The sequence below is a fragment of the Sciurus vulgaris genome (assembly GCF_902686455.1).
Source record: "Sciurus vulgaris genome assembly, chromosome: 7".
Classification (NCBI taxonomy): Eukaryota; Metazoa; Chordata; class Mammalia; order Rodentia; family Sciuridae; genus Sciurus; species Sciurus vulgaris.
Genome location: NC_136467.1, coordinates 79131864 through 79276042, shown reverse-complemented (window position 1 = coordinate 79276042; position 144179 = coordinate 79131864). Strand labels below are relative to the sequence as shown.

General features: G+C 36.1%; 2 protein-coding genes and 1 pseudogene across 9 annotated transcripts; 2 read left to right on the top strand and 1 right to left on the bottom strand.

The window, feature by feature from the left end:
• The first annotated feature begins 27420 nt into the window (after positions 1 to 27420).
• Positions 27421 to 31455, top strand: RIPPLY2 (ripply transcriptional repressor 2). 4 transcript variants are annotated; one of them, XR_013765273.1, is made up of 4 exons: positions 27421 to 27548; positions 27724 to 27805; positions 27892 to 28052; positions 31200 to 31327. XR_013765273.1 is itself a non-coding variant. In XM_079148293.1 (4 exons), exons 1-4 carry the CDS (start codon positions 27430 to 27432, stop codon positions 31345 to 31347), a joined length of 414 nt encoding a protein of 137 aa, XP_079004419.1. In that variant the 5' UTR covers positions 27421 to 27429; the 3' UTR covers positions 31348 to 31455. The 4 variants fall into 4 exon arrangements, 3 of the variants coding, with proteins under 3 accessions (XP_079004419.1, XP_079004420.1, XP_079004421.1); XM_079148293.1 differs by lacking the exon at positions 27892 to 28052 and adding an exon at positions 28091 to 28155 and having other exon boundaries at positions 31200 to 31455; XM_079148294.1 differs by having other exon boundaries at positions 27724 to 28052.
• A 1184-nt stretch (positions 31456 to 32639) lies between these two features.
• On the top strand, positions 32640 to 118807 carry LOC306666309 (cytochrome b5 reductase 4). Of its 4 annotated transcripts, none has more exons than XM_079148288.1 (16): positions 32641 to 32874; positions 38298 to 38451; positions 49267 to 49367; positions 58896 to 58977; positions 70299 to 70328; positions 77950 to 78010; positions 79333 to 79390; positions 80902 to 80995; positions 83139 to 83171; positions 84758 to 84880; positions 93920 to 94060; positions 95498 to 95650; positions 97905 to 98055; positions 98366 to 98452; positions 107398 to 107562; positions 115246 to 117523. In XM_079148288.1, the coding sequence occupies exons 1-16, from the start codon at positions 32800 to 32802 to the stop codon at positions 115385 to 115387; spliced, it is 1650 nt and encodes a 549-aa protein (XP_079004414.1). In that variant the 5' UTR covers positions 32641 to 32799; the 3' UTR covers positions 115388 to 117523. The 4 variants fall into 4 exon arrangements, with proteins under 4 accessions (XP_079004415.1, XP_079004414.1, XP_079004417.1 ...); XM_079148290.1 differs by lacking the exon at positions 115246 to 117523 and adding an exon at positions 118236 to 118807 and having other exon boundaries at positions 32643 to 32874; XM_079148289.1 differs by lacking the exon at positions 70299 to 70328 and having other exon boundaries at positions 32640 to 32874.
• LOC306666312 (protein Spindly-like) lies at positions 70338 to 74420 on the bottom strand (annotated as a pseudogene). Its single transcript has one exon. The product of its transcript is annotated as a protein Spindly-like (transcript).
• Positions 118808 to 144179: the final 25372 nt, after the last annotated feature.

The following is a 144179-nucleotide window of genomic DNA, read 5'->3' as shown; positions in this document are numbered from 1 at the left end:
TCTATTTACTCACTTACATCTTACGCCCTTCCCCATTCTCTTCATTCACCACTAGAAGTACTGTAAATAATAATCGAACTCATCCTGTTTATTACAATAATGCTAAAGTCTTTATAGGGGCTACCTGGTTCAGGGCTGCGTTTTCTTTGTATTGGGTGCTGCTAATATTGACCTCCTTTTCAAAGGAGAGGTACTGGAAAACTGCAGGATCACAATAAACCTGCAGGGAGGAAACTTCAGTACCTCAGATCTTCACTGCGAGGGGAATATACAGAAACAATATGAAAAAAAGGGGAAGAAAGTGTCCCTAATGAAAACTGGAAATCCATATGCAGCAGAATGAAATTAAACCTCTATCTCTCACCATGCACAAAACTCAACTCAAAATGGATCAAGGACCTTGGAATCAGACCAGAGACCCTGCATCTTATAGAAGAAAAAGTAGGCCCAAATCTTCAACATGTCAACTTAGGATCAGACTTCCTTAACAGGAGTCCCATAGCACAAGAAATAAAAGCAAGAATCAATAACTGGGATAGATTCAAATTAAATAGCTTTCTCTCAGCAAAGGAAACTATCAGCAATGTGAATAGAGAGCCTACAGAGTGGGAGAAAATCTTTGCCACTCATACTTCAGATAGAGCACTAATTTCCAGAATATATAAAGAACTCAAAAAATGTTGGGGGCTGTGCCATGTTGATCACATCGGCAGCGAGGAGGTTAATTGACATAAGCACACTCAGGTGATTTTATCGTCCACGCACACAATGTATGCGCATGTGTTCTTGAGCACTAATTGCCTGCTCTGCGTGTCTCGCCTAATCTTTGCGTAAGAGGCGTGGCCCTGCTCTCCGCCTCCTGGAGGTGATATAAGCGTAGGCGGAGCAAGACAGAGACACAGCAGCCATTAGCAGAAAAGTAGTAGAAGAAGACACACATGGAAGCTAGAAGACACACGCGTGGCAGCAGCCAGAGGGAAAAGCACGCGGCAGCAGCTAGTAGGGAAAAGCGGTGGCAGCAGCCAGAAGAAAGAACACAGCAGCTAGTAGGGACACACAGCAGCTAGCAAAAGAAATGGCAAGAAGAAAGAAAAGCGGCAGAAGGCAGATCACAGAGCAGAGAACTGAGACGCATCAGTAAAACACCTTAGGTAAACGTACCCTTAGTTCACAGGATGCAGGGCGCACCAGTAAGCAGCAGACCTTAAGTGAGGCGTAGCAAGTCTCTCTTCCTCTAAGCTCTAAGCAAAGCCTGTCCTTCTCTCAAAGCAAGTAAGCCTCATTTCCTCTATCCTCTATGAACAAGCAAGAAAGCAGCGCACTAAAGAGAAAGATAGAAGTGCCTCAGTTTCCACTCCACCACCCATAAGATCCGTGCAAGTTGTTGCTGCAAGCGGTGACAAATATTCACGGATTTTGGAACTGCAAAGAGCCAGCGACAAAAAAACTCTATACCAAGAATACAAATAACCCAATCAACAAATGGGCTAAGAAAATGAGCAGACACTTCACAGAAGAATATCTACAAGCAATCAACAGATTTATGAAAAAATGTTCAACATCTCTAGTAATAAGAGAAATGCAAATCAAAACTACCCTCAGATTCCATCTCACCCCAATTAGAATGGTGATTATCAAGAATACAAGCAACAATAGGTGTTGGCGAGGATGTGGGGAAAAAGGTACACTCATACATTGCTGGTGGGGCTGAAAATTAGTGCAGCCACTCTGGAAAGCAGTGTGGAGATTCCTTAGAAAACTTGGAATGGAACCACCATTTGACCCAGCTATCCCACTCCTTGGTCTATACCCAAAGGATGTAAAATCAGCATACTACAGTGATACAGCCACATCAATGTTCATAGCTACTCAATTCACAATAGCCAGATTGTGGAACCAACCTAGATGCCCTTCAATTGATGAATGGATAAAGAAACTGTGATACACACACACACACACACACACACACACACACACACACACACAATGGAATATTACTCAGCCATAAAGAAAAATAAAATTATGGCATTTGCAGGCAAATGGATGAAATTGGAGAATATCATGCTAAGTGAGATAAGCCAATCTCAAAAACCCAAAGTATGAATGATCTCACTGATAAGTGGATGATGACACATAATGGGGGGTGGGAGGGGGGCAAGAATGGAGGAAGGAGTGACTGTATAGAGGGAAAAGAGGGGTGGGAGTGGTGGGGGAAGGAATAGCAGAATGAGTCAAAAACTATTACCCTATGTAAATGTATGATTACAAAAATGTATGCCTCTACTTCATGTACAAACAGAGAAACAACATGTATCCCATTTGTTTACAATAAAAATAAATTCAAAAAAAGAAAGTGTCCCTAACAAATCAAGATGCTATTTTGATAGAATTCAATGACAGCGTGGCAGTAGAAATGACAGAAAAAGAGTTTAGAATCTGCATAATTAAAATGATCCATGAAGCAAAAGATAAGAGAGCAAATGCATACAAAGCATGATCACTCCAATAAATAGTTAAAATAGCAAATACAGGAAGCAAAAGAACACTTCAATAAAGAAATAGAGGGCTGGGGAGATAACTCAGTCGGTAGAGTGCTTGCCTTGCAAGCCCAAAGCCCTAGTTTCAATCCCCAGCACTGCAAAAAAAAAAAAAAAAAAAAAAAAAAAAAAAGAAAAAAGAAAGAGAGAGATAGAGATTCTGGGAAAAAAAAAAAAAAAAACCTCAGAAACACTTGAAATAAAAGAGACAATAAACAAAATTTAAAACTCAATAGAAATCATCACCAACAGAATAGATTCCATGGAAGACAGAATCTCAGACAATGAAGACAAAATATTTAATCTTGAAAATAAAGTTGAACAAACTGAGAAGATGTTAAGAACTCATGAATGGAACCTCCAAGAATTATAGAATATCATGGAAATATCAAATTTAAGAATTATTGGGATTGAGAAAGGCACAGAGATACAAACTAAAGGAATGAACAAACTGTTCAATGAAATAATGTAAGAAATTTTCCCAAACCTGAAAAATGAAATGGAAAAATCAAATACAAGAGGCTTATAGAACAACAAGTGCACAAAATTACAACAGATTCACACCAAGTCATATTATAATGAAATACCTCACACACAAAATAAAGATAGGATTTTAAAGGCTGTGAGAGAAAAGTGTCAGATTAGAAATCAATGATAAAATAACAAACAAAAACTACTCACACACCTGGAGACTAAATAATATGCTATTGAAGAAGACATCAGGGAAGAATTAAAAACATTCTTAGAGGAAAAGGAGAACAATGTCACCACATATCAAATTAATAAATAATATGCTCTCTGGGAGATCTTTTCTCTTGTTTTTCTCTCCTACATGCTTGCTTACTTTCTCCTCCTTGCTTTCCACTCTCTCTAGGGTGCACCCTTTCTCTTTCCTTTCTCTTTTCCTCTCATTTTCTCTCTTACCCTGCAGGGAGACACTTTGTTTGCTTAATAAACTTTCTTATGTGAAAAAAAAAAAATCTGTGGGACACTCTGAAAGAGTACTAAGAGAAAAGTTCAGTGCACTGAGCTCATACATTAAAAAAATAAAAAGGTCAACAACTAAATGACCTAACATTATGTCTCAAAGCCCTAGAAAAAGAAGAATAGATCAACACCAAAAATAGTAGAAGTCAGGAAATAATTAAAATCAGAGCTGAAATCAATGAAATTAAAACAAGAGAAACAATTCAAAATATTGACAAAACAAAAAGTTGGTTCTTTGAAAAAGTAAACAAAATAAATAAACCCTTAGCCATACTAATGAAGAGAAGGAAAGAGAAAACTCAAATTACTAGAATTCATGATGAAAAAGGAAAGATCACAACAGACACCATTGAAATATATAACATAATTAGAAACTACTTTGAAAATCTATACTCCAACAAAATAGGAAATATCAAAGACATTGACAAGTTTTTAAAGACATACGATCCTCCCAAACTGAATCAGGAGGATGTACACAATCTAAATGGAACAATTTCAAGCACCAAATTAGGAGAAGCAATCAAAAGCCTACCAACCAAGAAAAGCCCAGGACCAGATGGATTCTCAGCTGAATTCTACAAGACTTTTAAAGAAGAACTAATACCAGTACTCCTCAAAGTATTCCAGGAAAATAAAAAAGGAGGGAACCCTTCCAAATTCATTCTATGAGGCTAATATCAATCTGATAAAAAAAAAAAAAAACAAAAAACAGACAAAGACACATCAAGGAAAGAAAACTTTAGACCAATATCCCTGATGAACATAGATGCAAAAATCCTTAACAAAATACTGGCAAATTGCATACAAAAATATATTAAAAAGATAGTGCACCATGAACACTAGAAAAAATAGAAATAGTAGGAACATATCTCAACATTGTAAAGGCTATCTATGCTAAGCCCATGGCCAACATCATTCTTAATGGAGAAAAACTGAAAGAATTCCCTCTAAAAACTGAATCAAGACAGGGATGCCCTCTTTCACCACTTCTATTCAATATCATCCTTGAAACACTTGCCAGAGCAATTAGACAGACTAAAGAAATTAAAGGGATACAAATAGGAAAAGAAAAACTCAAGCTGTCACTATTTGCCAATGACATGATTCTATATCTAGAGAATCCAAAAAACTCCACTAGAAAACTTCTAGAACTAATAAATGAATTCAGCAAAGTAGCAGGATATAAAATCAATACGCATAAATCTAATGCATTTCTATACATAAGTGATGAATTCTCTGAAAGAGAAATTAGGAAAACAACTCCATTTACAGTAGCCTCAAAAAAAAAAAAAATACTTGGGAATTAATCTAACAAAAGAGGTGAAAGACCTCTGAGAATTTTCAGAAAACTTGGAAAGGACCCACCTTTTGACCCAGTTATCCCACTCCTTGGCCTATACCCAAAGGACTTAAAGTCAGCATACTATAATGACACAGCCACATCCATGTTTATAGCAACTCAGTTCACAATAGCTAGATTGTGGAACCAACCTAGATGCCCTTCAACTGATAAATGGATAAAGAAACTGTGGTATAGATACACAATTGAATATTATTCAGCCATAAAGAAGAAGAATATTATGGCATTTGCAAATAAATGGATGGAATTGGAGAATATCATGCTAAGTGAAACAAGCCCATCCTAAAAACCCAAAGGCCGAATGTTTTCCCTGATAAGTGGAGAATGATAAATAATGGAGGTGGGGGTGGGGAAGGAGAGAAGAATGGGGGAACTTTATGTAGAAGGAAATGAGAGGGAGGGACATATAAAAAATGATGGAATGAGACAGACATCATTGCCCTATGTACATGTATGATTACATGAATGGTATGAATCTACATCATGTACAACCATAGAAACAAAAAGATGTGCCCCATTTGTGTACAATGACTCAAAATGCAGTCTGTAAAAAAAATACATAAATAATTTACAAAAAAAGAAAACATTGGTTTTTATACTTTGGCAGCCTGCTGTGTATTAAAATGAGATTGATGTGAACAAATGATAACAATAGCACAATTAGTACCAGGCTGGAAATGTGTACAGGTTAGAGGAGGAATAAAGGAAGATACGAATTATTCCTACTTGGGGGATGAGGAGAGTAGGAAAGGATTTTGAAAGGAGGGCTGTTGGAGACAAGTCTGTTGGTCCTCCAAGCACTGATTTTCTGTGTGTCCATTGATGTCCTCAGTGTCTCATAAGCTATGTCTGACTCCAGAGCCAGGTCCTAATGAGCCATTATGTGCTAGCTGAGCATGGTAACTCCAGTGTCCAGGGGTGTGGGTAAGCATCAAGTGGAAGGCTTCTTAGACCAGAGAAAATGGGTCCCAGACTAGAACACAGCATCTCCATATCAAAGACCCAATTCTCAGAGAAGCCATGGATTTGAACCTGGTGGAGTTTCACTTGGTATTTGTCTTCATTTGTGTTTCTCCATAAACATACACTGAGAGAAAAATAAATCTTCAATAAAGGCAGAGTGAAAAGCAGATTTATTGTTGATAATTTTGTGACATCATTATCTCTGCTTCTCCCAGGTCAGCGTACAGAGAGCACTGTCCACACCCACGTGGTTCTGAGAAACCTTGGTTCACTGGCAGGACTAACAGTAAAAAGAGATCTAGAAGTTTGGTTTCTGACAAGAACCTCCTCCCTAAGGTATGGAATTTCTCAAAGATAATATTTTTCTATTTCATTTCATGAGAATTTAAATAAGCTGCATCCTCACTGATAATAGTCATTCTATTTTTGAAATTAAATTTCAATCAATAAATTCAGTTCAAATAATCTAATATTATGGAATGGATATGTCTTAGAGAGCAGACTACTGAGTCCATTATTTCTTACAAAATGAGCATTATTACACATTACCTGTTTATCTGGGAACAGGCACCTCCAATTGTGAAGTCAGTGGTGGGGACAGAGAGACATTCTGGATGGTCCTGGAGTCCCTAGACCTTTTGATCCTGAGCTGTGCATACCTTACTTTGAAGACAATTGACTCATATTTATGAAATTACACAAAATTCTAATGCTGGGTCATGGTTTTAAACTATAAATTTTACATAAATTGAGTATATATGCAGCCCAAGACTGTACACAGATTTATGTTATGTCATTAATATATTATAAAATCTCAATTAATTTGGCATATTCTGAAAATTGCTATCTAGTAATCACTTGAGCAAGAGAGCCTCGAGCCTTTGGTTATTGTTGCAACCAGCAAGGTTGATGTGACATCATCCTTTATTGCATTTCTCCACCTAAAAATTAGGAATACCAATTTTTAGACCATTGTGGAGAAATATTAGCTGAGAATGATTACACAAGGATTCCAATTGCTTTCCTTCTGGCTTACAGGCCTGAATGTTGGAGCTGGGGTTGGGGGTACAATGGAATAGAGTGCAACAGAGGGATTTTCAGTACTGTGCTGGTTTTTACAGGCTCTTTGGGGAAGAAGGAAAGAAAGAGACCTGATTTGTAGAATTTATTAATTCCCAATATAAACACTCCCACTATGTTGAATTTCAGTCTACCAGTAGTTTAACAACCAACTATTCAGATTCCTGAAAAGTTCCCCATCCATTCTTGAGCTAGAGGAAGTGGAGAGTTTATTATAGAACCTCACTGGATTTTGAAACAGAAATGGTCAAAATTCCCATATCATCAAGGGGGTGACTGCATTAGTGGAAAATTAATCAGTTTAGCATTAAAATTCATCCCCTTTTCCCATTCTACCTGTATCATAGGTGACAGCATCTACATTTTGAAGTGTATGCAGAAATAATTTGAGCATTTAAAAGAAAGGACCATTTCTAAACAAAGTAGTCAGTTTCTGTCATTATAACAAACACCTGAGATAATCAACTTATAAAGGAAGAAGGTTTATTTGGCTCACAGTTTATAGGTTTCAAACCATGGTTTCAGCCTCATTGCTTGGGGCCTGCAGTGCACATCATGGTGGAGCACATGGGAGAGCAAAATTGCTCCCTTCATGACTGGGAGATGGGAGCAGCAGATGAGGAAGGGGCTGGAGTCCTGCTCTTTCCTTCAAGGGCATGCCCCCAGTGCTGAAGACCTCCCACTAGGTCCCACCTCTTAAAAGTCCCACTACCTTCCAAAAGTGTCACATTGGGGAATAAGCCTTTAACACAGAGAGCTTTGGGGGATATTAAGAACTAAGCATAGCACTAAGTATAGAAAATTTTAGTAATCCCCAACACGAAACCAGATTATGATTAATTTGTCATAGACTTTGATTGGAATCTATGTCAATATAACTAAAGATTCCCTAATTCTGATTTAAGTCACATATTTTTGTAATAATGGGAAAGAATGAAAATTAATAGACATATATCCATCATTTATTTTACAAATATATATTTAAAAATTAGTAAGCTTTTTACTTCTTCTTTATTTCCTACTACACCCTAACATTATCCTAACCTAATCTTCATCATTATCCGTTATGAGTTTCTTTTATCAAAACAGTTGGCATTAAAGTAATGATTAAAACACATTGCTAACCTCTGCCTTTAAGATTGTAAGACTTTGTGGATGGATTTTAGATTATGCAGTGTTTATTGCCATTCCTGTAAATTCTAAAAGGGTCTGATTTCTCTAGGAGCAAGTTACTAAATTTGCCTTTCTTGTTCAATGAAGGGAAGAGATAACTCTAGGAAAATTCCATTTATTATCCTGAGTGGTGATTTCATAAATTTCTTGGATTCTGATTTTTTAAGTCATAATTTAAAAAAATTTCACCTCAACATCAGTTCCTTAGCATCTGTCTAGATAACATAACTCGATGAGGAGTCTGAATTTGTGAGCATATATCTGTACATAATGCCTATACAAAAATTTATCTTTCAACCAGATTTGACATATGAAAATCTGAGAAGGGTGTTAATTGCTTCAAGTGTTCACTCAAAGAAATTATTTAGCTTCATTACACAAAATTTTGCTATGATTATTATACTGTCCTGAAGTCCTTGTATACTTTCAAATGTAAAAGTATGTCTTAGATGTCTTAGAAACAACTATAATTATTACCTATTACCCAGAAGTTGACTTATAAATTTAATCCAGATTCATTAAATAATTGGATCCAACTATTGTGATTATTTCTGATTCTATGACCCCATGTGTGGGGGATAGTATAGGTGAGAAGATTGTCTAACATTGCATAGAACTTGAAGCCCATTACATGAGGAAGTCTCTCCTCAGATAGATAGTGGTTGTTTTTTCACATGTAAAGCATATCACATGGACTAATATGAAAAACTGAATTTCTCTCATCATTTTTTAAACACATATTGTAGTTTAGATACTGATTTTAAAACTAGAAATACTTAAATGATGTTTTCTATAGAAGAGTTCATGCTGTGGTGTGGCAAGGGAGAAAGTCCTAAATAAGAGATTAGGTAAGGTAATGGGGAAGGAAGGAAAAATGGACTGGGAATGTCCTGAACAAAAGGGATTTTGAGCTGATCATTAAAGCCAGAGTAGGGGTATAGTAAGTAATTAGGTGGATAAGAGTAAGGAGTTGGGGAACAACAAAGATAGATTTTCCAAACATTTGAAAAACAGTGGTTCTTTTCAATGTGGTTGAAGGAAATAGAGGAATTGGGGTGACATTGGAAAAGTAGCCTGAGACCAGGGTGGAAAGATCCTTGGGCACTATATTAGTTTTCTGTTTCTGCTCTAGCAAATTATCATAAATGTACTGCCTCAAAATAACACACATTTATTCTTTTATAATTCTGAGGCCAGGGGTCAAATATAAGTTTTCTGAGGCTAACAGTCAGACGTCAGCAGGGCTGGTTCCTTCTGGATGCTAGAGGGGAGAATCCTTTCTGTCCTTCTAGTATTTGGAGGCCGCCTGCATCCCTTATCTCAAGGGTCCTTCCTCATCTCATTCAACATCTTTCTGCTATCGCATCTCCTACTACAAACTTTTGTCCTTCTGCCTTCTTCTCATGAGAACTCATGATTGCATTGGGCCCACTCAGATAATCCAGGATAATCTCCCATCTAAGGTCCTTAATCACATCTGCAAAGTTCCTTATACCATGAATACTAACACAGTCACAGATTCTGGGGAATAGGATTTGGACATCTTAAGGAGGGCATTATTTTGCTCACTTGTGGGTATCATACTTGTCAATGTAAGCATATCTTTCAGACTATTGGGAACGATATAGGTTTCTAAACTATGCAATGCCTTCATTAGATTTTCATTTTAGAAAATGACAGTATTCCCTCCTTTGGAGGGAAGAATCAGGACAAGCCCAGGTGGGAGATGGTGAGGACCTGGACTGTAGAGGACAACATGAATGGGAAGGAAGGGCATGAAACTGTCAGAGAAGAATATGACATTCCTTCATTTTTACTGTAACATGTGTCATATTCTTTATTTCCCTTTCTCTTTGCTAAATTAGAGGGATGGATGTAATTATTTCCTCTTATTCCCTGGGAGATTTCAAAGACCTTTGTGCCCTTGAAGAAAGGGAATTGACCATTTCTCAGCCTTTCATCTAGGGTCTAGATTTAATGAGTCACTTAAGTCTGTTGTGAGATCGCATGGGACATGGGAAAGGATGAAGAGGTTATAGGGTCGGGGATGACTAAGGAGAGAAAGTGCCAGAGATGGGCAATACCACATGGGCCCCAAGAAGCTGGGGAATTGATCTGAGGGAAGTGGCTCAAGAAAGGGAAAAATTCAGTGCCAAGAAAGTGGAACTTGAGTCCTCTTTTGTGATGGTGCAGCTCTCACTGAGTAAGAGCCTCCCATGAGGCACAGCAGAATTATTTTTGGCCTCACTACATGATTTGGTTTTCCTCCTGGGCACACAGGCATCTCCAGCCCCAAGGATCTGAGTGGTACAGTGTGACTGGTTCTGGCCATGGAATACGGTGGATATAATGAGGGCCGTTTCCAGACCGGAACATAAGAAATCACCTATGCCTGATCTTGCTTTCTCTTTCATTGCACCCTGCCTCAGGGATAATAAATGTAAAGATGTTTGGTCTATATCATCTGGCATTGGAAAGAGCTTGAAGGTAGCCTGTCCTGGAAAGCTGCTTGATGAGGAGCATCTGCAATGGACTTTACCTAAATAATAAATAAACCTTTATTATGTTAAGCTGCTGAGTTTGGGGGTTTATTTGTTGATGCAGGATAGCTTATCCTGTCAAAACTATCACCCAGTTGACTGCCAAGGCTGTAAACAGTGTGGAGAATGAGAGATTGTAAAGGAGGGTCCTGCAGGTGTCTGATACCAGTCCCCTTCCTGATCGCACCCTGATGTCTTTATAGAGGATTCTTGTGAATTGGAATTCTTGGCTCTGATCCCACAATTCCCTGAAAGAAGGGAACAGTTCTGTATTCTTCCTGACATGCTTGCACCATATTGAGAAGTAGATGATTCTGGAGGCAGGTTGTTCATAGCCAATAGAACAAATCCAGTTTCCCACAGTAGTGTACAACTCGATAACTACCCTTGCAGTTCAGATAAAGGACACCTCCAGACCTTGCATCCTGAGAGAGTATAGCAAGGATGGGAACAATCTGACCATCAACCTTACACAGTGGTGGCCTTACCAAGAATGTTCTAACCAGGCTGTACCTTTTGGGTGATGGTCTTTTTTCCACTTCCCACATTGACTTGAGTTTTCTTGTTTTTCTCATTCCTTAACTTGAATTTTAACCTCTCTAGGAACCTACGAACTCTTGATATTATTCTAGTAAGTTCTCTTTTTGTTAAGCTAGCCATATCTAGACTCCATTAGATAGTTACTGACAAGACAGAAACAAAGTTGAGGTGGATCAGGGGAGGAGAAATAACATCATCATCCTCTTCAATCAGGTTTAAACTCATAATATAAATCTTTACTAATCTGTGTAAGAACCACTAGATTCAACCTTCACTAAGCATTATTATGTACATTGTGTATACATAAGAGTCTTGGGTGTGTTATGATGCATTTGTAAGTAGAACTAATTGTGCACAGAAACAGCTTTGGCACTGTCTGGCTAGAATAGCATTGATTAAGAAAAAAATCCCTTCAATATCTGCCTCAGCAATTTATCAGTAATATTCTGATTAGAATAAGAGTATGTACTCTGATTTTTTGCTGTCTTATAGATTTTCTTAGCATCCTATAGCTGCTTCAAATTAACTTAACTTTAGTGATATAATTAAAGAGAGATCTAGAACTGTGGACTGAACGCGCACATTTGTCCCAGATCATTCTTAAATCCTACTCAAGTAATGATAGAGGAACAAAACAAAACAAAAAAATCAGATATGTGCATAAGGACAAAGCCAAGAGGAGGGGATGGAGAACCTGTAACTGACTCATCTGTCTGAAGAAAGCTGACACCTAAACCAGCAGTGGGAGAAGGCAACAGCCAGAAACAAGCTGATTCATGCTGCAGAACTGTGGGCAGGCTCAAGAATTAGAGGTACAAGTTACCTTGAAGACGAGTATATGGGAATAGGCTGAAAACAGAATTAGTTGAAAGTCTGCATTTGCAGCAGTTAGACTCCTGCTCCCTAGCACACAAACAAGGAAAATACCCTTCCTGCACCACTGCTGAAGACTGCAAAGGTCAACTCACAATTCTGGATTTGAGAACAACAAACACAGCTGAGGTGTAGGTGAGGTACTATACTGAAATAACAGGGACACTATACCCATTGTAAGGAAGCATCTTACACTCTAGATACTCTAAATAATCAATTGCCATGTAAATTCCAGGAATTTTCAATATCTAGTTGCTCTAGTTTGGGTCTTGAATGGTCTCCAAGGGCCCATGTGTTGAAGGCTTGGTGCTGACCCCTAGCACCATTGGGTGGTGGTGTAATCATTGGAGGTAGGGCCTAGTGGAGGAAGTCAGGTCACAGGGGGAGTGTGCCCTTGAAGGGGATATAGGAAATGCCTGACCATAAAACCCAGTGCAGGAAAGAAGCTCTGCTCTCCAAGGCCAGTCACCCAGATACCATGCGTTCCAGGGAGTGCTTCCCATGCTCCACTCTGGCTATAGATTATTTTTAAGAAATTATTTAGTTTTTATAGACTGCATTTTGATTCATAGTACCCAAATGGGGTCCATCATTTTGTTTCTATGATTATACATGATGTAGATTCATACCATTCATGTAGTCATACATGTACATAGGGTAATGATGTCTGTCTCATTCCACCATTTTTGGTACCCCTCCTCCCTCTTATTTCCTTCTACATAATCTAAAGTTCTTCTATTCTTCTCTCACTCCCCACCCCCATATACCCATTATATATCATCATCCACTTATCAGGGAAAACATTCAGCCTTTGGTTTTTTGGGATGGGCTTATTTCACTTAGCATGATATTCTCCAATTCCATCCATTTATTTGCAAATGCCATAATATTATTCTTCTTTATGGCTGAATAATATTCCATTGTGTATATATACCACAGTTTCTTTATCTATTCATCTGTTGAAGGGCATCTAGGTTGGTTCTCCAATTAGAATGACTATTATCAAGAACACAGACAATAATAGATGTTGGCATGGATGTGGGGAAAAAGGCACACTTTTACATTGCTGGTGGAGTTGCAAATTGGTGCAGCCACTCTGGAAAGCAGTGTGGAGAATCCTCAGAAAACTTGGAATGGACTCACCTTTTGACCCAGTTATCCTACTCCTCAGTTTGTACCTAAAGGACTTAAAATTAGTATACTACAGTAACATAGCCACCTCAATGTTTATAGCAGCTCAATTCACAATAGCTAGATTGTGGAACCAACTGATAAAGAAACTGTGGTGTATATACACAATGGATTATTTCTAACAGCAGATACAGAGTGGGGTCCCTGAAGTTAAGTTGCTTAGGTTCAAATTTCAGCTGTGCCAGTTACCTACTAAGCAATCTTGGACAAGATACTTAAATTCCCTGTGCTTCAGCTTCTTTATCTAAAGTAAATTTTAAAATTCTTCCAAATATTGGATAGTATAATGTACTTAGGAAATACCTCAATTAGTTATAAAAAGGACCTATGAAAATTATATTGTTCTGAAAGACAGAATTCTAGGATATTCATTTATAAATATCATGGATTGCTTTATTCTTTCCCATGGCCACAGAATCCTGTAATTCAGAAAACAGTGATACAAAATAAAATCACTGAATTTTTAAAAGTCTAAATGCTAAGTCTTAGAATGCCGACTAATGAATCATTTAAAAATAATCCTCATAGTAGTAAATTTAGAAAGGAATTATCAAAGGATACTAATACTAGTGGCCAAAGTTTAAGGAGAACCAGGATATTTACAAAATACCCAAGTATTTCTCTATGATTTCCTAGTGAAGTAATCAGGCAGACACGATGTCAAGCAACTGACTAAGGTTGATAACACACTAATGGGCCAAACCCCATCACGTGCCACTTATTTGACTGCATTGAAAAACATACAATTTCATTGATGAGTTAGTCCACACAAATGCGCAAAACCTGAACTAAGCATAAGGAAGAATCAGATTCAAATATTATTCTATAAAATAATGGGTCAGTGCTTTCAAAAAATGCTAAGGTCTTTAAAGACAAAGGAGTACTGAGAAATAGTCAAATATTAAAGGAGAATAAAGAGACATGCAAACAAAATTCTGTGCACAGCCTGGATTGAATTTGGGCCAGGAAAAGTAAAAGATCTGAAAGACACTATTGGGATGATTGATGGCATTTGAATATTGACTAGAGATTAGATAATGGTCATCCTATCAATGTACAAATTTTGTTAATTGTGTTGTGGTTATGAAAGAGATTGTCTTTGGTTTTAGGATAAATGCAACTAACTAGGGGTAAAAGTGTCTGTAACTTACTCTCAAATTGTTAAGAAAAAAATGTGTATACAGATACAACAATAAACAAGGAGGGCAAAGAAGAGAAGGCATAGGGCTTCTTACTCTGAATTGTTTTGTTTTCTTCTATCATATTGTTTCTTGGAGTACTGCTGTGATGCCTGGATCTGCAGCAGCTATCTTGAACAATGAAGGCCAGGTCCATATACTATAGATGGTGGAACAGAGAAGCAGAAGAATTTGATTAAAAAGGGCTGTCATACCAACTCTGGAATGTCAAACTTGAATGACTTTTTGAGAAAAATAAACTTCTAATTTTGTTTAAGTCACTGATAATTTGAATTTTGATTTATCACCAAATAAGTAGTATTTAAAGAAAAAAGGTAAGGTGCTAAAAGTCTGACTTAGACTCAATTTCTGTGATTTTTGGGGATGTGTTTCATTCCATGAGGGTAGATTTCATCCTGTATCCACCAGAGTCTAGCAGTCTTTTAAATAGTTTTAGTTGATGAATATTTTTAGAATGAATGAATTTTTTTTATATTAAAAAACCTTCAAAATGTTGACTATAACAGCTAAAGAAATTCATCTAAATTTTGGTAAGTTGATTCTAATGAGCAAAGATCACATTAAATATATTGCCTTCCCTATAGACTTTTGGTCAAAAACAATAAAATCTTCATCTGGTTTTCCAGTTTGTTAAAATTAAAGAAATAAATTTTTATCAGATTATTTACTTCTATGGTTCCTTCATTACTGGATCATAAAGTAAGGTGAATCAGGCAATACAGGCTGAGTTATACCAGAACACACAACTCAAAAATCTCACTGGTTTAGAACAAAGGTTTATTTCAGGTCAGGAGAGGTTCTCTTCCAAACATCCTTATTTAGGCTGATGACTTCTCCATTCAGTTAAGGCAGGAAGCGTGATACATTGCCAAACAGTTCTTAAGACTTCCATTCAGAAAAAAAGACACATCACTTCAGCTCATACGTCATTTAAATCACATGGCTGTACACCTCACCTAAAGGGACAGGAAGTACAACTCTACTTTGTATACAAGAGAAGCATCATAGAATTACTGAAGAGCACCATTAACTACCACACACAGAATTGCATAATCAACATTGAGCTTGTATCTTCTCACTTTAGCCTTCTGAATCTACTTTCAGGAATTTTTAAAGATAAAAATTTGGTTGGTTAATAGGATGAGCCAGTTACATTGATTATAAGTATGGAAAGTGAGATATTTCTGAGGAGGGAGAGAATTGTATGTAGTTCTCTTAATCTGCTGATATTTACTTTGACTACCTGGTGATAAAAAACAAGTCAGCCTGACTTTTCAAAATCTTGTATGACTGTATGTCTTAAATTAGCAGTAGGAGACATGTGCAGGACTCCTGGGGAAGCTCCAGAATGCAGGTAAGAAGTCTATGAAATCTTTCCTTTTCTAAGCATATCTGTTGGAGAGCAGATTTTCTCCATGTCCTTCAATCAAGACAATATATTGAAACAGATTGAATATAGAGCAGACATGAGAAGCCAGTCATCTTGTATTAAGCTATAAATTAAAGAGATTAGCGAAGGAAACTAGTTCTCGAAAATTTTGTACTTTTAATATAAATATATATTTCATGTAGTGAATTGTTGTTATTTCAAAGGAATTAGTAAATATATAATTTAAATTTTTCTGTTTTAATTTTACTACAGTAAATACCAAAAGACATAATCAATATAAATATAACATAAGCCCTGGGGCTCTGGAGTTCTCAGTAAGTTTCGGTTTAAATTTTTTTCTTTTATTCTTGATATTTTTTGAGAGCTTAAAAGATTCCTAAAACCAAAGTATTTGAGAACTACTTCTTAGATAATACTTTACTTAGGAAATTTCAACTTTTCAAAGGGGAAAACAATTAGATTACATTGTCTTTGTGAAGATTATAAGAATCAAGGAGATAATGATAAGAATTTGTATTTATGTACAAAGGGGCATTGTGAAAACTCATTCCACTGCTAGGAAAAGCAATTTGACTTGTCTATATTGAGACAACGAATGCATTGCATTTTTGGCTTATATGAAACCATGTTGAGTTAATTCATTGAATTATACCTGAACAGAACCAGTTACTGAATGAAAATATGTACAACTGCAAATAACTAAAATTCGTCTGAAACAGATTAAAATTTAAATAAGCAAATTTGAATTCTGATATTACATGAAGTCTAGATTTGGGGTATTTCCACAGATGGCTATTCCATAGGCTTAACAGCATCAAAATATCCCCAAGATATATACATCCTTTCAATTAGCTAGTTTCAGCATCTTCTGTCTCATCTTGCATCTTTATGCTCATGAGCCCCAAATCCTGATGTCAAAAGTAGATACAAGCTTGGAATGGAACCACCATTTGACCCAGCTATCCCACTCCTTGGCCTATACCCAAAGGACTTAAAATCAGCATACTACAGAGATACAGCCACATCAATGTTCATAGCTGCTCAGTTCACTATAGCCAGATTGTGGAACCAACCCAGATGCCCTTCAGTTGATGAATAGATGAAGAAACTGTGGCATATATATACGATGGAATATTACTCCGCCATGAGGAATGACAAAATTATGGCATTCGCAGGCAAATGGATGAAATTGGAGGATATCATGCTAAGTGAGATAAGCCAATCTCAAAAAACTAAAGGAGGAATGATCTCGCTGATAAGCGGATGAGGACATATGGGGGGGGTAGGAGGGGTTAGTGTTAGGGTTAGGGTTAGGTTTAGGGTTAGGGATAAGGAGGGTGGTAAGAATGGAGGAAGGAAGGACTGTATAGAGGGAAAAGAGGGGTGGGAGGGGTGGGGGGAAGGGGAAAAATAACAGAATGAATCAAACAACATTACCCTATGTACATTTATGATTTTTAATTAAAATAAAAAAAAAAGGACAGCGTTATGGAAAGGACTGCAGTAGCAAGGAAAGAAAAAAAATGTAGATTGAAAGTCTCCCTTTCCTTAAGCAGGGGGAATCTTTACTCTTTTAAGTTTTCAACTTCTTGCATTTTGAGTGTATAATCTCTTCAATAAAAGAAAAAAATGGAAAAAAAAAGTAGATACGAGATTGGGAGGTATCTATGAAAGAATATTTTCTTCCATGCTTTCTTTTAGGGAATAAGAAAGACTTTTCCCAGAAGCACACTGCTTGATATCTGCATAAAATTGAGATTCTTTTAACAAGAATGAGGGTCAGGGTGGAGAGTAGCTATGGGATTGGCAACCCGAGAAGTCTTACACAGTCACAACTGAATGTATTGTTCAGTAACACTATGATGAGATACTTGACAAAATTTAGGGAACTTCTTTGATGATCGTACTTGCCTGTTTTTCTTCTGTCAGTTAATCAGTAGTCACTGAGAGCTAAGGATGCCTAAAAGCATTACAAATGTGTAGTTTTGTTTTCTAAACTCTTCATGGATAACCCAATTGTCAATTTGTAGTTTTCTATAAATCCTCATTTATATTTCATTCAATAATAACAAAAAGTAGTTCTGTTCAATCTCATACTTCCTTGTTTAAATTATCATGCACTTGTCATTGATAACATATTATAGCATCCCATCTTTTGAACTTACTACTTTGAGTTAGAACTTGTCTCTCTCATTAAAGTGGGAGTTATTTACATACTTAAAGAAAATAAATCTTATTCTATAATTCAGCTAATTCTCTACTTGAGGTAATTAATAAAAGTCAGAAACAAATATAGAAATCTATTATTCAATAAGGCCTTCTTATTTTGGAATAGTCTACACATTAGCTGCCTGGTCTACTACTAATATAAACCAGCCAGAGGAGGGAAATATTTTCTGCTATGATTTTGCTATAGCAGCAATAATGGATAGAAGATTTAGGAAAGGACTCTGATTCTTTTCCTTCAGACTTTGGCTCAAGTTCCTTTAGAGGCCTTTCCTGATTACCCTGCCTAGAAAAGGCCTCTTCTAACCCCTTTCTATTACATCATTCTCTAGCTCTGTCTTTAGATCTATTGCAAATCTACAGTTGTCTCCTTCATGTATATTTTTATGTATTCTCCCAGAAGAATGTAGGCACTGTAAGAATTGGAAAATATGTTGCTCTTCTCTGTTCTATATTGTATGCTCAAATCTTGTTCAGTGCCTCACTCATAATGGCTGACCAATGAATATTTGTTAATTGAATATACTTTCTTTTCCCAATCACTTCTCCTTGAGACATTTTATGTTATATTATAAAAGCAAAACTTAAAATAACTAAGTCTTGGCATTTGCCATAATTTGGTCAAATATATTTAATAATACAAGAATATTAAATTTGTATAGTTAATGGATACTTAATATAAGATGTCAGATGTAGTAAAACAATAAAATATAGTTTTATGATGGGAAAGATCAATCTCTTTTTAGATCAGATTTATATACTGTATTTTTATTATAAATACTTTTTTAGATATGAGGAATTAACCTACTTGAGGCTAACTCAGAAGTTGAAAAATGTATAGAAGTGAAGCCACCCAGAACCTATAACATCCTGAACTTCTGAAAATATTTTGTATCTTCAATAGACTTTGAATTGGAACCACCTCCCATGAGCTCTCTTCTTTTGGATTTTATAATATACATTCATTGCAACTATAATGTGAAGCATGAAATATTTTGGACCATTAAATGTTATACTTTATTGTAATTATTAACCAAGTAAGAAAACCACATGAGGAGCACAACGAAGTGTGGCTGTTTTCAGTGGAGATATTCCCATGTATGAGTGTGATTAGCACAGACTTGCTAAATCTCGCTCTGAGCCATCTGTGAGCACATTCTTGGTTTAAAACAACACATGCCAGCTCTGCTCAGTTCTAAGTCAGTTTTTGCCACAACTGTTAACTTCATCTTAAACCTGGGAACATTTTCTAATGCTGAAGTTTGGAAATGTCACCTTTGATTAAGAATCTGGTCCTTGAACTGAAAAAGATTTCTGTTAAATCAACTATTTCAAATGAAATTTTATAGTCATAAAATATTGATCACAGAAATTCTAATACGTTTGTAGAGAAAAGATTAGAGGATTTGGTTTACTTGTGAGTTTTGAACATATTCATATATTTGATCTTTGATATTTGATATTTGATCATCTGATCATTCAAAATAAAATTGCTAGTCACTTAAGCTCACTTGCTTGCTCTTTAGTTCAACCTCAAGAAAGTGATGCAAAACGCTCCTTTTATACTGGCTTCTGTGTGAGGTCCTGGGTTTTGGCAAATCAGCAATAGTGAGGATTTACTAACAAAGACCTAACAGTAAATAATGCACTGCATAGCTTGGTGTCTGAGGTCTTTATTGTAAACCCAATACTATCGTTTCAGAAGGACTCCTGATCGTGATGAATCAGAGCATCCATGCAGAGCCTCTGGAAGACTGCACTGCAGTAAAACCACCTAGAACTGCCCAGAGACCATGGTAAACACAGGATGTGCTTTGAAACAAATTATAAAGTTGCAGAAGACATTGAAATCATGTTCTCTATTAAAGATGCCTGTTTTTAAAACTAAGCAAAGCACTTAAAATAGGTTTGCGGTGTTTAGTTTTTCAAATCCATCCAGAGAACAAGGAAGAATCAATCAATAATAATCAATGTTATATTGAAGATTTTTATACTCAGCTATACTTTAAATACAATAAAATTCATGCATGTTAACTGTACAAGTTAATGATATTTAGTAATTTTTACAGAACTGTGCAACCATCATAGCAATCTAATTTTGTAACATGTCTATTACCCCAATATGGTCCCTCATAAACATTGTGTTTATGGTTTTGCATTCAATTTTTCACAACTTTTCTGTGAAAACATAGCTATGTCATTGAAAAAGAATGCCAAAATGTTAATAAATCTGACTCTTCTGGCATTCAGACATATGAAAATTTGTCTGAAAAGGAACACGTTTTGTGTGTGCAATTTTTTTCACCAAGGAGTCTAGCTAATTAGGCAGGTATTACAGTCTTCCTTAAATAATATTCATGAAATCATGAAGCAGGGATGTGTATGAACTTTGTGCTTGTTACAAGCAAAACCGGCATCATCAGGAGGCACACAGTGCAGTAGCAGCTGTGAATCATTATATTCCCTATATTCCTTCACACTTCTGTTTTTCACCTCAGTTTGTAAGTGGGGAATAAGTCATACCCTAGCTGAGGTCATCCTGTCCATCAGAATGTGTTGGGAACACAAGGTCACGTTCAAAATGCAAGCCTAGTTCAAGCTCCAATTTTCTTTTCATTATTGTTTTCTTCATAATACACATGCTCATATCCATTTCTTAAAACAGGATCTTGATTTCTTCCTTGATTCCTCCTCTGGAACTATCACTTAGCCATAACACTTTTCCTCCAGGGTACACTTTCTTTTTATCATCTTATGGTCTTGCAAAAATTCTAAGATTAAAAAAAAGAAAACAATGTTAGCCACATAGGCACCATGTATACAGAAAATTCATAAGGCATTTTCTTGGTAAAATATAAAGCTTGATGGCTTAAAGGGCTGTTATAATATAGCTCCATGAAATTATGGGATTATGTCTACATTGTTCAGCGATATAGCCCAAGATCCTAGAGCAGTATCTGGCACATTGTAGGTGTTCATTAAATACTTATTGAATAAATGAAGTTTTTTATATTTCAATCTTAATGGATTATGTAGGTTGGTCTTACTTGCTGGTGTGTTATGAAAAGTCTTTTGATATGTTACATAAAACACATTCTTTAAATGCACTAGTAGAATTCGGTATAAAATTCTAAAATAAATCTAAACTATAACATGTTATATACCTTGCATTATATTATGGTTCTGTATTTCTTTGTACTTATTTTATATGACTTTGTATTCTTATACTTCATCAAGCTTGCTAAAGAATTATGTATATCTGTTCTAAAATAATACATGTAAAGTCCCTGAAAATTACATTGTTTGCTCCTGTCTTCTGGCACTTCTTTTATATTTAACTAACAAATTAATTATTTGGGGGAGTACTGGGGGACTGAAGGGTACTTTACCACTAATCTAGATCCCCAGTCATTTTAAAATTTTTTATTTTGAAACAGAGTCAGTTAAGTTGTGGAAACTGCCCTCCAACTTGTGATCCTCTTGCCTCAGCCTCCCAAATTGTGAGGATTACAGGTGTACACCACTGTGCCTGGCTGGCATTTCTTAAAATCAATATTCCCCTTCATGATTTAGCTAAGATGTCCTACCTTGATATGAAAAACAAACGATAAAATATGCAAAAATATTCCACAAACAAAAAGGAAAATAGCATTTTGATCCTGAAGATTAAAATTTTGGAAATTAGTTTCAAAATCTGCATAAATAGATGACATAAATAAAATCAATGTAAGAATGGAAGGTTTGAGGTCTTCTAGCTCTAGTTATCCATATTTCTATTGCTCAGTATATCATTAATTTTTTAATTTGTTTTATTCTTAAATTTCATTTGTTCTAATTAGTTGTACATAACAGTAGAATGCATTTGTACACTTTGATATATCATACATAAATGGGGTATAATCTCTTATTTTTCTGATTATACATATTGCAGGATCACGTTGGTCATGCAGTCATACTTGTATATGAGGTAATAATGTCTGTTTCAGTCTACTATCATTCCTTCCCCCATATCCCTTCCCCTTCCTTCAATCCCCTCTACCTAATATAAAGTAACTCTATTCTTCCCTATCCACCCCCATCCCATATTGTGAATTAGCTTCTGCATATCAGAGAAAACATTCAGCCTTTAGTTTTTTGAGTTTGACTTATTTCACTTAGCATGACATTCTCTAACTCCATCCATTTGCCAGCAAATGCCAGAATTTCATTTTTCTTTAAAAGTGAGTAATATTCTATCATATATATATATTTGATCAATAATGAATATTGCTTTGTTTTTGTTAATTTGTTCTTTCCTTTTTCCTTCTAGTAATGTTCTCTTCACAATTTTAGGAACAATGCTGTTCTTTCAGATTTATATGTCATCAATTACATCAAAACCCTCCTTCCGAATGCCAGATCTGATTACACTTATTTCTCAGGTGTTTGCAGTCCTGAATTACTAACATCACTGAAGCTGGCTCTCCAACCTCATGGTGTTATGGAGCTGGGAACTTCTAAGAAACTGAGGCAGTGCAAAGACTCCATCTTCAAACCCCAATTCTTGCAATCAAGTCAGAAAGATTTCAGACATGTTGCTCAGAGTAACAGGAATGAGTTTATTGAAGGGATAGGAAAAGGAAAAGGGGACACTCTCAAAAGAAAGAGTGGGTCCTCTCAGAGAGGAGAGGGATGATGTAATTCTTTCTGCATTCCAGTTTTATTTGGGATGCCAGAGAAGTTTCCAAAGAGTACCGCCCAGTTCTCCCTCTTGACTTTTGACTGACAGCAAGGTGACATCAGACTTTCAAGTCCTACTGTCATAGCAACTCTAGGTCACCTTGGCCCCTGCTTATCATTCTAATTGGATCCTTAATCATTCATTTATGGTTAAGAGGAATTATCCTCATCTCCCAGAGTTTTGGGATCTTGTCACAAAAGCCTCCTCCTTCGGGTAACTTAGGTTCCTCTTATCAACATTATTTTGGGCCTGCATTTCTCCTGCAGTGAACAGATAGTTTGCTGAGGAATGTGACATATCACGTCCACTGAAGCCAGGCAGAGCTGCAGGTAAATTGCTTCTTGGAAAAGAAAGCATATGGGAATCAGCACAGTGGGCCCATTTTAATAGAATTATTCTCTTAACCTCATGTTCCCACCATTCACATCTGTCTGTTCCCTAACAATGGGAATCCTCCCTTGGGTTAAGGATCTCAGTTCTTCCTTAATCCTTGGGGACCATGAGTCATGATCTAGTCCTTTGTCTACACAGGTGCCTCCTCTCCTGACTTCTCCCTTTAACTTATAAACATACTTTTGCCTCTTACACCCTGAAAATAAGTTCCTCTAATGACCCAAAGTCCCTCTTCTCTCTCTCTCTTCCTTTCAAGGTGGTAAGCACTTTTGGAACTAAGTATAAAATTAGAAAATAAAACTAAGTGGTCCCATAAATAGTCTCTACCTTAAATTGTGTTATGATTCTGTATTTCTCTATATTTATGGGCTTACAATTCTTTATAATCTCAATTCATTGTTTTTATTGCTTCATGTCAAACTTCTGTTCCCATATACTCAAGTGCTATTCTAAAGTCACTCATGACCCTTTAATTACCAAATCCAATTAACACTTGTCCTTATCTTGTTTGGCCTCTTGGTAGCACTTACTGTCTTAAACCTCTTGTTCCTCATTGAAATTCTTTCACCCCATGTTTCCCCCACACCTGCTCCACAGATTCACCTTCTACCACCTATCACTATTTCTTTTCAGTGAGATTTTTTTAGGGCATATTCTTTCATCTTACAAACAAATGTTGATCTTGAGAGCTCTGTCCTTGGTCCTGTTCTCAAGCTATAAAATTCCCCTGGGACAATGAATATGATTCCTATTTTTTTAATTACTACTTTCTTGCCTACAACTTCCATGCTTAAATCTTTAGTTCTACATTTTCTATTGAGCTCCAGATCTCATCTGTGGATTTTCCCTGTAATGTCTTCTCCACCTACACATTACTAAATCTAACCAAACCTATTAGATCTCTTCTGGGTTCCTTTTCTTGGGGTAATTGTATTTTACATGCCCAAAGGAAGGTAAATTGAATACTCAGTAGTCAGCAGGGCAGACTTGATACTCTTATATGCTATTTATTTCTGGTTTTCCTTTTTTGGAGAATAGGGTGGAAATACACGTCCCCTGGTCCTTTGAAATTACGTGTGTCATATGACTTATTTTGATCATTGAAATTTATTGGAGGTGATATGTGTCACTTTAGGCAGAAAACTGGCACACAAACTGACACTGAAATGTCCCTGTAAACTGGTGACATTTCAGAGGAAAGAGGCTCCATCAGCTTGCATTCTAGTGAAGGTGATCTATAGCCGATCTTCCACAGATTAACAATAGACATACATAGCATGCGTGAGAAATAAGTCTTTGCTATTTTAAACTTGTGAGATTTTGGATTTTTCACTGCCGCATCACCCAACCTGTCCTGACTGATTAAAGATGCAAAACCAAATTTGGTATTTTTCCCCTGTACATCATGAATAGAATAAAACAAAATAAAAAAAGAAAAATATGCTCTTTCTCCTAGATTCCCTATCTTCTTTGTCTTTGTATGAGCCATCTTTATCCACGTTTACCCAGTTTAGAAACCTGGAAGCATATTTAGACTCTACTTTCAAGTCTATCTGTATTTTATGACTCTATGATAGTTCTGTGGATTCCACTTTCAAAGTATCCTTCAAGTCTATCCTTTCATTTCCATTCTTAGTATACATCTTATTATGTATTGTCCAGATAATTACAGCAATCTTTTAAATGATCTCCTTGGCTCCAGTACCAGCCTTCCCAATCTCCCTCTTCCATGTGGCTACCAAAATGATTTTTTCTGTTGTTGTTGGTAATGGGGATTGAATCCAGGGGCTTTACCATTGAGCTATATCCCCAGTCCTTTTAGTTTTTTATTTTGAGACAGGATCTCAACAAGTTTCTGAGAGTCTTGCAAAGACTGGCCTTGAACTTGACTGAGATCCTCCCACCTCAGCCATCAGAGAAGCTGGGATTGCAGATGTGCACCACTGTACCTAGTTTCTGAAGTGCTGTTTTATAAAATGCAATGTGATCATTCCTCTCTTCTTCTTAAAATCTTCCATTGGTGCTTACAGAATAAAGTCAAAACATCTTAGCGTGGCATGTTAGACTTTGAAGAGTCCAAATCTTTTACATCTCTTCAGCCACTTCTCTTCTTCAGAAACAACTCATTCCTTTTCTTCCCACCTCTGTACCACACATACAAAGACAAAAATATCCTTTGATCCTTCTAGAAATCTCAATTTAGGTTTCATTTACTCTAAGAAGTTTTTCCTAAATAGACTTTTTTAAGTCCCTCCCTTGTGTCACTTCTCTGCCTAAAATGTACTTTTGCTTTTGGATGTGTCCTTTTTAGAAATCTACTTATGTGGCTATTGTAATGGCCATAGATTATGATTACAATCTTTGTGGAGATCAGGGGGAAACTTTATTCACCATTACATATGAAGAGTATATTACTTAATACCTTGTAGACACATCAAAAATGTTTATAAAACTGAAATAAAGAGCCGTTTCATCAGATAGCCCAATATCTGTAAAGAGCTTATATTTTAGACAGCTTTTGTATCACTGTGACCAAAATATCCAACAAGAACGACTCAGAGAGAGAAAGTTTATTTGGAGCTCACAGTTTCAGAAATTTCAGTCCATAAATGGCCAACTCCATTGCTCTGGCCTCAAGGGGAGACAGCACATCATGGGGGAAGGACCCAAGGGAGGAGTGCTGCTCCCCTCTGGGAAGCAAGGAAGGAGAGAGTATATGTGGCTGGGAAGATGTACCCTGCCAGGGCATGCCCCCAGTGACCCACCTTCACCAGCCACCTGCCTACAGTTACCCCCAGTCAGTTCATTCAAACAAGGATGGACTGAATAGTCTACATCTCTCACGATCTAATCATTTTTTTTCTGAGTATTCTGCATTAACTGTAGCTTTGGGGGACACCTCATATCTAAACCATGATAGCTTATAATCTGCTGAGGATTCACTATGTGTCAGGCATGCAACTAGCATTCATTAAGCTTTATTTTATTTAGCCTAACAATAACTCTAGGTCATTGAGACGTGCACTGGGTATCTTTCCTCATTAATTTCATCATCTGAAGAAAACCATTTCTCATTCTCCTGGCAGCTAGATCATTATAGGCCCTTAGGTACTAATTAAATGGATTATTTTCTTAAGAAGTAACTGAATGAATAGTGGCAACACCATGGTATTCAAGGTTTTTATCTACAACTCTGAAAAATATTCAGCTCCATTATTTAAAATATTTGAAAAATTGTAACATTTACATATTATTTTCTCTTTCAAGAATCACTTACTAAGTTTAATGGACCTAAATAGAGAAGAGAAATAGGACAGAAAGAATCACTAACTTGTTTCATATCATAACTTAAGATTTCATTATTATTTCACACATACTCCCACCTTCACAAAAGAATTCTCTAATTATCAACGAGTGACAAAATGCCAAAAAGTAATGATGGAAATGTAGAGATGAAACTCAAGACTAATTGCAAGAGGATATTGACAAGATGGAGGAAATCACACAGGTATGAGAAGACATATGGGCCATAATTTATGCCCAAATCACATGAGTACAGCCTCTGTCCCTCTTGACTGGAATATTCAATCTTTTACAATTCTCTTCTTGTTACCAATGATTTTCTATGTTCTCCAAATAATAATAGGTAAATGTGTGAACCTAGCTTATCAATACACTAAAAAAAAATCCGATATTTCTTTCTTAAGAAGTCCATCCACGCCTCCTACCCCCTTTTCTTCAATTGTTTCATAGAGGGGAATTAAGGTCATTCCTTTTCATTTTGGTCGACATCCAGCCTTCAGAACACCGGCCGCAGATCCAGCTGGATTTGCCAAAGACCAAAAAACCGTAAGACCAGTCGAGTAATTACCGGCTACTTGGCCTTTTTGCAGAAATACACAAAACGTGTAGAATCGCTTAATTTTATTCCCTCCTAACCTTTTCACATGGAAATTGGCTGCTCGGGCGAATGTTGTTTTTCACCGTAGCCATGTGTCTAGGGCGATTAACACTCGCTCGACAAAACCCCTTCCCAGGCCATTTGGGAGTTGCACGCGTTCACACCCAGAGTTCAGACCGGTGCGCCTTCACGCGCAGCCTTTTTGTTTATGTGGGGAGAGAGGGGCAGACAGGGTGCGAACCTCTAAATATGCAGCAGGCCGCAAGGGCTATATAAAGCCAAGGGATCGGACCTGGTGGAAGCTGCCAGGATTGCGTGCGAGTTGGTAGCTGCTTTCTCCAGAGCCGCCTTGCGCCATGGAGACTGCTGAGAGCTCGGAGAGCGCGGAGAGCGCAGCTTGGGAGCGCGCGCGCTGCCACCGCCGGCTGCCTGCTGTCCATGACGTCCAGACGCGGCGCGGGGCCGCGGACTCCGGGTACCACTCCTCTGCGCGGCCCAGAACACTCCTCCCAGTTCCTCCCTTCTCATCTCCCCAGATCCTACCCTTCGCCCTCAGTCCTGACACCAGCGCCAGAGCTTGGATTAGGTGGTTCCTCCCAATCCTGGTTCGGTCTCACGTTTCCTTTGCGCTGCTTGTGTTCTCCATTCAGCAGATCCGAAGTCTTTTGGAGACCGTGGGTTAAAGCCAGAGGCGAGAAAGAGGAAGGGACGCATCTCCACGCAGCTGAGACGGTGAGTGAGCCCTGGGTGGCGGGCTACCCTGCTAGGGTGCAGAGACGGGGTTGGAGACGCAGTCCTCTGTCTGCCCCTTGCTTAAGATCACGCCTGCTGGTGGCCCAGGAGATGTTGAGAAGGGGGAGCGTGTTTTCGAGTGTCCATACAGATCCAGTCAGGAGCGGGGTTGCTGAGGAACCGGGGTCACATCACCTGCGAGCTTGAGGGACTCTGTGGCGTGCCCATTTCCATTTTCGAGAAGGAGGTGGGTGGTAACTGCGAATCATCTCCTTTCGTCCCCAGATACCCAATGGCCCAGGAATGATCCAAGCCTCGGGAAAGCTTTCCCAGTACACACACCCAGTCAGGTGAGTGACGGTCCCTACTGAAGATTTCCTGCTTCTCCAGTCCCAGGGAGAAGCTGGAGGTTTCACACAGCTCAGCTAGGCAGCCGATCCTGTAGCTTTTCTTTCTCGGAAAATCTATCTTTAAGGTTACTCTGTTCATCCCACTCACAGAGGTCGGTTACTCATCGACTTGAAAAATGTAGGAGTTCTCGCCCCCACCTGAAAGAACAGTTAAATCAGTACATTCTCAGTAAATGCTTAAGAAAAATGTTAGGAAGAGAGAAAGTGGATGGTATAGGCAAAGTAGAATGGTGACATCTTGTGCCTAAAAATGGTTCTCGTTTCGTTTTGTTTTTAATTCCAAAGGGTTGGGATGAAATTGACTTCATACCAGACAGAAATGTGTATGTTATTCTCTTGCAAACCAGAAGCAAGAATGGAGAAAATGATTGCGGTTTTACCGAAAATCAAGCTTGACACATGAGAGAAAATGAAAATGTAACAAAAATCCTAGATCATTAAAGGTGATCCTAAAAGAGGTTAAAAGTTATTTAACATAACGAGGAGAACGAGGAGGAATCATTTACTATTTCTTGCCTCTGGAAGTCAGTCTGTAAGATTCTTTATAGCTCTTATTCAGGTTAAAGGTTAATAATCATGCCATTTTCCTGCTTCAGAGAACTGTTAAAAGAAGAGCCATATGATGTTTGTCAAGTACTCATGTGTTTATAGATAGCATGTAATAGTTGATACATGTTGATTAATTTCCTACCATGTGCTAGCAGTTGTTGAAGAACATAGGAAAAAATAATGACAGCACCTTGTAAATGTCCTAATGGAGTTTACTCTGGTCAATTTTACAAGTGTATAGAGGGCATGAGGTGCCTAACTGAGACTCAGGGAGGTGTGCCTCATAGGTTATGATTGCCTGAAGTCTGGAGAAAGTTAGCCAGATGGATGGGAGGTGGGGGCACAGTGGAATTTGAATGTGTGAAGTTGTTGTCATTCCAGCAAGGTAGCCAGAGGCCAGAGCTGGTATACTTTGATAGAGTTTTGTCAAGACCGCATAGCTTTACTCTGTAGATGATATTACCTGTTTCTCAAGGGATTTTAACTATAGAGTGCTATGGTCAGATTTATGTTTCAGAAAATCAGTAAAGAAATGACAAATAGACTTAGAACACCTAAAGTGAAATTGGAAGCTATTGAAATTGTTCAGGTAAGAAATGATGATGAGCTTTTCTAAGACATGAGAAAGGAGGATGGGTGAATTTGGAAAATACTAAGGACTAAGGTGACAAAGTTTGACTTTAAAATGTATTGGATATGGTAGGTGTAGCAGTGGTAAAGTTTCTGATGCCCTCCCAAGTTTCTGATGACCAGATGAGTCTTCCACTAAAAAAAAAAAAAAAAAAAAAGAGAGAGAGAGAAAAGAAAAAAGAAAAAAGAAAAAGAAAAAGAAATTAGTGCTTAAAACAGATTTTGGGAGCAAGATAATGCATCTGACTTTCCATTTTTCATATTTAATATGCTTATGTGGCAACCAAATAGAGATATCAGGTAGAGAGCTACATATATGTTAAAATCTTAAGTACAAACTTGCAAGTTTATGGTAAATCAAGGGTTGGGAAACTCATGACGGTGGGGTACCCAACTCATCCTGGGGAATAGAGGAGTGGTGAGCTGATCATTCTCAATGACGCTTTGGGGGAATGCCTGCATCTCATCAGTATATGGAGAAAGAGAGGTCCACAAAGGAGGCAGAAGAATCAGAAGAGGGAGGAATTCAGTAAAATATGAAGTCCCTAGAAGAAAAATGGTCTATAGTGGAAAATTCTGGGCAGAGTGTGATGATAACAACTAAACAACATTTGTTGGGTTTGGCAATTCCAGTTATATGTTAGAAAATAAACTGTTAACTTTATAAGTAATTATTTTATTTTCTGAACTATTTTGACAATTTAATTGTGCTTCTCAAGTTTGTTTTTTATTAATTTCTATCTTGACTAATATCTTTTCACTTAATTGTAAACTTCTTTAGAGTAGGGGCCATGATGTATTCATCTTTGATTTATGGATTATGTTGGCATTATAAAGAATCACTACAATATTTATTGAATGAATAAATGAGTTACATATTTAAGCATCAAAATTATAAAATTTAAAAATGTTTTGCTAGAAACATGTATAAAGTTCATTGTCTTTTTTCTGTAATTTAAAATTGAGAATACTGAATATAATATAATCCTTTGGTTGTTAGAATCACTCAGTTATACACAGGGCTATTTACCCTAAACTAAAATAACTGCCCTGTAGTCAGTGATTCAGCTTCATCTCTCCTCTTTTATTTTCCTTGGATAAAACACTATAGAAGGCCAAGTGGCAAGATTAACACTTGTCAGATTTTTAAAATTCTAAGGTAATCATGCTTACATGCAAATTATTTGCGTAAAACCTATATATTTTCTCAATATAGTGTTCTGAATTGGGGAGTGAGAAGAGATGGTATCAAGACTTGTGTCAAAGGTAGCCTTTCCATGTCTCAAGTTGTGAATGCATAGACAGATTTTTAAAAAATATTGGTTTTGGTACTTTTCTAAATGGACATTGGCTACATCAATAACTAAGAGTTAAATCTGTGAGTTTTAAACAAGACAGTAGGTGATGGGCACCTTGTTTAGGGTGCATAATATTTGTCATCTTTATAAAGTTGGTTTTCACTGAAATTTTTATTTTAGTGGTAGAAATAATTCCCCCCACAAAGGAATATCGAAACTGGAAGTAAGGTAAACATTGATCTTATACTTATGCAGGGTTTGTATAAATTTGTGTGATCTAATATTTATAGTTTGGTTAAATATTTAAAATAATTAGCCACTCATTGGTACTTTGACAAGTAGATTCAAAGAAAACTGTGATAGTAGCATTTAAAATTATCTTAAGGCTGTACCTAAATGCATAAATCTATTGCAAAGGGTATAGCACTCTTGAAATTTGGTGTTTTCATGAGTATAAGGATTCTGAATGTAACAAAATAAAGCTACTATGTTGTCTGCTTCTTTCAGGCTATTTTGGCCAAAATCAAAGTGTTATGATTACTTATATCAAGAAGCAGAAGCTCTTCTGAAAATTTTTCCAATTCAAGCCACAATTTCATTTTATGAAGATTCTGATAGTGAAGATGAAATTGAGCAGCTGACTTGTGAAAATTAATTAGTTAATTCTGATGATATTCAAAGTTCATGGGTATTAGTGTATGAATGTATCATAATTTTTAAACTAATTTATTTGTAAATAATTTATTAATAAAAGGAAACATTTTGTAAATACTATGGTAGTTTGACTTTTTTATCCCTTCATTAGAATTTCATTAGAATTAAAGGTTGAAATTTAAAATAAATGCCATTTACAAATTTCTTGGTGATATTATAACTATTTGGGGCTTACAAAGGATAATTTTGGTCTTTTCATTAAATTACACGTTTATCTGTATATATAATATTGCAAAGAATGACAATATTTAATCTCTCGAGACTAGATCTTGTTACATATAGTATTTTGTACTGACCTCATTTGGATGTAGTAATTACAGATAACATTATTTTATTAGACAATGAAGAAAATCACCTGTTACCAAGTATACATTTATTACTATGTGTTTGCTAGCAGATAGTGTAAAATGCTTTAACTCATTATCTATAATTAAGAAAGGAAATCAATCATAGGGCTCTGAAACTTTTAGGAATTATAAAGGAATAATGATAATAATACTCTTCTTAAATCTAGTAGTAAAATAGTGTGGGTATTCAATATCTATTGTGCTACATTGAGGGACACTTATAATTAAAACGAATTTTTAAAATGGAAGTGATTTACACAGAACCTCAAAAAGTGGAGCATACAGACCAGAATTCAAAAGTATTGTTCAATTTTTGTCCAAAGGGGAGCTATTTGGTAGATATGAAACATTATTCACATTATCAATTTTCTTCATGATAAAGAAAAATTTGCAGGATTAAGATAATATAGTAAACTATGGTCAAGAAGTCCTTTTTAATTCATACCCAATCTCATAATAAACAATGTAATACAAGTAAACATGTCACTGTAATATTCCAGGATAACAGGTAAAGGTGAAGATCAAGGTAGATGTGAGGTTCTCTTTAACTGTACAGCCTGGTGCTTCACAGAAGAGAATTTTAGAGAAATCAGAATGCTATAGTGATATTATTTTATTCCCTATTTCAAGTAGTACGATGGTACTACTTATCAACAAACAGACACTAATGTTCTGGGTTAACAGGACTCTACAAGAATATATTCTCGGATTTGATCAGCACCAGGGCTGAGGAACAGCTTCACTCTCTGATCTTCCGCGAAATAGCTGTCACCTCCCTCCAGTGCTGAAGTTTAGGACGCAGAACTCACTGAGCATGCGTACTTCTCCCCCTTGCCGCCCCAGCCGGCGCTAGCTCCGTTGGCTCCGCCCTCCGCTAACGTGCTGCGTCATGGCGTGCTTCACCCCTGGAGACCCCGGAAGTGGGTCGGGGGCTCGGCCTCTGCCCGGCCGCTGAGCCGGAGCGGGAGGATCTGGTCTGAGAGGGGTCCTGCCGAGTGAGCTTGTCTGCAGGCGAGCTCGGGCAGGGCCCGAGCGACGGGTCCAGGATGCTAAACGTCCCTTCCCAGTCTTTCCCGGCCCCCAGCTCTCAGCAGCGCGCCGCCTCTGGGGGGCGTAGCAAGGTAAGCCAGTAACCCCGTTAGTCGCGCCCAGCGCTTGCTTCCCACCTGCGTTTCGCTCTTCGGAACAGTCTGTCTTTCCATATTTGCTCTTACCGCCTGTCCCCCTCCCGAGCCTTCGTTCCCTCCGGTCCTTGCCTGCGTCGGTTTTCTGATACCACGCCGTCTTCAGTCCTAGAAGACTCCTTCCTTTCCTCTCACCTGCTAGCCTACCTTTCCCGCTGTCAGGTGCCCTCCTCCAGGTCCTTTTTCCCTAATTCATTTCAGATCTGAAGGACAGGACTGGTCATCTTGTTTGCATTATTTTGGGTACTCAACGTTGTCTTCCTTCCCTCAACCTGTCCTCTCCAATCTCTTGTTCTTCATTGTTCGAAGGAGTTGTGAGTCATGTGGGTTCCCTCGCGGCAGGAAAGGACTAACCACTGGCGACAAGAGACATTCTGCAACGGTGGGGACTTCTGGAGCTAGGAAAGATTTGGAGAAGCTAAAACAAATGTCCACAAACCTCCGTTCAGGTTTGTGGACACTTCTCTCCAAGTAATACTGCCTTTCTCTCTCAGGTATCTGATTGTTTCAACATACCTTTTCTACCGATACCACTTGCTGACTTTGGAGCTGATGTAACTAATGCTTGAGTATTTGTTGAGCATAGTTACTGTTAGCAACAGGTGAAATGCAAATGCATTTTATATTTGCAAAATATAATAAAAATTGTGTCCCGTGTTCACTTAAACCTGAATGCTCCTTGCTTCTCTTATTTTATAGTTCTTTGTTCTGTTTGTTCATGTTTTGTTTTAAGAATTCCATCCATTTGGGCCACACTCCTTTTTCTTTTCATTTCTGGTCTCTTGAGACTTACCATCATTTGTGATTTTAACCGACTTCCCTAATTTTCTCCAGTTAGACCTGAAATTCTGATTCTAGACTAGAACAGGTTCAGGAACCTGTAGTTTTCATGTGCTTTTCAGAGGTCTTTATCCCCAGTTACAATGCTGATACTGAGATTTATTAAGTGCTTTATGACCTTATATATTTTGAGTGTTTTTCCTGTATTACCTTATTTAATCTTAATAATGACCCTTGAAATGGAATCTTTTCAGTGTTTTCATTTTACAGAAACGAAACTGGTTAAGAAATGTTGCCTTAGAGCATATAGGCTTGTGATGTGATTCTGTGATATTTCATTTATTGCTCTGTTTATCTATTACATAGCCACCCAAGCATGTGTCCCTTCCTCCCTTGACCTGTTTCTCTCCTTAAACTAAATACTTGATGACTGGATTATAGTGTAGTCTTTCTGGAATTAGATTATGAGTTGTGGCCCTTCTCTCAGCCATCTGTATTCTCAACATCTATCTAAAGGAGAAAACTTAGAGGCAAAGACATTAAGTTACACAGATGGTGATGGCAAATGTGAGTCTTTGAGTCAAGAAGGAAAACAAAATAATATTATTGTGTAATTCAAAATAAATTCAGATTTTTATCTTTATTTTCTTCTTTTGTTGTGAAACAAGATAATCATGAACATGTTGGAAACTGACATTGGATGAGACAAATAGAGACTGAAGAAAATGAAACCTTGTTGATGAGGGTTTATATCTAATTGTTAAAAGCATAGACTTTGAAGTGAGAAAGACATGGATTCTTTCCCCAAATCCATTACTTAATCTCTGAATCTGTTTCCTTGGGTATAAATGAGAACAACGAATTTTATTGGATTATTGATAGGATTAAATAAGATAATGATTTTTAACACAGCTTTGTTAAGCAGTCAGTAAATGTTGTTTACCCTAAGGGTTTTATTCAAACCTCACAGATTTGAATTTGACATAGAGAATGCATTCAATATGTGATGACTATTATTATTTCTACTAATAACTCATAAACCAGTATTTATTAAAATATACTATATAGTAGAGATGTGATCTCTTATTTCAAGGAGTTTAGTTTCATAGGCAGCACAGATTAGTGAATAGGCATATATAATGCCACAAGAACGATAGTAGAGTGTTTTGACCAAAAAGTAGTTGGAGTCAGAGACTCCTTCCAGAAAAAATAAGAGGAACTGTGGGATATGGGGTAGGGGCAGATCCAGGAAGAAAAGGCAACACTTGACAGTAAGTGTTTGATAGCAATCAAGGAATCAATTCCCATTTGGCTAAAGCATGTAATGGAAAGAAATGAAAGTTAAATCATGGATCTGGTGAAACAAATTATGACAATATTATGAAGGATCTGGTAAACCACTAGGGAATTTGGAGATGTTATTATAAGGTAACATGAGGAGCCATGGAAGGAGGGAGGGTACATAATTTGATTTGCATTTCCAAAAGATTAACTACCCTGGGAATTATGGAATGGAGAGAGACCAGTGATTTTAGTTTGGGAAAGGAAAAATCATTTCAGATGAATAAATTATGAGACTGGTATCAAGAAACCTGGAGAGTTTCACTGACAGAATGGAACAATATAGATTTATAGGGTGGAATTTGAAATCGGAAATCTACCATAAATCTATTAACTTGTTTATTTTGGGGGGCAAATGGATGCCTAAAATAGGTATGATTCAGGAAAATGAGGTGTAAAAACTTGAAGGTGCCTGCTTTTGCATTAAATAATTTTTCTGGTACTATGTTACATACTGAATGTAAACAGTAGCCATGTTATAGAAAAATTTCCACTAGTTTGTCTTAACTGATTTAAATACTAATAATTCTTTTGTATATTACTCAATACTGTAGCCTGAATAATTGATAAAGAACAGGGATTGATTTATTGCAGTTCTGGAGGCTGAAAAATCTAAGGTCAAGGGCCCATATCTATAAAGGGTCTTCTTAATGTGTCATAACATGGTGGAAGTCAGAGAGCAAGAGCTAGATCTTGCAGCCTTAATATAACCTTTTTTTTTTTTTTTTGGTAGAATTTATTTTGACATATTTATACAAACATGAAGTATGTCTTATTCTAGTTAGGATCTTAGTCTTCTGGATGTACCTGATGTGGAGATTCACTGTGGCGTATTCATATACATACATAGGAAAATCATGTTAGAGTCATTCCATTGTCTTTCCTATTCCTATCCCCCTCCCTTTCCTTCAATGCCCTTTGTCTAATCCCCTGAACTTCTATTCCTTCCCTCCCCTCCTTGTTGTGTGTTAGTATCCACATATAAGAGAGAACATTCAACCTTTGGATTTTGGGGATTGGCTTATTTCATATAGCATGATAGTCTCCAAATTCATTCATTTACTCTCAGATGTCATAAATTCATTCCTTTTTATGGCTGAGTAATATTCTTGTGTGTATATATATATATATATATATAATTTTCTTTATTCATCTGTTGAAGGGCATCAGGTTGATTCCATAACTTAGCGATTTTTTGAGTTCTTTATATATCCTGAAGATAATGCTCTGAGGTACAGGTGGCAAAGATTTTCTTCCATTCTGTAGGCTCTCTTTTGATGCTCTTGATTGTTTCCTTTGCTGTGAAGAAGCTTTTTAGTTTGATACCATCCCATTTATTGAATCTTGATTTTACTTCTTGGGCTTTAGGAGTCTTGGTGAGCAAGTTGGTTCCTAAGCTGACCTGATGGAGATTTGGGCCTACATTTTCTTCTAGTTAGGCATAGGGTTTCTGCTCTAATATCTAGATCCTTGATCCACTTTAGTTGAGTTCTGTTCAGGGTAAGATACAGGAGTTAGATTTCGTTTTGTCTCCACCTTTGTCTAGTATAAGATAACTGTATTTATGTGGGTTTGTCTCTGTGTCTTCTGTTTTGTTCCATTGGTTTTCATGTCTGTTTTGGTGCCATTACCATGCTATTTTTGTTAATATAGCTCTGTAGTATAATTTCAGTTCTGCCCTTTTTATGCCTCCCACGTATACCCTTTTATAATCAGCATTAATGCATTCATGAAGCGGAGTCCCTACGACCTAAACATCACTCATTAGGCCACAACTTCCTCCACAGTTGTCTTAGGGATTAATTTTACATATGTGCTTTTTGGGAGACATATTCAAACCATAGCACCCTTTAATCTGAAAGACTTTAAAGTATATTTTTAAAAACAAAACCCTAGAACATCCTGTTAGTAAATCCTGTAATTAGGTGTTGGAAAACTTTTTCTTCAAAGAAACTAATGGTAAGTATAATAGTCTACCCTTATCCATGGTTTTGTGGTCTGTGGGTTCAGTCACTGACAGTCAACTGTAGTCTGAAAATATTAAATGGAAATAGCAGAAATAAACAATTCATAAATTTTACATTTTTTGCTGTTTAAGATGAAATCTTGTGCTGTTGTCCCCTTCTATCCTACATGGTACATGAAACATCCCTTTGTTTAGCACATCTACACCATATGGGCAACCCACATGTCAATCACTTAGAAGCCATCTCTTAATTATCAGAGTGACTATTGCATTATTGCATTGCTTGTCTTCAAGTAACATTATTTTACTTATTAATGGCCCCCAAGTGCAAGAGTAGGGATGTTAGCAATTCTGATATGACAGAGAAACCATAAAGTGCTTCCATTAGGTGAAGAGGTTGAAGTTCTCAAGAAGAAAAAAAAATAATAATTTGCTTTGGTTGCTAAGATCTATAGCAAGAATGAACTTCTGTCTGTGAAATTGTAAAGAAGAATAAAGAAATGTGTATATAGAAAAAGCTAGCACATATAGGGTGTGCTTGGTTTCAGGTATTCACTGGGGATCTTGGAACACATCTCCCATGAATAATGGGAAACCACAATATTTTAGGCTTTGAGAGCCTTATAAGCTTTCAGCCATTTCACTAACAACACCAAGTGTGAAAACTAGTCTTAGCTCAGGGCTGTGTAGAAACCTTCAGGGTTGACCAGAGGTTGTGCTAACCTCTTCCCTATAGTGTGATTATTTTCCATTGTTTGATAAACTTTTTCAGTGAATTCTTAGAAAACATTTTTAATGCATAGTGATTCCAGTTGTTCTGTTTTTAGTGACAACCAGAAAAAATCAATGATAACCAATCATTTGTGTGTCTTTTCTTCCATCAAATCTTTTTATATTTAAGTTGAAGAAATTTTGGTCCAGATTGGCTGCTTTAACATAATCAGTGACAGAGCCAGGACAAGGACATGTTTGGATTGAATACTATTCCTTTTATACTCTGATATCATTATAATGAAAATTTGTGAAACAGAATTTCCAAGTTCTGCCCTGTAGTCCAGAGATTTTAAATAACCTTCTGTTTATAATTCTAATGTAGCAAAAACAATGTTGAAGCTTCCTAAAGCTATGAGGATTTGTAGAATTGTTAGATTTTCATTTTTATATTTTTAATGAGAATAAAAGTAATGCAGTATTTCAAAGACAAGTCTCAGGACAAAGAGAAAGCAATTAACTTGAAGATTCCAAATTTAATTAATCCTTTCTCCTTTTCTAGGTACCTTTAAAACAGGGCAGAAGTCTTATGGATTGGATTCGACTGTCCAAAAGTGGAAAGGACCTAACAGGATTAAAAGGCAGGTTAATTGAAGTAACTGAAGAAGAACTTAAGAAGCACAACAAAAAAGATGATTGTTGGATATGCATAAGAGGTAGGTGGGTGGTATTTATTAATTACTTCAAAAAAATTAGCTGGGCTTGCCATTTGTTATGGCACAGTACCATAATCTTATTATTTGATGATCAGATTCAGAATTAGATAACAAAAATATGCCCATAGTGGGCAATAAATAATATTGTTCTGACCTTCGTTAGAGTGTTGGGAATAACATATGTGTTATTCCTTAAGAAATTACATTTTGATGCAGAAACTTTCTGAAATGAAACTTTTTTTTCCTCTTACATCCCCATACTGTATTCACTTTGAAAGGAAACAAGTGTTGACCAGGCAATTTAATGCTAAAGTAGCATAATAAAATTATTCAGTAGCACTCAGTTCACACAGTCTCAGAGACATTTTTTCCCTCCAACAGAATCCAGTTATAAGGATCTGAGGAATAACTTTCCACCTCAGAGGCTTACCATTGAATTTCGTTGGGGAGAAAAAAGTCTCTGAGACTCTAAAGGAAATCTGAAAGCCTACATTAAAGCCAAATCTTTAGTTCTCATTTGTAGCAGATTTTATTACTTAATGTATGTAGCAATAGTAGTTGCTTGAGTTTTGTAGCTCACAGTAAATTAGAAGCTCCAATATAGCTGAAGAAATGAGCTGAGAGACAGGTGTAGCTGATGAAAAGCAGACCACATGATAATCAACAATATGGCATCTAGGAGAGGCAAAAAGACACTAACAGATCACAGTGAACCTGTACATCCAGCCTCCAGTGATGTTCTTGAGATAATCAGATGTGCTAAATGTGTCTTCTGTTTAAAGGGGAAAGAATGCCAATAATTTGTAATGTGATCCAAAATGAAAATAAAAGAAAACATGTGACTAAGTAATTATCCTTTTCTTCATAGCTATTATAATTTTAAAAAATTATGGGGTTTCTGTTAAGCAAATTGCCTTTATCATGAATTCTCTTAGAACTTACACATAGGCTTTTATTGTCACTTTTTTTTTTTTTTCTATTCTGCAAAGTATGTTATCACTCATCCATTTGGCTATCAGGCTTCTAAAACTTCATTGCTGTCATCTCCTCTTCTGACTTGTATCTGTCTTGGTCAGCTTTTTTGCTGCAGTGACTAAATGACCTGACCAGCACAACTGTAGAGGAGGAAGAGTTTATTTGAGGGCTCACAGTTTCAGAGGTCATAGTCCATAGAAGACTGGCTCATTCCTCAGTGCTCAAGATGGGTGAAGCAGAACATCATGGCTGAAGAGTGTGGCAGAGGGAAGCAGCTTGTTTCATCAGAAAGGAGAGAGAGGGGGTATGAGGAGGGAGGGAGGGAGAGAGGGAGAGAGACACAGAGACACACAGACACTGACTCCATTCTCCAGATACAAAATATATACTCCATAGCCAAGCCCTCAATGAACCACTCCCTCCAGTCACAACCCACCTGCCTCCAGTTACCACTGTTTATCCTTATCAGAGGATTAAATTACTGATTGGATTAAGACTCTCACAACCCAATCATTTCTCTTCTGAACCTTCTTGCATTGTCTCACACCTGAACTTGGGGGACACCTCACATCCAAGCCATAATATATGTGTCTCTGTGATTTTATGTCTTATTTATCCTTTACATTTATTTTAGAAAGTTTTCAGGACTATAGGAATTAAATGAATGCTTTTTAATCCAGAAGTCCTAAGTTACTCTACCACCCAATACCTTTCACAGACCTATTTTCTAGTTACTATTCTTGAAAATACCAAGGCTGCATTTACTTTAAATTCTTAAGAAATCCATTTATTTTTCATTAGTTTTTTTCATGTTTCCATTGAAATTAGCAAGGGTTTATTGCCTGTTTTTCTAAAATAACATTCAGAGTTGCACTTGGTTATAGCTGATTAGCTTATGTTGGACCAACACTGCAGCAAACTCAGGACAAAATAAAAAAGAAAAAGTTATCCAAAGACACTGGTGAGCATCCAAAAGTAGACAGAAACTAGAGGGCAAGGACCATTTATATTTAGAAGGAAATATCCCAGGGTGAGTTTCCAATTTCTTATGGCATTTAATTAGAGGTTAAGTCTGCCATGAAGTGTGAGTAAAACTCAGATGAAGACTTGCACCCATATTGGCTTGAAGAACTAGAAGACAGAGATTGGGGTGTCTGCAGTAACTAGAAAGTGAAGGAGAAAATTCAAATAAAGAAAGATCCAGAGAAGAATATATAAGGTATTTCTTGCATACATTACAGACTGTAAGTAGCCTAAAGGCTAAAAACTTTGAAGAAAGGTTTCTATTTTCAGTTCCCCAAATGGGAAATAGTGTGGGGTTTGGGTCTAGTCAGTTGCCTACTAAAATAGAAGTCTTTGGAGGAATTTAACAGAATCCAGAGTTTGTACTACATTATCCAAAGTTCTAGACACACTGAAAAGGCATACTGGCAATGAGTCAGGTGTTTGAATTTAGTTCACAAAGGTTTTAAAGTACATATTATAACTACAAAGAAGCAAAAGAATGCCTGTATAAAATGAATAAATAGACTATCTCAGAGAAATAGAAATTTTAAAAAATGAACATCTAGAAGTAAAAAATAGAGTATATGAAATTTTTAAAAAATTTGATAAATGATTTTATAGAAGTTTGGAGGTGATACAAGGAAGATTTAGTGAACTTGCAGATAAATAAGTAGGAATTATCCAATCTGAAGAACAGAAAGGAACATGATTAGACAGAGGCTCAGAGAAGTACCAGAAAATAAAATGTCTAATATATGTATATGTATGTATAGAATTCCAGGAGGAGAAAAATGAGAAAAATATTTGAAGAATAGTAGCCAAATATTTCACAAATTTGAAGAAATTTAGAAGCTTGTGAATTGAAATTTTGAATTTAGAAGCTTAGCAAATACAAGCACAGTCAATAAAAAGCAAACCACATCTAGGTACATCCTGTTCGAACTACTGAAAGCCAAAGATAAAGAGAAAATCTTGAATCAAAACAGTCAGAGAAAACATACCAAGTAACAATAAAAATGACTGCTGGGGAAGAACATGATACCATCAACTCTGAATTTTGTGTTCATAAAGATACAGAATTCTTTTAAGGGTGAAGATGAAATAAGGACTTTTTAAACAGAATTTATTACCAGCTAACTTGCACTATTAGAAATGCTAAAAGGAATTCCGTTTGAAAGGTAGTGATTTCTGATGGCCATTTCAAGATTTCGGGAAATGGTATTTGAGGAAGAGAAAAGATTACATTTTGCTTTCTTCACCTTAAAAATATACATGACTGTTTAAAGCAAAAGTTATAATATTGTATTATGAGTTACATAAAGAATAGGGGATAGAGAGCAGTAAACATAAATTTACATGTGAAGAGCTACAGTATTCTTAAGTAAGCAAGTGAAAGTTATGGGTATATACTGTAATTTTCAAAACAGTCCTTAAAAAATAATGCAAAGAGGTAAGGCTAAATGAAATTCTAAAGAAAATTTGGTTAACTTAAAATAAGGCAGGGAGAGGAACAGAGACATGCAAAACTTAGGGACTGTGGAACTTTTAATAAAAAGGTAGATTGAAATTTAACTACAATAGTTAATCTATATGTAAATGGACCAAACACTCTAATTGAAAGGTAGAGATTGTGTGATGGCTATATCTGTTCATGTTATCACGTTCTGTCTACATGATGCATGATGTCTGTAAGAGGTATACTTTAAAGGTACGGATAAATTGAAACTAAAAGTATGGGAAAAAGTATATTATCTAGACAGGAAGCAAAATTGCTTATGGTTGGACTATATTAATATCAGATAAAAAGTATTGCCAAAGACAAGAATTTTAACAGATGGAATTTTTTGTAATGATGAAAAGAGTTCATTAGGAACACAATGTTTTTATGCAACAAAAGATCTTCAAAATATATAAAGCATACATTAGCAGAATTGAGGGAGAGAATTAAAAATCTGTAGTTATAGTTGCATCATTTCTGAGTTAAATATCAGTACACATAATGAAAATAGCATGCACTTTCTTTACTGAACACAAGATGGCAAAGTAGTCACAGTACCTATTAAAAAACCAAGCTGTATGTTTGAATACAGTGAAATATACCGTGATTTTACCTTATGAACATGTCTTTTTTTCCACCCTCATTTATTTTGGAGCAAAAAAATGAACAGTGATGAAGAATTAAATAGGAGTACTACAGTATGGTGGCATAATACTTGGTACATACGTGACAGGCTTAAGATCAATTTTGTTGATGGAATATAATATGATAATATGTAGCTTTCAAGTGAAATATTTGAATTTTAAAACTAAAAATCATTTTTTAATCAGATTACAAAATTACTACTTATAGCAGTGGTCCTCAAACTTTTTGGTCTTAGGATTTCTTAACTACCAAGGACCCCAAAGGGCTTTGTTTATGATGATCTCAATTGACATTTGCCTCTTAGAAATTAAAACTAAGAAACTTAAAGAATTTTTTAAAATATATTTTTAGTTGTAGATGGACACAATAACCTTATTTTGTTGTTTATTTTTTATGTGGTGCTGAAGATCAAACCCAGTGCCTCACGCATCATAGACAAGCACTCTACCACTGAGTTATAGCCATAACCCTTAAAATTAATTTTAATAAAATTAAATTATTATGGTTTGGATTTTTAATGTCCCCTGAAAAACTCTTGTTTTAAAAAGCATAGTTCCCAATATAGTAAGGTTCAGAGCTGGGGCTTTTAGGCAATGATTCCATTGAGAGCTGTAACCTCATCAGTGTCTTAGTCCATTTGATAGACTAATAATTTGAATAATAGTTACCGTACTGGGTGCTAACTATAGATAGGGGGGCACAAAGTAGGTCTGTGGAGCTGTGGCCTGGACCACATCTGTTCCTGGCTCTCTTCTCTCTGTTTCCCAGCTGCCTTGAGCTGAGCACCTTTCCTCCACCATGCCCTTCTGCCAAGATGTTCTACCTCACTTTAGGCCCATAGGAATAGAGTTGGCCAACCATGGATTAAGCCTCTGAAATCATAAGTACCAAATAAACTTTTCTAAGTTGTTCTTGTCAGGTATTATGGTAACAGCAACAAAAACTGACTAACACATAAACCAACCATATGTTATCATTAATAGTACTTATGTTTATGAAAAATAACTATTTTTCAAAACAAAATAGTGGTATTATTTTACATTTTGGCAAATATCTTTCACATATGGCAGTAGATGACAAGATGACAAATGTATTATGTTACCTTCTGCATTCAGTCCTTCATCACATGTTATATAGTCTCTAGAAAATTCTACATTTGTGAAAGAATGTGAATTCAAAAAGATATAACATTTTAGTCATACTGTGAAAAAATTTTGGCCTTGGACCACCAAAAGTGGTCCCTTAGACTCCCTTAGGAGTCTCCATACTAAACTGGGAGACGCTCGGACTTTTAAAAGAGAACAGAGAAGAAATCAAAAATTATTAATGAGTGTGAGCTCTGAACTGTGGCAATGTAGTTAATTATGATAGCTTCATCTGGGAGATTAATAGGTATAAAATGTCTCTGGGTCTTACCTTTGGCTGTGTCTTTAAGCACTGTTATATAGAGTTAGGTGTGAGATGAGGGTGAACTATCCTGTAGTCCAGTTCTGACTTTAGTCATCTGAAATAAGTGATGTGCTTCAGGTTGTCAGTGGGAAAAGGCTTTTCCTCTCTATGGGGAGTTGAAGTAGTGACTAAAAAAGAGTTTTCTGAAATTAGAACCTTCATGCATTGCTGGTGAGAATGGAAAAGTAGTCTGGCAGTTTCTCAAAAGGTTAAGTGTAGAATACTGTACGTGTCAGTCAACTTTCCATCACTGTGGCAAAATACCTGAGATAAACAGCTTATAAAGAAGTAAGTTTTATTTTGACTCATGATTTCAGAGGTTTCAATTCATGGTCAGTTGACTCTATTGCTTTTGAGTCATAATGGGACCACGTGGCAGAGGAAACTGGTCTTCTCAGAATAGCCAGGAGACAGAAAAAACAGGAAGGCGTCACAATATCCACTTCAAGGGTACAACCTTAATAACCTAGGACTTACCTAGACAATTTAACCATATATAGAAACATTCCTCGCATTCTCCCAGCCCTAGGTAACCACTAATCTTTCTGTCCAAATAGATTTATATAAGGGTATATACCTAGACATTTCCTATAAATGGAATCATACACTATGTAATATTTTATGACTACCTTTTTTCCACTAGGACTTACCAAGTAAAATTTCCACTATCTGCCAGTAGCACCATGGGCTGGGGACCAAGCCTTCTACACATGGACCTTTGGAGGACATTCAAGATCCAAATTGGAATACTACCCACCAAATTTACTCCTAGGATTATATGTCGAAGAGAAATGAAAACATAAATGTCCACACAAAAACTTATACCTTTAGAAACAACCATGTTCATCTACTGATGAATGGATAAACAAAATGTGATATATCCATGCTCGGAATATAAAAAGGAAAACTACTGATGTGTGAAACATTATGGATGAACCTTGAAAACATGATAAGTGAAAGAAGGTAGTCATAAAAGATCACATATTGTATGATTCCATTATAGGAAATGTCTAGGGTATACAAATCTAGTTGGACAGAAAGGTCAGTGATTACCTAGGGCTGGGAGAATGGGAGGAAGACTACATGAAGAATGTTTCTATAAAGGATTAAATTGTAATACCAATTATGTGCTCATTTTTCTCTTTATAAAGACTTACTGTTCTTCACAGTATAAAGAGAGTTTCTTCCTTTAAGACAACTAATGAGTTCCCTATTTTTGTTTGCTTATCTTAATATTTGTTAAGATCAGATAATGAGACCATGGTTACTAGTCTCTTTTACCTTGGCTGCTAGGAGGTTCAAGTCAAGATTATATTAAAAACTCATTCATAGCAACACTGTTAGCTAGGGTTAGGCAACTGGCATATTTTCCTCTACACATCTTGGTGTGAATTTTAAAGGCTTTCACATAGAAATTGACATACTTAATGGTAATTTTTTTATTGTAAGATACCTGCTGTCTTTATCAGAGATAACTGAGGGCTTAAATTAAAAGCAAATTAAGTTTACCTGAAAAACTTTAGGCAGAGATTGTCAAGATGGAAAGAGTACTTTCTGTGTAGAGTGGAAACATTATTTTTTATTATCATAAAATTGATATTGATCCTTGAACTAAGCTTTTAGAAGAGTGGTGAGCTCCCAGACACTGAAATTGCTCAAATAGTTGCTGGATGATCCTTTGTCTGTATATAGGGTAGATGTTGGATGAGAGAGCAGACTAAAAATTGTCTATAAAGATATCCCAGTGTTCAGATACCATTCTATAATTGACTTGAAGTAAAAGTTTCTGACAAGACAGACTGGGAAGTGATGATTTTAAAATGGGAAATTTTTATTCTATGAATTTATCTGAGAGCTCAGAGGAGCTCCAGACTTACAATACAGAAGACATAATTTAGTGTGAAAATGTGCTAAGAACAGGTAGTACCAGTACATTACCTAAGAAACTCAGGCTAGCTGTTGTCCTTCATATGTACTTTGAATTGTGCTACACCTCTGCTAGAATGAGTTAGCTAATTGAATACCCCGAATTCCTAGGATATTTAAAAATGATACATTTAAACATTGGAATATATCTTCCTAATACAAGTGTTGTGTTTAATTTTAATATGTTGCTCTTCTTAAGTACTCAGTCAGTCCTTTTCTGATTTCTACTTTTGATTAGAGTTTAACACACACACACACACACACACACACACACAATAAAGTATGAGCATAAAAGGAGGGGATGGATGGATGGATAGATGGATGGATGGATGGATGGATGGATGGATGGATGGATGGATGGATGGATGGAGATAGATATCTCCCTTTCCATCTGAAGGTCACCCATGTAAATGATAGTACCATTTGGGTTGTGGTCAGAAGGCCTTGATCAAAGCCCAGTTTTGCATCATACAAGTTTAGTGTTTCATAAATCAGTTTCTGCCTATTTTTTCTTATGCTATTATTAGAATTTACATTTTGCAGAATTAAGAGCCTAACATCAATTTGAGTTTATGCTTCTTGGCCCACAAATATTGTTTCAAATTAATGGTAATTGTGTGCTGGAATCTATCACATCTGGGCAATAAGAGATGTAGGAAGAAATTTAAGAATTGTGTCATTGGAAACTTAAGAAGATTACACAATTGGTTTCTAAAGATTAGGTACTCAGAACACGTAAGAGGCTAGAACCTTGTACGTAAGAAATTTGCTTAATAAAAGGCATGTATTTAAAAAGAGTATAATAAAGCATGATGGGAAAAACATAAAATTTTTGTACGTTTATTTATTTTTTTATTTGTGAGGAAACACTTTTATAAAGGAAAAAAAGGAAGGAGACAAAAAAGGAAGAGAAGAGCCTTTGTATCAGAGGAAGTGAACTAGTTCCCTTTTGGAGCTGGGTTTAAGTGTCGTAGTGAGCAAATTACTAATACTACTAAATGTGCCTGGATCTACTATATCTGGGACTGAAACACTGTCTAACATTCTCATTTGCCTATAGGGAAGTATTTTGTAAGCATTCTTAATTTTGTCTGAAGGGAATGGGATGTTCTTCAGGTCCACAGGTCCTCGTCTCTCAGAAAGAAAGGCAGGATTGTGAGGGGATAAGCATCAATCTAAAGGGTTATAAGGCATCAGAGCACATGTGTGGGATATCTTAGGCTTTACAGGCTGACACAGCTGTTAAAGCTGCCTGAAAAACTGGTTGCTGAAACGAAGTTCGCCACAGATGATCATGTGTTTTAAAGATCTTGCTCTTGAGAAACTGTAGAGCTCTGGTCAACACTAGATTGTAGAGAAAGTTTCAACTTGTTTGGAAGGCATCCTCTGTCTTAAGAAGCCCCCTAGGAATAATTTTAATCTTAATATTTACCACTCACATTTGTGTTCAGCGGATTTTGGAGCAGTAAACAATACAAACATTTCTAAGTTTGATGGAAGGAGAAATGTAGCAGAACTCAGCTATTTACTTTAAACTTCTTTGGAGGAGTGCTAAAAGAGAGCTTCTTTGAATTTGCTTTCTTTTGTGCTTGCCTTTGAGCAATTTTTTAAAAAAATTCAACATTATTTTAACGTTTATTCAAAATAATAATGGAGAATAGTTAGGAAATTTTGACGAAGAATAATAGAGGAGGATATGCTATACTAGGTTATTAAAACCAATCTAAAGATACATCAATTAAAACAATGTGACCGTGATTTGAGAAATAAGTAGATTGGTGGAATATAAAAGATGCTTCTAAAACAGACACTAAAATATTTTAAAATTTGGAAATTGTATTTCCCTTTAAATTATACTTGCTTTTAAAATCACAAATCAATGGAGGAAGGAATGGAATGTGATATATTATTATTATTTGTGTTTTAAAACTGGTTCTTGCCATGTTGCCTAATTTGACCTCAAATTCATGATCCTTCTACCTCAACCTCCCAAGTAGCTGGGATTACAGGTATATACCCTGATGCTCAACTCATAGCAGTTTCATATTGAGCTCTGGACTGGTTGGTTATTTTCAAAAATTTAACTGATAGAAAAAGTACGGTACTTTTCTTGGGACTGAAATCCAGCCTCTTCTTCCAGGATGATTATATCTTTGGAACATTTTAAGTTATCTTAGGTTATTTAAATTCATGGAGGTCATCACATGAAGAGAGGCTAATCTTGGATTGAAAAAAAATGGTTTCATGGTATCTTTACACTTTCACTGTGCCTTTAGGGCTGGGTTTATGTACTTTTTACTTATATACTGTTTTTACTTAAAAAGCAGTATACTTTCAGAAGGCTTTTTATTGAGATATTCTGCTTTATTTGTTCCCCGTCTCTCTTTCTTAAAGATAAAAATGTAATTGATTGTATTAATAGATTAAATAAATATTTGGGGAAGAGCTAAAGATTAAAATCTAAATAATAAATCTTTGTTCCTGGACAATTGCAAAGAAGAGTTGAGCTTTCTTTTCACAGACCTAAGTGGTCACCATTGCTTAGCCTGTGCTGAAGCAGGTCAGACATGTGGATGAGATCTTGATTCTTCTTCATCAGATCCTCCTACCAAGGCAATAGAGGATGATAGAATGGAAATATTGCTGTATAGACTCTCTGGGCATGTGTTTTATTTTCAAAAATTATATACACATAAAGTGTTTCATCATTTTGTATTGTGAGGCAATCCTCTATGGGTCTTTTGCATTTCTGTGTATCTTGTAAGCAGACATTGACTGTTTTTGTTCTGGACAATCTTTTCAGGTATGTTTGCATAGTGAACAAACTTGGATGATAGAGTGTCTCCTTCTAGACCAAGAACAGGTTTGCTTACAGTTCAGTTCTATATAATATAGATAATGTCTCCCTCTAGAACAAAGGACAGGTGTGCTTACTATCCTTTATAAAAGATTCAAGTTTTCTAACCTCAAGGTTCCTCTACTGGAGGAACAGGTCTTATTGGGCCATCTTCATAATTCTGTAGGAACTGGGGTTCAAGGGAACTTGTGCAAATGTAAATATTACAATTATTGATGTGAGTGCTAAACAATTCTATGTCTTCAACCTACAAGTTTCACATTATCTGCCAGAGCCCATGAAACCGGCAGGTGAACTTATTAGTTTGCAAATATAGTGAAATTTCAGACCCTTTACAGTTCTGAAATAATCATTTGTTAAATAAAATGTATTGGGAATTATTTATTGGAACTTACATTTGTAGGCTTTACAATGTTTAAGAAGTTAATTGAGGGTATTATTTCTCCTTGCTTTGATATAGGGTTTGTTTATAATGTCACCTCATATATGGAATTTCATCCTGGTGGAGAGGATGAACTGATGAGAGCTGCGGGATCAGATGGTACTGACCTTTTTGATCAGGTAAAATGCTGAAAGTAATCAATATTGCAGTGGAAGAGTGCTTATAGATTTAGTACTGTGACATTTGTAGGAAGAAAAATAGTTAAGTAAATTTCAGATGTGTTGACTTGAATTTTGAAATGTAGGCAGATGTTCATAGTAGCAGCTGTCCATTTAATTTGCTTTTGTACTAAAACTTTAGAGGTGGTTTTAAATCCTTGGCTTACTTGCTGTTTCCTCTTTGGCAAGTATTGTGATAATGATAATTGACTCACAGAAAGCAGTAAGGATTGAAAAAGGAACACTGAAACTTGCTGCTAACTTGCTTAGTTTCTCACTGTAAGCAATTCACTTAGTTTCTCTGTTCTTAGTGTTTCCTCATTTAGGGATTTTATATACATTCAGCATGCCTCACTATGCTGAATCTGCATATCATATAGAAAGTTAGATGAGGCTGATTAAATGAATGAAAAACTTATTTTTTCTGAGTGATAGCAAAGATTATGGATATCTCAAGATATTTAGTCACTTTCTGCCTCATATTTAGGTAAATGTTAGCTCTTACCCTTTTTTAAAAATTATACAGAATATTTTAATTGTTCTCAACTTACTGAATGGTTATTCTAACAATCTTTAGAAGGATGGGAATTCGCCTTTGTTTCACATATGTTTTTGTTTGTATTTTAATGATAATCAGTCATGTTATAGTACTGGGATTTTATCATTCAAGAGACCTGAATTAGATTGGGTTATTTTATATTGTTTTTGATCAAATATAATTTGATTTCTGTTCCTCCTATTTTCTCATCTATTTTAGAATTTGCCTTTTGACCAGGTTATTGAAAAAATAATTTGTTTAATATTTAAAAGTACTAAGATGCATCTACTTAAGTGACAGAATCTCATTTCCTATTAATATTCTACCTGGATTGGAGAAAAGTCATGTTTGCCCATTGGTTGTAATAGCATTCTCATCGGAATGCTATTTCTGCAGTCTTAAAGCAAGTTCCCATTGTCATTTGATATTTGTTAATTTCTAGCAATGCAAGCCAAATAAAAAGGATTAGGAATATTTCCCTTAAAACTTGTCTGCCACATTTTTCTCTTGTATCTTCCCTGATGCTGGATGTACTATTTTGCAAGAATAATTTTCAGTGAAATCTAGTCTTATTTATATTTCTTCGTGTTATGAGTTTATATGGGCCTTATTTAAGGAAAGTTTATTTGGGAGAAGTCATAAGAACTGCTATATCATTGAGTTCTGCCTGTTAAACCAATACTTTAGTTACCAGATTGCTGCATTCCCCTTGGCTTTAATAAGACCAGTGAAATTTATTTATGACCTTTCACTCACCATGAACTTTGTATTTTAGAAATTATGGTGAATCTTGGATTTTTCAATATAAAACTTTACTTGTGCCAAGTATTTGAATTGTACAAATAATATTCAATAATCTCTTTATTTTCATATTTTTGGTCTCCATTTTTGATCCTACTCCTGACCTCTGTCTTGCATTTCCAAATGCCTCATATGCAATTTGATAACCTGTTAGTATTTCAACTCAACACTCAAACACCATCAATTTATCTTCTTTCCTTTAGTATTTCAACTCAACACTCAAACACTATCAATTTATCTTCTTTCCTTTTTTCCCCTGGTTTGTCTTTATGAGAAGAGGGACTTAAAGCCTCTGAATAATCTTTGCCTTCTCTAATTCTGCCCCAGTATTCAGTCACTGGCCAAATCCTCTGATGACTTTAAACCTTACACCGTTCTTTCCCTTCCCACTGCCTTAGTTCATCATCACCTTCTTTAACCCTAGTATTTTAAAACTATTTTAATACTGTCCAGTATATTTAGTACCAGTTTAGATAACTTGACAGCTAGATTAGTTTTCTTTAAGACAATCGTCTTAGGACCTTGATCTCCAACTCTTCAGTGGATCATGGTGGAATAAGTTTAGTCATTTACCTGGTATTTGACACCCAAAGAAAATATATTAGGGTAAATATTCTGCTCTGAGCAAATTGAAGTGCCTGCTGTTTTTCACCAATTCTATGCCTTTACCTCCTTGAATGTTTTTTTCTTTTATCTATTTACTTAAATTCTACCCCAACCCATTCCCCCCAAAATAGTTCTTTATACATTAGTGGATGCTCCATAAATATTTGACAATTTAAATTTCAATTCATATTAATAAATGAGTGCCCATTATAAGAGTATTTATGTTGGTAAACTGATTTTTTATTTTAGTGTTACTTACTTCTTCTGGGTGGTAAGGATTCTGATATCAATATTATTTGACCTGATTATTTTTTTTCTTTTAATTTTAATCAAAAATCATAAATTTACATAGGGCAATGTTGTTTGATTCATTTTGTTATTTTTTTCCCTTCCCTCCTCCCCTCCCACCCCTCTTTTCCCTCTATACATTCCTTTCTTCCTCATTCTTACCACCCTCCTTATCCCTAACCCTAAACCTAACCCTAACCCTAACACTAACCTCTCCTACACCCCCATATGTCCTCATCCGCTTATCAGCGAGATCATTCGTCCTTTAGTTATTTGAGATTGGCTTATCTCACTTAGCATGATATCCTCCAATTTCATCCATTTGCCTGCGAATGCCATAATTTTGTCATTCCTCATGGCGGAGTAATATTCCATTGTATATATATGCCACAGTTTCTTTATCCATTCATCAACTGAAGGGCATCTGGGTTGGTTCCACAATCTGGCTATAGTGAATTGAGCAGCTATGGACATTGATGTGGCTGTATCTCTGTAGTATGCTGATTTTAAGTCCTTTGGGTATAGGCCAAGGAGTGGGATAGCTGGGTCAAATGGTGGTTCCATTCCAAGCTTTCTGAGGAATCTCCATACTGCTTTCCAGAGTGGCTGCACTAGTTTGCAACCCCACCAGCAATGTATGAGTGTACCTTTTTCCCCACATCCTCGCCAACACCTATTGTTGCTTGTATTCTTGATAATCACCATTCTAATTGGGGTGAGATGGAATCTTAGGGTGGTTTTGATTTGCATTTCTCTTATTACTAGAGATGTTGAACATTTTTTCATATATCTGTTGATTGCTTGTACATCTTCTTCTGTGAAGTGTCTGTTCATTTCCTTAGCCCATTTGTTGATTGGATTATTTGTATTCTTGGTGTAGAGTTTTTTGAGTTCTTTATAGATTCGGGATATTAGCGCTCTATCTGAAGTATGATTGGCAAAGATATTCTCTCAGTCTGTAGGCTCTCTCTTCACATTACTGATAGTTTCCTTCACTGAGAGAAAGCTTTTTAGTTTGAATCTATCCCAGTTGTTGATTCTTGCTTTTATTTCTTGGGCTATGGGAGTCCTGTTAAGGAAGTCTGCTCCTAAGCCAATAAGTTGAAGGTTTGGGCCTACTTTTTCTTCTGTAAGATGCAGGGTCTCTGGTCTGATTCCGAGGTCCGTAATCCATTGTGAGTTGAGCTTTGTGCAGGGTGAGAGATAGGGGTTTAGTTTCATTCTGTTGCATATGGTTTTCCAGTTTTCCCAGCACCATTTGTTGAAGAGGCTGTCTTTTCTCCATTGCATATTTTTGGTCCCTTTGTCTAGTATGAGAAAATTGTATTTATTTGGGTTTGTGTCCGTGTCCTCCATTCTGTACCATTGATCTACCTGTCTATTTTGGTACCAATACCATGCCGTTTTTATTACTATTGCTTTGTAATAGAGTTGAAGATCTGGTATTGCGATACCCCCTGCTTCGCTCTTTCTACTGAGGATTGCTTTAGCTATTCTGGGTTTCTTATTCTTCCAGATGAATTTCATGATTGCTTGCTCTATTTCTGTAAGGTACATCATTGGGATTTTAATTGGAATTGCATTGAATCTATATAGCACTTTTGGTAGTATGGCCATTTTGACAATATTAATTCTTCCTATCCATGAACATGGGCGATCTTTCCATCTTCTAAGGTTGTCTTTAATTTCTTTCCTTAGTGTTCTGTAGTTCTCATTGTAGAGGTCTTTCACCTCTTTTGTGAGATTGATTCCCAAGTGTTTTTTTTTTTTTTTGATGCTATTGTGAATGGGGTAGTTTTCCTAATTTCTCTTTCTGAAGATTCATCACTTATGTATAAAAATGCATTGGATTTATGAGCATTGATCTTGTAACCTGCTACTTTACTGAATTCACTTATGAGTTCTAAGAGTTTTCTGGTGGAATTTCCAGGTTCCTCTAAATATATAATCATGTCATCAGCGAACAGGGATAGTTTGAGTTCCTCTTTTCCAATTCGTATCCCTTTAATTTTGTTGGTTTGTCTAATTGCTCTGGCTACAGTCTCAAGAACAATGTTGAATAGAAGTGGTGAAAGAGGGCATCCCTGTCTTGTTCCAGTTTTTAGGGGGAATGCTTTCAGTTTTTCACCATTTAGAATGATATTGGCCATGGGCTTAGCATAGATAGCCTTCACAATGTTAAGGAATGATCCCACTACCCCAATTTTTTCTAGTGTTTTGAGCATGAAGGGATGCTGTATTTTATCAAATGCTTTTTCTGCATCTATTGAAATAATCATGTGATTCTTAACTTTTAGTCTGTTGATATGGTGAATGACATTTATTGATTTCCGGATGTTGAACCAACCTTGCATCCCTGGGATAAAACCCACTTGATCGTGGTGCCCTATCTTTTTAATATATTTTTGTATGCAATTTGCTAAAATTTTGTTGAGAATTTTTGCGTCGATGTTCATTAAGGATATTGCTCTGCAATTTTCTTTCCTCGATGTATCTCTGTCCGGTTTAGGTATCAGGGTGATATTGACTTCATAGAATGAGTTTGGGAGGGTTCCCTCCTCTTCTATTTTATGGAGTACTTTGAGAAGTATTGGAATGAGCTCTTCTTTAAAGGTTTTGTAGAACTCGGCTGAGAACCCATCTGGCCCCGGACTTTCTTTGTTGGTAGGCTTGTGATGACCTCTTCTATTTCATTGCTTGAAATTGATTTATTCAAGTTGTGTATGTCTTCCTCGTTCAGTTTAGGTAATTCATATGTCTCTAGAAACTTGTTGATGTCTTCGAGGTTTTCTGTTTTTTTGGAGTATAGATTTTCAAAATAGCTTCTAATTATGTTTTGTATTTCAGTTGTGTCTGTTGTGATATTTCCTTGTTCATTCAAATTTTAGTAATTTGAGTTTTCTCCCTTTTTCTCTTTGTTAGCGTGCCTAAGGGTTTATCAATTTTGTCTATTTTTTCAAAGAACCAACTATTTATTTTGTTAATTTTTCTGATTGTTTCTTTTGTTTAATTTCGTTGATTTCAGCTCTGATTTTATCTATTTCCTGTCTTCTACTACTTTTGGTGTTGGTCTGCTCTTCTTTTTCTAGGGCTTTGAGCTGTAGTGTTAAGTCGTTTATTTGTTGATTTTTACTTCTTTTGTTGAATGCGCCCCATGAAATAAATCTTCCTCTCAGTACTGCTTTCATAGTGTCCCAGAGATTTTGATATGATGTTTCTTTGTTCTCATTTACTTCTAATAATTTTTTAATTTCCCTCCTGATGTCTTCTGTTATCCATTCATCGTATAATAGTGTATTATTTAATCTGCAAGTATTGGAGAAGTTTCTGTTTTTTATTCTGTCATTTTTTTGTAATTTCAGTCCATTATGATCTGATAGAGTACAAGGTAGTATGTCTATCTTCTTGTATTTGCTAACAGTAGCTTTGTGGCATAAAACATGGTCTATTTTAGAGAAGGATCCATGTGCTGCTGAGAAAAAAGTGTATTCGTTCTTTGTTGGATGGTATATTCTATATAAGTCGGTTAAGTCTATATTGTTGATTGTGTTATTGAGATCTATGGTTTCTTTATTCAATTTTTGTTTGGACGATCTATCCAGCGGTGAGAGAGGTGTGTTAAAATCACCTAGTATTATTGTGTTGTGGTCTATTTGATTTCTGGAATTGAGAAGGATTTGTTTGACGTACATGGATGAGCCAATGTTCGGGGCATAGATATTTATGATTGTTATGTCTTGCTGATTTATGCTTCCTTTAAGCAGTATGGAATGTCCTTCTTTATCCCTTCTGACTAGTTTTGGCTTAAAGTCCACATTATCTGAAATGAGGATGGACACTCCAGCTTTTTTGCTGTGTCCGTGTGCATGGTATGTTTTTTCCCTTCCTTTCACCTTTAGTCTATGGGTATCTCTTTCTATGAGATGGGTCTCTTGCAGGCAGCAAATTGTTGGATTTTTCTTTTTAATCCAATCTGCCAGTCTATGTCTTTTGATTGATGAGTTCAGGCCATTAACATTCACAGTTATTATTGTGATATGATTTGTATTCCTAGTCATTGGACTCATTTTTGTTTTTTGACATGATTTGGTTTCTCCTTTATTTGGCTATTCCTTTAGGCTAGTTCCTCCCGTTGCTGATTTACATCGTTGTTTTTCATATCTTCCTTATGGAATATTTTGCTGAGAATGTTCTGTAATGCCGGCTTTCTTTTAGTAAATTCCTTTAGCTTTTGTTTATCGTGGAAGGATTTTATTTCATCGTCAAATTTGAAGGTAAGTTTTGCTGGGTATAAAATTCTTGGTTGGCATCCATTTTCTTTCAGGGCTTGGTAAATGTTGTTCCAGGCCCTTCTAGCTTTTAGGGTCTGGACTGAAAAATATGCTGATATTCTTATTGGTTTTCCCCCTGAATGTAATCTGATTCTTTTCTCTCGCGGCCTTTAAAATTCTGTCTTTATTTTGTGTGTTAGGTGTTTTCATAATAATGTGCCTTGGTGTAGGTCTGTTGTAATTTTGCATATTTGGAGTCCTATAAGCCTATTGTACTTGGTTTTCCATTTCATTCTTGAGATTTGGGAAATTTTCTGATATTATTTCATTGAATAGATTGTTCATTCCTTTGGTTTGTTTCTCTAAGCCTTCCTCAATCCCAATTATTCTTAAATTTGGCCTCTTCATGATATCCCATAATTCTTGTAGATTCTGTTCATGATTTCTTACCATCTTCTCTGTTTGGTCAACCTTGTTTTCAAGATTAAATATTTTGTCTTCAATATCAGAGGTTCTGTCTTCCAGGTGATCTATCCTATTGTTTATGCTTTCTATGGCGTTTTTAACTTGGTTTATTGTTTCCTTCATTTCAAAGATTTCCGTTTGGTTTTTTTTTCAGTATCTCTAACTCTTTATTGAAATGCTCTTTTGCTTCTGTTATTTGCTCTTTTAACTGTTGATTAGTGTGTTCATTTAATGCCTGCATTTGTTCTTTCATCTCCTTGTTTGCTTCCCTGATTGTTTTAATTATGTACATTCTGAACTCCCTTTCGGACATTTCTTCTGCTGTGCTGTCATTGGGTTTTATTGATATAGTATCTAGGTTTGTTTCGGACATTTTCTTCCCTTGTTTTCTCATATTGGTCAGATGTCAATGAGACTCTGTGATATTGTAGATTTCCTCTATTGGCTTATAGTGATCCTGTAGATTTCCAGTGTATCACCTACCAGCCTTCAGTATCCAGAAGTCTTGGATTAATTTGATAATGCAGTGCTTCCGAAGAACACTGCCCCTAGCCCGCTACTGGTTCCAGGGAGAGAGACCTGGAGAGGTCTCTTGTTGCATAGCCCTGGTTCCAAAGGCTGGTTGTAGGTCGGAGGTCTCCACTGGCTTGGTGACTTGTGGCTGGCTCTGTGTATACAGGCTCTCACTGGGCGATTTGCCCGGAGAAGCTAGCCTAGAGAGGCGCTTCCCGCCGGAGGGGGGCTGGGCTGCTTGGGGAAGTCCCTGGCGCCCTGTGCTGGTCACTGAAGCAACCTGCGGGCGGGCTGGAGCTGGCTTGGGCGGGCTGGAGCTGGCCGGGCTGCTTCTGTGCAGAAGGGCTCTCACTGGGGGGCCTGTTCCGAGAGGCTGGAGGATCTGTCCCTGTGGGCGGAGCACACCGCCAGACTGCACAGAGCTGCCTGGGGAAGACGCTATCTGCCCTGTCCTACTCTAATAAGCCACTCGAATCCTGGCCTGCCACCCAGCTAAGCTTCGCTGGGTGGGGGAGACTCACCCCGTGGTTCTATCTTAGTCTGAGTCTCTCAATGCCTCCCCTTCTTGAATCCTGAGTTCTGAGGCGACTGGAGATGCAGTCACCCTCTAGTCCGCCATCTCGGATCGCCCCGGGGAAGAAGCCTGCAGCTGGAGGGGGACAATGCTGCCTGGAGAGGTCTCTGGCTGCCCAGCCCTGGTCCCAGAAGCCGCTTGTGTGTCGAATATCTCCGCTGGCTTGGGGACTTGTGGCTGGCTCTGCGTGGAGAGGCTCTCACTGGGCGGTCTGCCCCGGGAAGCTAGCCTAGAGATGTGCTTCCCACCGGAGGGAGCCGGGCTTCCTGGGGGAGTCCCTAGCGCCCTGTGCTGGTCTCTGAAGCAACCTGCGGGCGGGCCGGAGCTGGTAGCGGGGCGGGCCGGAGCTGGCCGCGCTGCTTCTGTGCAGAAGGACTCTCACTGGGGGACCTGTTCCGAGAGGCTCTGACCTGATTATTTTAATGTTTGTATAGTATTTTATTGGGCAATATGTTTTGATGATCCTTTACTGATCTTTTTACAATTGAATATTTAGACTGTTGCAGTGTTTTGCTCATTTAAATAGTGCTATGATTGAGTGTCTTGGTACTTGTATCTTTGTATATATGCAAATATTGTTTCAGGTAAATCCCTAAATGTATAAGTGAAAGAGCTGTTTGAGACTTTTAATGCATATTGAGAACAAAAAACATTTTTTTAAGTCTAATTTCCACCAATGGTGTCTGGCAGCCAATATCATCAGTTGTTTTCCTTGAAGTAACTGTCTTGCTTTGTTCATTTTCAGGAAAATGTCTGCTAAATACCCAAATCTGAATAACCAGTTTGTTTATCAGTTTTTCTTTCATGTATAAATGACCTTTCTGAGAAAAGCCCTATTCAATTTGCAGAATGAACATTTGCTTATGTGTTTTTCCTCAAGTTGACCATCATACTTATAGTAGAAGTATGTTTTGAGAACTTCCTGTTTTGCCACACAGAATATTAAAAGATCCACATTAAAAAGTCCAATTTTAATCAAATCAATAATTTTGGTATTTTGTATAGGATAGTCTTAAATATCACCCCCCTAAGTCTGTTGTGTCAAAGAATATAATGATTACTAGGACATTTTGGAGTCACTGCCTTGATTAGTGCTGAGATGCCAGCAGTTTTACCCACTGTTTCTTATAGCATCTTTGCTAATATCAAAACAGTGAAAAGGGCAAGTAACATCTCAATATTCTCATGAAACTAATAGAGACCTTGTGGATACCTAAAGAGGTGTTTAAAAACCTACAGAAGTCCATAGAACACACTTTGAGGACACTCTTCTAAACAGTCTTTGTCTATGTTGCTTTCCTGTCACTCTCTTGTTGGATAATTGAAACTGCTTCAAAGCAGTCTAAAAAAGTTGATTTTTCTTCATAATTAAATAAGAGAATCCTGTGGAGTTAGAGTTATGTTGCTTTTCTGCCATTTATCTCCCATGCCAGGTTCACCGTTGGGTCAATTATGAATCCATGCTGAAAGAATGCCTGGTTGGCAGAATGGCAGTTAAACCTGCCATCCCAAAAGGTAAGTAAGCGTGCTGGTGCTAAACTGGTATTATTTATGTGTGTTACATCAGTACTTATTTTCTCCTTGGAGTTCAACAAATAGACCGTATCTATTTGATACAGTGATTTGACAAATCACTGTATTTCCCCCATTTTTCATTATCTTCCTGGTCTAGCTACTCTAAAGAAGGTTTTATTTTAGTTCTTAAGAATTATGTAGTGACTTTGTCTTAAAATTTTGACACTTTTTTTAAAGAGAAAATTCACAGTGTGAGGAGTCAGCATTACAAAAGTAAGAAAACTTTATTTACTCTTTGTTTAGTTTTCATTAGTCTCAGTCTGTTGATACATGAGCAGATAGGCAAAAACACTTGGTTAGGATTGATTTTCAGAATGGAATTTTAGATTTAAATTTTTTGATTGTGAGTTATTCACATGATTAAAAAATCTGAAAATACGAAAAGTTATGCAGTAAAAATTTCCCTCCTTCTTTGTGTCCCCTTTACCTTGATTCTTCCCATTCCTTATACCCTTAATGTAGAATACCCCATTTTTCTTTTAAACTGCTTTCAATGTATAATCTCCTTCTTCCCCTTATCTCTGAGTTGGAGCTTTATAATCTGAGTAGTGTTCAGGATCTTGTCTTTATTTCCTGACCTTCTTTCAGAAGAGCACACTTTGAGAATTTTAGACATGGAATTGAAGTATCAGGAATACTTTGTATAACCCTTTTCTGTAAAGGAATGATAGTTATTTCTTTTGAGCAACTCCTAACCTTGACACTCAGATTAGGAGTAAATTGGTTCAACTAGAGTCTTCTACTACCTAGTTCAGTGAATTTGTAATTGAAGGATTTATTGCCAGAGGCTTCTCAATAGTATGGAAATCATGCAAATATGTCTAGATTTGATCCATAGCACAATAACATATTAGCTATGCAATTTTGGAACCAATTTCCACCTCTGATTTGTACAATGATTCATAGTATCAGAAACTCACATGAGTAAATTTCCTTGCACAATGAGTGGAATAGAGGGTAAGGAAGGATTGTTTTTCTTCTTATCACTGCAAAACAAAGAAGCAGTTTGTATATATAACAAAGTAAATAAGTTTGAGCTTCATGTTTGGAAATTCTTCTAAACTCATTTACTTTTGTAAACCAATCCCTTTTGCATCTTCGTTGGCTCTTATGTTCACTAATTTAGTGCCAGCAGGAGATATGATGCTAAACCAAAATTTCTAAACAACTACCTTTACCCAATCCTCAATGTTATTTGCCTTCATAATCCAGTAGTAAAGATCATGTGTTTTTCTGTAATACCATTCAGGGTGATCAGAAAGTATGTCAGGCCCCTTGTGTATGGCTATAGTTTGTATCTGAAATGTCCCTCAAAGACTCATGCATTAACGGACTAGTTGCCAATGCAGCAACATTCTGAGGTGGGGATTTTGGGAAGTGATTAGATCATTAGGGCTCTGACCTCATCAATGGATTAGTCTATTGATGGATTAATAGCTGAGTGAACTATTGGGAGGTTGTGGAAACTGTAGGAGATAAAACCAGTTGGAGGGAGTGGGTTCTTGGAGGTGTGCCCTTGGGGACTATATCTTATTGCCAGCCCCTTTCTCTCTCTCTCTTTCTCTGTCTCTCTGTTTCATGGTCTCAATTAGGTGAGCATCTCCACTCTACCACATGCCTGCCTCCATGATCTATCTCATTAAAGGCCCAAAGTGATGGGGCCAAGTGTCCATGGACTGAAAGCCATGTGCCATGAGCCAAAATAAATCTTTTCTCCTTTACGTTTGTTTTCTCAGGTACTTTATCACGAGAATAGAGAACTAACTAAATGTCTACCCCATAGAATAAATTTGATTAGTAAAAGAACTTTTCTGTTTTCTTTCTCCCTCTCTGGAAATGAAGGAGAGATAATCTTCAGCATGCTTGACCAGGTACAATAAACATAATCTTAAATAAACAGATTAAGGAAATTCCCAGATTAAAAAAAAGTCAGGGGGATATAGTAATCAAGAATGATAAGCCCCTACTTCCCCAGGCCCTTATATAGATACTAGGAACTTCGAGCCACATAGGAATTTTAATGGTCACATAGGGATGGAAGGCAGTCCTTTTTTTTTTTTTTTTTTGCGGTACTGGGGATCAAACTCAGGGCCTTGTGCTTGCAAGGCAAGCACTCTATCAGCTGAGCTGTCTCCCCAGCCCTGAAGGCAGAGTCTTGAGTTCTTAATAGACAGGAACATCTTTGAGATGTTGGAGTGTCTATCTTGTTTTCAAGTGACCTTGTTTACAAGGTGATGGAGAAGAGGAAAGAAATTTCTGAGAATTTGATACCAAACAAGGGCTTGCTCTCTGCACATAGAAGCCATTACTGAAACTGAGTGTTGTAAAAGAGAAAGCTTTTTGCAGTATTCATCCAGCAAAGAGGCCAGGAACTGTTAAGCTCCTATTTGCCTCCTACATCAGTTGGTAGCAGGGGGATTTATAGAAGGGAAGCAGCTTCTTGTCTGTTGAATGGTAAGAAAGGGAAGTTTTAGGCTTGTCTTATGCAGACATAGATAGTCATCATGCCTCTTCACAGATTGCATATTTCTTTCAGTGGAGAAGTTATCATGTTCTACATGGATACTTTTGAGCTTATAATGTCAAATGGTCATTGACTGGAGAAACTGATTTTTTCTGTAGATGTCTTTTTCTTTTTCTTTTTTTCTTTTCTTTCTTTCTTTTTTTTTTTTTTTTTTTGGTTACAGTGGTGAAAAGCTGACTAATACAATAGCTAAAGCTTTTTTTTTTTTTTTTTAATACCAAGGATTGAACTCAGGGGCACTCAACCACTGAACCAAATCCCCAGCACTATTTTGTATTTTATTTAGAGACAGGGTCTCACTGAGTTGCTTAGCGCCTCACTTTTGCTGAGGCTGGCTTTGAATTCACTATCCTCCTGCCTCAGCCTCCCAAGTTCCTGGGATTATAGGCAAGTGCCACCACGCCCAGCTCAGGCATTTTGTTATTTATGGAATTTAGGTTCAGGTGTTGGCATAGCTGATTTCCGTCCTACCCCCTTGTGAGTTTAAATATACTCTTGTGAGTTAGGAATAAGCATTTCGGATTCAGAATAAGTATGTGGTCTCAGAAACTCCATACTAAGAAGTAAAATGGTCTCTTATTATTGGTTTCACAGGCTTCCTGACAAACATATACATGAATTTTTAATGGAGAAACACACTTCATCCTGAAATCCTTAAAATCCCATAGATATAGATCAGACAGCTATTCCTGCTCAATAGAAATTTGAGAACATGTGAGGAAATAAATCAGCAGAAACAAATAGCAGAATTTCACCCCCAGAACTTAATTATTCATATCTAGAATAAAGATAATTATGTTTTAAATATTTAGGAAAATAAGAATGAATTGCTAACATGAGTGGAAAATGAAAGACTTAAAAATAGCAGTGTGGAATTGAAAAAGAACTGTTTATAACTTCTAGAAATGAAAAATGAAACTCGTGGAAGTAAAACTAAGATGTACATAGCATGAATTGTCAAATAAATCAGGCATAATAGAAAAGTTCAGAAAACAGCATGATTGAATAGCAGAACCTATACAGAAAGTGGCACAGAGACAAGAAAATAGAAAAAAAAATGCAAGAAATGTGAATGATAGAATAATAAGACTTAACACTTATAATCAAATTTCCAGAATGAACTAGTGAGAATGAGGAAGAGGCAGCATATGAAGGGTCAGTGGCTTAGAATTTTTCAGAATTGATAAAAGAATAAATCTTTAAGTTCAACTAGTTCAATAAATCTGAAACAAGGTAAGTAAATCAACATGTAGACTCTTTGTAGTGAAACTATAGAATATCAAAGACAATGAAAAAAATGGAAAAGTAGTCAGAGATAGGCAACCATTAGTTTTGACAGCTAGGTTTATTTACTAACTACTATAGCCAGTTTACTAAAATAATGGTAGAAGACAGTGAACAGTAGAATTGTATCTTGAAAATGTTGAGGAAAAAAATAACTAAATTTAAAACCAAATCAATCTAAAACCAAAAACAAACAAACAAAAACCCCAAAAGACAAAATACAAAGCAGAAACAAAAATCCAACAAACAAACTGTTTTTCCTCATCAGTAAAGTGGGGTCTAAGAATAAACACCCTGGGCTGGGGAGATAGCTCAGTTGGTAGAGTGCTTGCCTTGCAAACACAAGGCCCTGGGTTCGATCCCCAGGACCGCCAAAAAAAAAAAAAAAAAAAAAAAAAAGAATAAACACCCTGGGCTGGGGATATAGCTCAGTGGTAGAGCACTTGCCTAACATGAGCAAAGCCCTGGTTCAATCCCCAGTGTGGCAAAAAGGAAAAAAGATCAAACTTCCTTATGTCATTGTGAGGATTGAATAATGTTTGCTACAAAAAAAGCAACAAATGATGGAGAAAATTTAAGTGTTTATTACTTTGTGGTCACCTTTGCCCCTCTGTTCCTTTGATTCTTTTCTATATCTACAGTTAACAGGTATAAACTAGCATGCAATGATCTGTTTTACCATGGAAGATGGTTCTATTCCTGTGAAAATTTAAGTATTATATTATTTTTGACAGGATCTGTGAGAGTGGAGTTGTGAATCAATCTGTGCTTCACTATAAAATCTTTTGGAATCATGAATATTTACTAGGGTGAGGCCAGTAGCAGATGGTGAAATGAGAGAACTTGCAAGGCATTAGGAAGCAAAGACAAGAATTTTACAAACCAGAAGAGCATTGGTTGTTAAGTAAAGGGACTTCTGTAACAGTGGAGACTTAAGATCTACCCACACAAAGATTGCAAATTTGACCAAACAAGCAGTGAATTAGGGAAAAGTATTAGGTTAACAGAGCCCGAACTCCAGGCTGACCAGAACAGGGAGACATTATGAAAGGGACAAAAGCAACTAAGAGAGAAGATTGAATGTGTCAGAAATAAGAAAGTTATTTTAACAACCCCTTGTATGCCTTTCATCATAGACAAAGATGAAACATCAGTCTCTCTTGACCTGAGATTCACCAATAGAGACCATTAGATGTAATGGTAACTGTGTAATTGTCCAAACTAGGACAGTTTTAAGAATGAAAGCAGGCTCTATTAGAATATTATGCTGGTAATAGGGGGTAAAATCTGGCAAACCAGGGTATGTGTTCCCCTTACAATTAAAACTCCTAAGTGAGGGTGAAAGGAGACTTGCTGAAATGGAACTTGGTGGGGGAGGTGGTAGATACACTGAAGAGGGATTTTATATATGGTCTTCTTTCAGTATCACAGCCTGAAACTTTTAGATGAGGTGAGATGTCAGACCCCAGTGCAGGAATCCAGAACTGGCATTTTAGGGGGATCCCCAATTAGGCAGTTCTAGGTTAGTTCTATGGGGGTTTCTGTTATGGCTATGGTATTACGTCTGTGTTTCAAGGAATAAAACATGAAAGTGAGCAGATTCAGAATATAAAACATATAGTATATTATTATCAAGCAAAGAATCAGATTGGCTTATTATAATCCTTTGTTTAAAAACATTATGGATTATATTAGACTATGAAGTATTATCAGTAACAAAGGAGAAACTTCGCTTGAAAAGGTAAGCTTCAATTATGGTAATTTCTATAGTGGAACAGTTCATTCTGTAATAAAGATGAAAAATGAGTTCTTATTCTGCCCTTATTCTTTGGTGTCATTATTGTAGCTGCCAATCACGTGGCTATTGAGCACTAGAAATATACCCAGTACAAATTCAGATATGCTGAAGGTTAGAATAAAATATCTCTGGATTTCAAGATTTAGTGGGGAAAAAATATAAATTAATTTACCATTTTTACATTGGTTTCATGTTAAATGATAATATTATGGATATATGGTCAAAACCTATTACTAAATTTAATTTAACTTGTTTCTCTTTTACTTCTTTAATTTGTTACTGGAAGATTTAAAATTATACTCGTGGCTTTCTTTTCTTTTGGACAGCACTGTTCTAACCCTTAAGTGTACTTTTAAAAATGTAATATTTTTTTTAAAAATGTGTTTTTCAGTGGTATCATGTAGTCTCAGAAATGTTTCTTCTTTATTTCTCTTTGCTTTATCATAGTTTCTGTTGCTTCATGTTTTTGGATTTCATAGCCATTCCTTAGCGGTTAATGACTGTAAACAATTTAGAACCTTAGATTAGTAGAACAGCTGAAGATGGAAGCTGTTCTGACACTTCCATTTGAAAAGCAAAGACACTGAGGCTTATATGTATACATACCTTACCAAAACTAGAGTTCTTCTTTTGTCTGTTTGTCCTTCCTTCCTCCTTCATTCCTTCCTTTCTTCCTTTCTTTTTTGTACTGGGAATTAAATCCAGAGTTCTTTAATTGAAGAAACCTAATGTTTAAAGAAATCATAGGTGTCCTTTTTTTTTTGTAAGACAGTTGCCTTATTAATGTTAACCACTTTTGAGTAATTTATTTTCCTTTGTTCTTAATGACTGGTATATCAACTGGGGTTGATTTTGCTCCTCAGGGGACATTTGGCAATGCTTGGAGACATCCAGTTATAGCAACTAAACTGCATGCTACTAGCATTCTAGTGGATAGATTTCAGGGATGCTATTAAATCCCTATAATGCAGAGACAGAATTTTACAACAAAGAATTGTCTAGCTCTCAATGTTAGAAGGGCTGAAATGGAGAAACCATCTTGCATGTATTAGTTCTTTATTCTAAAATATATTAGTGGCACATGCAAGCTAAGCTGGTATGTAGACAATGGCTAAGTCTCTGGTTCATCCCAGCCAAGGCAAACTCTGGCATCTGTAGAGTCAGAGATGTAGATAGACACCTGGACCAGTAAGGTGCTGAGTCATTAATTTCCAGGTGTCAATTCAAATGGTGTAATTCAGGTAGACAAAGCACAGGCTTTAAGGCTCACTGGTAGGGGAGAAGCAAGACTAGTGGAGAGCAGGGACTGGTGGTCATACTGAAGTGGGCCTTGCTGTCTCAATGTGGCTGACTTAATTTGTTCATGCTGCCATAGGGCCCATTATCTTGGTGATTTTTTTCCAGAAAGATTTAAGGGAAAGGTAATTAAAAATAGTTGAGGAGTTGTGGTTAGGAGGCAGATGCAAACCTAAACAGGAAGTGTCTCCTGGTGTTGGTGTGACTGACTGACATTTTATGTCATCATTTGTTTTATTTCAGATGTTTTAATCACCTTTTTGTTGCCATGATAAAATATCTAAGATAAAGTACTTAAAAGGAGTAAAGATTTATTTTGGCTCATGGTTTCAAATGTTCAGTCCTTGATTGCCTGGCTCCATTGCTTTGGGCCTGAGGAGAGGCACAATATGGCAACAGGAACATGCAGAAGAGAAAGCTGCTCATCTTATGTGGTCCAAGAAGCTGAGAAACAGAGGAAAGGACTGGGGACAAGTTATAGCCTTCAAGGACATGCCAACTCACCTTTTAAAGTAGGCCCTAGCTCCTAAAGTTTCTACCACCTCCCAATAGTGCCACTAGCCAGGGACCAAGCCTTCAAAATATGAACCTTTGGGGGATGTTCCAGATTCAAACCATAACACAAGGCCAAGATGATTTTTAAACATGTGTATAATCATATGTAGGTGATTCCAAATGAGGAAGAAATTGTCCCTCAGAGGATAGGACAGGAGTGGAAAATAACTGATAAATTGGGGAACTGAATGAAAAATGATGAGTATAGCTAACTGAGAAAGAAAAAATAAACTTCTGCAAGTGTAGTATATAGTATGATAGTTAAAGGAACAGTAGAGAAAAAACTGACCCTCGAATATGTTAAGTATCTGGTACTTTTAAATCTTAATCCTGGGATTTTTTTCAGGGTATATGTTTTAACTTTTTTTTCCCCACAAATGCCGATGATTGAATGCAGGACTTTGCACATCCTAGGCCAGTATTCTACCATTGACTGAGCAACATCCCCAGCCTTTTTATTTTAACTATTAAGTCTTCTTTTTAATTCTTTTAGTAAACTGCCTCTAGGAGAATGAGTAATCCCGAGCCTTTGAAGTTAAAGAGATATATAAAAGTTAAAGGAGATTCCAAAGGTATTTACAAAGATGAATACAGGAAAGATGAATAAAAAGTAGCTTAAAAACATAGAATTTATTAAATTTTATCAGATTTTAATAATGAATAATTCAAAACAAAAGCAGAAATCAGGGTTATGTTTTGTTAAGACAAGTTATATTTTGTTAAGACAAGTTCTGTTTAGAGACATAGAAGAAGAGAAAAAATCATTATTAAACACACTGTAGAGAACTAGAGAACATATAAATATTTTATTTTTAGTTCATTTTTTAATAAGGAATAAATTCTTATGATTCAAAAAGTTTCCTTGTATGTTGCCGCCTGCAGCAACAATCCCGCAGTAATTTATCTGAGGTGGACTGGAACTGAACTACTTCTATTATCTTTATCTGGACTATTTCCTTGCTTGCTTACTTGTTCGTTTATAGTTTATAGAGGAAGAGAGGCTTTGAGAGGAAGAGAGGCTTTGCTTACTTTTAGTTTTAGAGGAAAAGAGACTTTGCTTAGAGGAAGAGAGACTTTGCTTAATTTTAGAGGTGCTACTTCTTAGAGTTCTGCTGCTTCTTAGAGGTGCGTCCTGCATCCTAAAGGTGCATGCTAGCGGTGCGTGCTATCAGAGGTGCTTCCTATCAGAGGTGCTTCTTAGTGGTGCGTCCTGTGACCTGCAACCCGCGATCTAGAGGTGTGTTCTTAGTTCCCCGTTCTGCGATCTGTGACCTAGAGTTGTCTGCTTAGTCCCGCGTTCTGCGAACTGCAACCTTCATTCTGCGATCTCCTCCCAGGCCAAGAGAATGTCTTATATCCCTAAGGCAGCCAATCACCTAAGGATTAAGTAGCACGGTTGGAGCATGCACCATGGTACCAATCAAGAATGAGGAACATCTGTTGACCACTAGCGCAGAGGAGACATTAACTAATCAGGCAAAAGTAGATCATGCTGGGTTAACACTAATTATGCGCCACCTCTTGGCCCAACGCCAGCTGCCATCCTAGGGCTCTCTGCACTTGTATACCTGTCTCCCATCAGCCCTTTCCCTTCCCATGCACGCATGAAAGTAACCATGTTATTATAGTTTTATTGTAAATTCTTTCCAGTTGTCTTTATAAATAATCTGAATATATCTTCCTAATTTTTAATCAAATTTCATCATGTGATATAATATCCCTGTTAAGATGATGATCAGGAGATCAATAGAATGAGTGTACTGGTAAAACATTCTTTCTTTTTTAACCCTACGGGCTCCACTCAGCAAGGATAAACCAGGTTTGAATCACAGTTAAACATGCTCATTTAGCCCCCTTACCAATGAAGAGTAGAGTGCGGATAGATGACAAGGCAGGCCTTCTAAATGACTCTGACCTCTTCAGGAGTAGAGGCTCTTTGCAGAGTAGTGTAATTTAACCAACATTATGAGAAGATACAAATTTGATTGTTCATGGAGCCAGTCAAATGATAGAATTTACTATCAAGAGAGAGTATCAAATTTTCTTTCAAGGGAGAAGGTATCTCCTGTGACTAAAATGATTGAGATGTAAGTATGCTTTAGAGTGAAAAGTGGTCTATATTTCTATGACTTGGTTTAAAAAAAAAAAAAGAGAGTTGTAAAAGTTATACCAGTAGAGTTTTAAAGATAATTCAGATCATATAAGTAGAAAGTCTCTTCTAACTGATACTTCTTATATTGAAAAAAAAAAATTACTTAGGAAAAAAGTGACTAATCCTGCAAAATCCGAAAAGTTCTGACAGATTCAACTCAATTCACCGAAGGCAAGAAGTGATCACATGAAATAATATTTTTTTCCTAGGAAAAAATTACCAAGAACACTTTTTTCAAAATCTTGTGAAACTCTTAGGTAAAAACAAATTGTTTTTCATGATAAATGAGATCAAACTTCTGTCTTTGTTGTACACTGAAGAATGATTTAATTTACTTCTGTGTTGTGAATTTGTTGTTTACTACAAGATTAAGAATCACAGTGGCAGTAACAGTGATAGATAAAATTGGAGTAAAGTTAGTGATCAAGGGGGGGACATCTGTGTTCCTTGCTGATTGTAAGATTAGATTTTTACCTGGTGGTTGAGAAACACAGCTCATTTTGAGGTATAATTTAAGTGTATTTTAAATCTTGTGTTTTTTTGAAATGTGTTAACCCAAGCAACAGCATGTCAAAAATAGGGCCAAGTTTCAAGGGAGACAAATCCAATCTTTGGTTTATTGTTAAAGGTGGTAGATTTCATTCAAGTCCTTGCCTTCTAATTTTTATTCTTAAATGAGGGAATTAAATAATTGTTATATGTTGTTGGGTTCACTTTCAGTTATAAAATGATTTTAGTAAAATGGGCAAATTTAAATGGCCTCCTTAGATATGCTTCTTGTGTGCTGGGTAAGTCAAGTAGAAATAATTATGGAATTTCTGATGATTAGTAATTAGAAGACAAAAAAAATTTGGAAGTTTTGACTTAAAGACATTGTTTTATTTTTCTGTAAAACTAGGTAATGTCAATTTAAAAAGTTATGTGACCTTGATGATATAACACAGATTTTAAGATACAACTTTGTGAATCGGCTGTCATATTGGGGGAAAAAAAAAAAAGCTTGTTAAAATTTTTTTTTTTTGTTTTAACACTAATAATTGTATTCAAAATACATGTGAAAGTCAACATATTTTCATAATTTTAGCTACTTTAAACTTGTAATAATGACTTTTAAGTGCTGATAATAATAAAAAAGAAAGAATATAAAGTGCATTTCTTTGTATTGTTGACACGTATGTTTTATTTTATGGAATATAGTTTAATAAATTCTGTTTATACTAATTTACAATTTGATATCCTGGACTAAACCTGGGGTTTATTTGCCCACCAGAGGAATTTACCAGGGGTGTATAGCTCTGTGATAGAGAATTTGCCTAGAGTTCGCAAAACATTCCATTTGATTTCTAGCATGGTATGAAATAGGGAAAGAAAGAAAGTGACCAAAGAAGTAGAAAAAAGCCCAGTGAAATGAGAGACAAACATCTGGAGAAATGGCCTGGCAATCATTAGAGATGAAAGTTACTTATTTTAAACAAAGACCATCTATTTATTAGACTCATTTCTGTCTTCAGGACTTACCAAAAAAAAAAAAAAAAAAAAAAAAAAAACTTTCATTAAAGAAGGGCTGTGAGGATTAAATCAAAATGTTCTGATGTTCTCTTTGACATGATAGTATTTTTATCTGACTTTTCCTCCCCCAAATCGCCCTACAGACTATCGTGAGGAAAAGAAAGTCTTAAATGGTAAGTCACACAGATTTATAATAAAAAATATATCATAACTCATGCTTATGTATAATGTTGTATGACAGAGTGTCTGGAGAGGTTAGTTTTTTTTTAAGTGCAAGAGATGATGTCTTTACTTGACCAGTCTTAAAGAGGATTTGATACAATATTATGGGCCCCTCATTCCGGCCATTACTTGCTTTCAGTAGTTCTTTCTGTGACATCTTTGAACACATATTCTTTTGCCCAAAACTTGTGTACTTGTGGTGATTAAAACAGGGCTGAGAGGTTCAGTGCCCTCAGGCACTTGAACTCACTTTCAGTGTTTATACACAAATGCTGAATAGCTTACTAAGCTACCCCTCTGGGCTGAGCTGTGCTGGCTTCCTCAGCCATTTAGTATGACTTGTAATTCTGACTGACACTGCTCACCCCCTCCCCAAAATTTGCTGTGATGGTGATTCATGAAATGCATGGGGCTACTCTGACTGAACTATATTATTGTACATTTAGATATAATTTTCTCCCTGTTTACAAAAGAAAGTTATAGAAATGCAACTAACAAGCTAGATTGGATGAGTTATCTTTTCCTTTTGGATTAGAAAAAATAGTCTGTATTGTAGATGAATTTATGCAATTTATGATACCTGAAGTTGTTATCTGATGGTATTACACTGCAGTAAATTAAGGACTAGTCTTAGTTTTCATCTGATGATGGACTCCTTTGAGATACTACAAAAGTAACTATTGTGTAAAGATTAATTACTAATGGACTGGACGTTTTCTTTCCCACCACATGTGCTTTATAGAACCTGTTACCTTCCTTTGGATGCACTATATTTAACTAATATGCCAGTTAGAGTTCGCCTTAAAAATGGAAAATAGTATCTGTTCAGTTCCTTAGCCCATTTATTGATTGGGTTATTTGTTTTTTTTTTTTTTTTTTTTTTGGTGTTAAGTTTTTCGAGTCCTTTATATAACCTGGAGATTAATGCTCTGTCTGAGGTGCAGGTGGTAAAGATTTTCTCCCATTCTGTAGGCTCTCTCTTCACATTCTTGATTGTTTACTGTGCTGTGAAGAATCTTTTTTAAAGTTATTGCAATTTTACTTTACATTTTAAAATTATTTGTTTCATATGCTTGAGTCATAAAATCTAAAACATGAATGTGAATACAAAGATGAACATAGGTGCTTCAAAAACTGACAAAATCTGTAACAATATTTTCAAAATCAAATTTCCTATTTTTACAATACAGTGAAAAACTAAGTTCATGAAAAAGATTACATACAAAAATACAATAGTAAATGACTTCAGTTTTCTCTTTTCAAATAGATGGTTCTGAAGGTAGGTTAAAACATTCACTTTACTGGAAAAAATCCAAATACTAAACAGCATATAGAATTAAATTAAGTATAGTCTTCCTCCTGTTAACAGTTTATTCAGTGTGACTCATAGAGGTCCATGAAGGCTTGTCTCTTAAAAAAACTCTTCAGGTTAGAATCACAACCAAAATTTGAAAGCCTGGTCAAAGAAGCAGGAAAATGCTGGGTCTTAACACAAAGAGCAGATGTGAGTATTCCGCAAGGTGGTACCACCACTCCTACTCTTAACTAAGCTCCTCAATGACCTCAGGGCAAGTACTGCCTCCCAGTGATCAGAGGGAAGTCCTTACTCCTGAGGACACTGGGTCTGTGGAGTGGATTTGGAGGACACATATACAATAGGGTGTGATTTCTTGCAAGGTTCCTTTTCCCATTTGCTTGCAGGTTCTTTCTCTTCCTTAATGTCTGTTTAAAGCCTTGACTGGGCAGCTAACCTGAGAGAGCTGGGCATGGGTGTTCCCGCTTCTTTCACTTAAGACTTCAGCATCAGCTGGCCCTGCTGCAAGCTTCACACATTTCTTCTACCTCTTTAGCTGCACATTCACCGGCAGATTTTTGTGAGGAGGAAGAGGGGCCACGGGAGTGTTTGTAGATACTGATTTTTCTAACTGCAAGTCACCTTCTGCTTGGTTAGGACAGGACTGTGTCTCCTTCTGAGGTAGGAATCTAGAAGTTCCTTCCCCGACAGCACCACTGGCACATTCATTTTCAGGGGTGGTTATATCCAGAGATAGCATCTCCCGCCTCTTTTTGAGTACAGGCACTTGATTGTCTCTTCAGGTTCATACTTTAGCTTCAATTCATCCAGCTTATCTCTCAGTTTCATATTTTCACTTTCTGAAAGCTGAAGGTGTCTTTCATTTGCAAAAAGTTTTCACTAAATATCCAGGGTCCACTGGTTCTCAAACAACACTCATTCGCTGTATGGACAATTCGCCCTTGCTGCTTTCATTTTCTCTGTTTAAGTTCTCAAGATTTAGCTGAAGTAAATCTGTATAATAGGCTGCTTCTTTAGTGATTGATATTTGACTTTCATACTGATAAGTTGGCGTTCCATTGCCACCCTTCAGTCTTCTACCTCTGCAAACAGAGTTGCCCTTACTATTGGGATCCAGCTGTACCTGGAGATCTTGATTTGCTATGTGAACTTTCTCTAAGGCATCATACTAAGAAACTGCTTCTTTCTCCTGCTCTTCTTTTTCTTCTTTAAGTCGGTCTATCTGGTACATTAAATTAGTACTAAGATGTTCTAATTGTTCCTGCCTGTACTGTAGTTCATTCACTTCTTTGAGGGCAGTATTCACGCTTTCCATTTCAGCTAGCTGAACCTGAAGAGCTAGCATCTCTGAAGACATGCTTTCATGCACACACGCACACATCATTGTATCTCTTCCGATTTATAAGAGAGGAGTTCCTTCTGGTAGTCTACTTTGTGCTTCAACTGCTTTTCACTAAGCCTTACTTCATTTAACTCTGCTTTCAATTTTTCCATACATATCCAAACCTTGTTTTTGAGTTCATGCACTTCTTGTCCATGGCTTCTGCTTAGCTGCTCTTCTAATTGTTCTAGCTGCATTTTTTGTTGCTGTTTAATAGCTTCACATTCACAACTCAAACTGTCTAACATGTGACTCTTGAGCTTAACTTCTCTCTGAAGAGTATATTTTTCTTGTTTATAATTCTCATTCATGTTCATCATTTCATTATGACATTTATCTAATTGATTTTGCAATTCATTCTGGCTCTCCGGTAGTTGTAAACCATACTGTGCAGCTTTCAGTCGCTCTTTTTCAACCTCTTTGGGCTTACTTCGAAGATCTGCAGTATCTGCCTCCATGTTCTTTTCCTGTTCTTAGCCTACTCTATCTTCCTCACTCCTTCTTCCAGCTGCTATGGCTGGTGGCTAGAACTCAGAGATCCTGGGGTCCTGATCCATGATGCCAGCTCCGCCCTACCCCAGAGTCATCCTCCCATTCATTTACTTAGTTCTCTAGTAAGTGGCAGGGCTTTTTGAATTCATTTCCTGCGAGAGAGCATGAAGAAACTTTTTAGTGTGAGTCTATCCCATTAATTGATTCTTGATTTTACTTCTTGTGCTTTAGGAGTCTTGTTAAGGAAATCAGTTCCTAAGCCAATATAGTGGAGATTTGGGCCTACTTTTTCTTCTATTAGGCTCAGGGTCTCTGTTCTAGTACCTAAGTCCTTGATCCACTGTGAGTTGAATTTTGTGCAGGTGATAGGAGTTTAATCTCATTTTGCTACATATGGATTTCCAGTTTTCCCAGCACCATTTGTTGAAGAGGCTATCTCTTCTCCAGTGAATGTTCTTGGTGCCTTTGAAGAAATTCAGTCAGTCAACAAATATATAAAAAATGTTCAATATAGTAATTAGAGAAATGCAAATTAAAACTACACCGAGATTTCATTTCCTGTCAGAATGGCAATTATCAATCAACAAGCAACAATAAATGTTGGCAAGGATATGGGAAAAAAGGTTCCCTTATATGTTGCTGATGGAACTGCAAATTGGTGCAACTACTCTGGAAAGCAGTATGGAGATTCCTCAGAATACTTGGAATGAAACCACCATTTGACCCAGTTATCTCACTCCTTGGCATATACCCAAAGGACTTAAATCAATGTACTATAGTGACACAGTCACATCAATGTTTATAGCAGCTCAATTCACAATAGCTAAACTATGGAACCAACCTAGATGCCCTTCAACAGATGAATGGATAAATAAATGTGTATATATATACACAATGGAATATTACTCAGCTTTAAAGAAGAATGAAATTATGGCATTTGCCACTAAATGGATGGAACTAGAGAATATGATGCTGAGTGAAATAAGCTCATCCCAAAGAACTAAAGATCAAATATTTTTTCTGATATGTGGATGCTAATTCACAATGAGGGGGTGCTAGGGAAGAATAGGGGTGCTTTGGATTAGAAAGAAGGGAGGGGAGGGAGTATGGGGAAAGGAAGGATAGTAGAATGAATCAGACTTTATTACCCTATGTGCATATATGATTATACAACTGGTGTAATTCTACATCATATACAACCAGAAGAATGAGAAGTTGTACTCCATTTATATATGATGTGTCAAAATGCATTCAACTTTCATGTATAACTAATTAGAACAAATTAAAAAAGAACAAATAATACTCCAAAAGTGATCTGGCTAGCATCATTACCACTTGTGACTTGGATCCTATAGGATTGTAATACATATCTATATTTATTAGCTGCCTCACACTTTTGACTCATTTAAATCTATATGGTAAATCTGTGTGTTTGCAAATATGATCTGCCTGTCTTCTGTGTCATTATTCCAACAGCTGCTTAAAATACTGAGTGTGATAGACTATTTTCATATTCCTCAAGAGACCTGATCCCTTCAACTCAATGTCAATAAATCAGCATTTGGGGATGGAAAATGTCCCTTCAGTGCACCTTATTTTACTTACTTATTTTCCTTCACCTCACATTTACACCATATTCTTTCAACTTATCCAGAAAGATATTATGTAAAGTTGATTCGTTTGTTTTTTGGTTTTCTTTTTGCAAATGTTGAAATCAAGAAACAGTCTATGGCATATAATATTACTCTGTGTAATGTCATGCTTTTATGGTACTGTGTAGTTTTTTTTAATTTGTTCTTTTTTTTAACTTGTTATATTTTAGTTACCAATTGGACCTTTTTATTTATTTATTTATATGTGGTGCTGAGAATCAAACCCAGTGCCTCACACATGCCAGGCACGTGCTTTGCCACTGAGCCACTACCCAACCCTAATTTGTTCTTTTTAGATATACATGACAGTAGAGTATATTTTCACATATTTATACAAACATGGAATATATCTTATTCTAATTGGGATCACAGTCTTGTGGTTGTACATGATGTGGAGATTCATTGTGGTGTATTTATATATGTACATAGGAAAGTTGGGTCATATGCATTCCACTGTCTTTGGTATTCGTATCCCACTCCCTTCCCTTCATTCCCCTTTGTCTAATCCACTGAACTTCTATCCACCCTTCCTCCATTGTTTTGTGTTAGGATCCACATATCAGAGAGAATATTTCGACTTTTGGTTTTGGGGGATTGGCTTGTTTGATTATGTAGTGTTTTTTTCAAACAATTCTGGAAATTGTCTCATCTGTACTCTCATAAGTTTTGAGGAAGAGGAAATAGTGGTTTATAAGATCTCAGTTCTTACATTGAGCTAAAATTCAGATTTTCTCATTCTAATCAATTCATACAAGATGAAAATTGACTTACAATTTAAGAATTCTGTTGATGGATTTTTTCTCACATACATTTTTAGATTGTGATGCATGTGTTTTTTATTTGTATACCTGAAAAACCTCCAAAAGAAAAACGGAAATCTCTTGATAAAATATCTTTTGGCACTTCTTAAATAATTTAGCAAGATTATCTTTTCTTGCATTTTCCATTTTAGTAAAAAAAAAAATTAATGCTTGTCCTGCCTTTTGTTACATGTATAGTTTTGTAGTAAACATTCTTCTTTTAGGATTCATTGCTAATTGGTTCACAACTTTAGCCTTGTGACATCTCTGAGGCTTCCTTTGTTTAACTGAGGATTTAGTGTGCTTCATAGTTATATGGGAAGAGTTGGAAGCTGAGTGAATAAGGCCTAGGCCCAGGCCTTGCCATCAGCCTTACTCTAGGAAGTGTACTGTTTTATACCTTGTGATTGTACTTATGCTTTTGTTTAAGCAGAAGATTCAGTGACTGAAATGAATCTTGAAAGCTTCTAGGTTAGCTTGTCTCCAAGGTGCCTCCCAAACTAACTCTATATAATTATTGCGACTTCTAATTTGAGAACTCTAAGATTGACAAGAGATTAGCCATTAATTTTTTCCTGCAGTTTGAGAAATATTGATGTAAATATTGATGCCTTGATTCAAATTATTTAGCAGCAGTACTTTTCCCCAAAACTGAATCTTTCAGGTAGAAACAAGTATTTCTGTTGCTGGAGGAAGATGCTTACTGTTCAAAAATCTCCATGTCTTAGAGATTTCTGAAATTATTTGTAAACCACAGCATCAGAGTGCCTTTAAAATACCATGCTGAAATAGACCCACAAAAATGAGTAAAGACCTAATTAAAATAAGATATATTCCATGCTTATATAAATATATCAAAGTACATTCTTTTATATATAACTAAAAATAAATTTTAAAAAATTAATAAAAACAAACAGCTTGTCAATTTCCAAAAATGAATGAGTAAAATGGGAAAAGAATTCCACATGTCAGTAAGATAGTATAGCAACTGGAACTCTTAAACCATGTGATAAAAATTGTAAATTCAGAAGGGTTAGTGTTAGGGTTAGAGTTAGGGTTAGGGAGGGGGGCAAGTATGGAGGAAGGAAGTACTGTATAGAGGGTAAAGAGGGGTGGGAGGGGTGGGGGGAAGGGAAAAAATAACAGAATGAATCAAACAACATTACTCTATGTAAATTTATGATTACACAAATGGTATGCCTTTATGCCATGTGCAAACAGAGAAACAACATGTATCCCATTTGTTTACAATAAAAAAAAATTGTAAATTCAGTACAACCATTTTGAAAAGCTGCTTAGCAGTATCTACTAAAGCTAAACATATATAACATAGATACAGTTTCTTTAAGAATGTATATATTTGTATGTAAGAATAGTTATAACAGCAACATGCATAATAGCCCCAATATGGAAATAATCCGAACATCCATCAATAGAATAAATTATTTTATATTCCTGCAATGTAATACTGTTCAGTATTTTTTTTATAGAAAAGGAACAAACTTCTGGTATATTTAATAGCATGGATCAACCTTGTTTATTTGCCCAAAGAACCATAATGTCCATAATGTAAGACAAAAAAAAGAAGACAAAAAAGCCAGGCTGAAAGAGAATATATTTATGATTTCTTTGTGTGCCCTTTAGTTCAAAAGGTCATCTTAATACCGCTAATGGTATTGTCAAACACAGTCAAAAACTTATCAGTGGTATTGGAAGCCACACTAGTGACTAGCCTTGGGGCAGGGGCAGCCATTGGAAAGAGGATTGAAGAGGGTACTGGCTATGAGGGTATGTTTTGGTATATGAAAATTCATTGAGTAGTACGTTTACAATTTATCCTTTTATGTATTTATGGAATATCAATAAGAAGTTAACTGAAAAAAATTAATGCTGTTAAGATGAATTGTTGCTATTTCATTTTTCTTTGTGAAGGTTTGCTTCCCAAGAGCCAAGTGACAGACACAACTACCAAAGAAGGTCCTAGTTCTCCAAGGTTTGTGAGCTTGTTTTACATTTTTAAAGCTAAATCTGTTCTACACAAAAATGTGCACATTAAAAAAAAAAAAAGAAAGTAGTTCTAGGTTTGATATATTATTTACTATTAATCATTCTTTTTTTTGACACATGAATTGTAGTGCCTCATTTATCAGGAATTGTGGGAGAATGAGCTGTTCCCTAAATATGAGTTCTAAATATAACTGAAGTTTGATCCATTCTAACTTAAAAATATTAAAAATATTTATCTGATTATAAAAATGTACATGCAGAGTATAAAATGTGAAAAATATGAAAATACAAAGAAATACAAAAGTGATGAAATCAGTTATAACCACCAAACTTAGATACACACTCCTAACATTCAACTTATTCCTTCCAGTTTGATTCATATAATACCTATTTCATATTACTCTATTTTTGTAATATTGGTATTTCATTTTGTGAGCAGTTTCTTAGGTCATTAAATATTCTATGAAAGTATTTTTTTGTTTGCATTTCATCATATAACCATACCATAATTCATTTATTCAATTTTTTTTTGTCAATCTAGTTTGTTTTTATCAATCATTAATGGAAATCTTTCAAAATTTATTAGATACTATTTGTCTTAAACAGTTAACACCAAATTAAGCAATACATGTATACTTTTGTTGATGACATTTCAAATGCCCTCAGGACCCTATTTGTTCTCTGCAGTTCTTTTTCTTCCTTCCTTTTTTTCCCATGGCCATCTATATTATTATTACAGAGGCATTCTGCTATACTTTTAAGTTATTTTATGACAATTTTAAGTTATGGGACTGAGGATGCCTATTCTAGATTCATGTATGGTTGCCTGTGTGTAGGTAATAAGTGCAGAAACAGTATTGATTTCATCAATAACTGTAGCAAAATAGAAGACTTAATTTTATCTGAAGTTTTATTATAGGTCTATTAAGCAACCTGGATGAGTTAATTTCATAGTAGCAGTTTACTCATGATAACATCATGCAGATTTCTTCATGCTCCTTAACAAAACATGTATTCTGTTATTACTCTGATAAAAGATTTTAGTAGGAAGATGTGTAACCTTTCCACAAAAAGTGTTTTATTTGTGTTATTTTATTTTCATTCAAAATACATGGAAGAGTAGATACTTTAAATTTACAAATAATTGTCAGCTATATAATGAGGACTATGACATGTTAAGATTACTGTTCATTTAAAAAAAAAGGTTAACCTAAAGAACTATATTTCTTGCTATAAATTTAATGATTTAATATGTTAATGTACATCATTATCAGTATGACTATTCATTATTTTCTTAATGTTTTTCAGCTATGACTGGTTCCAAACAGATTCTTTAGTCACCATTGTCATATATACTAAACAAAAGGTAAAGATGTTTTTAAAAAATCAGGGGAAAAATAAATACTCAGGTTATACACATGCTATATAACATGTCATACACATATTAGTCATGTGCCAAGTCCTTTTCTAGGCATTTGTCTTATATTAACTTATTTACTTCTTATAACTCTGAGAGGTGGAAACTACTATTATCCCTATTTTACAAAGAAACAGAAAAAGATTGGTTTATCCAAAACCACATAGTAGATGGCAGATCTAGAGTTTGGAATCTAGCAATCTGACTTCTGTCTGGCAAGTGTGTTCTTACTAGCCATGCTATCATCTCTTAAAAAACTAAACTGGGAAGTGTTTTGTGTGCTTTTCTGTGATTTTTTTTTTTTAAGGTGTGGATGACAAATGTGAATATTAGTTAACTTCACCGTAAGAATGAATTTTCTAAACATGCATTGGGATTAGTGAGATTTAGTGCTGTGGTTTTAGTTTAAAGCCACTAATGGTATTGAGATACCCATTTGAACTAAAGTTAGGGAGATAACTGGTTTACTGACACCTCTTTTGTATGAGGCATTGCCTGAGATGTCAGTAATCTAATAATGGGCTAGATGGATAGAGACCTAGCTTTCACAGTGCTTACAGTCCAGCTGGAAAATTGGATAAAAAATCAGACAACTCAGAACATTTCCAAGCATATCCTCTAACAACATTGGGGCTCCCAGATTTCACATTTGAGGAACCCTGTAGCTTTAAGCATGAGTTCTGACAGCTAGGAATTTTAGAGAATTCACTCTACTTCTGTGGTAGCAGAACCACATCTGAGCCAGTGGGTCCTCGGACTCTTGTAGCAGCTGTGCCTGATAAAGCCAGGAGGACCAGAGACACAGCTTGCCCTGCCTCCTACTACTTCTCACTGTTGTCTCTTATCACGGTCTAAAACCAAGAGGGCAGGACCTAGGGAGGTCAGTATCCACTCCGACTAATATAGTAATGGGACATAGAGGGTAGATGGCTAAGGGAAAAGGGAAGATTTCTGCATAGAGTAATAAATTCAGTGTATGGTCAAATGATAGGAACCAAAATACTTGCATCAAGCTATGTAAAAGTTAGAAACCTCTAAGAATTTGCTAATGAACTTTTTTTTTTTTTTGGTAAGCTAAGGTTGGGAGGTTATATACTTTGCCCAGCATCATAAAATAGTGAAAAAATTAAAATGAACCCAAATATCTTGGTTGCTGGTCTGATTCTAATTTTTTGTCACATCATTTGTTCAGCAAATATTTATTGAATATCTACTAGATGCCAAACAATACACTAAAGATAGGGAGATATTAAACAGAAAATATATAATTAAAATTGTGATATGTACTTTGAATGAAAAGAATTGGGTTGTATGAAAGATAAAAAACACCCAGGAGTAGCATTTAGTGTAGAGATCTATAAAGTAGCACTAGGAGACATTCACTGATTACATTAAAAATAAATTGTAGAAGTTTGGGAAAAATTAATTATTTAATCATTTTATTTTTCTTTCTGTTAAAGGATATCAATTTAGACTCAATAATAGTTGATCATCAGAATGATTCCTTTAGAGCAGAAACAATTATCAAGGATTATTCATATCTTATACATGTTGGTAAGTACCTTATTATTATTAATGAGAACAGCTCCTTTAATTATGGCAATAACTTATACTAGTCTAGGTAACTAATATTTAATCTACTGTAGTCATCTTGATTTGTCATTTTTGATAGATTTGATTTTTTCCTTTTTAATTTTTATTTATTTATTTATTTTGATCCCAAGGATTAAACCCAGGGAGTGCTCAACCACTGAGCTGCATCCATAGTCCTTTTTTATTTTTTTTATTTTGAGACAGGGTCTCACTAAGTTGCTCAGGGCCTCACTGAATTACTGAGGCTGCTTTAAATTTGTGATCCTCCTGCCTCAACCTCTGAAAGTGCTAGGATTATAAGCATAAACCACTGTGCCTGGCATATTATTTCTTTATGCTAATAAAAGTGCTAAGAAATAGCAGTGTGATCTCACCTTTACAAGTTTAATTAGATGTGAACAGAATCGATATTCTGTTGGCTTAGCTTTGGTGAATCTCTTGTTCTTGGCACGTACAGGTAAGTTTAGAAGGCCTGTTGGTCATGTGCTCCTACTGAACATTCGTCGCTAGGTGGCTCATTCCTTGCTAACTCTGCCTTGAGAAGTCAGCAAATGCAGCAAAATAGCCCAGACTGCAAGTTTGTATTGTGTCCCTCAGCTGCCTGTATCAATTAGAACTGTACAATTCTAATTGACCCTTAAGGGAGAGCTTTAAACACACTAGAAAAGTACATTAGTTATTATCACTGTCATGATTTCTCCTTAAGTAAAACCTTATGTTAGCATCTATTATTTTTCAAGAACTTTGTAATTTTATTCACACTGTAGCTAACAGTAGATCTAGCTGTTCATCCCTGGAGTGGCCCCAAGAGCAGTGGCAGGGAGTTTCTACAAGGGAGTGCCCCCCACCACCTCCAAACTATCTCAAGATGGTGCTGGCTGGTGTTTCAAAGAAGCAGTCACTAATTGCCAGGGAGGTTCATGCAAACGTTTATTAGAGAAGCTTATGTACAGAGGGGGGCTGTAGCATATCACTGAGGCTAACATCGAGAAAAGGATGTTTTGTCTAGGTATCTGCAGCGAGTGGGGTGGGTTATAGGGTTTATAAAGGCTCTTGGGGAATTTGGCTCAGCGCTGGGGCTACTTTCTTTCAGTGTTTTGGACAACAGCCTTTTTCAGTGCCTTGGAATATTAAGGGACCCTTCATAGGTTCTAGCCTGCAGAAGAAAACATGTAGCTAGTTGTGGTCCCATAGCAGTCAAGGCACTTTGTATTATTTCTCAGTCAAGACAGATAAGTAGGGGGAACTCAGGGCCCCTACACTAGCACATACATAGAAAAAACAAACAAAAAATTTCAGTAAAAAATATGCAACCCTTTCAGGGAGCAGTGGCACACATCTGTAATCCCAGAGACTCAGAATGCTGAGGCAGGAGGATCACACGTTTGAGGTCAGCCTGGGCAGGTTAGTGAAACTCTGTTTCAAAATAGAAGGGGCTAGGGTATAGCTGAGTGGTAGAACCCCTGGGTTCAGTCACCAGTATCATAAAAATAAATAAATAGGTAGAATAGATAGAAAGAAAGGAAGAAAAAATGAACTAACTAACTTTTGGTTGCCAGCACTACATTGGAAAGAGTACAATAATGCAAAATTTTAAGTTCCAGAAAGCCATATTAACACAGTGAAATTTAGAGCAGATACTTGTAAAAATATTTCTTGTATCTCCTCCTTCCAGAATGTAAATTCCATAAAGGTAAAGATTTTTCTCTTTTATTAACCATTGTTTCCACAACACTTGGAAAGTGCTTGGTATACATAGATTTTCAAGAAAAAAATTTTTCAATAACTGAATGTATAGTCAGCTTTACAGAAAGCACTAAGAAAAGACAAGCCAAGCTAGACTTAGGCCTGGCCTGTGTCCACATGTGCACATAAACACTATAATGAGCATGCTTCAGTCAGATGCTGCCTTCCTGGTCTGCTCCCTTCTTGCTCTGTTGGATTGTCAGTATGTACCATGATTGTGTTTTGTATCTTTCCTTTATTTTCTCAGAAAGTTTTTCTAGTTTTGAAGGATTTGAAATAGTAACATAAAATGATTTTTAGTGTTCATAAACTGAATGAATTGACTTTGGATAGCTAAATATACTTTTTTTTATCCCAGGACTAAGCCATGAGATTCAGGAAGATTTTTCTGGTAAGCTATCAAAAATATGTCTGTAAATGCAGAGAGACAAGAAAAAGAAAATTGCATTTGTCTTACTTTGCTTGTATATATTTTCATGTTACAAAATAAAGGTGTGATGTTGTCTGTACAAACACATATGCTAGTTTTAAAATAATACTCCTTCCAGTTTGTTCCCACCCTCCTTTCCATTCTTTGTTCATTTCATCTCTAGTTTTTCCTTTTTTTTCTCCTTAAAAATAATTCCTGTCTCCTTTCTATTCTTTCTTCCTCTTCTCTGCTATACTACTTATGTGCCACTCATAAAAATATTACTAGAACAGACAAATTTTTCTTAGATGTATATAGTTAAATGGTTAATGTTGACAGAACATACTAAATTTCTAATATTGTTGCATATAAATGAGCAGTGTGCATTACCCAGCTGTTTAACAATGGAAGAAGCATAGTTTCAGGTTCCCAGGTACACTCCTAGTACATTATACTGGTTCAGTGTCTCCTTTTTCCATATTACACAGTGAGCTCTATAAAGTCAAAGAGCTTATTTTTATTTTGGTTAAGCTTCAAAGTAGTAATCATTTAATTGAATCCATTTCACTAATCTATTTTAGAAAATTGTTAAATTGTTGCTGGGTTCCAAGTTTACAATGAGCAGAGACATTGCTTCTAAAGAAACATGAAATATGTTTAATATCTTTAAAAGCATGTTCATCTCATCAAGTTTAAATCAATGTATATAGAATTCTGTTTTTATTATTATACCCATATATTCTAAACTATTGTCATTCAAAAATGAAATATGTTTAATATCTTTAAAAGCGTGTTCATCTCATCAAGTTTAAATCAATATATATATAGAGAAGTCTATTTTTATTATTATACCCATATATTCTAAACTATTATCATTCAAAAAGAAAAAATATAATCTAAAAGTTTCTTACTTATCAAAGATTCACATGCACTTTATTAAATCCGTCCCATATTTACTGGGAACTTACTCTCCTGAGGCTATTTTTGTTTCTAGGCTCAGCGTTCTACTGAATTTACTCATAAGAACCCCTTAGGTTTCAACAAGAAAAGTTAAAAGGAATAATTTAAACTCATTTTTGTGGATCCATTCAATGGTAACAGTATGTGTTTATCCCTATTGAAAAAAAAATTTTAATTTTAAACTGTGTTGATCAGCTGCCATGACTTTAAAAAAATTTTTTTTTAGTTGTAGATGGACATAATGCCTTTATCTTATTTATTTATTTTTATGTGGTGCTGAGGATCAAACTCAGTGCCTCAGACATGCGAGGCAAGTATTCTACCACTGAGCCACAACTCCAGCACCCTGCCATGACTTTTGAGCTTGTATGAAAACTAGCAGTACTTACATTATTAGAAATCGCTCTGAATCTAAAATAAATTAAGCTGAATTTAATATCATATAGTGCATAAGCAATTTTTTATAAATGAGCAAAATTTTATTTTTCCCACCAATAATCAGTGTCCTTATATAATATCAGGACATTTTAACTGTTTGGGAAAGAGATTGGTTTTAATAAAAATCTTTTTAGTATCAGTTATGCAACTGGAATTTATGTTCTTTTCAGTGAGAATTATTGAGAATGTGGGAAAAATTGAGATTGTCTTAAAAAAGAGAGAGAATATGTCTTGGAAATGTCTTGGCCATCCCCTGGAGAAGCATAATTCATTTCTTCCAAAGAAAGATAGAGGTATGCTGTGCAATTTTTTTATTATGTTAAAGTTACATTCATGAAATTGTTGTAAGTAGCAGAATTGTACCAGAGTTTGGAAGGCTGCTTTGGGAAGAGCTAAAGAAGCCCTTATAGCTCCCTCTAGGAAGTATAAAAGGGATATTGCATCTGTTAACCTTTTTGTTTTGGTTTTGCTTTTTCCATAGAAATTAAATTTCATACTCTACTACAAAATGTTCAGGTCTAACAAAATCATTAAGTGATGGTATGTTGAATGAAGACGTCCATTTTTGCTTAGACTTTCAAGCATTTGTTCCTTCAGGGCTTTTTTAAAAATAAAAGATGCTAAAACAAGTTTATTTTTATGCCATGTATGTACATCTGATTTTGATTTTTTTTCTGTTGAAGACATGTTTTATTTATATGTATATATATAAATAAATAAATATATTTAATTATTTTATTTTTATTTTGAGCCCATTTTATTTTTTATTTTGAGAAAGGATCTTGCTAAGTTGTGTAGGGCCTTTTTAGTTGCTGAGGCTGGTCTCAAGCTTGCAATCCTCCAGCCTCTTGTGTCATGGGATTATAGGCATGCACTGCCACAGGTGGCTAGATTTTTCTGTTCAAGCAAAGTGATTTTTCAGTTTACTCTGAAAGGGTGATGCCATTTGTTTCCTTTGTATTTAAAAGATTTTTCTTTCAGTGTAACATATATTTATATATGTTTATACACACACACACACACACATACAGAGAGAGAGGTAAAGAATGCATATATTTTTTCTTAGGAAATTGGTAGCATTTGCTCCTTGTTCTAAGTATCTTGAAATTTCACAATAATATGCCATATGTGGATCTATTTTTATCCTTCACTGCTGGGTGTTCATCCTTTGGGCTGATCTTTTCATTAAGGAAAAATTAAGACCTTAGTTCTAGAAAAATATCATTAATCTTTTTTCTTCCCTCCTTTTTCAGCTTTTGCTTTCTAGACATATTACTGTATTAAAACTCTTAACCAGTCTTCTGATTATCTTTTCTCTCTTATTTTCAGTTTTGTCCTTTTACTCTACTTTTTGGGGAGTTTCCTTCAGCTTTAAATGGTCTTCTAGCTCTTTAAGTTACTCAGTTTTAACTTCTAAGAACTCTTTATTTCTGTTGCTTTGTGTTAGTATCCTGTTCTTATTAGCCTCTCTTAATCTTTTTAAGAATTATTGAGTGTTTTAGAGGTTTTTTTTCCCCCACCCCTGTGTAACCTCTGTGTCCTGCAATTTTGTTTGCTGTTGTGTCTTTTTTTGATGCCTTTATATTAAATGCTTGGAATGTTTGCTAATCCTTAACTATCTGCTTATATTTCATGTTGGCAAAGATCATTATATAACAGATACCCAATCCAGAGGCCCTGCGTTTTACCTTCTCTAGTGAGTAGACTTCTCATAATTTGCCAGGATGGAAGAGGTTCGGTTATATGGCTCTGCTAAGTAGGGGAGGAGTTCAGGGAGGTGGGGGAGCCCCCCAGCTTCCTTCATCCAGAAAGTGGTTTCAGCTTCACCTTAGTTCTGTTTCCAGAGGTGTTTGATCCTGCTGAAGAGTCTTAAAGGAATTTTATATTAAAATGGGTTAGTTTTTGGCTTTCTATACTTCTCATTTAGGATTCAACTTTCTTGGGTCTGCTGAGTCAATTACCAATCATCTCTTTGCCTTGTCAGCTCCTGAGATTTGTTATTTTCTTCCTTTATTTCTATTCTTTTTGTTCTTGTAGGCTTATGCCTTAAAAACAACCAAACACTTGTATACAACCTTTTTGCTGTTAGTTAAGGGGTTTAGAAGGAACTAACTACATATACTCAGTTTACCATCTTTAAAATTATTATAAATATTTTAAATTATTATATGAGCTAGGGTAAACCTAATTGTTTTTCCTACTCTCACCACTCAACACAGAACATTTCTGGTCATCACAATGTGTGAGGATTTCTCTCTACCAACAGCCAATTCTCCAGTGACACTAACTGGGTATCCTATAATCTAACTCAATTCTGATACTAACTGAAGGTAGTGCATACCCAGCAGGTTAAGGGCTTAGTCCCACAAGACTGCTCCTTACTTCTGATCTCAGTTACAAGCCCCTGATTGTAGTCTGTGCTTCTGACCAACTGCCTATAAATTAGGATTCTCATTACCCCGCCCTTGGTTCAAAAAATTGCTAGGACACCCCATAGAACTCATACTTACTTATGTTTAGCCATTTATCAAAAAGGATATTACAAAGAATATAGGTAATTTATAATTTGCCAAATGAAAGAAAGACATAAACAAGGTTTGTGAGAATGGGAATGGATCTTCCATGCCCTCTAAGAACACACCACCTTTCAGGCACCTCCATGTTTTCAGTCATCTAGAAGCTCTCCAGACTCTCTTTGTGTTTCTATAGAAGCTTCATTTCATAGGCATGATTAATTCTATCATTGGCATTTAGTGTTCAACTCAACCTTTAGCCTTTCTGGAGATTAGGGGACTGGGGCTGGAAGTTCTAACTCTAATCACATAGTGGGTTTCCCGGCAACTAGTCTTCATCTTAAGATAATCCAGGAGTCTACCAACAGTCACCTCATTAAAACAAAAGATGCTCTTATCACCCGGGAAATCTCAGGGACTTAGAAAATCCATTTCAGGCATACCCATCAGTCAGGAAATTATAAAGATTTTAGTAATTCTGTCAGGAAGTGGTGTCAGTATGGGAAATTATATTTCCCTGGAGAAAAGAAAACGTACACAAACCTGAGATTAAAGAATACTTTTATAAAGAAACAAACCAATAGGACAAGTTACATAATACAGACTAACATATTTTGAATGAGCTTGAATGACTACCTAAAGGAGGTAAATTTCAAGAGTTTTGAAAGTAAGGTCTGTGGCTTTCAAAAATATGAAAAATTATGAAGGACTTTCCAGGTCTAGCAACAGATCATTATTGGACACATATTATGCCAGGTATTGTGTAGATTGTAGAGAAAAGTATAAGCAGGGGGAAGAAAAATGTAAATAGAATAATTTTACCAGGGCAGGAAGTCTGAATTTTGTGGTATTAATCAGAGAGGAAGAGGGGACAGTGGAGGACAGCATGATCTAGAAGATCAGAAAAGAATAGGAAAGGGACAGTGAAAATGAAAAGAGATACTATTAGAAGGAAATCTCATGCCCTGAAATTATCTGACTTATGTAGTAATCGAAAAATCCTGGCAAACCAGATAAAAACCAAGTCCCCAAAAAATAAATAATACTAAAAACCAACATTGACCTCCATTTGGAAAATAGAATGGCTATTACTCAAGTATTCTTCTCAATGATTTCCTGAGGCTATCCATGAACTCTTCAATTGCTGCTATAAAATTCTTCTTTAATCCTGAACTACCATTAAAAAAAAAAAAAGTAAGCAAGGAATCTGTTCCTTTCTTGTGTGACATTGGAACCATGGAAGTATTTTTCAGTAAGGTAGGATTTTGCTTTTGAAAATGACTTTGAGTGTAGGTGATATTTCTGTTTGAAGTAGCAAAGATAATTTCTTCTTCCTCCTTTCCCTTCCTTAAATCATGGAAAAGTTGTAGATTATTTTATTTGCTAACAAAACTAAATGACTGCATCATTACAGTACTAGAATTAACTTCCTGTTAGGACCCTCAAACATTTGTAGCCCATGATGTAGTTCTTAGGATTTTAATATGTATAACTAAAATGATTTACTTTAAAAGATCAATACGCTGACTTCATCTTACTAAAGTTTCTTAAGCTAAAAGAGTTGAAATTAGAAAACAAGCATATAAATTGAAAACATTTAATATTGGAAAACAAGCATATAAATTGAAAACATTTAATAATGTCTTCTCATAACAAATGTAGTATTTATTTTCATGAAAGATTCTTCAATCAGAAGAAAAATTACTATTTCCTTTTTTTAACCTTTAATCCAAATATAATAGGTATATATTAAATTGGACTAATGGAATCAGACTGCCATTTATAATGCTTTCAATTATTTTTTTTCTCAACAGAGGTAAAAATTAAGAGCAGGTGTGTGTGTGAGAGCGAGGTGGTGGGAGGAAAGAGCTAAGGAACCTGTAAAGGGTCAGAAATTAGTAGAGATTGGGTTGCTATTTCTATATCCAGTGTAACATTTTATTTTATTTGCTATTGCTTTTAACATGGAGACTGATTACCAAGGTACTTTTAAAGATTCAAACAACATAGTAAATTAGCCTTGGGAGAAAAAATTACTTTTTAAAATTGTGTCATAATTTTGATATGTCAACAGACATTTATATGCCTTTGTTTATATGTACACACATACACACACTTACACAATCTGTAACTATCTTTTGTTGTTTTTTATTTGTTGGCTTTGTTTTTATGGTACTGAGGATTGAGCCCAGGGACACTATGACTGAGCTACATCCCAGAATCCCCCTTTCAAATTGTTTTTGAGACAGGTTCTCACTTTAAAGTTTTTAGACCAGTCTTGAAATTGTGATCCTCCTGCTTCAACCTCCCAAATTTCTGGGATTACAAAAATGTGTCATTGTGCGTGGCTGTAACTGTCTTTAAATTCAAGTTGGACCATCTGAAATTGCTGATATTTAACAATTTTTTTACCTAGAAAAATGGCAGTCTCAGGTTGTTTGACCTGTACTATCATCAGGGCTTCTTAGCTGCTGACATCACACATACATGCACACACACAGTGGAGTACTGTCTGTACTGTTAAGTGTACTTTTTTACACACCGCAAGCAGTCATTTAACTCAGACTTTCTGTAGGGTATGTGTTCTTGGAAGTAAGCTTCTTGTCCTGACAATAAACAGATGTTTTGCAGGTATTGAAAGAACCACACTCTAGACCCATGTGTATCCATGTCTCTTTGTTACCATGAGAAAACATTCATAATCACTAGAAATTAATAAATTTTGTGAATAACAGATAAAAATTTCATTGTGCTTTATTCTATCCTTAAATTGCCTACTTTGTCCAGCTGTCACAAAGTTGTTACTTGCACAGTAACTGTAAGATATTTTGGCATCTTGTTAGCATAATTTTATTTCTATTACAATTGCCTGAATAAGAAATCTAAAGAAACACAAAGTAAATGAGGCAGTCTGTAATCGAGGAAGAAATTCTCTACTGTATTAAAACATGAAATAGGAGAAGTTTAAAAACTTAAAATTCAAATGGTTGAAGCACTTTGGTATATAATGTTGGCAGAATTAGTAGTTACGGAACGTAAGAGGATAGGCATAGAGATTATCAAATTTAGTGACAGTCTTGCCAAATGGTTTTGTTGTCCAAGGGCTCTGCTGAATCCATTCAGCAGAGAAAGCTGAGAAAGCAGCTTTTTTTCTTCTAGTTTAAGGCTAATGTTTAATTCTACATTATTCTTATTTTGAAAGATTCAGCTTATATCAGTTCACTTGCAGTAGTAAAATATCTTCATACATTTTAGGGGTATTTTTAACAATACTAGTTAAAACAAAAAGGAATCTATGCTTTATTGTCAATTTAATAATACTACTTAAAAATCATATATGTAAATTCTTAATCTTTGAGCATTCTGCTTTATCATGTTTTACCCCAGCATGTAAATAGACATGCCTTTAATATTATCAACCCTAGTATTTAAAGATATAGGTTGTGAGTATATTCATACACACACACACACATACACATACACAAACACAAATACAAATATGTGGTTTGGGTGAGGATAATAAAACTATACCACTGGACATTAAGTAGAAGTCTTAGTGAAAATGCTGAATAATTAACCAAAATACATGCAGCTATCTAGTATAAAAAATATGTAGTACTTCAAACTGCTTTTCTTTAATGTAGAAAAGTATCCTAATGACTTAATTTCAGTTATTTTATTGATATTCAAAATGTTAATGAACATTTGTAACATTCTTAAATATAGTTTATTCTCAGATGTTCTGAATATCTTCCCTGCTGTCAAGGTCACTATTCGTAAACATCCTTGTTTTAGAAGAAAGAGTTAGCAAGGAGAAATTGGCCTGACTTCTGGCCTGACTGTCAAAACTTCTAAATAGAATGCCTTTTGTATTGACCTTGGGCAAGCTTTTTAACATATGTAAGCCTGTTTCCAGTAGGAAAAATAAGAGTGACTAAATACTTTAAAGGTTTACTGAGCTCAGGGAGACCTTGACTTAAGGCAGTGTTGTTTATGTTCTTTCTCCCATTGAAGACTTTGCCTGTATTTTCTGTTTTGGTGTTGTGAAATCCTGTTTTTTAGAAGGGAAACTAGGTTTTTTTCAACATTAAGAAAAGAGTATGCCCCAATTATCATATCCTCAGTCTTTCAATGTTTCCCTGAGTATCTCAATATAATATGTATTTTATTAAAAGAAATTTAAAAAGAACTAGCATCAAAGGGCAATGAGCACAAAACCTACTTTGAGAAATGGGTAGCAAATAAAATTTCATGGAAATGTGTGATTTCTATCAGTCTCAAAGCCATAGATAGAAATTAATAATACTACTGTGCTCAGTTGTGCACATTTAAAATCAAAATAAATCCTAAAGTTCTGGCAGATGTTACTGAAAATAAAGATGTATTTTCCCCCATACAATTAAAAAAAAATTAATAAATCTGGGGTGAAGTTTTTTTGTTTTGTTTTGTGCTTTTGTTTTACTATATTATATTTGTATTCTTCATTTTCATGTATAATATTTTGTGTTTACAAAGTCAAATACCTAACTAAAGCAGTCAGCACCACCTGCTTTATTCTGTGGGTCCCTCATACACTGCTGTGCCCAGCTGGCTGTGCTGTTTTGCTCCTCAGTACAAATGAAAGATGAAAACTTTTAAAATTTTCTTTAAAGTTGTAGAAACTGTAGTTAGAATGTTCTTTTGAAATTATGTCAGCTTTTTATAGGTAAAAGGTTGAGCTTTTGTTGCAAGAATGCTGTGTCAGCTCTCTAAAAAGTCAGTAAATTACTATAATCCAGGATTTCCTGGTGTTTTCAGTATAGTTATAGAGATGCATACTTACTGCAGCAAATCCTTTCTTTCAATTGTCAAGTCAATTTCTAATGTAGAAATTGTCAAGTCAAAAGACGAACAGTTTCATCCAATAATAGAATTGTCAGAAAGACATGTACTAGATTTGATTAGGAAAAAGTACTACAGTCCTCAGACCTGGAAAAGAGATGCACCTACCCTGGGGTTCCATGTGACTGTCCTTCAGCCCCTTCCCGTGGGGTACACAAGGCTAAGATGTGGCCACCTCTTTCCTCATTATCTGAATCTTTGAAATTCATTGCTCAAATGGCCCCAAATACATTTCTATCCAAGGAGAGCCCAGGGCTTTTTGTGGGAAAAGCTAGTGGATGAGCTTGAATCTATGGGGTAATGTGGAAGGCCCCACTCATTGTCAGACAGAAGCAAAGGTGAGAAAAGAGAAAAGGAGGAGGCAGGTGGAGAAGGTACAAGTCTTTCTCTGCCACCTCACTGTGTGATGGTCTGAGAAGTTTAAGAACCCTGAATTTGAACCCAGGCTAGGACATTATGAGGGTATATCTTTCAAGATGCAACCTAGACAATACTGTATTTGTCAGTTATTTGTCTGATTTATAATTGTTAACTATTTAGACATACAGCATGAAAGTCTTTGGTGATAGTTTCTTCTTGGGTCCCAGGAAGGGTCTGGAGAAAGGAATGGGGAGATCATTTGAACCTTCATTTCTTCTTGTGGGTGGGCCTCATCTTTTGACTCTATGGTTAGTCCAGTACTGGTTGGGCCTTCCAGGATATCTTTAGGACAGTGCATTATTGTAGCTGTAATCTATACAAGCCTGGCACCAGAGTGAGGTGCCCTGAAGTGTTGCCCCTGTTTTTTGATGTGCAGCGTTATACTCCAAACGTAAGTACTTCCTGAGCTACCATGGCAACAAGTGAAAAGATTCCATTACTGGGGTGTCTGGGAGTCATAGGAAAAGGGGAGTTTGACTCAACTGTGAACAAAATTATTTCTTAGAATTATTTTTGTTTTCCACTAACCATTGATTGTTAGCTTTTGAACCTTTACCTCCTAACCTCCTAAGATCTGGAGTAAATCTTTCTGTACCTATTTAAATGTTTGGGTAAGAGGTAGGGTGGAAGAATATGAGAATAGGGATAAGAAATGTATTATCAAGACTAATTCTTTCACATCTTCATAATGTCGTTTTATGAGAGAGGAAATAAGCAGGTCAAGATCATCAGTCTATTCTGGTATATTATTTATGTCCAAAAGAGGATTTACAAATGAAATTATTAATGCTTTGAGAACTACGTCTGTAATAAAATTCTTCTAATATAAATGATATTCTTTTTCTCAGTATATGAATAATTTTTCTGAACTTAGGATATTAATTTCAAATATTTTTAGAATTTATAGAAGTACTTGATTCCTTTTATTGAAATCAATGTATATTGGTACTACAAACCTAGCATGTATAAGTTTGTACTTCAATTAATTTTCAGACACCAAACTTATAATCTTTAAGCATAAAAGTTTTTTTTATCACTTTGACAGTTAAAAATGTCCTCTATAATTCATATACATATGTATTACAAATAAACAAACTGAAACACAAGAATGTGTATTTTTCTTACCTTTATCAAAGAGATATTTCTAAAATTGCTTATTAGTGTTAATGCTGTTAAATACTTAAGTTTCAAAACTTTTCCATTGTGTAAAAGATTTTAGAATGTAAATGTGTTCATTTTCAAATATTTTTGACATATGCAATTTTTATACTTGTAAATGTAAGGCCTAAAAGATAAAATTATTTAAAAAGTAAATTTAAGATGAAATTAATATAGTTTTAGAAAGTATATCTCTCAGAAAATAAAAAGAAAAAATCCTTATAATACTGATGAATATTTAAATGTATAGGGTATTAGTGGAATTAAAGCTTTCTAGGGAGAACTGAATATGTGCTTTTACTTATCAGTCTAGTATTATTAATTTATGTAGCAGTAAGAGAAGAATGCATTGCCTTCTAGGTTCATACTACAGAAAATGCCAGTTAATTTCCAAGGAAGACGTTACTCATGATACAAAACTTTTCTGTTTGATGCTTCCACCAAGCACTCATCTTCAGGTGCCAATTGGGCAACATGTTTACCTCAAGCTAACTATTACAGGTAAGGCAAATAGAAGCTTTGGGGAAACATTTTCTTCTTTCGTTACCAGGTCAAAATAATACTAATCTATTTCCAAAGCAGTCATTTAAGTTATTGATAAATGTTTCTGGGTAGCTGAATTTCATGTTAGCCTGCATCTAGGTGTGTGGATATAATGTTTTCTACATATTGGAACTAGAGTGTTCCACATTATCATATGGAACAAAGAAATTGAAAAGTAATTGCTCCTAGTCAGAGATAGGGTTCCATCAACATTCTCATTTTTTAGTAACAAACTCTAGAGGAAAGAGGTGAGGGAGTACAAAACGGTCCTCCAAAAAGATTACTAATAGAAACTCACTAGCATCTCATAGTAGGAGCTACTTATGCCTATATCACTTATGAGGTTGAATTTATAAAATTCAAACCAAGTGAATGATTATAAATGATTTCCTTAAATGCACCACCAGTATAAGAAGCTCTGAAAGTGTATTCCTTGCTGTGTGAATTCTTTTCCCCTCATTTTCATTCTAAAATTATCTCACTTTTTAAAAATACCCTTATTGATAGTATTTTCTTGGTCTTTTGAAGCTTCAAAAGATAGAATTCTCATGTCACCTAGTTTTTCCAGTAGTCAGTGTAACAGACTACTAAATAGGATTTAGTAGATATATGGTATATTATGGTGGCATAATTAAGTTTTCCTCTTCATCATCACTACTCAGGTTATCATTCAAGAGCTGGTATCTTCTCAATGTAGTTATTGCTAACACATTTTAATTTGCATATAAATTAATTTTGTATATGTCGAGGATCCATGTATTAAATTTTGGTCATTCAAATGTGTAGTGACTGTTCTTTTTAGAATCTGGCTAGCATGAATTTTTATTTTACTTTTTTTAAAAAAAAATATACTCTTTGAAAGAGTCGAATTAACATTCTTTTTATTCACTTACCAAAGTAATATATAATGTTAAATTGTTTTAATCAATTTAAAATATATAAAATAAAAAAGTGAAATTCTTGTCTTTCTCTCCCCTAAATAATGGCACTTCTCACCACTAACTATTGTTAAGCATTTAGTGTATAATTAAAATTATTATGTACATACTTATTTAATATCTCCATGGAAAACTTTTAATACCATTTTTGTTGTGACCCATTACAAGGTTTATATGCTAATGGAATAGATGGTTGTCTAAATGTGTTTACATATATCCCTATTAGTTTAGACCACACTTAATAAAAACAGATTGTCTATCTATGGGTAAAGCAGTGATTTGTTAAATTATTTCAGCATTTACAGACTTGAGGTCTATATAAGTATACTACATATATGTATATATTTAGAATTATGTACACATTAGTCTTAAATATATACCAATAGCATCATAAAATTTGTATGTTTCATCTTCATTAAAAGCTTTTTAGATTTTAATTTCTGTTTTTTTCCCCTAGGTACAGAAATAGTAAAGCCATATACCCCTGTGTTTGATTCCTTACTCTCAGAGTTCAAAAAACCAGTTCTTCCCAACAATAAATACATCTACTTTTTGATTAAAATATATCCTGCTGGACTCTTTACACCAGAACTTGATCATCTTCAGATTGGTTAGTAATTTTGAATTTTTTAAACTTTATTTGTGCTCCTGATTAGATCAAATACCCTGTAGTTATCTCCATGTGGGAGTCCATTAAATATCTTAAACTTCAACATGCCTAAAACCACATTCATTTTCTCTTCATCCCATATTCCATGTTCCCTGTCTTCATTATTTGCAGCATCACTGTTCACATTTGACTCAGTCTAGAGACTTGAGTTTTCTCTCTCCCAGATCAATCAGCCACTGAGTTTTGTTTTGGCTCCCTCCCAGTGAATTTTGAATCTTTCCTCCATATCACTTTTGGTACCCTCTAAAAGCAAGCCTTCATCCGTTCTGTCTTGACCTCTGACTGGTCTCTCACACTTGACTCTTAACTGATCTTTCTCTTCTGTGTATTGCAATTCTCCAGTTCTTTCTCCATGTTCTCCTGAGAACAGATTTAACCATGTTGCTCTGCAGCTTTGTTACCTATATTGATTACATCTTCTGCAGGACCTACAAAGCCTTTGATGATGTGTCAAGTTTCATCTCTTGCTTTACAGAAATACTTGTGCCACTTGAAGGTCCACAGGTTTGTCATTCTCATTCACAGATACATGCAGGTGCCTCAACTAGAATGCTCGTCTGTCCTCCCTCCCTCCCCCAGGGGTTCTTTACCACTGAGCTATGTCCCAAGCCCTTTTATTTGACTTTTTATTTTGAGATAAGGTCTTACTAAGTTGCTATATGGTCTAAGTTGCTTCACTAGCCTCAAACTTGTGGTCCTTCTGCCTCAGCCTCTCAAGTCCCTGGGATTACAGGCATGCACCATCACACTCAGCTTGGAGAGTTAGTCTAGAGCATAGAAAAGGAAAGCCCAGAGAATAAGATGAAGTATTATTCCAGTTTCAGCTGGGAATCTGGACCTGGCCCAAATACTTGTGTGCCTTAGAGAGTTGTATATTTGCCTGGTAGTGATAATTCACCAACCTTCATTTTGGCTTACATGAACTACTACATAAAATTATTCACCTCTTTTTTTAAATCCTCTGTTCACCAAGCAACCTTTATGTGATTAATTGAACCTTTCAAATGTTCTTATACTTGTAACAAGATACCCTGCATGGGAGCTGTAAGTGTTCAGGTTACTAGATACCTATCGTATGTCCAGGATACTAGATACCAGCTGTAAATTAGTTGCCATTTTGGTATATGTACTTTCTTATGAAGTTGATTAGCATTGGCTGCCACCTGAATGTGATCAATTTTGTGACATTAAAAAGATTGAACTATGGATAAATGTTACCAAGTTAATATCATCCTGTGAGGCTTCTTTAGTAAATAATCATCTGTCTTTTTACTAAGGACACTCTGACCTTATGGTCCCTTTCAAACTGTAACAAGGAGGTCCTGTTACTTTCCAACTTAATTCATTAATCATTGCAAGTTCCTTACTATCCTACAGGGGGGTGGGGGAAGAGACCACTGGAGCATTTTAAAATAAACTAGAATATTTTTCATTTTAAAATAAGGGACATCTTTATTTTTCATTTTTAAAGTTACTTTGGAAATTACCAAATGTAGTCCTGATGGCAGTTTTCTTCTGTGAGTGGTACATGGTGGTCCTATAAACTGCACTGTAGAAAATGGGCACTGATTTCTCAGTTGTGTTGTTTCCCAGATTGGGAGATAGTGTGCTACAAGTATGTCTGACTACTTTTCTGTCTTGTCTTGTTTTCATAGGAATTAAACTCTTCTTGTTTTAATCAATAGATCTTTTCAACATGGTGTCACTAACATAAGAGTTTAGAAAACATTTTTATTTCAGTTTTCTTTGCTATTAATCCTGTCTGTAGTTAATCATCAGTATGTAAATGATAAATATCTATTCTTTACTTTGTGTTGTACAAGACAGATATATGTAGACTCTGCTTTTGAGATGCTTATAATTTATCAATTTTTTCTTGATCATTTGTGGATAAGTACTTTGCAATAGTTTTTAAACTCTGGACTTCAGATTGGGACATAATGGTGGGAAATAATATAATAAAACATTGTCATTAGTTTTATTCTAATGATATAATCCAGACATACTTGGAGGCCTAATAATCACCTTTAAAAATCCTCATCTACCTTAAAGACTGATATGTTGTCTGCAGATTAAGCATTGATCCTGTTACTCATCAGTGTTCCAAATTCAGTTACGTAGTCATTTCAGTTTCCCTGCTGGGTTTTATTGTTTTGTTTTGTTTTCCTGATTTATTTTATATTTCATTATTTAGGAGATTTTGTTCCTGTAAGCAGTCCTGAGGGCAACTTTAAAATATCTAAACTTCAAGAAGTAGAAGACCTCTTTTTATTGGCAGCTGGAACAGGCTTCACACCAATGGTTAAAATACTGAATTGTGCTTTGATTAACGCACCCAGTCTCAGGTATGTAATTTTATCTCTATGAACTATTGTTTGAGAGGCTGTTTTATTATTATAAGGTATTCTATATCGATTATTCACTGGACCTTAGTAGTCTTGCTCTCATTCCCTCATTTATCATTTCTTATTTAGACTCTTCTAATCCTATCTTAACTTGATTCTTTTATCTCATTTCAGTTTTTTATATTTTTGGTTAGCCAATTGGTACTAAAAGGATTGCACCCTAGTTCACTCTACAGTGAACTAGACTTTCCACTTGTGCATATTTCAAATATAATTAGTTTCATTTAATGAGTTTTGTTTTTCTTTTAAGGAAGGTGAAGTTGATGTTCTTCAATAAGACAGAGGAAGATATAATTTGGAGAAGCCAATTGGAGAAATTAGCATTTGAAGATAAAAGGTATTACACTGATTTTAATTCTGTTAATACCTATATAGTACATGTAGGCCTTATATCCTTTGAAACTTTGAATTGACCAGAAAACTTCTTCAAAGAAAAAGTAAACTAATTAGTAATTCTATAAATATAAATAATGATAATTCTCCCTACTTACCCCCAAAGAAATACTGTCTGATAAGATCTAGATAAAGGCTTAAGGAGTGTAGCTCAGTGGAAGAGTGTTTGCCTAGCATGTGCTAGGCCCTGGATTCAATTCCCAGCACCATAAAATGTGTGTGTGTGTGTATTCAACAAGATGTGTGTATACACACACACACACACACACACACACACACACACACCATGCTAAATTGGATTTAATTGAAAATGTTCCAGTGGAGTAGTCAATTTGTTAATTCAGGATTAAGACAGTTTAAATGAGCCCATATAGCACATCATCCCTCAAAAGATGTGAAATAGTAGGAAATTCAGAACAAATTTTTTACAAGAAGAGTGCATTGGACAAACCATCTGAATCTCTTCTGTAATCAATAAGAGCTATTTCTGAGAATTTCAGGACTCTATAAGTTGCACAAAATATCTAAATATTTATGTTTATAGTTCTCTGAAATAGGTAAAATTCTACACCTTTAAAAAGTTAGAGTAAAAGCCCTTAGATTCTATATGTGTCCCAGGAGCTTCAGGTTCTTTTGAATATATTCTGAATATCCATAATAAGGCAATACAATGGTCTTCTCTGGCTTTTCTCTGTTATCTCCCATCATCATCCCAGCTGTCTTTTAATTGGTGGCTTTTACAAATTAAAACTGCTAAACTTACTTATCCTTGGATAGTTATTGTTCTTTAGAATGTGTGTATAAGAATATTTATTATATTTAGATAATTTTAACAATTTAGAGAATGCTTTTAAGAAATACAAATTTGGGGTTTTCATGCTTCTTTTATTTAGAAGTGTTTATCAAGAAGCTTAAAGATATAAATTCAGTTTTCCATTCTACTTAACTTAAACTTTATTGCTTAAGACTTTAGAAATTGCTTAGTTCTATAGACCTCTTTACCTTCAGAATAAAATAATAGCATTTTTTCCTGTTCATTTCACTGAACTGTTGTGAGTTTTTGAAAAGCTAATGTAAATGCTTTGGAAACAGTGAAGCCCTCCCCTGGATATTTGGATTATGGTTATGGAGGCTCTCTGTAAGCATGTGTGTGGTTTCTTAGGTGTTAGTACTCCTGTTTTCTCAAACGTTTAAAAGAATTTAAACAGACATAGGTAGGCTTTTAGCTCAGTTTTTTAAGAAAAGGTATTTTTGGTAGATTTTTGGTGAAAGTATTCTTTGAGATAGGTCCCTTAAAGAAAAAAAATTTTAAATTTCTAAAGAAAATGTTCCATTATTTTAATGAATAAGCAACATTGTACTTTTAGTCTAATAATAGGACTTAACTAGTAAAAAATGAATATGTTGACAGTCTCTAAAGTGTCTGTTAACAAAGTCACCTGTTTTGTTTTGTCTACATAATTTGGGTTCGTGAAATTGTATAGGCTGGAGTATTGAGGATGAGGAAAGGCCCTTTTTTTTTCACTTCTGAATGCCTGACTCTTAACAACACTCACTAGTGAATGACACTCTTCAGCTTACTGAGAGAAGTCACAGTGTGCAGACTTCTGACCTGCCTTTATCCTCTTCATTCTCTTTCTCTTTCTCCTCTTGCTCTCTGGTTCACTCACATGTGTGTATATCACCCCCCGCCACCCGCCCCTCCTCTCTCTCTATTGCCTCCATGACATTTTTCTGGAGGTTAAGCTCCCATAACTTGAGGCACTTGGTTGGAAACTGACTCAGGGCCATGGACTCTTATTCTTTTTTTTTTTAATTTTTATTTATTTTTAAATTTATTTGTATTGTAAACAAATGGGATATATCTTGTTTCTCTGTACATGAAGTAGAGACATACCATTTGTGTAATCATACATTTAACTAGGGTAATAGTTTTTGATTCATTCTGTTAATTTTTTTTCCTCCCCCCCACCCTCCCACCTCTCTTTTCCCTCTATACAGTCCCTCCTTCCTCCATTCTTGCCCCCCTCCGAACCCCCATTATGTGTCATCATACGCTTTTCAGCGAGATCGGTAGTCCTTTGGTTTTTTGAGATTGGCTTATCTCACTTAGCATGATATTCTCCAATTTCATCCATTTGCCTGCAAATGCCATAATTTTATCATTCTTTATGGCTGAGTAATATTCCATTGTATATATATATACCACAGTTTCTTTATCCATTCATCAATTGAAGGACATCTAGGTTGTTTCCACAATCTGGCTATTGTGAATTGAGCAGCTATGAACATTGATGTGGCTGAATCTCTGTAGTATCCTGATTTTAAGTCCTTTGGGTATAGGCCAAGGAGTGGGATAGCTGGGTCAAATGGTGGTTCCATTCCAAGTTTTCTAAGGAATCTCCACACTGCTTTCCAGAGTGGCTGCACTAATTTTCAGCCCCACCAGCAATGTATGAGTGTACCTTTCTCCCCATATCCTCGCCAACACCTGTTGTTGCTTGTATTCTTGATAATCACCATTCTAATTGGGGTGAGATGGAATCTTAGGGTGGTTTTGATTTGCATTTCTCTTATTACTAGAGATGTTGAACATTTTTCCATATGTTTGTTGATTGCTTGTAGATCTTCTGTGAAGTGTCTGTTCATTTTCCTTAGCCCATTTGTTGATTGGATTATTTGTATTCTTGGTGTAGAGTTTTTTGAGTTCTTTATATATTCTGGAAATTAGTGCTGTATCTGAAGTATGAGTGGCAAAGATTTTCTCCCACTCTGTAGGTTCTTTCTTCGCATTGCTGATAGTTTCCTTTGCTGAGAGAAAGCCATTTAGTTTGAATCTATCCCAGTTATTGATTCTTGCTTTTATTTCTTGTGCAATGTGAGTCCTGTTAAGGAAGTCTGATCCTAAACCATCTTGTTCTTTTTTGACTGAGGTCAGGTTAAGCCCTTACTAGGAAACAAAAAGGCCTTGCCTGTGTAGATGGCTTGGGAATAGTTATCAAGAATTTTACTATAATCTGAGGTTTTATGTAGAAATAAGAGAATCCTAGCCTTAAAAGTTTATTGATTGATTTTGATAGTACTTGTTCAGTCAAAAACATAATTGCTTGTCCTATACCTAAAAGAAAAGTAAAAGTTCAGATTCAGTAGCAAATGGTTTTAATTAGTCACACCTGTATTTTAGTTAGCTTTTAAGGCTATTAATTTTAAAATATATTTTAAATCATCCTTTCCCACATCTTGACTCCCCTGTATCACTTATAGTTTTTGATAATAAAGTTTCTGATGACAAAATGTATTACTAGAATACGTTTTCCTGATTCAATTATTATTGAATTGTAAATAATTTTTAAAATGCTCTGAAATTCTATGGTTAAAAAAAATTGAGATGCTCTCTAGAATTAGGTCTCATCTTTCTACCAAGTCTTTTGTGAAACAAGGAAGGATAGGAAGGGTAGATACTGAAGCTGATATATGATCTAATATTTTCATTGGTCCTCAGAGTTTATCAGATAATATTATTACAAATAAAATTCTTTGAAATATCATTATGAAATTGAAATCGTTAACTTTGTGATTTGGGCAAGTAACTTGTTTGATTGGGCCTCACTTTTTCTATCTGTGCAACAGACACATTAATACCTACATCATAGGGAATGGGAAACCATGTGTTAGCATGTGCAGATGCCCGGTCTATAATTAGCATGTTTTTAACAGTTGCATTTATTCTTTCCTGAAATATGTGTGAGCATCTACAGTGTGCTTATCTATACATAAGAGTAAAACAATAATAAGATATTGTGTTGCCTGTTTTCTAATGCAGGGCATGGATTTTGTCTTTTCACTTTCCCTTATTGCTGCATTCTTTAAAATTGGGAAAAACAGGAACTTCAGAGTCATTTTTAGAATATTTCTATTTCAATCCAATTTTCATGTCATTAAGTATGAAATCTGAAAAGAAAAACAGCTTATCTGAATTTTATCCAAGTATGTTATTATACTTGATTGCTAACACCAGAAGTTGAAATTCAGTTCATAGCATTCCAAGTCTAGAAAAATCTTACATGTTTATTTTTCTTAAGAAAAATGAGAAGAAGAAAAAAGATTAGGCAGATATATGCAGTAACAGATCTAGTTAATGACTATGTGAAAAATCCAAATTAAATTTCACTTATTTTTTAAGTTAATGTCACAGTGACTATTCTTATTATAACTACATTTTCTACTTAATGTATTCTGTGTATAAAATATTTTCTGTCTCAGTGGTTCTCAACCTAGAGCAACCACAATGTGCCTCAGGGATATTTATGTTCAGAGATTATTTTGATTATCATAGTTGGAGGGGGATGTGCTACTGACATCTACTTGGTAGAAGCCAGGAATGCTGCTAAACTTCCTACAATGCACAGAACAGCCCCCCAAAACAGAATATGTAACTCAAAATGCTTATATTGCTGGTTGGGAAACCTGTAATATAACATGATTTTTAATAATAGTATTGTATTCAATCAAGTGAACACATCATAATTTAAGTAAGCCCCTACTATTTTATATAGTGACTAAAAGTTATTCTGTACTTACTTTAACTATTCAGGATAAAAAAAATCCATCAGAAAAATCAATAGATCAAAGTATTCTAAGGCTGTTGATACATTTTAACAAACAGTCTCTGAAAAGTAAAGTATTTAAAACAGAATATTGTACCCAACACACTTAATAGTGTTATTTTTTTCTTTAGAGATGGTAGAGAGCTCAGGGGTTGAGGAATAGGGGAAGGAGAAAAGAGAAAGGAAAGAATTACAAACAGCAAGGAAATGGGTCACAAAGGACCAAGGTTCATTTACCAGTTATGTGCACCAAAAGAAGATCATTCACTTTACTTTAAGCATTTCTGTTTCCAAAATGTGCTTGACATCAGGAAAATATACAAAATAAGACTACTCTAGTGGTGGAGAAGTTCTGACAGGCATCAATAACTGTAAATTCTCTGCCTTAAGAGGAATAGGTAACCTCGTGGAAGTAGGGAGAAGGAGTAATTATACTTCATGAGAATGAGGAAATCAGTGCTTCATGCAAGAAGGGACTTTTGAGCTGGGCTTTGGGAAAACAATTACCATTTATGTGAACAGGCAAAGAAAATATGAGTAGTAACAATAAAGACATAAGGGTCAGAATGCTCATGTGTTTTAGTGACGAATGGAGTTTTATTCCTAGTATTTTTCTTTAGCTAGAAAAACAGGAAAAATGGAGCCTCAAGTATTCTGAAATGGTAATCCATTGGCAATGAGAAACCACTGAAGCTTTTTAAGCAAAGTTACAAATTTGAATCTGGGTTTTTAGGAATACTAATATGGCAGTGGTGTGTCAGATTAAGGCTGAGAGTTGTGTTTTAGACAAGAGATATAAGGACCTGATTTGGAGTTGTGGCAGTTGAAATAGGAGATATGTGAGAAATACAAAGGAGGGGGTAGATTTTCGAAGCTGATTGGCTGGAGTGGTTAGATATGCAGGCTTTGCTTTTGATTTTCAATGAATGAGTACATTTATATTTCAAGTCTTTTTCATCTCAGGTCACCATCAGGCTAATTTAAAATAAAAATTTTTAGCAAGCTTACTTGCTTTCATTGACATTTTAGACAACATAGGCATTCATCAGAAGCAATAAGCAAGCATGTTCTTTCTCTCTCTCCACACAACGTTTTGCATTTTATAAGTAATCTGAATTTATTTCAAGAATCTTGGTCCTCTCTGGGTCTTCTGAAATCATAGGGCAAACAGGAGTTTCAGAATGTTTACTCATGTTCCCTCTCATGCCTCTAGCAACTCAGTACTGTGATTGTTTCTGACAGCAGGTTAGCCTTCATTCAGAAAAAATCCAGGACAGTGGATTCCACAGGCACTATCTGTGTCTTGATATGTTATAAGAAATCCTTTATTAAAGAATTCTTGATCTTAACTTGGAATTGTTCCTGCTCTGTTTGAGCAATTTTGCCTTCCTGCAAAGAAGATAAGCAGGATAGCACCCTCTGGTAATCCTTAAATCATATCCATGCTGCCTGTTCACTTTTTCCATTATGTGCCTAAAATTTTTTGCTATGTGAATAAACAGAAAATGCACAAGAAGTTTATTTTGTTTATGTGTTTATATAAGTATCTCTGTTATTTATCACCATCTAGTAGATGTCTGCAAAAAATATGCCTCTAATTAGGCTTTTTTTTTTTTTGGCAAGCATTACAGTAAAGGAAAATTATGAATAGGTACTTATTGCAGATTACAGGGACTTTACCATTCATTTATGTATTTTAGCAATTTCTTTCAATGATAGGTCTTTTGGAAATGGGGCCAGAGGAGAACATCTATTATCTTTTTTTTAATTAAACAGGGCACTTTCCATCTTTTACCCAAATGTCTAGAATTGGAAGACAGTGGTTCTTCAACTGCTATTGGTTTCCCTTTGATAATCTGTTGAAATATTATGAACTTCTTTCCCAGAAAAATATACTTATTAAATCATGTACATTTATATATATAATTTCATAGATGATAGCACATGGCCTTGTTTTTCCAAGTACAGATTTTATTTTTAGCTAGTATTTTGTAAATCAGTTCCTTCATTCACTTGATGAATATTTTTTGTACACGTATATTGAGCTAGACCTGTGTGCAGTATTGAATAAGGCAGACAGGGACTCTGCCCTTATGGAGCAGTAAGCAAATATACTTTCTGAAATTATGTGACCCTATCTTTATTTTAAGTTCCAGGAAGGAAAATATAGACTAGTGAAAGAAATTATAGGTTGAGTATCATGTATCCAAAATGCTTGAACCAGAAGTATTTCAGATTATGAAGTTTTTCAGATTTGGGAATATTTGCATAGATTTACTGGTTGAATATCTCTAATCTGAAATCTGAAATGCTCTAAAATCTGAAACTTTTGAGAATCATGTTGGAGTTCAAAAAGTTTTGGACTTTGGAGCACTTGGGGTTTTGGGTTTTCAGATTGGAGATGTCCATCCTATATTTGGTGAAGCTGTTCTGTGTAAGGTAGATTTGAATCTTTGCTAATGCTAAACGGGGAACCTTGAAGGTAAGAACTAAAATATAATTCTGTAGGTGTTGAGAGTATTAAAAATTTTAAAAAAGCAGATTGTTAGGATTGTAAGAGATTATGTAGATTCCCCATCTACATCTGCATCTTGTTGCACATATGGGCCCATATGACCAAGAGGCTAGGGTCTGTTCACAGAGCTGTATTGTTTCTCTATCCCCCAGCCAGGACTCTTATTTTGGTAGGGGGCAGTAGTAAGTGGAGATTGAATCAGGGGCACTTGACCACTGAGCCACATCCCCAGCCCTATTTTGTATTTTATTTAGAGAAAGGGTCTCACTGAGTTGTTTAGCGCCTGGTGCTGTTACTGATGCTGGTTTTGAACTCTTGATTCTCCTGTCTCAGTGTCCCAAGCCACTGGAATTATAGGCGTGAGCCACCACACCAGGCCCAGCTGGCACTCTTATTTCATCTGCTGCTTGGCCAGGATGGTCAATCCTGGAAACCCTAACCCAACTGAGGCATAGTGATGTGAAGGCAGCTATGCCAGCCATGTTGTGTTTCTCTTCTCATATTCGGTTCCCTTGTTCCCTCACACATGAAGCTGTTCATTTCAACTTTTTTCTTAAGTTTATATTAACGTATAACCAATTCCTACTATTCTTCAGAAAATATCTCAGTACTGACTAGAATATGTAGAAATGCATTTTATTTGATGCTATTAAAAATAGTAAACACAGTAAACTGTGTTTACTAAAATGGAACAAACATGTACAACATAAACTTTTTAATTTACTATAACTTTTAACCGTGTAATAAATAAACCATTTATTTAAAGCCTGTGGGAAGATATGGTCAGAAATTACATTGTGAGACTTGGTTTGATGTTCTTTCCCATTTTAATTCTGTACCCTTTCTTTTGCTTTCATCTGTTTGATTCCATTGCATTTAAGTGCTCCTGTGTGTTGGCTACTAGGGATACAGTGATAGACAAAGCAGGCACAGTTCCTGCTCTTGTGAAGTTTATGACCTAACAGAGAAGGTAGACAATTAAAATAGATGAGTGAGCTTATACTTACAACCTGAAGTAAGGGCTATGAAGAAAAGAAAAATATTTTCACAGCTTGTAATAATATAAGACCCTAGACTGGTGGGGCCACAGCACTTCCCTATGGGCATGATATCTGAACTAAGAACAGAAGAATGTAGAAGTATTACAGAGAGAAGACTGAGAACAGGCCATATGGTGGCAGTGAAGATGGAGAGAAGTAGGCAGAGGGTTAGGAGTGAGGACTTGGTGATGAATTGGGTGTAGAGGGTGAGGCAAAGAGTGATTACCAGAATAAAATGTAGGTTTCTGGCTAGTGCAACCATGTGAACTGGTGCCTTTCACAGAATTTCATCAAGTGTGCAGCTGGAAGACAGCAACAGTAAAAAGTCAAATGGGATTCTTAGTCTAGAAGTCATAAAAGATGTTTGAGCCAGAGATTAAAATACACATGTCACTGGAAATTGTTCTGTACTGTGATTTATGCAAGCAGATTATTAATAGAAGTATGGGGTTCTCTGAGATCCCTTGGAGTTCTCTTTCTAATGAGTTTATTAAAAAATGCCAATTTACTTTCCTTGTCTTTAGGAAAGCTAATCCTTACTAAATATAGATTTATCTGTATGTTTGGTTAGATCTTTACTTATAGTCTGTTCCACTGGTTTTCTAGCAAGTATATATCACTCTTGATATATTTAGTTGTTCTTTAGAGGAGGTATTTTATTGAACTTGAAACATGCTAATAATATGTTTAAAATAATAGACTTTTTAAAACTACTTCTTTCCCCTAGATTTGATGTTGAGTTTGTTCTCTCAACCCCTTCTTCTGAATGGAATGGCAAACAGGGACACATTTCACCAGCTCTTCTTTCTGAATTTTTGAAGGGAAATTCAGAAAAATCCAAAGTCCTCCTTTGCATCTGTGGACCAACGCCATTTACAGAACAAGGAATAAGGTGAGTAGCAGCATGGTGGGGAAACCCTGAAATGAAGATCCTGCCTGAAAAGCAGTCAACTGATCTCTCATTCCTTCTGCTCATTTGTACCTACACTTTACTAATCTGTTGTTATGGCTTTGGAAAACAGCGAAATTTGAAAGGTTGAAGGCCAGGATCATGTGTAGTGTTAAATATGAACATAGACATAAGACACAGCTGGCACTCTGTGATCCCTGCCAGTGGCTGGCCGTACGCCTGCACTTCCACCAAAGCTTTATAATTTGAATAGTAATTATTAAGCATTTTGTCTCATTGTAGCTTTCAATCTTCATTCTTGCAACTGGGTAAAAACTAGTAATAAAAAGAGTGATTGAAAACTAGGCAATTAGACACAAAGAAATTAGAACATAGAAAAGTTAAGACTAGTAGTTGAACCCAGATAATAAATAATCAATGGTAGTACCATTTTATTTGAAATTCACCTTGATATGATTTATTTCTAAATGACACTATAAAATATTTGGTTGAATACAGCCAGTATTCAGTTTTTAGATGATTTTGAAATATGGCTGCCTTAAATGTCCTGTTTTTCCTTGTTCAGTACATGACTCTGAACCTGACATTTCCTAGATAATTTATTTTTATCTTGTGATTTTATTTTTATTTTAATTATAAAAAAGATTGATCCTAGTCAGTAAGTTATTTAATGTTTTTTTATTGTAAACAAATGGGATACATGTTGTTTCTCTGTTTGTACATGGCGTAAAGGCATACCATTTGTGTAATCATAAATTTACATGGGTAATGTTTTTTGATTCATTCTGTTATTTTTTCCCTTCCCCCCAGCCCTCCCACCCCTCTTTTCCCTCTATACAGTCCTTCCTTCCTCCATTCTTGTCCCCCTCCCTAACCCTAACTCTAACCTTAACACTAACCCCTCCCTCCCCCCATTATGTGTCATCATCCACTTATTAGCGATATCATTCGTCCTTTGGTTTTTTGAGATTGGCTTATCTCACTTAGCATGATATTCTCCGATTTCATCAATTTGCCTGCAAATGCCATAATTTTATCATTCTTTGTGGCTGAGTAATATTCCATTATATATATATGCCACAGTTTCTTTATCCATTCATCAATTGAAGGACATCTAGGTTGTTTCCACAATCTGGCTATTGTGAATTGAGCAGCTATGAACATTGATGTGGCTGTATCTCTGTAGTATCCTGATTTTAAGTCCTTTGGGTATAGGCCAAGGAGTAGGATAGCTGGGTCAAATGGTGGTTCCATTCCAAGTTTTCTAAGGAATCTCCACACTGCTTTCCAGAGTGGCTGCACTAATTTTCAGCCCCACCAGCAATGTATGAGTGTACCTTTATCCCCACATCCTCTCCAACACCTGTTGTTGCTTGTATTCTTGATAATCGCCATTCTAATTGGGGTGAGATGGAATCTTAGGGTGGTTTTGATTTGCATTTCTCTTATTACTAGAGATGTTGAACATTTTTCCATATGTTTGTTGATTGCTTGTAGATCTTCTTCTGTGAAGTGTCTGTTCATTTCCTTAACCCATTTGTTGATTGGATTATTTGTATTCTTGGTGTAGAGTTTTTTGAGTTCTTTATATATTCTGGAAATTACTGCTCTATCTGAAGAATGAGTGGCAAAGATTTTCTCCCACTCTGTAGGTTCTTTCTTCGCATTGCTGATAGTTTCCTTTGCTGAGAAAAAGCTTTTTAGTTTAAATCTATCCCAGTTATTGATTCTTGCTTTTATTTCTTGTGCTATGGGATTCCTGTTGAGGAAGTCTGGTCCTAAGCCGACATGTTCAAGATCTGGACCTACTTTTTCTTCTATAATCTGCAGGGTCTCTGGTCTGATTCTGAGGTCCTTGATCCATTTTGAGTTTAGTTTTGTGCATGGTGAGAGATATGGGTTTAGTTTCATTCTGTTGCATATGGTTTTCCAGTTTTCCCAGCACCATTTATTGAAGAGGCTATCTTTTCTCCATTGCATATATTTGGCCCCTTTGTCTAGTATGAGAAAATTGTATTTATTTGGGTTTGTGTCCGTGTCCTCTATTCTGTACCATTGATCTACCTTTCTATTTTGGTACCAATACCATGCCGTTTTTGTTACTATTGCTTTGTAGGATAGTTGAAGTTCTGGTATTGCAATACCCCCTGTTTCACTCTTCCTGCTAAGGATTGCTTAAGCTATTCTGGGTTTCTTATTCTTCCAGATGAATTTCATAATTGATTGCTCTGTTTCTGTAAGGTACGTCATTGGGATTTTAATTGGAATTGCATTGAATCTGTATATAGCACTTTAGGTAGTATGGCCATTTTGACAATATTAATTCTTCCTATCCAAGAACATGGGAGATCTTTCCATCTTCTAAGATTTTCTTTAATTTCTTTCTTTAGTGTTCTGTAATTCTCATTGTAGAGGTCTTTCACCTCTTTTGTGAGACTGATTCGCAAGTATTTTATTTTTTTTGAGGCTATTGTGAATGGGGTAGTTTTCCTAATTATACTTTCCAAAGATTCATCACTTATGTATAAAAATGCTTTAGATTTATGTGCATTGATCTTATATCCCGCTACTTTACTGAATTCACTTATGAGTTCTAAAAGTTTTCTGGTGGAATTTCCTGGTTCCTCTAAGTATATAATCATATCATCAGCAAATAGGAATAGTTTGAGTTCTTCTTTTCCAATTGGTATCCCTTTAATTTCTTTGGTTTGTCTAATTGCTCTGGCTAGAGTTTCAAGGACAATATTGAATAGAAGTGGTGAAAGAGGGCATCCCTGCCTTGTTCCAGTTTTTAGGGGGAATGCTTTTCAGTTTTTCACCATTTAGAATGATATTAGCCATGGACTTAGCATAAATGGCCTTTACAATGTTAAGGAATGTTCCCACTATCCCTATTTTTTCTAGTGTTTTGAGCATGAAGGGGTGCTAGATTTTATCAAATACTTTTTCTGCATCTATTGAAATAATCATGTGATTCTTGACTTTAAGTCTATTGATATGGTGAATTACATTTATTGATTTCCTGATGTTGAACCAACCTTGCATCCCTGGGATGAAACCCATTAGATCATGGTGCACTATCTTTTTAATATTATTTGTATGCAATTTGCTAAAATTTTGTTGAGAATTTTTGCATTGATGTTCATTAAGGATATTGGTCTGAAATTTTCTTGATGTGTCTCTGTCTGGTTTAGGTATCAGTGTGATATTGGCTTCATAGAATGAGTTTGGGAGGGGTCCCTCCTCTTCTATTTTATGCAATACTTTGAGAAGTATTGGAACGAGCTCTTCTTTAAAGGTTTTGTAGAACTCAGCTGAGAACCCATCTGGTCCTGGATTTTTCTTTGTTGGTAGGCTTTTGATGACTTCTTCTATTTCATTACTTGAAATTGGTCTATTTAAATTGTGTATGTCCTCTTCGTTCAGTTTAGGCAATTCATATGTCTCTAGAAACCTGTTGATGTCTTCAAAATTTTCTATTTTGTTGGAGTATAGATTTTCAAAATAGCTTCTAATTATGTTTTGTATTTCACTCGTGTCTGTTGTAATATTTTCTTGTTCATTCCGAATTTTAGTGATTTGGGTTTTCTCTCGTCTTCTCTTTGTTAGTGTGGCTAAAGGTTTATCAATTTTGTTTAATTTTTCAAAGAACCAACTGTTTATTTTGTCAATTTTCTGTATTGTTTCTTTTGTTTCAATTTTGTTGATTTCAGCTCTGAGTTAAACTATTTCCTGTCTTCTACTACTTTTGGTGCTAGTCTGTTCTTCTTTTTCTAGGGCTTTGAGCTGTAGTGTTAGGTCGTTATTTGTTGAGTTTTACTTCTTTTATTAAATGCACTTCAAGAAATAAATTTTCCTCTAAGTACTGCTTTCATAGCGTCGCAGAGATTTTGATATGATGTTTCTTTGTTCTCATTTACCTCTAAGAATTTTTTAATTTCCTTCCTAATATCTTCTATCCATTCATCATATAATATAGCATATTGTTTAATCTCCAGGTGTTGGAGTAGTTTCTATTTTTTACTCTTCCATGTATTTCTAACTTCAATCCATTATGATCTGATAGAATACATGGTAGTGTCTCTATCTTCTTGTATTTGCTAACATTAGCTTTGTGGCATAATATATGGTCTGTTTTAGAGAAGGATCCATGTGCTGCTGAGAAGAAAGTGTATTCGCTCTTGGTTGGATGGTATACTCTATAAATGTCTGTTTCGTCTAAATTTTTTATTGTGTTATTGAGATCTATGGTTTCTTTGTTCAATTTTTGTTTGGGAGATCTGTTCAGTGGTGAGAGAGGCGTGTTAAAATCACCTAGTATTATTGTGTTATGGTCTCTTTGGTTTCTGAAATTGAGAAGGATTTGTTTGACATACGTGGATGAGCCACTGTTTGGGGCATAGATGTTTATGATTGTTATATCTTGCTGATTTATGCTTCCCTTAAGCAGTATGAAATGTCCTTCTTTATCCCTTCTGACTAACTTTGGTTTGAAGTCCACATTATCTGATATGAGGATGGACATTCCAGCTTTTTTGCTGAGTCCATGTGCATAGTATGTTTTTCCCCACCCTTTCGCCTTTCGTCTATGGGTATCTTTTTCTATGAGGTGAGTCTCTTGTAAGCAACATATTCTTGGATTTTTTTCTTTTTAATCCAATCTGCCAGTCTATGTCTTTTGATTGATGAATTCAGGCCATTAACATTCAGGGTTATTATTGAGATATGATTTGTATTTCCGGTCATTTGGTTCATTTTTTAAAATTTTATTTATTTATTTGCTTGACACAACTTGTTTCCTCCTTTATTTGACAATTCCTTTAGGATAATTTCTCCCTTTGCTGATTTGCTTCTCTGTTTTTCATCTCTTCCTCATGGAATATTTTGCTGAGAATGTTCTATCATGCCGGCTTTCTTTTTGTAAATTCCTTTAGCTTTTGTTTATCATGGAAGGATTTTATTTCATCGTCAAATTTGAAGGTAAGTTTCGCTGGGTTTAAGATTCTTGGTTGGCCTCCATTTTCTTTCAGGGCTTGAAAAATGTTGTTCCAGGCCCTTCTAGCTTTTAGGGTCTGGATTGAAAAATCTGCTGATATCCGTATTGGTTTCCCCCTGAATGTAATTTGGTTCTTTTCTCTCACAGCCTTTAAAATTCTGTCTTTGTTTGTATGTTAGGTATTTTCATAATACTGTGCCTTGGTGTGGGTCTGTTGTAATTTTGTGTATTTGGAGTCCTATAAGCCTCTTGAACTTGATTTTCCATTTCATTCTTCAGAGTTGGTAAATTTTCTGATATTATTTCATTGAATAGATTGTTCATTCCTTTGGTTTGTTTCTCTAAGCCTTCCTCAATCCCAATAATTCTTAAATTTGGCCTTTTCATGATATCCCATAGTTCTTGTAGATTCTGTTCATGATTTCTTACCATCTTCTCTGTTTGTTCAACTTTGTTTTCAAGGTTAAATATTTTGTCTTCAATGTCTGAGGTTCTGTCTTCCAGGTGTTCTATCCTATTGGATATGCTTTCTATGGAGTTCTTAATTTGGTTTATTGTTTCCTTCATTTCAAGGATTTCTGTTTGGTTTTTTTTTTTTCAATATCTCTAACTCTTTATTGAGATGATCTTTTGCTTCCGGTATTTGCTCTTTTAACTGTTGATTGGTGCGATCATTCAGTGCCTGCATTTGCTCTTTCATCTCATCATTCAATTCCTGCATTTGCTCTTTCATCTCATCGTTTGCTTCCTGGATCATTTTAATTATGTACATTCTGAACTCCTTTTCTGTCATTTCTTCTGCCATGCTGTCATTGGGTTTTATTGATGTAACATCTAGATTTGTTTGAGGCATTTTCTTCCCTTGTTTTCTCATATTGTTTAGGTATCAGTGGACCGCTGAGATATTGCAGATTTCCTCTATTGACTTATAATGTCCCTGAAGATTTCTAGTATATCCCCTCTTAGCCTTCAGTAGGCTGAAGTCTTGGAGGAAGTTGATAGTGCGGTGCTCTACAAGGAAGCTGCCTCTCTAGGGGTGGTGGCCTTCAGGTGGGGTATATTCCCTGCTAGTGGGCAGAGGTGCCTCCACTTGTTAACCAATGGTCATCCAAAGGTGAACTAGGCTGTGGGCTTAGGCAAGGCCTCTTTGGGCCTGTGTGTTTGGTTTTACCGTCCTTGTGGGAAAACCTCACCTGGCAGGGAAGACTCACCCAGTAGGGGGGTCTCGCTGGTCAGTTCCCCTCCTAGAAGTTCCCCTCAATCTACAACTACCGCCTGGGCTGGGCTGCCTTTCTCTGCAACGTTCCTAGGCCTGGGCCTAGGAGCCTCACTCTTCACAGACGAGTCTCCTTAGGCTGCCTCTCCTCAGAGAATGTGCCCACAGTCCTGGAACCTTCGCTCCGCCCCTCAGCGTGTCTCTGTGCGGCTCTTCCACCAAGAAGCCTCCTAGGTCCAGGGACCCTGCTCTGCACCTAATCGCCTGGCTATGCGGCCCCTCCTCTGAGCAGCCACCTGGAGCCCCGTACAATCGCTCTTAGTCCCAGCAACCCGCCGCACTCCTCTTCCTCCAGACAGCCGTCCAGTGTTCCGGTGCGGTCACTAGGAGTCCAAGCAACTCACTGCATGCCTCCTCCTCCCACCAACCGCCCGTAGCCCTGGGCAGTCACTCTGAGTCCAAGTGACCCGCCCCCTTCCTCCTCCTTCTCCTCCGTGTAGCCTCCCGGGTGTTCAGGAACGGTCTCTCTGAGTCCAAGCGACCCGCTGCACGCCTCCTCCAGGCAGCCGCCCGGAGCTCTGGTGCAGCCACTCCGAGATCAAGCCACCTACCACGCTCCTCCTCCGGGCAGCCCCCCGGTGTTCAGGAGCGGTCGCTTTGAGTCCAAAGAACTCACCACTCGCCTCCTCCTCTGAGCATCTGCCTGGAGCTCTGATACAGTCACTCTGAGTCCAAGCGACCCACCGTGCTCATCCTCCTCCTCCGGGCAGGCCCCAGTGTTCAAGAGTGGTTGCTCTGAGTCCAAACAGCTCGCCGCCACGCAGCTCCTCCTCTGGCAACCGCCTGTAGCTCTGGTGCAGTCACTGCGAGTCCAAGCGACCCACCATGCTCCTCTTCCTCCTCTGGACAGGCCCCGGTGTTCAGGGTTGGTTGCTCTGAGTCCAAGCAGCTCCTCCTCTGGGCAGCCGCCTGGAGCCACAGTGGTTGCTCCGAGTCCAAGCGCTGTGCTGAGCGGCCTCCTCTATGATGCTCCCAGTTGTCCAAGTTCACTGCTCCAGCAGGGGGAGGGGTGTCTCGCCGGGCAGCTCTACTTCACAAAGTTCCCTGCGTTCTGGGACTATCACCCCATCCGGGACGCCTCCTCAATGGGAGAGACTCACCCGGTTGCTTTGAGTTGGTCCCAAAGTCTCTCAATATCTCCTCTTTTGAATCCTGAGTCCTGGAGCAACAAGAAATGCAGCCACCCTCTAGTCCGCCATCTTGAAAACCCTAATAGTCCAGTTATTTAATTTTTTAGGAAAAAAGCTGGAGCTACATTGTTTTACTTTATTGACACTGTTATTTTAGAAGTAGCTCAGTGAGTACAAATTGCAGTATAATAATACTTTTAAATGATTGGAATCATAAACCCTTCAATATTGAAAGACTAGCTGAGAAGGAATCTCTTTTGCAGCCATCCTGGTAGAAGTAGATTATCTCCCTCCATGAATGATGGGCTGTTTGAGGGCAGATACCATGTCTTCTTCATTGTGGTTTCTGATAAGATAAAGATAGCATTTTCCTTGCATACTGGAGCCTCAGTGTATATGCATTAAATAAAAGATGGTCATGATCTTAGTAGTTTTGTATTTTAAAAGTCTACTGTAATCTGTGTAGTTCTCTTTTCTCAGTTTTGCCTCAGAGCTAATATTTCAGTACTATACTAGCTGGTGTACCCAGAAAGCCCAGGAGAGTCATTAATCATTACAGATGGATCCCCCTGATATTATTCACCCTCAATCATGCTGCATAGAGTTGCCTTTTGAGATATAACTTGATTCAAATCAGTACTTGCAATTCATAACATCTAGCCTTGCAATTCTTAGTTTATGATTCATTTCTTTGATTTCCTTGTCCTCACCATCTTAATGGATGTCATGTGTCTTTTTTCATTGATAATTACATGAGTCTTTTATTATATCATAGTTTTTGTTCTGTAAAATGACTATTTCTTTGACATACCATTCCTAATACCTTGAAAGTTAATCTCATTTCTGCCACACAGGTTATAAGAAGTTGACCCTCCGTGAATTCCACCTCCATAGATTTAATCAATCATGAATCAAAAATATTTGAAAAACATTGCATCTGTATTGAATATGTATGGACTTTCTTGGTCATTATTTCCTAAATAATTTAACAACTATTTACATAACAGTTATATTATTGTAGATACTATAAGTCATTTAGAGATTATTTAAATTTAATATGTGAGGATGTACTACATTGGATGCAAATATTTTGCCATTTCATATAGAGGACTTGAGCATCCATAAATTTTGGCATCTACATTGTGCCTAGAACTAGTCTCCTCCTGTACCAAGGGGCAACTGTATGAACATCCCAAACATATTCTGCATATTTTGTAAACTTTGTTAATTTTTTTGATATGATAACAGAGAAAGACTTAGAATCCTATTTTTTTTTTTAAATGCAGACAAACAGCTCCCAACTACTTGGCCAATAATGATTCTTTGATCTACTAACTACCCACTTTATTACAGAGACAAATAAAACAATCTTGACTTTGAAGACCCACACTGTCTGGTGGTAGAAACAAACATATATAACAAAATATGACTCAGAATATCATAAGTACTCTTACTAGAGATAAAATCAATTATAGAAATTCAAAGAGAGAGAAGCTACCTTTACCTAGGGGTGTGTGTACTCAGAAGACAGGCACAGCATGGTTAGAAAAGACCCTATGCTTAAAGATGACTAAAATGTTCCCAATCAGATGGTACTACAAGCAGAGAAAGGAGTGGGGCAGATGCATTAAGGGTACAGTTTTGACTAGAGTGAAGTTTCATAGTGGGAGGGGACAGGATGCATGGCTAAAAAGCTAGGATGACTCAGATAGGGAGAGGCTTACTGCTGCTTCAGGACTTCTATGTTGTACTGGCCCTTCATGTGAATATGTGTGTGCTCTGGAAGCTGCCAGTGGGGTTTTAATTCCAGTCCTACCACTTACAGTCATCTTGCAGTCATTTGCTGGGTGTCCTTAGGCCAGCTATTTACTCTTTCTAAGCTTTAGTGCACTTGCCTATAAACAGGAATGAATAATGATACTTAATGTGAAGTGCATAGTACTGTAACTAACTGCACATAGTACTGTAAGTACTGAACAAATGACTTATTTTCAGCAGCATTTGAAACAGTCATTTCTAAGTCTCCATTTTTACTGTTTTCCAAGTCGAATTATATTTTAGCAATATGTCTTCTTTTCCTACTTAGGGAGAATGAAAATAGAATTTCAGGGGAATCAACTTTGAAAACTGGTGCATAAAGGGAAAAAGCAAGCATTTATTCTGCTTTTCCTACATGAGCCATCCTACAGAATAGCCACATAATAATTTAGAAGTCTGTCTTTATAGAGTTCCTCAGTCAACAAATAAAGAATGATAGATGTAAAATATTGCCAATTTGGCACTTAATGAACTAATGTATCTATATATGGATCATCCATGATTGCCAGCATCCAGTAAGGAGAGGTATTATATATTGTGTGCCTCTGACTGGAAAACACTACCTATAAAAACCTTACCACAAAGAATTAAACCTGCTGGCCACAGTGGTGCGTGCTGTAATGCCATTCACTTGGGAAGCTGAGGCAGGAGGATCCCCAGTTCAAAGCCAGCCTCAGCAACATGGCAAATCCCTAAGCAACTAAGTGAGACTCTGTCTCAAAAGACAAACAAATAAACAAACAAAAAATGGTTAGGGATGTGACTCAGTGGTAAAGTGCCCCTGGGTTCAATCCTTTGTACCAAAGAAAAACCTGTATCTGCTCAGGCTTCTAGATTCAGTTATTAAATTGTGGGGAATAAAAGAATATAGGATACATGTGACTCCATATGAAAGGGATGCAGCAAAATGAGGACTGTGGGAGACTCAAGAAATAAAATCCTGATTTTTTTTAACACACAGATTGTAGGATATGGTGGGCACTTGGCGGGTGTAAGGACATCCTATATATCAAAATATACCTAAAATACTCATCAGCTAATTGCAGTGAATAAATTGTGATTGAATCTTCACTCGAACAATTTTAGAAGCCATGACATTTATGAAAAAAATTGAAAATTTGAACACTAACTAGATATTTAATGAAACTTAGGAATCATCATATACTTTTAGAAATGATAATTTGTGTTTTAAAAAAAATACATAAGAGGACTGAGGTTGTAGCTCAGTAGTAGAAGAATTGCCTTTCACATGTGAGGAACTGGGTTTGATCTTCATCACCACATAAAAATAAATAAACAGAATAAAGATATTGTGTCCATCTATAACTAAAAAATATGTTTTAAAAATACATGAGAAAATGAAAGATACTATGATATAATGATAACATTTATTTTTAAGCATTCTAAAAAAGGTGTTTTTTTGTTTGTTTTTCAGGTTGCTGCATGACCTTAACTTTTCCAAAGATGATATACATAGTTTTACAGCATAATGAAGAGTTGTGATTGTATTTTATTCAATTAGTTTATCTAAATTTGTGATTACTTAGAATTTTTTAAGAGAACATTTTTTGTATGTACTAAAAAATTAACTAGAATCCAGGCTTCAGTTCTTAAATGAAATCAACTGTTCCTTCAGTATAGGTAACTTCTTGGCTTTATTTTATACCATAACTTATTTTACTATTAATACTTGACCTAGAAAGTCAATCATGGCAACAGTAGAATTCCTTATGAATTACAGATTTCCTTACCATTGAAACTGTATCACTGTTCTACAATAAGCACTTGTGTTTTATTACATGGTAAATGATCACTTTGATCACATTTCTATGCTGTAAAATGTCTTCTTAGCAATACAGATTAAAATTTACATTGCACTGTTAACTCAGGAAATGATCATTTTTGTCCTTGTTATTAATATTAAAACATGGAATGCTGTAACAGTTAAGTGATCCTAACAATTTTGTGTTTGTATATGGCATTGATGCACAGTAAAATAAAATTATACTTAAGTATTTTTTAATCCTTGTGGTAAAATCATGGTTGAATGAAACAATACTGGGCTTATATCTTAAATGGAATTCTAAAACGTTCCAATAAAGATACCGGGGACACTCACCTCTGTGGGATTAGCTGTGTTAGAGAGCTTAAGAGAACTTGACAGCTATTTTCATCCTAAGGCAAGACCAAAGGCATCAGAAAAGAGTGACCATGAAGCATCTAGTCCACGGCCTAAAATCATCACTAGGTGCTTTGGAATTAGTTAAATTCCAGGCTGGAAAGGAGGAATATTCTGTCTAAACTGTCCTTTCCTGGCTGGCTGCTTTTCCATAGCTGGCAGTTCAGCAGAATGCTCTCCTGGATGTCAATGTGTGGGCAACTTATTTTCTCTCCCTGCTGCTGTTGGCAACCTTTAAACCCTTTTTGCAGACTGGAACTTAGCAGAGGGCATCAAGAAAAGTCACCATGAGTTTTTTATGAGGAAACAGTGTTGAATACCTAGGTAACTGCTGCATAAGCTAACTTGAATTTCTCACTACCTAATGCAGCACCAATATTTTTATAGAAATAGAGGGTGGGAGGAGTCTCTAATTTCCCTGTAAACGATTTTGCAAATAGCTACATCTTCACTAAAGGAATGATGTACTCAAAAGGAAAACAATATTTACATTTCTGAAATTACAAACTGCCCAGCTCTGAAGCTCCCTGTGTGCAAATGGCTGGTTAACCCTCACTTTTTCCTGTGCCTCCTGCCTCCAGCTAGTGCCACCCTCACTCTCATTTTTAGAACCGAGGTCCCCATTTCAGAAAGGCAGGAATTTCTCTGTCCCTGGTGCTCCCTGCTGGCTAACGGGAGCTTCCTCTAGCTTCATCGCCTCCCTACCACCTTCTTTTTTCCATCTAAGGATATCAAGTAGCACTTCTTATTTGTTTTGTAGCTCATTATTAATGTCTCAGTTAACTTGACCTTAGCCAACATTTTTCTCATTTTTTTAACCTTGTTTTTTCTCTCTTCCAATCCTTTTCTAGTTAAATAGAATTTCCTCTCTATTATTCTGAATGTATATCCATTTCATTTCTTCATTTATTGTATTTTAAAGCAAAAGAAAACCCATAACATCTCTTGTGTAATATCTACTCACATGATTTTATCAATTTACATGTTCATAAATCCCAAGTTGGAGACTCTAATGCGAGAATCAGCTGAGCTTCAGTTTCCAATATCCAGTTAGCTCCTTGAAATAATGAAGATGTCCCAAACTGAACTTTGACCATGATTATCTCTGCCCAAGTCTATATACCCTCTTGAACTTTGTCTTATTTACGAGTTCTACCATCTGCCAACTCAGCTATTTGGTAACCATTAATTATCAACATCAATGTCTCCCTCTCCACTATGAACCCTTTCCAGCTAATCCTGCCCAGTCATTCCTCAACTGGATTAGCACATAGCCTAGTGATTGCTCTTCCTGTTGCAGTCTTGATCTCTCTGAAATCCATTCTCCATACCAGTATTCTAGAAGGAGCTGGAGGAAAATAGGGCCTTAGTCTTTCACTAAATACAACCATATACTCTCAGGTACAGGTGGGACTATAGTTTGTAACTATTATTCTTGAACAAAGAACTTAAAGACTCCTACATCACATATTTGCAATAAGGAAAGAGAATCCTGGTCAAAGTCCTTTTGCTTGAGAATTCTGCTGCTTTCTTTAAAAATATGTTGATGTATTAAATTTCTATTACTGCCACAACAAATTACTGCAGACTTAGTGACTTGACATAATACCTATTTATTAGCTCACAGTTCTCAACTGGATCTTCTGCAGAAGGCCTTGCAAACCTGAAGTCAAGTTGTCAGATAGGATGGGCTCTTATCTAGTGGCTCTGGGAAAGATTGTTCTTTGAGCCTCAGGCAAGTGGTTGGTGGAATTGACTTCTTGCATTTTTAGAACTGAGTTCCCCATTTCCTTGCTGGCTGTCAGCTGGGGGCCAGTCTTTGCTTGTGGAAGCTGTCCAGATTCCTTCTCAAGTTTTCCGTATGGCCCCTTCCAGCACTAGTAGATCAAGTCCCTTTATCTCTGAATTCTCCTTCTGTCTTATCTTTGTTGTCATAGCTGTCATGTGGTTAGATTGAATCTACCCAGATATACCAGGTAATCACCCTATTTTAAGATCTATAATCTTAGTTACAGCTTCAAAGTCTCTTTTGTCATGTAACATAACATATTCAAAGGACATTTGAATCTTTGGGGGATATTTTGTCTCACAGTCTATAAACAGAAATTTGATCAAGGTAATTATTTTGTCTAGATATCACAATGAATCCTCAATTTTCATCTTGATATGATAGAGCATGAAGGAGCTATTACACCCCAGGATACTCAACTTCCTTATGCAGGCATAGGCTTGACTACAACCTCTACTATGACCCATCCTCGTGGCTGCATAAGCTTGTCCTCAACCAGTTTGGGGCTGAGTCTTTGAGTAGATGACCCAGATTCTGTATGGTTTACATAACTTAGAATTGTAGTTAATGGGTTATAAAAAAGTGAAATTCAACCAGTCCCAGTTTCTTGGTACTTCTCAGTTAAATTTTATGATGAAGTCATATTCATCCAGGATTGCTGGTTTGTCCCACCTCAAAATAGAATGCCAGAGTAATCTATCTAAAAACCACATTAACTCTGCTGGTTGGAATTTTCATCTAAAGCCCAGCTACCATTCATAAAACAGAGTCTGCATCTTGGGTGCAGCATTATTCATAAAGCTGAAAGGTGGAAAAAAATTCAAATGTGTACCCGTAGGTGAATAGAAAAACAAAATGTGGTATATTCACACAATGGAATGTTATTTGATCATAAAAAGCAATGGAGTATAGATACATGCTACATCATGAATGAACCTTGAAAACATTATGCTGAGTGAAAGATGCCAGTTACGAAACACCATGCATATGATTCATTCATATAAAATGTCTAGAAAGGGAGATCTATAGTGGTAGAAAGTAATTAGTGGTTGCTTATGAGATACAGGAATAGGGAATGATGGGGAGTAGTATGACAGCAGGAGGGTATGGGATTTTTTCTTTTGAAGCGATGAAAATGTTCTAAAGTGAAGGATGGTTGTGGCTGCACATACCTATGAATATATTAAACGAGTTGTATACTTTAAGGGAAAAAATTATATGATATGTGGATTATATCTCAAAATACAAAATAATGTTTTAAAGTATTAAGACTTTTAGAAAGAGCACAAGAGCAAACCAATTTCATAACCTGAAAAGGATGTAAATGTTAAAAAAAAATATTAAAAAGGATCCAAGAGGGTGTGGTAAATATGAAAGGTAAAGAATATCTAACATAAGGATAATAGTAGTCCTTAAAGTTAAAAACTAAACTGAGAGAAAATAATAAGTACTGAAAATTATATACTCCCAGAAAAACCTTCCTAACATTTATAAACAAACAAAAATGAATGTTGGAAAAGCACTAACACCAAAATAAATTTTAGAAAAATTACACAAAGCCTTTAGTCATTGAGACAAAAATAAACACCAAAAGTTCATGACTTTTTAAAAGACCAAAAAAAATTAGATTATTATCAGACTTTTCAATGGCATTGCCTTATCCTGTAAGAATTTTTGTAACATATTTGAGATGCCCAATGGAAAAAAATCAGAGCCAAAGATTTTATATAAAAAAAACTTCTGAACAAAGGCATAAAATATTATTAAATGCAAGAACTGAAGAAACACTATTTTCAAAAGTCCTTCCTAAGAAATCTATAAAGGAACAGGATGCAGACAACCAGAAAGACTAAAGACATGGATAACAGTGGTGGCAAACATTAAACCTGTAGAACTTAGATTAAATGAGACTTTAAAAAGAAAGAGGAGCATAGATTTGTGCTCTTACCTGGAGATAAAAATGAGAGGAGAATGTACAAAAATTTTTAACTATTTCAACAACATTAGCAATGATTGTGTTAACATTGTCACTCTGAGGATGTGAAATAAAGCAAATGCATAATTAAAAATCAATAGAATGCCATCCGGTCCTCATGCTCTTGTATTTCCCCTTTAAAAACCTTTGTGGTGGTGGTGAAGTGGATTAAAATAAACTGTGTCAATTGAACTGTTATTAGACTTTGAGAAGAATTTTCATTAAAGAGCCAAGAGAACTAACTATAAAATGCAATCAAGGGTCCATAATACTACCTCCCTCCTGGTCCAAACCATGCAAGACCTTTTCCAAGGAGAAAACTTGGCAATTCTTTCTGTGAGACTTGTTTTTGAGGACAACCACAGTTCTGTTTCTCTCTTATCCTTTAGTACTTCATTCTATACATAATGAGTATTAACCACCCCCAACCCCAAATAATTGTGTATGAACCTGGAGGATAGTATCAGTGGTCAGGTTCATCTGGGAAGGTGTGGCGGCCATAGGTAAGGGTCTATACGGGGGACAGCAACAGGAGGGTCTGTTAACAGTGCATCTTAGGACTTCCAGTGTTCATGCTTTTGGGTTTTTTTGGAGCATCAAAGAACTGGGCTTGAGAGAAATCCTATCTCTGATAATCTATGCTAAACTAAAAAAACCAAGTAAACACTGGGAATTGATTAGGATTTGTTATACATGAACCTGCATGGGTTGACCTGAGAAGGAATTAGATCAACACTAAAACAAGTAAAGAATAGAGCCAAAGACAGTTCACATACTGTACATTGGTAAGCACCCAATCTGGGCTGATTGCTTTTCATTCAAAACTAAGTAAACTTTAAAAATCCAAGATAGAAAAATCTCCCTAGAATGTGAGATCAGGTCAGACCTCCTTAACTTCCTGAATGTTTAGGTTAAGGCCCTCCTAAATTACTTTATTTAGCACCTTTAAAAACAAACATCACAAATCAATACTCAGCTTAATGACCACATTGCTCTGTAAACACATTTCTTCTTGCCTTCTTTGCAGTCATTAGGAGATGAGTCAATACTAGCTACCTGCCAAGGGCAGAGTGCTAAGCACCACACAGAAGTCAGACTGGTAATTTCAGCTTATGTCCTATATATCTCAACAAGATAGAGCCTTAATCAACACTCGTACAGTATGGAAATGAGCCCTCCAGAAGACTGGGCTTCTCTCAGGACCCCAGCCTTCAAATCTGGTTAGGTGACTAACATAAATGACAAGTGCCTTGTTCTTTTTTTCTATAGGTTACCCCACAAAGAGATATTGTCATTCGGAAAGCTTGGCAAGGAAAAGATAGGTCTGCGAATGAGCAGAGAGATGCACTTTAAAGACCACTATACTTTTAAGAAGCTGCTCAAAATATGGGTCTCCTTTTTAAATGGAGGGTAACACTTTGTTGGTCTTTTAATCATAATATAATCGATGTTGCATTAGAAAACTGCATTTTCTCATCTAGTGAGGGTTTGTCTTGTTCTTAAAGATGGATTCAGTTATAAGCTGGTACTTGAACTTTCCAGTTGGATACATGAGAAACTTTGCAGAAAAAGTTGTTCTGAGGAGAGAAGCAAAAACTATAGTGCCCCTGTTTGAAAAAAATAAGAATAACATCGCAAGTTTCTGCAAGAGAAAACACAAAATACGTGATTAAATGCTCAAAATTGTATGTTTTCTGATAAATCAGATGCCCCATAGCAAATTCATCCCCCTTTTCAATTACCTCAGTTGAATTTCCTAACAGGGTTCTGTAATTTTACAGCATTAACAATAGTTTTCTAGCACACAAGAGTTAGAACTCAGTTTTCATTTGGGTCCAAATCCATAATCTTAGTCACCAAGCTAGTTGCCTATTGATCTTTGCATTTCTACTACAGCTAACATTGGGCCTTATGTATAGTATATGTGCAATACATATTTGTAGTCATGAATTAACTAAGAGTATATCAAGCCATAAAATGCTACCATTGTTATTTTTAGCAGTGCTTCAACCCATCGTTTAAATACTTGTGTCCCAAACATAGAACTTGGCATTAAGTATTTGCAAATTCATATTTTGAATTATCCTTATACTTTTAATAGGCGCATGCCAATAATAATTTTGATCAAATGAAGAATGAGGCAATATCTAAGAGAGACCCAATACTGACAAACCCACAGATGAAGATATCAGATAGCTAAGTGTGCCCATAATTTTCTCCACCTAGGTTTCCCTTGGCTTCCTTTACAAAGGAGAAAATGAAATTTATTTTCCATTTAAAAAATGTATTTTTAAAGCAACACTATTTTACCATGCCCTTTACAAATTGAAATATTTTACTTGAGATACTTTCCTTCTGACATGTTCTCAGCATGACATTTTTAGAAAAGAAAGATACCTTTGATAGCAGGATTTACCAAATTTTTCATATGCAGTTTAAATTCTGTAAGAGAAATTGATAATCTGTCCTTAAATGAAGCAAGAGGAAGAGTGGAGGGGAGGTGCAACTGGAGAAAGAGACAATGCTGCATCATGAGTCCATGGTGAGATGCTTGGGTTTTATTTTAAGTATAAAGGGAAATTTTCAGTTTTTAAGCTATTTTATTGAGGTATGGTTTACATATAATAAAATGCATTTATTTTAACTGTATATTAAATATATACAGTTGATGAATATTGATGAATTAGATAAATGTGTGCATCCAAGTAGCCACTACTACATTGAGACAGAACATTTCCACCACCCAAAAGTTCACTGTGGTCTATAGCAATTGGTTCCTTCCCTACCTGGTTACAGACAACTGTGGATCTACTTTGAGTCACTCTTGATTAGATTTTTCATGAGTATAGTTTCATATAATGAGATAATCCAATATGTACCCATTTGTGTTGATCTGCATCATGCTTTTAAGATCCGCCCATATCGTGGCTTGTATCATGTGGCATGTTCATTCCTTTTTATTGTTTAGTACTGTTTCAATGTGTCACTGAACCATGATTTATTTTTCCTTTCAACTGTTTGCAGACATTTGAGTTATCTCCAATGTTTGGCTATTTGGATTAAAACTGCTAAGAACGCTCACACATTCAAGTCTTTGTGTGAACATATGTTTTCATTTCTCTTAGATAAATAATTAGTAATGTAACTAGTGTGGTATGATAACTGCTATGCTTCATTTTTAAGAAACTGCATTTTTTTCCGAACTAGTACCATTTTACAATTCCCTCCTGCTTTCTAAGAGGATTTCAATATTCCATGTCTTTATCAACTTTGAACTAGTAATCTTTTAAATGTAGTGAGTAATGGTACCTCATTGTGATTTTAATTTGCACTTCTCTGATGTCTAAAATTGAATGTATTACCATGTGTCCATTGGCTATTGGTGTATTGTCTTGTGTAGGGTGTCTGTTTAAATCTTTCGCCCATTTTTAGTTGGGTTGTGTCTCTTTGTATTATTAATAATTTTTGTTTGTTTTAATTGTAGGTGGACACAATACATTTTTTGTTTGTTTATTTTTATGTGGTACTGAGGATGGATCCAGTGCTTCACAGGTGCTAGGCAAGGGTTCTACCACTTAGCTACAACCTCAGCCTTATATTATTGAGTTTTAAGGACTCTTTATATATCCCAGATATAAGCCCTTTGTCAGATGTATTTTATGAATATTTTTCCACATTTTTTTATTGGTGCCTTATAGTTGTATATAATGGTGGGATTTCTTGTTACATGTTCATACATGCACACAATATAACAATGGAATTTGACCAACGTCACTCCCCGGCACTCCCCCTCTATGAATATTTTCTTTTAACTTGTAACAGCAAATCATTTGTGTGCTTCACTATTATTAGTGCTTAGGGAAAGAACAAGCTTAGAGATGTAAGTCAACTTAGATTTGTTCAAAATGAAAATATAAAATACAGAATAATGCATGCAGCAACTGTGGAATTGGTGGGTACGTGACTGACATTCAGGGAAAAGATCTCTAGTGGCATAACAGGAGGACATTGGCTTAGGCCTGAGAGGCAGCTAATGACAAGCAGGACACATGAGATACTTTCAACTTTGGCTCAATATAGCACACTTTGAATAATCAAAATCATAAATCTGTAGTCATGGAGGCAAATAAAGACCATACCGACTGTATGAGTGTGGTTATGTTAGAGGACAAACCACTTGTAGTACATTATGTCCATTGCCTTGCAGCAACTGGGACCTGGGAGGTAAATCTGAAAATGAGCTGGCAACTTTCTTTCTCTCTTCAAAGAGTTTATGTTCTGATTTAGGATTTTCTAATTAGCCATCTTAGCCCATGGTGATTAGAACAGCAAGGGGAGTAACCTAGTGTTTGTCCGGGTAGCCTGCGCAGACTTCAGCACAATTCTATTTCCTCTCATTTAGAGCAGGCCGAGAAAAACAGTTATTTGTGCTCTGCAATTGCTCCTTAAACGTGTCGAAGGGAAAAGCCCCTGGAGTTGTCAGTAAATGCATTCAGGTGTGTTAGGCTAAAGATTTCCCCACTTTCTAGCAAGGTAAATATTTTATTATACAAGAATTGTAACAACAATTTTCAGAATAGTTTAGCCACGTCCTCGAAAACTAAAATCTCAGAAAATCATTACAGAGCTTCTAGGTTTTCACTGTTACTTTCCTTATGTGTAGTGTTTTTTAATATGTACGCTTCTCTATTTTATTTTTATAATTTTTATTCTTTGTACTTCTCAAATTTTAAAATCTTGAATTTATTTTTCTAAACCTGCAAGTAGAAACTCTGCATAATTATATCATTAGAAGAAGGTGTACTCCCCCTTGCCCTGTTAAGAAAAGGAAACAAAAAAACGGGGTCCTCTGTGCCCAAGGTAGTTTCAAGAAGCATATAACCCACATTCCGCAGTAATGGGAGAAGATACCACTGGATCCCTCAGTAATAAAGTCGTGAACTCTGCCTCACTGTGACTAGCTTTCTGGAAGAATTACTGGTTCCTGGATCGGGGTGGAGCTCAGTGGTAGGTTGCTTGGCTGACACACGTGAGGTCGTGAGTTGGATCCCCAGCACCACAAAAGACAACAAACAAAAAACCTGCAGTTGCCTTAAGTCCCAACATACAAGCCTGGGCTACAGAGGGAGGCCTTAAATTTGTGTACAAGGTATTTTCTGATATATAGAGTAACGATCTTGGGGACGGTGCTTTCACTTCTAAAGGTTCTAGATTCTGTACTCTTCTTCCATGAAATCTGGAATTATAATGGCTCATATTTATATAATAATTTTAAATTGGCAAAGTAGCTTCCACAGCCCTTCAGTGTCATGCTGGTAAATTTTAGCAATTCACCCTCAAAAAGAAAAAGAAGAAAAAAAGACCTTATTTGCAGAGTTTGCCAAATTCTGTACTGTAGTTGATTTGAAGGAGAGGTGACAGTGTGGAGTTGGGGACAGGACAGAACCACTAGTGCTACTATCTCAGAGCGGTTGTGGACAGGCACTATGCAAGAACTTTTCACATGCTTTGATTGAACTCTCCCCCACCCCCAATAAATCAGATGAGGTAGGTGTTATTATCTGATAATGTTATCTGTTATTATCTGATATTGCTGATGGGGCTCAAAGAAGCTAAATCACAAGTCAGAAAGTGGAGGAGCCTGATCTGGAATTCAGTCTATCTGATTGACCCACCTGGGGTCAGACAACAGGAAGAACTGGAGCAGGGCCTCAGAGCCAGGTGTCCTGACCAGGAGGCCTTGCTTCTCCCTAGGGTGCTCCCCTAACTTATTCCCAGTCTTTGAAATTAAAGAGCTCCATGTCATGGTCAAATCCAGATTCTCTCAGAGCACTTTTATTTAATCTATATTTGCTTACAGATGATGTGGAAGTGAGACAGAAAAGGAAGGGCTGTTTTGAGGGGAACAGAAGAGAATTTAAAGAGAGCCCCAGCTCTGCCTGATTAGCTGTGTGGTTATGGGAAATTGACTTTGATTATGGGAAATCTTTGGGTGCCTGTTCTTCCTCTTATGTGGGTTGAATACCTGGCATAGAGTGGATGCTTGATAAATATTACCCATTAATACTACTGTCTCGCTTTTAAGTTCGATGAAACAAGCTATGTTCAGAAAAATACACCCAGAATACATTATAATCTTGTATTATACAGATACATTATTTGTACATTCAGAAACATGAAATGATTAAAAGACAATTTATGAATGATTGCTACCTCTTATGACAAATGTGTTAAATACGTTTCATGGTTTTGACATTTTTATTTGAATAATAATTTCATGCAGGTCCCTTCCTTATCTTTTTAATAAAAATCAACCATATCAGACATACAAAATGGTAGAGAGAGAAAATGCAATGAGCAAGAAGTAGTGGCCACCCAGCTTGAGAAATAAAGCACTTAAAATATTGTTGAAAACTCCTGGGGGAGCCCTCCAGGATCCCATTTCCCTCTAAATCATTCCTGGGGTTACCACTGTCTTGAATTTTGTGTTTATCATTTCTACATCTTTTTACTCTCACTTCATGTACATATTGCTGAATTATATCCCCACATAAGATATGGAAGTATTTTATGTCTTTAAATTTTGCAGGGATGATATTAAAAACAGTCTTCTGCTACCTTCTTTGTTTTAATTGCATGGTTTAGGGGATTAATCTATGTTCATTCATTTTAACTGTGATATAGTATTCCATTACTGTATGGATATATAGCTCTTTTCCTTTTTTTTTTTTTTTTTTTTTTTTTCAGTTCTGGAGATTGAACTCAGGGTCTCACACATGCTAGGCAAGTATTCTACCACTAAGCTACATCCCCAGCCCTCTAAATTTTTCTAAAAACTAAATTTTCCTATTGATGAGCATTAAATTGTTTCCAATTCTTTTTTATCATCCCAAAATGGTCATAATTCTTGCACATGTCACCTGTGAATATATGTAAGAATTTCCTCTGGAATTTATACCAACTAGTAGAATTTCTAGGTCACAAAAGTTAAGGGCATCTTCAATTTTCACATCTTATTTTCACAATCAAAGTGTCTAATTGCCCTCTCATTACCAATGTATACATGCTCTCATCAAACCATATCCTCAAAATGCTTTTTATTGTTTGGCTTTCGAAAACATTCCGGGTCTAGTGGCTATGAAATTATCTTGGTATAGTTTTAATTTGCATTCGCCTGAGGAGCTGGCATTTGCCTGTTTGCTCTGAGATCCTATCTCTGCCTTTCGCCTCTACTCTAGAGGGAGCTAATTCCTGCAAGTATGTTTCCCAAGGTCCTTTCCTCACTGATTCCCATTTACACTCAGCTAACGGGAAGCGCTGTGGGAGATTGGAAGGAAAAGCCAGAGTCTCTCTCTGTTCAGTTTCAGATGAGATCTTTGGCAGGGCTTTATCTTCTCCACAGCTCCAGCTCCTGTGGTACGTCCCTATTCTGACTCCAATATTTGCAAGATGATTCTTTCTCCATCACCCACCGAACAGCCCTGGCCTCTGGATTCTGGAAACACCATCTCTTCATCTATTTTCTTTCCAGACTACAGGTTCCCAAAGTTATATCTCTTGGTTGCCTTGCCTTGGGGTTTCAAAGCACCTGTAGTAAATTTTCTATATTGAACAACTGGGTTTCAACACTGCTTTCCAGGCTGAACCTTACTGGATACTGTTGATACAAGTGAGGCTGAACTGCTTTTCTTTCCCTCCTTTTTTCTTTTGCCATTCAGATTTTTCTGACATAAATTAATCATACATGCAGTTAATTTAGCTTTTATTTATTTTCTTTTTCCTATTGATTTGTTTCTACAAAATTTCTTTAAAAATTCTAAATATATAGTGGCAAATAGTTTATCCTGGTTTATGGTTTATTTTCTGTTTTAAAAATTATGTTTTAAGTTATAGAAAATGAAAATAATATCAAATGTATCATACTTTTCCATTGTGATTTGTTTTTCATTTTAAAATCCACTCCTATCCAGGAGTCAAAAAGATATACTCCTGCTTGTTTTGCTTTGTTTTTAACTTTTCATCTTTTGTTTTTCATATTTCACATTCAGATCTCAATTTGCTTTCTACATCTAGGGATTTAGTTCACCTGGAATTAATTTTCACATATGGTGTGATGGGGGGGAGGCTTCTGTCTTTTATTTATTTCACTGGTAACCAGTTTTTCTAGAATCAGTGATGTGTTTGAGCTGCCTCCTACCAGCTCATGAGAGTCCGATTAAATTTTGAGGAATTTTGTCAGCTGTTTGTTAAAAACATTTGTAGTTTGCGTCAGTTTTGGTGGGAATACACTACAGAAATGGGCAAACACTACAAATCTACTCCCTCTTCAGCCCCAGGGAACCAGTGATCCAACATACCAGCACACCACCACAAGAACTCTTTATCAAGAACCTTAGTGTGGGCTGGTGGTGGGGTCAGTGGTAGCACGGAACGTGTGTGGAAGCCTGGGTTCAGTCACCAGCAGCAAAAGAAAAAAAAATCTTAAACCCGTATCGTATGGTGCATTTTTTAAAAATTGAAGATCACAACTCTATAGTGGCTATAAATTAGGATTTTTTAAAAATCAAATGAGACTGAATAGAATATACCAGAATGCATTGCACTTGGTAATGGTGATGATTTTCCTTGAATCCTATTTAAGTTATATGTATATGTCACTGTATGTTTGGGATTGCAGGATAAATTCATCACTCACTATGGATTGTTGGTAAAATGAAATGTGGACACACTGAACTACTTTGTCTTTTCTGATTTTCAAAGCTACTTCTGTCATATGTTAGGTTTTCATATATGATTCATCCACATGTGGCTTCTCTGTTCTCTTCTCAGGTTTCTTTATGTGGCTCTGGCCCTGCACTCACTGTTTTCTTCTTTCAGCTTTAGGAAGGTGTGCGTGTCTTCTAGCATGAAGATCTTTATCCTGAAGTTGTTCACAATTGTTTTGTCTATTCTTGATTCTATATAGGTGTAAAGACAGAGTCTTCAAATTTCATGAAAAATACTGTTGAGCTTTTAACTGAATTACATTGGTGTTATAGCTTATGGAGGGTTAGTAACATTTTTACAGTGAGTATTATTTTCCTTGAACATGGAACATATCCTCACTTATCTAAAATTGCTTTCATATCTTATTAAAAAGTTTTACAATTTCCTTCATAAAGGTATGCACTTTTTCCTTAGATTTATTTCCAGTACCTTATATTTTATCACTATTAAATATAATATGCTTTAAAATTGTACATACATGGATGCTTTGTTAAGTAGGGACACTAATTTTTATTTTTTATTAGGACACTAATATTGATGCCCAATGAGCATTTTAACTTTAACTATTAATTCTAACTTTTGTTCTATTTTTCTTTTGAGTTTTCTATTTAGATGGCGATACCATCTATGAAAAATAATGGTGTAATTTCTTCCTTTAAAATTCTTGTACCTATATTTTCCTTTTTTTTTTTCTTCCTCTATTTGAAATTGGCCAAAAAAACAACTGAAAAGGAAATCCAAAAAAGAGTGATAGTGGAAAGACCTTACTTTATTCTGAATTATTAAAGAGTGCTTCAAATATTTCACCATTAAACAGGCTATTTCCTGTGGTTTTGCAAATTGTATGAATTTAGAGAAGTTCATTTTTATTCCTAGTTTGCATAGAGTTTTTAATTAGTAGTGGTGTTGACTTTACTTATTTATTTTGTAGCACTGGGGATCAAACCAGGGTCTTGAGCATGCTAGGCAAGTACTCTACCACTAAGCAACTGTAACCTCAGTTGTCAGTGGTGTTGATTTTTATCAAACATATTTTTCTTATTCTATTTTATCAATTATGATTTTACTGTTGTATTAAAATTCATAGGTTGAGGAAATTTTTTTCTTTTCAAAATTTTCAAGAAAATGCACAAAGGTACTTTCTCCATCTACTGAAATGATCTTAGGATTTTTTTAATAAGTTAATTTGATAATTGATAAAATGTATAGTTAAAACTAATAAATTATTCTAAACTTATACTTGTATTCTTGGGATAAACTCAGATTATTGTTTTTGTTTGTTATTGTTGTTTAGTCCTTGAGTTTTGTTTGCTAATATTTTAAGGTTTTTTTTGGTAAATATTCATAAATGAGACTGGCATGTTATTTTCATTGTTATCTTTCCAGTCTGGTTTAAATATCAGTTATAACCAGTCATATACCATGTATTTTGGAGTGGGAAATTCTTTATCTTTTTCCATTTTAAGATACAATAACTCCATGGCAGGAATGGTTCCTTCAACAGTTTATGGATCTCACTAATAAAATCATTTTACCACCCATTTTCAGATAGATTGATTATCTTTAATGTTTTAAAGTCTGCTTGGTTCTGTGATTTTTTTTCCCCCTTGGAGTCAGTCTTAATAGAAAAAAATTTTTTCTTCATCTAACTTTTCTAATTTACTAACAAAATATGTTCAAAGTATTTTATTTTTGGCATGACTTCTATATCTGCAGTTAAGGTTATTTTCTCTTTCCTACAATTTACCATTTCTCTTACTCTTGCTCATCAATCATTTCGAAGTTTTAGCTTTTTTATTTGTGGCTTTTAAAGGTGAGTCTTTAATTTTGTCAGTTCTCTCTAATGTATTAATGCCTTCAGTTTAATTACATTTGCTTCTACTTTTCTTTTCTGCTAACCAAGGCAGCTTTACTTGACTTCTTCCTGGCTTGGGGAGTAGAACTTGAGAGGAATAAGTGTGCGATCCTTGAAATGAGATTAAGCCATGATGAACTGACGCTGGCATTTCCTCCGAAGACTCAAGTAGTTCTTTAAAGAAAAGGTTTTAAAATCTTCTTTTGAGCTACAAGGTATGTTCTAAGGGAACATTTTCAGAAAATGTTCATTTTTTTTTAATTGTACAACAAATTTCTATAAACCTCAGCAGTATGAGGAAAAGGATTTTCTGTCTTATTTAAATGCTGTGATTTATTGAAGAGCTCATGAAATGCTAAGTCACAGCATAGCAGGCAAGGGAGAAGAAGATAATACAGCGATGACTCTTAACATCGCTTACCAAATGTAAGTCACAGTACATGGACTGAGTTCTTGTAGCATTTGCCACTTCGTCTGCTGGTGAGCCCCCCCACATATAGCCAAGACAAAGGCAGGGGTTTCTCTGTCTCCATTATCCGCAAGCACCCAGGTGATATGGGAGTATTTGGAAGAGTTTTTTTTTTTTTTTTTTTTTTTCAATGTCTTTATTGTCACCCAATTTGGTCCCTTTGGTGACTCAGAATTTCCCATGTCCTCTGAGCCCACTCTGAGCTAACACATCTGTCCCTTGGTGTAATGAACTCTATCTTTAACTAAGAAACTCCTAATTAACACCTCATACAACTAAGTAAGCTAACAATTATGGTGCATAATAATAAATGTTGTATTAGAAATAGGCGAAGCATGCTCTGAAAAGGAAGAGACGGAATCAGCATTAAGAAATCATAACAGGGTACCTGGAGGAAGCTTAGGTTATCGAGAGGATGCAAAGTACTTCCAAAGGGGCATGGACAGGTGAAAGAAGTTGTGGCCAGAGGCGCAAAGCGATTGAGGGGTACTACAAAGGCAGCGAGGGGCACACCAGAAGGGCCGGTGTGCCATCTGCTGAGGTGCTCCAGTCACGAGGAAAGAGGCAGGAGGGGCCAGGATGCAGGAGTGGTGGAGCATAGCTTTTCTTAATTGGAACAGCGGTGGTGTCTTCCAGCACAGGCGATGCATACCCAGCTTCAGCCCTCATCTATAGGGAGAACAGTGCCCTTGCTCAACCAGAGCCTCTCTGAGCAGGAGCCATCTGCTCCTATCCCAACTGGGTTCCCACCCGCATGTACTCAAGAATGGAGGAAAGCATTCTCACTCTATCTAGACCATGCCCTTTGGTGACCTTTTCTGCTACTTTTTCATTTCTAGAAGAGTACAAGCTGAGCCATACCAAGATATTTGGGGATGAGGGCTTGGGCTGACCAAGTCAGGGTAAAGCCAGGCTATTTAGAAGATGAAAGCTGGATGAGAGCCAGGCTGGCTTATCAGCAGGCTGATCCCACCGACTGCTTAGAGGCAGCAAAGAGGAACCTAAACATTCTATTGAAAAATGTCCTATTTCAAAAATAGCTTCAAAGCTTCTGCCCTAGGAAATAAAAGAACACTGTGTTATAATGTGGTACACTTACACCAGTTTATATAAAGACCTAAATCTGGCCCTTGTTGAAAGTTTGGTGACCAAGTGCCTCAGTCAAAGTGTTTCTGGGGCAGAGAGTGCACTAAGCCATGGAGTACCCTACCTCAGAAGAACTGAGATGTAGCGAATGCTCAAAGCACTTCCACACTGCATCTCATTGTTCCTTACTAAACCCCAGGAGCTGCACTGTATTAGTAATTCTCACTTTGCAAGTTGAGAAATAGATGCTATAGGAAGTTGCCTAATTGATCAAGTTCCTGAACTAGTGAGTGCAACATTCAGAATTCATACCAGATCTTTCCCTACCCAAGACACTGGCCCTGAGTAACTCCTAAACCTCTTTTCAGCTCAGCCATGCAGGAGTCGGGGGAGGTGGAGAAAGCCTGGCTCTTGAAGTTCTGGCCACAAAGTGGGTCTCAGTCTGGACAAAGCACAGGTGTGTGGCTCAGTGGTAGAGCACTTGCCTAGTGCAAGTAAGGCCCTGGGTTACAAAAAACAATGGAGAGAAAGCAGAGTCAGTGGTTAGAGAAATCCACGCTGAGCTGATAAAGTGATCACATATCCCTATGCTTCTTCCCTTGAGGCCAGAGTCAAGGTAGCACGAGTTGGTGGGAATGAGATGACCCCAATTGGCAAGTGCAGGAGTAGATGTGGAGGACAAATAATTATAGGAGGAACTTGCCTGTTTATTTTGAAGTAAAGTTTATGTTCATGCTTCTTGGTGACCTTAAGAAATTGTTCCACCTCTCTGTTTCTCCAATAGATTGAATACAGGAGATCCTGTCCTGTGTGGATGTAGCATGGTCCCTTGTGCTCAAAGTCATTATAAAAGCCTATTATGAGGCAGATTTCTCTCTCTCTCTCTCTCTCTCTCTCTCTCTCTCTCTCTCAGACAGGGCCTTGCTAAATCATGCAAGCTGGCCTTGAACTTGTGATCTTCCTGCCTCAGCCTCCTGAGTAGCTGGGAGTACAGATGTATACCTCTTCACCTGGCAATTATTTTTAAAGTATTAAAGAAACCTATCCTTTTGGAGAACACAGAAGAAGGAGATGTTTTTGATTCTGAACATAGCAAAAGATTCCGAATGGATTTAGTATTTAAGCTGACCTTTGTCAGAAAGTAGGATTTTGATAGATAGGGCTGAGGCAGGCTGCAGAGCAAATAAAAGAGCCTGTAAGGGTCCGGTGTGCAGTTTTGAAGCCTCTGTGAGGTTGATCCCTCTCCTCCTCCTCTCCTGATCCCTCTTCTCCCTCCTTTCCCTCTCCCTCCCTTTCCCCCACCTCCCTTGGTTCTGTTTTCCTAGACAACCCTAGTGCATAGCCCTTTTGTTTGAAGGTTATTCAGCAGCCACATTCTGTACACTCTGGCTTTATATTTTATAGTTAATTAAGCAGTTTCTTTTTTAGGGCAATGAATATATCTTCAATAGATTTTTGAGTGTTTCCATTTATTTCCTCCCAACTCATTGCTTACTGTTCGCAGACCAACACTCCCCTGCCGTCCCCATCTGACGGACCTTACGGCAAAAATATTAAAAGAATAGAAATGATAAATTCAACAGAGACTGAACCTAGGAAGCTAGAAATGAGGTTTTTGTCTGCAGTCAATGCTAATAAGCATAAATACAGCCTATGCAGCTCATCTGCCCTGAGCCTTGGATATTGTGTTTGTAAGAATGAGGTGTCATGTCTGAAGGAAACGACATTTAGAGTAAAATGTAATTCTATTTTGATTGAGGTTGACAAGGGAGGGATGGAGATAAGGGATGGACCATTGTTTCTCCAGGACTGACAAGTCAGGGCTCTAAATTCCAGGCCTCCCAAATGGCACTCTCTCTCTCTCTCTCTCACAGACACACACACACACACACACACACATACACACTCAGTTTGAAATTTCCACATGACAAGAAGACTTGGTTCCCCCCTATGGGGGCCCAATGTTCTCATCTGTAATATGACAGGGTTCAGCCAGATAATCTCTAAGCATTTTTTAAGTGCTGGCCTCCTATGACTCGACAATTTGTTTTCTCAAATTGGTTCTGTGATTTGCAAGAGAATGAATTAATATTCTAGTGGACTTTGACAGTTTCTGTTCTTAGGAAATGAAATTAAAATATTCATGTTTTGGTATTCAAATCCACCTTTGTGGTTGTGATTTTAGGGTAGACAAGTTCCCTTCCCACTTCCAGACAAACTTACCAAATGATCTGGCGGGTCCACCCCTCTGTACCAGAGTACACCACAGGGCCACAAGTGTTCTGGTGATGGTGGCCTTCCCCAGGGAGTCTGTGCAGTGGCACACTGATCCTTGGGAACAGCATTTCCTCCTGCAACTAAAAAAATAATGCAAAATGCTATGAACAATACATGGTAAAATGTAGGCAGTGCACCAAAGAAAAAAGAAAAAATGGCTAAAATTCCCCCAGTCAGGTGATCACCATCAACAAGTCAGTGACCATTCATGTTTTCTCTGTGTACACACACAGTCACATATAATTTTGTATCAAAGAGATGATATAACAGGCAATTTTACAATAATTTAAAAAATGTGTTGACTTTCACATTTAAAATTTTTATCTAAAACCTATTTTATATTTCACAAATATATACATTGTGAAACAAAAAATTATAATATATTTATAAAGGATTATTGGCATAAAAAAGTGGGACTAGAAGACTTGCTTTATCTTTTTAAATTATATCTTTTATGAATTGATAATTTATAATTGCATTTATTTATGGGGTCCAAAGTGATGTTATGATTTATCAATGCATTATGGAATAATTAAGCCAAGCTAATTAACATATCCACTACCTCACATGCTTATCATATTTTATGGTAAGAATGCTTGAAACTTATTATTTAGCAATTTTGAAATCCAATACAGTATTGTTGATTGTGTTCACCACTTTGTACAACAGACCTCAGAAAAGACCTAAACTCATTTCTCCTGCCTAACTGACTATATGTACCCTTGACCATCAGTTTTCTATTCTCCTTACTTGCTAGCCTCTGGTAAATTCCATTCTACTCATTGCATGTATGAGTTTGATTGAGATTCTATATATAAGTGAAAACATTCTGTATTTGTGTGCCTGGCTTATTTCCCTTAGCAAACTGTTCTTCGATTTCATCCATATTTTTGCAAATATCAGAATTTCCTTTTTACAGGCTGATTAATATTCTGTTATGTATAGATAACACATTGTCTTTTTCATTTATTTGTTGATTGTCACTTGGGTTAATTTCATAACTTGGCTATTTTAAACAGTGCTATCCACAAACATGACTGCAGGCATCTCTTTGAAAAACTGATTTCAAATCTTTTGTATAAATACTCAGAAGTGGGATTGCTAAATCATATTGTAGTTCTGTTCTTACTTTTTTAAGGAACTTCCATACAGTTTTCAGTAGTGGATGTACTAATTTACATTCCCATCAACAGTATACAAAGGTACCTATTTCTCCAGATCCTTGTCAACACTCATTATCTTTCTTACTTTTTTATTTTTTATTTTTTCTCCTTTCATACTTTTGAAAAGAGTCATTCTGACAGGTGTGAGATGATAGGCCACTGTAGTTGTAATTTTTATTTCCCTAATGATTAGCATTGTTGAGCATTTTTCATATCTTTTGGCCATTTGTATATCTTTTGGAAAATATCTATCAAGATCCCTGCCCTCTTAAAATTTTTTTTTCTTGCTGCTGTAGTTTAAACAATTTTTTAAATTTCTTTTCTTCTTTTTTCTTTTTTTATATCAGGAATTGAACCCATCCCCAGCCCTTTTTTTTTTTTTTTTTTAAATTTTGAGACAGGGTCTCACTAAGTTGCTGAGGCTGACTTTGAACTGACAATCATCCTGCCTCGGCCTTCCAAGCTGCTGGATTACAGGCGGGTGCCACCATGCCCAGCCTATTTTTTTTCCTTTGTTGTAATGTCCCCCAGTGGTTTGTGCCTTAAAGGCTTAGTCCCCAGGAATCTGCCATTGGGAGAGGTTCGAACCTTTAAGACATAGGACCTAGAGGGAGGTCTTTAGGTCATTGGAAACTGCCCTTGAAGGGAACTGGTGGGACCCTAGACCCTTTCTCTTCCTCTCTTTTGTATCCTGGCCATGAAGTGAGCAGTTTTGCTCCGACACACACTCCCTACATGATGTGCACCCTCATCACCCCAAAGCAATAGGGTTGTTATGGTTTGAATGTGAGGTGTCCTCCAAAAGCTCACATATGAGACAATGCAGGAAGGTTTGGAGGAAAAATGATTGGGTTATAGCCTTAACATAATCAGTGAATTCATCCCTGATGGGATTAACCGAGTGGTAACTGGAGGCAGATGAGTTGTGGCTGGAGGAAGTGGTTCACCAGGGGTCATGGCTAATGGGTATATATTTTGTATCTGGAGAGTTGATTCTCTCTCTCTGCCTTCTGATCATCATGTGAGCTGCTTCCCACTGCCACACTCTTCTGCCATGATGCTCTGTCTCACCCTGAGCCCAGAGGAATGGAGTCTACTGTCTATGGATTGAGACCTCTGAAATCGTGAGCTCCCAAATGAACTTAACCTCCTCTATAGTTGTTCTGGTTGGATTCTCTTCGTTGTTCTGGTTGGGTCCATTTAGTGAAAATTTGGACTAAAACAAGGGTCAACCAATCATGGACTAGAACCTCCAAAATTGTGAGCCAAAATAAACCTTTTCCTTTCATAAATCTAGTATCTCAAGTATTTGTTGTAGTGACAGAAAGTTGACTAACACACTGGTTATTGAGCTGTCTGATTTCCTTATATATTTTGGGCATTTTGCTACTTAGTGGATGTAAGGCTTACGAATATTTTCTCCCAGTCCACAAACTGTCTCTTCACATGGTTGTTTTATTTATTTCTCAGAAGCTTTGTATTTTGATGTAAGCCAGTTTGTCTAGTTTTATTGTTTTGCTCCCTGAATTTGGTGGGTCAAATCTAAAAAAATCATTGCCCAGACCAATGTTGTGTAGTTTTTCCACTACGTTCTTTTCTGGTAGTTTTACAGTTTCTGATCTAACATTTAAATCTTTCATTCATTTTGACTTTATTTTTGTACATGGTGTGAGATAAGGATTTAATTTCATTTTTCTGCACGTTAAGTACCCAGTTTCCCCAGCACCATTTTTGAAGACAATGTCCCTTTCCCATTGTATATTCTTGGCAACTTTTTCAAAAATCAATTGAATGTGCAGTCCTTGGCTCCCTTCTTGTCTCTCTATTGTTTCACTTGTCAATATGTCCTTTTTGGTTTTTTGTTTTATTTTTGCCAGAACTATGCTGGTTTGTTTGTTTTTGTTGTTGTTATTATTGTTTTTATGGTGCTGGGGATTAAACCCAGAGCCTCTCACATGCAAGGCAAACCATGCTTTTTCATTAGCTTTGTAGAATTGTTCAAAATCACATAGAGGGATGCCTGTACTTTGTTCATGACTGATTTGGCTATTGGGGTTAGTTTGTGGTTCCATGTGAATTTTAGGATTTTTTCTTTTCTTTTCTATGGTGGGTATGAGACTGCAAATTGAACCCAGGGCCTCATGCACGCCAAACATGCTCTTTACCACTGAGTTACATCCTCCGTTCCTATTTGTTTTCAGTGAAAAATGACATTTTGGATTTCAGTAGGAATTACAAGGAATCTGAGGATCACTCTGAATCACATGGACATTTTAACAATATTAATTCTTCCAATTCTTGAATATAGGCTATCTTTCCATTTATTTGTGTCAAACATTTTTCATCAATGTGTTACAGTTTTCAGTGTGTTGGGTTCTGCATCCTTAGTTAAATTTATTCCTGAGTATTCATTTTTGGGGTAACTATTATAAATGGGATTGTTCTCTTCATTCCTCCAACAGACAGTTCATTGTTAGTGAATAGTTGCTTTTGTATTCTGCATCTTTACTGTTTTCTTGTATTCTAATAGTTTTGTGGTAGAGTTTTTAGGTTTTTTTTTTAATATACAAGATCATGTAGTTGCAAACACTGGTAATTTCACATATTCTTTTCCTGTCTAGGTACTTTTTATTTCTTGCCTAATTGCTCTGGCAGAGACTTCAGTACTATGTTGAATAGAAGTGGGGAGAATGGATATTCTTGTCTTGTTCCAGAGCTCAGAGGAAATGCTTTCTGGTTTTCACCATTGAGTATAAAGTTAGCTGCATATGGCCTTTACTGTCCTGAGGTACATTCCTATTATAGCTAATTTGATGTGATTTTGTCATGAAAGAAAATTGAACTTTTTTCAAGTCCTTTTTTTGCACCTACAAAAATGATGTTTTTGTCTTCAATTCTGTTACCATGATATATCACATTTATCAATTGCAAATATGTTAAAATATCCTTGCATTGCAGTGGTAAATTCCACTTGGTCATTTAAATGATACATTTAATATGTTGTTAAATTGTTTGCTCATGATTTATTGAAGACTTTGAATCTATGTTCCTTAAGGGTAATGGCCTACAATTTTCTTTCAGTGTCCTTGTCTGGCTTTTGTATCAGGGTTAATTCTGGTCTTATAAAAAGAATGGAAATATTCTCTCCTGTTCAGTTTTTTGGAAGTTTCAGAAGGATCAGCAGTAGTTCTTTAAATGTTTGATGGAATTCAGCAATTAAACCATCATCAGGTCCTGGGCTTTTCCTTTGAAGGAAGAATTCGATTTTCTTATTTCCTATTTTTCTTATCAGATTTTCTATTTATTCATGCTTTAATCTTGATAGATTTATATGTATCTGGGAATTTATCCATTTCTTCTAGGTTATCCAGTTTGTTGGAGTATACTTGTATAATAGTCTGTTAGAATTCTTTGTATTTCTATGGTATCAGCTATAATGTCTTCTTGCATTTATGATTTTATTTAATTGCAACCTCTCTTTTTTCTTAGTCTAGGTAAGGATTTGTTAATTTTATTTGTCTTTTCAAATGATTAACTCTGCTGTCCAGTGAGACTACTAGTTAGAGTGTGCTATCCAGAAGAGCTGACGGCTAGGTATTCCAATGGCTTCTGGTCAAGCGGATCACAGGATGTAGTCCCTGACCAGGTAATTCCACTATTTGGAGTTCATACTTGGACAGAGCTGTAGGTGGGCTCTGAAAGTAGGCAGAGTTGCTGCTCAGAGTGGGCATGACTAGATAATATTCCTTAGAAATGCATGACTGAGAATTGCTTCTGTATGAAGGTGGAGTTTTGGTGTGGACTTTTGACTATGTTTAGTGACTTTTTATTTTCCTTCACCAAATGGGTCTAGCTTCATCTAAAATGCATGGAGGTGGAAGTCTCCTTGCCTGGGAAAAGTTGTAGACAAACTTAAAAAAATCATTCCATTGTATTAATTGTGATTTCACTGTAACATTTCCATACATGCATTTATCAGGCTTTCATTGTTACCACCCACACTGCTTCCCTCTTTGACTTCCCCTTTCTTTACCTCACCCTCCAACCCCTGTTCCCCTCTGATCCCTTTCCCTAATAGAGCCTATCTTTTTTGTAAGTTTCTAAAAATGAGAGAAGATATGCAATACTTATCTTTCTGTGTCTGGCTAATTTTGCTTAACATGATAACCTCCAGTTCCATCTATTTTCTTGCAAATGACATGATTTTATTCTTTATGGATAAATAAAACCCCATTGGGTGTCTTTCAGTAACTAGGTTGATTCCATATCTAGGCTTAGTGCCACAATAAACATGAATATTTTGTATGTTGCCTTCATTTCCTTTGGATGTGTACTCAAGAGTGGTATAGCTGGATCAAATGGTAGGTCTACTTTTTAGATTTTTGAGGAAACTCCATACTGTTTTCCATAGGGACTGAACTATTTACATTCCCATTAACAGTGCGAAAGGGTTCCTTCATCCTCACCAGCATTTGTTTTATGTATATAAATATGCATATATATATATATGTATATGTGTGTGTGTGTGTATAATAGCTATTTTAATGAGGGTAAAATGGAATCTCAATGAAGTTTTGATTTGCATTTCCCCATTGGCTAAAGATGATGAGAATTTTTCATATATTTATTGGCCATTTGTACTACTTTTGAGACATGTTTATTCAGAATATTTTCCCATTTATTGAGTAGATTAGTAGTTCTCATGTTGTTGACCTTTTCAAGTTCTTTATATAGTCTGGGTATTAGCCTTCTTTGATGGATAACTGGCAAATATTTTCTCCTTTGTTGTGCAAAATCTTTTAACTTGATATAATCCTATTTGTCAATTCCTGCTTCCTTTCTTTGAGCTATTTGAGTCATTTTCAGGAAATTGTTGGCTGTGCCAATATTTTGAAGTGTTGCCCCCATGATTCCCCTAATAGTCAAAGTTCCAGGTCTTATGTGAAGGCCTTTGATCCATTTTGAGTTGATTTTTGCAGTGATCTAGTTTCAATTTTTTGCATATGGTTATCCAATTTCCCACCACAATTTGTTGAAGAGGCTATCTTGCTTCCCATGTTTTTGGCACCTTTGTTGAGAATCAGAAAGTTGCACACACGTGGATTTATTTCTGGGTCCTCTGTTCTATTCAACTGGTCTACATGCCTGTTTTTATGCCAATACCATGCTGTTTTTTAACTATGGCTCTGTAGTATATTTTGAAGTCAGATATTGTAATGCTCTAGTGTTTTTCTTTTTGCTCAAGATTGCTTCACTATTTGAGATCCTTTATGCTTACATATGAATTTTAGGATTTTTTTTATAGTTTTGTGAAGAATATCCTTGGTATTTCAGTGGGGATTGCATCTCTTTTAGTCAGCTTTTTATCTCTGTTACCAAAATACCTGACAAGAACAACTTAGCAGAGGAAAAGTTTATTTGGAGCTCACATTTTCAGACCTCTCAGTCCATAGATGGCCAATTCCATTGCTCTGGTCCTGACGTGAGGCAGGACATAATGGTGGAAAGGCACAGCAGAGAAAAGCTGCTTAGCTCATGGTAGGGTGAGGAAGCAGAGGCAAGGAGAGAGGGGAAGGGGTTACATGGAAGAGGTACCCTTCTAGGGTCCACCCCCAGTGATTCACCTCCACCAACCACACCCAACCTACCTACAGTCATCACCCAGTCAAGCCATTCAGACTAGGATGGACTGATTAGGTTGCAGCTGTCGACATCTAATTGTTTCATCTCCGAATAGTCCTGCAATAATGTAGGAGCTTTTGGGAAATATCTTATATTCAAATCATGATATTCTGCCTCAGGCTCAAAAAGCTCATGTCC

Bases quoted from the DNA above. Each gene is read 5' to 3' on its own strand.
- RIPPLY2 (XM_079148293.1), top strand. From the start codon at position 27,430: ATGGAGACTGCTGAGAGCTCGGAGAGCGCGGAGAGCGCAGCTTGGGAG. The intron at 27,806-28,090 runs GTGAGTGAGCCC...TTTCGTCCCCAG, and splicing joins ATCTCCACGCAGCTGAGACG to ATACCCAATGGCCCAGGAAT. The intron at 28,156-31,199 runs GTGAGTGACGGT...TGCTTCTTTCAG, and splicing joins CAGTACACACACCCAGTCAG to GCTATTTTGGCCAAAATCAA.
- LOC306666309 (XM_079148288.1), top strand. From the start codon at position 32,800: ATGCTAAACGTCCCTTCCCAGTCTTTCCCGGCCCCCAGCTCTCAGCAG. The intron at 38,452-49,266 runs GTAGGTGGGTGG...GCTTTGATATAG, and splicing joins TTGTTGGATATGCATAAGAG to GGTTTGTTTATAATGTCACC. The intron at 78,011-79,332 runs GTTTGTGAGCTT...AATGTTTTTCAG, and splicing joins GAAGGTCCTAGTTCTCCAAG to CTATGACTGGTTCCAAACAG.